The sequence below is a fragment of the Diabrotica virgifera genome, chromosome 10 (genome assembly GCF_917563875.1).
Source record: "Diabrotica virgifera virgifera chromosome 10, PGI_DIABVI_V3a".
Lineage (NCBI taxonomy): Eukaryota > Metazoa > Arthropoda > Insecta > Coleoptera > Chrysomelidae > Diabrotica > Diabrotica virgifera.
The window spans coordinates 9302603-9446781 of record NC_065452.1 but is presented as its reverse complement, the minus strand read 5'-3'; positions in this window follow the sequence as shown (position 1 = coordinate 9446781).

Below are 144179 nucleotides of genomic sequence, written 5' to 3'. Positions count from 1 at the left end.
CACCTGTTTGTAAACTGAACAAATCATAATTAGCCTTTGTCATTTTCTATGTTAATATAACAGAAACAAGTCCGCTAAATTAAACATGATAAACGCGTAATAATAGAAAAATATATTTGCATTTATGTCCTTTTTAATATACGATTATGATTGATCAATTTAATACAACGTGTAATGGAATATTCTACAGCTCAAAATTAGGCAAAAGCGGATTATGAGTATTTGTGACACATTGTTCAATGAAAACAATAATAAATACTAAGAATCACCAATTTTTTTATTCATGACTTTTAGCTCTAAATGAAAAAGCGTGCAATGGTTGAGTTGGTTTCTTTTACTTATTTTTCCAAAAGATTGGAAAACGTCTATGAGAACCCACACTGCTAGACAGAAAACTATTATATTTATGCTATTAAGTATGAATGACCGACAAAATAACGCAAAAGATGGAAAACACAAAACGTTGTGAAATAAAAAGGGATGAAACTGGTCGAGGTGGGAAATTATCGAGTGAAACCTATAAATTTACATTACATTATATTACATTCCCACTAACGATAATTTCCCATATTTAGAGCGCTAGCTTAAGAGCTAGTTGACTTCAGTCACAATTATACGTATGCCGTTTATGTGACATTTTTTAATTTCGCATAAAGGAAAAACTAATCTAATACAATAAAGTAAATGTAAATAAAAACAGTTTAATTAGTAGTAATTTTTTAATTCAAAATTAAATTAATTTAATTATTTAATTACTACTCCTAAGGTAGTCACTTGTGGACGTCAAAATTCTTGTAGTAAATATGTTCGTTTCGGCTGACACAAATAAACGTCAAAACATGACAGGATAGTAGCTGAATATTTTTGGTCTGGGGGAATGGGAAAACTGTGTCTGTTTAGTTTTGAGATTTTTTTTATTTGTAATTAACGTGTCTCGACAGCTACTGGTCATTGACACGGGAACAGTTTACATAGTTTACAACATAATAGATACAAATTATACATAAATATAAATACAAAAAATAAATACATTATACATACATTATAAATAAAAGATATACATTTTGTACGATCAGTTCTTATTAGTGAAGGCAAACAATAAAACTTACAGATTAAACACTGTGCACTGGTTAGATTAGATGGAATAAACCTGTTTTTTTAGGAATTTTAGAACACCGTCAAACCATTTGGAACACTGAGGATGTCTTTTAAATTCCCTTTTAACTTGAACTTGTTTCTAGAGAAATCATACTGGCAGCAGTCTATTACTATATGTTTAATAGAAAGGAGAGTATTGCAGAGATGGCATACTGGAGGGTTTTCTGACGCCATAAGGTATCCGTGTGTGAAACGTGTATGCCCGATTCGTAGTCCGTGAATAACTGATTTTTCTTTTCTGTTCATGGATGACATATTGGGCCGAGATAAGTTAGGTTGAATTTCGTGCAGTTTAGTTTTTGTTCTATTCCATTGGTCTGCCCATGAGCTGAGAATATTTTGTTTAAACAATATTTTAAGGTCCGTGTAGGTTTGGACCTGTTTGAAGGCTGTGTCAGAAGAGCATGCTGCCTTAGCGGCCTGGTCTGCTTTTTCGTTTCCCAATATACCAACATGGGATGGAGTCCAAATCATTGTGACTGTTATGTTATTGAAATATAGTTGGTTGCAGATGTTGTGTATTTCCTGGACTAATGGATTTTTTGTGAAATCGAATGAATCGAGGAGAGAGAATCTGTACATATGGCGATTTTCTTGCTTTCATTTGAAGTAGGGTAAAGTGAAGTCTTTAGTGCCTGAAGTAGTCTATACAATTCTGCGGTGTAAACACTACAGCTTCTAGGTAGTCGCACAGAGCTTACTGTCGTCGTCGTTGTGGACACAGCGCAGCCACAACAGTCTTCATTCTAGGACGCATCGGTGTATAATATTTCATCAAATTGTGTTGAGTTGAGGATGTTTTGAAAGGATTTTCTGAGGAGTGAGTTTGGGGTTTCTGTTTTATCGAATCTGCATAAATCGGTATTGAGTACTGGAAGATTGTGTAGCCAAGGGGCTACACAAAACCTACAGAGGTAAATTGGTTTGAGGGGAGCACATTTCAGTATGAGAGAAAAGTTGTGTATTCTGTTGCTGTGGTGTAGATTCGGTGGTGGGGGTTAGGTCATAAGAGATAGTAGAGTTTTGAGATAACACATTGTCTGTCACAAGTTGTTTATGCTGTTGCTGTGGTGTTGATTCGGTAGTGGGAGTTGGGACATGAGAAAGAGTAGAATTTTGAGATAACACATTGTGAGATGAAGTATTGGGGTAATTTGAAGCAACGTGTCCAGGCTGTTTGCATACGAAACATTCCATCTTGTCCGTTGACAGAAAAATTCTATTATCATTGCCTTCAAAAGAAATTAACAAGGAGATGTGAAGCTCGAAATTATCAGAGGGTGAAAAGACATACACTTGACGGCGGAAACTGAGGATGTGGGAATATTCATCACCTGGAATTCCTGCTCTAAGGAAAGACACATTATTTGAAGACCAAGACTCTTGATTGCATTTTCTGCAAATTCGTGGGGAATATAAGGAGAGATATTCGAGATTAATATTCTTTTTGTCGGGGAGACAAGTTTTCTAATACTTAAAATTAGGGATCCGATTTGGATAGTTGGATGGGACTTCAGAAGCAAAGGAAATATTTTTTGGTCCGAAGACATTACCAATAGCTTTAACGTAATCTAGAAGTTTAAGGTTTTCTTCTGCGTGAAGGACTATGGATTGCTCTTTTTTTGGTAGAGATGGTGGTTTCGGTGTAGATTTTGCAGCGTTTACGTACGAGATTGATGTAGTAGCTTGAGTATTTGTAGCACTTTGAAGGGCCATGGTTGAGGTAGAAACTGTAGGATTACTGTGTATGTTTGTACTTGTCATGCAGAAACAGACAATAGCTTCGTGTTATATTTCTTCTTTAAATGGTTCTGGTATCAAAATTGCATTCAAAGCTATTATGCTGGATTGTCAGCAAGAACCAGCAAACTGGTGAAACCAGCCGCTGGTATGTACTTTTTATAAATTAAATATAATTTATAATGGTTTAATAATATAAAGAAAGCAATATGTACAAATGTTGTCCAGAACACACTTTTTAAAATACACTATTAAATCGAAGTCAAATACACTAATTACTACTGATAAGGTAAACTAGATTTTAATTATACTTGGCACAGGTCTTACTCGTAGGAATGCTAGAACAAGACTCCAGTTTTGAGATTAGTTTTTAAATAAAAAATATATTAAAAATTAAAGTAAAATAACTAATTAATTATAATCTTTGTAGAAAATAACAAATTGGAGGGTCTCAGATACAGAATACATTATATTAAAAATAATAATATACACTAATATTCTGTCAGAAAATTGGTCTCCTTCTTCACCTAGCTTACCTATTCTCAATACTATTCTATAACCTTATAGTTTAAAGCCATGTAAATAAAGCAGCTTTCGTCTTTTATAGGTGCCAAATAATGTATTATCAATTAATTAATATTATTATTAATTATTCTTAATTAATTAATTTGAACACTGAGTGCTCAGTATTTTTTCTTCAGCATTGTACTTTCCTTGATAGTTGTTTGTTTGGTGTATAATATTTATTTATATAGAATATGTCTTAATTGCTTATTTAGAATAAATATTCATTAATTTATTCATTAAGCATTAAAATCCCTAGGGATTATAGCTACATGGGGAAACACCATGGCGTTTAAAATCCTATCCTTGGGTGAGGTGGATGACTCCTCTGTCATTTATAGCTTGCTGTGTGTCTTTGCTGTTCTAGTGACACTTTCCCATTTCTTCCTGTCCTTGCACTGAACTTTCCAGTCTTTCACATTCATTGCTCTTATGTCTTCTTCTACATCATCCAGCCATCTTTGCTGGGTCTTTCTCTACACCTGAGCCATAGTGGTGTCCCAGATAGTTAGCCTTCTCAACATATCTGATTGTGGGCGTCTCTGTATATGTGCTATCCATTCTAAGCGAAGCGATTTTGTGTATCTGACTATATTTTCTTTCTTTAATAATTCTTCTTGAATTTCGGGATTTGTTTTCATTTGTATTTCTCCCTCTCTTGTTACATTGTGGCCCAATATATTGTTCTCATTAATTTTCTTTCAAATTTCAGAAGGCTATATTCCTCTTTCTTGTTAATCGTTGTTGTTTCCATCCCATATGTAACAACAGGTCTTATTAAGGTCTGATATAGATTCATCTTGGCTCTCTTACTTAGGGTCTTGCTTCTCAGCAGATTTCTATTCATTCCATATGTTTTTTTGCCTTTCAGAATTCTTTCCTCTGTTCTCTCTTTTCTGGTTTTTACTATTGTTACTCCAAAGCAGCTAAAGGTGGATACAGTTTCAAATTTATGGTTCTGCATTTATGACTACATCATCTGATGCTACTAATTGAAGTTGATCAGTGATAATGTTTTTGTTTGCAAAGTTTGTCCTCCTTATTATTACTTCCAACATCAGGTTAAATAGTGTCGGTGAGATAGAGTCACATTGTTTGAAGCCTTTATTTACATTGATTTCGTTAGAAGTTGTTCCGTTGAGACTGATCCTTTCTGTGGTGATCTTTAGGCTCACTGTCAGCTTATGTCTTAATTTTTCTGGGATTCTAAGATTCTTTAGCTCCTCCATAATTTTCGTTCGATTAATGGTGTGAAAAGCGCTTCTGAAATCTACGAATATTAGGTGTATTTCTCTGTTGCATTCTCTCGATTTTTGAATTATTTGCTCCAATGTATTGTAGGGGTTACGCTACTAATTAAATTAATTCAATTAAAATTGGATTAATAATACCCCTCCGTGATACGCCCATGGTCGAATTAGAACGTATTTTTACCAGAAGAGGGCAGAATTTTATATGCGGTGTTCAATAAAGTTATTGCTCTATAAATTCTCGCCCTCCTCCCGATTTCCATTTTTTATATAAAGGTGCTACCTTTATTTCAATCGTCCTGTATTCTGTATTGTCAATTGTGTCCATATTTGTTATATTAGCTGGTTCGTTTCTTTATTAGTCCAGGGTAATAAGGTTTTTCCATGACACTTGAACAGCCAGGGTACTGAAGCGTTTTTTCGACAGGTAATACCTATAAGAGCAAATTGTAACTATTTCCTGCGTAGGATCTGGCGGCCATTTTTATTTATAAACAATTAACTGTCAAAAATGGTATTTTTCACTTTTTTTTGAAATTAATGGAAAACAGGGAAACTTATGGTTTTTTTAGTACAAATATCTTCGAGGTTATGGAAAAAGCTTTAAAATGACGTATTACAAAGTTTGATATACTTATTTATTGTTAATATAATTGCAAAAAAAGGTCGGAATTGCAAACAAAAATATTTTCGCAATAACTGTTGTAAAAACTAGTGTAAAGCTTTGAAATTTTTGTCAAATAAGGGTTCTTTGGTGCTTAATATGTGATAAAAATTTCAAAGCGAATAATTCAATTGTTTAAATTTTATTCAAATTGTTTATCCCAGAGTTTTACATTGTTTTTTTTTTGCAATAACATAAGTCAGAGGAAAATGACGTTCGAACCATTCCACATGTGTCAAATGAAAGAGCATGAGCTATATCTTCAACTTGGTTTAAAAAAGTGAATAAAAAAATGCGTTTATTAGTAATAAATAATTATGCAAAAGTATCGTAAAATGTAGCTTATGCTCTTTCATTTGACACCAGTGGAATGGTTCTAAGGTCATTTTTTTCTGACTTATGTTATTGCAAAAAAAATGCTGTCTGGGATAAACAATTTGAATAAAATTTAAACAATTAAATGAATCGCTTCGAAATTTTTATCACATATTAAGCAATAAAGAACCCTCATTTGACAAAAATTTCAAAGCTGTATACTAATTTTTACAACAGTTTTACTGTTTTCAGTTGATTTGAAAAAAAAAAGGAAAAATGCCATTTTTTGACAGTTAATTGTTTATAAATAAAAATGGCCGCCAGATCCTACGCAGAAAATAGTTATAATTTGTTCCTATAGGTATTACCTGTCGAAAAAACGCTTCATTACCCTGACTGCTGAAGTGTCACGAACAGGTTATATTTTTGACTTATTATCCTGGCCTATATGTAATTCTCTTCCTTCGTATTTTAATAATTCCACTGCTATTTCATCTCCTGCTGCTTTTCCGTGTCGAAGGTTTTTAATTCCCTTTCTGTATATCATTCTCTAATCAGAATAATTATAACGATAATAAAATTAAATAACTAATAAAAAAATATTGATTTATTTTTATTAAAAACCCCGAAAAAGATAATTAACTGAGGATTAAGTAAGTTAATATTAAACAATGACCGTAGAATGTTTGAAAATAATCTTAATATTTCAGTAATCTGTGATCTTTCAGGATCCAAATTGTGGTTCTCATGTTGTACAGTAAAATTACACACCATGACCCTCTTTATTATTTAATGACGTAAGAGAGCCTCTGGGGTTTATGTCAAATATGCTTTCCCACATATAATAATAACAGTGGCGTCATTCTAAGGGTTCATTATTCAATTTACTCCTTGGCTTAAAACTATTGAAAATTAAAAACGTTTTCAAAATAATTGTAATCAACACTTTTAAGGCGACCAATAACTACAAAAGGAGATGTATGTCGAATTCCACAAAAAATATCGAGTTTTCTGGATGATAAAACACTGATTTTGAAATTGTAGGACACACTTTTAGGATATTTTTTTTGATTGTTTAGAACTTAAATTGACGGAAAAAATTACCGCCACCCGGAACAATGGTAATCATGCCTTTTTGCGAAATTTTACAAATTGAATTAGCAAAATAATAGTGAGTTTGGAGTGTAAAAATATCGTGACTTAAAATCACCGTAGGTGCAATTATGTTAAAATGCACCTACAAACCTTAAAAAACAGGAATGGAGCCCTTTTTGTATACTTTTAAAATGATGTTTTTGTTTTTCTCTTTGCACGATTGCACGATTTTTATAGATTTTTGTGCGTGGGTCTTGTAATGAAGCCGAAATTATTGTTAACATTGTTGTCAGATATTCCATTATGCTGTGAATCTCCTGAACTTTATTATTTCAAATAGATAACTTAAAAATATAAAAATATGTATGTGATCTTTTTTAAACAAGAAAGTTCATTAGATCCAGAAAAATCTGAAAAATATCTGACAACAATGTAACTACCACTACATCGATCGCATTACAAGACCTTTACACACCAAAATCTTTAAAAATCATGTCAACCGTTTCAGAGATAAATGCTAGAACGAGGTGTTTCATACTTAAAACTCACCACATAGATGGAAGATGAAGAGAAAAAAAAAAATAAAGCACTTATGGGAGTGCCGACAGAACTGAAAACTTCTTATAGTATATAAATTACGAGCTCATGCTTTTTCCCCATCCAAAAAGAAGTGCTATAGCTATATTACTTACGGATTTCATACGTTCTATGCTACTTATGTATACATACACATGATACTATAAATAAGAAGATAATATATTGCGCATCCTGAAGGGAGGGGGAGTCGTGACGCAACTGTAAACCGGCACGTTCGTAATGGTTCGTAACGTCCTATTAGTTTGAATCGTTCGCAGTTGTAAGATAAGTGTATTTAATATTTTATCTTTGTAAAAGTGAGATGTCTTTTATAAACAAATAACACAAAAAAGTCGTTTAATATTATTTTGCTAATTGAATAATTTCATGACAGAATGCATACAAATCCCATTTAACTTTAACAAGAATTCAAATTCAAATTGGTATCCAGTTACGTCATCATGCGCTATCTGGTTATTTTTAGTATCATGTACATACACATAATATATATACGTACGAAATTTAGTTCGGCAAAGTGATGACGGTCGCAAACTCAATCCTTTGTCCCCATCTAAAAAGTGCACAACGTCCCTAAAAAGTTTTCACTTCAAAAATTTATTTCGCCGAAGCGATGACGGTCGCTAATTCAATACTTCTTCTCCATCCAAAAAGTGCACAACGTTCCTCAAGAAATTTTTATTTAAAAAAAGAATGTGTGTGTACTTTGTACGCACGTAAGAAGTTATACTTCTATTATATGATTATATGATTATAAACGAAATTAATATATTTTTTATTTATATTTTTTTTAAATATTAAACTAATTAATACTTACTACTTCTCAAACATTTTTATTAAAACAGTGCCAAGAATTAAAATAATAAAAGAATAAAACACACACAAACACATTAAAAATGCCACAAATGATTTCTAAACATTAATTGTCGGAAAATTTTTTAACTAAATACGTATTTTCTGAAAATAAAATTATGTAATAAATATACTTACAATCATAAAATGTATAAAAAAAAATAAAAAAAATAAAAGTTTCTATTGGGATTCGAACCAACTTATCAGCGCGGTTGGTATTGGCGTTGTATTGGGGTTCATTCGCATTAAACGCTTCGCCACGGAGACAACGTGTCATTATGTGCGAAGATCGACTAACTAAAAGGATTAAACTTTTGACATTTTTGAATTACATAAATCAAATTATTTTGATTTTGAATTGAAATGATTTAGAATTGAGAAAATACAACAAAACATAGAGTAAGAAAACAATATATTAGGTGAATATTGATAGAAATTTTGATGGTAATCAAATTATATAAATAAAAGTATTACATACTATGTATTTTGGTGGGTTCAAATAGGTAGGTACCTATGATACATTTACAATTATTACGTACCTGTTGCTTTAAAAACTATTTAAAAGTCACTACAATTATAAACTGTTTTGTTTCTGTCCTCACAACAATAAAACTAATTTATTATACATTTGTTTACCTTCATATTGAACAATTATTTATTATTGACAGATCATTTCAACACCCAATCAGAGCCCGTATAACGACTAATACCATACTGTCGGTGTGCGCATGCGCGCAGATCAATATAAATTCACCCTCAATCTCAATCGCGCCTAAAGAAGTATAACTTCAAAAATTTATTTCGCCGAAGCGATGACGGTCGCTAATTCAACACTTTTTCGCCATATAAAAAGTGCATAACGTCCCTAAAAAAGTTTCGCTTCAAATATTTATTTCGTCGAAGCAACGTCGGTCGCGATGGCGGTCGCTTATTCAATACTTTTTCCCATCTGAAAAGGGTACAACGTCCCTAAAGAGGTGTTCACTTCAAAAATATTTTAAAAGTATACAAAATAGCTTCATTTTTGTTAGTTGAAAAGATGTATAAGTGCCATTGAACAGATTATGAAGTAACATTAATATTTAAAAACAAAAAAAAATGGCCCCAAGGGTGTGCCCTCAAATTTCAAAATCACTGTTTTTAGTACCAATAGAGTGGATAGTTTCTGTGTAATTCGACAAAAGATATAAAAATTTGATTTTTTTTGGTCTGACCTATAGTTTGGCATAACAGCTTCTCATTACCTTCGTATTGTTCTATTCTTGTTTATTTATCCCTCTGGCGTTTAAAAACTAATCGACTCTCATCCACTTCAAGTGTTCTAGTAACTCTAGTGATCTTGAATTAGTTGTGTATCTATTTTTTGATATTCTGGTTTATTCCACCATAAACTTTTAGGGCTCTTCCTTTGTTGTATCTCCTGTGTTTTCGGACATCTCGATTTTGGCCATTATTTATGTTGCTTGTTTCGCAACCATATGGAAGTTTAGATGGCAGTCTAAACGACAAGTCTGTAGATTTAGATGACAATAGTGAAATCGAATAAGTCGATGAAATAACCATGGATGAAACAACCCTCTAAAATATGGAAAATGAAAACGCTGCACGGAGGAGTGGTATAAATACAGAATTAATTTTATATTCTGGCATTTTCTACCAGTTACGACTCATTCACCTTTTTATATAATATGTGCTGGTAGAGATACAAAATTCCAGACTCATGGCAAATAATGGAGGTCATATCCTTTTAGCAAAAGGGCAACAACAGAGACTGTAGAAGTCCTAGAGGCATTAAATTACTAAATAGGTACTGCATGTAAAATATACCCAATGATCCTGAAGAATACGCTAAAGGTTCCGACCGAAAAAAAAAACAAAAAAAATATTATTAATAGTACATAATAATATTTTTCAAATCACACAACTCATTTAAGGTAACTTGGAAACTCATATGTTATACGCTATAATCGGCAAGATAGCTCTTTATAAAGATGAATGAAGTGTATTTTACGAATTTTCACAACCTAATTTATCGATATCTTTAAAAAAATCATTCTTTTTCGGGCCGCCCATTATAAACTACATCTAAAAATATTTAACAGATGTTCAGATAATTTTTTATACAATGTGTAAGTATTGGTCATAAAGTCTTTCTTCGCTCTAACTTATTTGTTACCTAACTCAACTGTATATGTGGATATAATTTTCAATATCTTCTATACCTTGCCCTTGTTTGTCGTGTTATTTCCTATATAATCCGTCCGGTTTCTCGTTGCTAGTAATCAAGGCGATAAAAAAAATTTAAGGGTAAAGCAGGCCCTACGTCCCATGACCCATTATTGGAGGACCAGAATTTTCTGTTGGAGTTTACTCCCATAGCCGGTCTATCCCAGTCTTGAGGCGCCAGGATTTCGCCTTTCACCCTCTCTCGTCAGCTGCATACCCTACATCCCAATGTTTCTAGAAAACAATTAACATTTCCCAGAGCTTTATTGTGTACGAGCATCGGTAACTCATACCACCTCTAAGGTTCCCTACCAGTACTTAGCCTGCTTCTTCTTAATATTGATGTGACTATCCTTCCGTAACGAATGTTAGCGATCATCATGGCAATTTTTACCTTATCTGCAGCAGCGCTAAAAATTGTACATATGATGTGTTGAAGATGTAATGATGTGCTTTATAGGTTATGAAAAAGTACAACATCATAAACTCGTACATATACTAAAACAACTCGACATAAATCAAAAAGACATTCGTTGCATAGAAGCTTGTTACTGGAATCAAACAGCTATCGTCAAGGAGGATAATGAAACAACGCAAGCTTAAAAAATTCTCAGAGGTGTAAGACAGGAATGCATTCTCTCCCCACTACTGCTCACTTTATATTCAGAAAGCATCTTCCAGGAAGCTCTTGAGGAATGCGAAAGCGGCATCAAAGTAAGTGGTACCTGGGTCAATAATATACGATATGCGGATGACTCGGTCTTAATAGCAGACAATATAGAAGACCTCAAAAACTTTCTTAATAAAATTGGAGAACATAGCGAGAACATGGGACTTACATCAACATAAAAAAATAATGTGTGTGTGTGTGTGCACATTGTACGCACGTAAGGAGTTATACTTCTATTATGATTTCAACGAAATCAATATACTTTAAACAGTTTATTTATATTATATTTAAATATTAAACTAATTTTAATACTTACTACTTTCCAAAAACTTTTATTAAAACAATACCTACCAAAAATTAAAAAAATTAAAGAATAAAACACACGCAAACACATTGAAACATGAAACAAAGAAATGATTTCTGAACAATTGTTGAGAAAATTTTAACTAAATACCTATTTTCTGAAAAAAAAAAATTAAATATACTTACAATCATAAAATGTATAAAAAAATTGTATCGGGAATTGAACCTGCGTCTATCAGGTTGTTAGATTATTTTGAACTCACCCCACGCAGAATTTAACTACCGAGACACGTGAATGAAGTGGGAAGATATAGCATCTAAACGTTTTAAAATTTTTTGACAGTTGCTTATTCTCTTAGTTTAATCAAATAAGTTTGATTCTTGTGGAATTAAAATACAACAAAATATAGACTAAAAAAGAAATTTATGAAATTAGTTAATCAATTATGTCAATAATTGTTATGTTAATTGACTAACTAATCTCATTATTATAATTAACTATGTTTTCATCAACCCAACCAAAGTTGGCATTGACAGTTGTGACAGTAATTAAATATTTGATAGTGATCAATGTTGATTAGCGTTCGAACAACCGGCCCTTAATATTCGTAGTCCACTGGATTTACCCTATAGACAACAACAAGTAAAAGTTTAGATTAAGTAGTGAAGTAAATAGATATAAGTCATACCAATGTATATCAAGTTAGAAAAATACTCAACCAATAGAGTAATAGCCACTGGGCGATCACTCTTAATGTAAAAATACTGTTCAACAAAAATGCTTAGTGTTTATGGTTTGAAATAAACAGATGTCGTTTGTAACAAAAAAAAAAAGCGATGGAGTACACTAATTTGGAGAGTGATCTGCGTTGATGTCATAGTCCAAAAGCTAATTAAATCAAAGGTGGTAAATTTTTTGTTCAAATTGAAAAATTTTAATTTTTAAATTTTATTCGGGGTGGGGTTTGGAAATACTTCGGCGAGCGCCATTGACTGACACGATAAAACAGGCAAACCATTGCCAACTATTTTATTCATCAGGCCAGACCTTCGATTTATGTAATATGCATATGGGACGGACACTGATTTAGAAGACAATGAGCAACACTAACCGGAAACATCCCGTTGTTTAATTCCCTTTGGAAAATCTAACGGATAAGGGATTCCTTTGTGCCATAAGACTAGAAAATTCTTTGAAACTTGAAATAGATTGGACAACGGGTTGAAGTGTACAAGCTTTTTTAGTGCTAATAAATAGTACCTGAAAAGTACTAAAAGTATGTATACAGGGTGATTCATTAGTGTGATACAGCTCAGTAGATCCGCTGTAGCAATAGATAGCAATAAAAGGTAACAACGAAAATGGTGGCCAACTTTAAGCTTCAAATTACAAAATTAGTTAGAATATTACAGGGTGTTCGATAACATCGTGGCAGACAAAACTTACGTATTTTTAAATAGAACACCCTACATTTTATTTTATATTCGTAATCTTCTTAACTTTCCCATCACAAAAATATAAAGGTTTGTTAAGTTATATAGGGTATTTACAAAGTTATAACCAATTTTATATGAAAATCGTAACAAGTTCAACTTCATGTATAAATACAAATAGGCACAACAGCAATAGTTTATTGATGCCATATTTTTTATTGATTGTTATACTCTTTAAAAATGGTTGGTGTTGCTAATTTTCTTTATATTGAATGCAGGGTGAGTCAAAACCCAAGTACATTATTTTTTCAGTAATTTTAAATGGAATACCCGATATTTTATGTCACTATCGAAAAGTACTCCTACTTTATTTTAATTTTCATGGAATATTCTCTATGTATAAATCTATTATGTTTAGAAATATTTTCATATTTCAGAGCAAATTATTAAATTGTGTCTAAATTTTTCAAAATTGTAAGTTAGCCATGACTGAATTCTCTAAAACTGACAGTTTACAATTACCGATTATCAATCCGGTAATCAAGCAACAATGCAGCAAACAAAAAAGAAAAATAATTTATTAGTAATAAGTTCTAATAAATTTTACAAAAAAAAAACACAAACGCAAAATACTTACATTCTTGAAAAAATTAAAAGTTGCTTTAAATAAAATATTTTAAATATTTAATTACATAAGGTGTTCAAAATGACCTCCTAACACATTTATGCAGACCTGAAAACGGTCATTGAATGAATTACTTACACTACGAATCATTTGTATATTAACACTTCGAAATACACTTTGTATTCTATTTTTCATCTCATCCCTTGTTGTTGGAGGTATTTTATAAACTTCATTCATAAACTGACACCAAAAACAAAGAGTCCATTTTATTAAATTCTGGTGATCTGGGTGGCCACACTACGGGTCCATTTCTTCCAATCCATATATCAGGAAATCGATCGTCAAGTTCACCTTGAATCAATACATTATGGTCAACAGGAGCAGCGTCATGCAAAAACCACATTTTTTCAGGTATACGAAGTGAAACGTCTTCCAACAATATGAGCAGTTGATTCATCAAAAAATCTAAATACATTTCATCATTTAGATTTTCTTAAAAAATATATGATCCCACGATATACTTACCAACAATACCTCCCCGCACTTTCAACGGCCATCTGGTTTGACTGTGTGCAAGCACTGTACAACTATGTATTATAGAGTAGTTGTGGCATAATAATAAAGGTTATGGGTCAAAACGGCAAGTAAAAGGTCGCTTAAGATTGTGGTACCTTCTTTATCATTTTAATAAATGACAGTCTTCCTCAGCTGAGCTGATCACGTGGGCTCAAAATGGTTTGACTCAGCCATGTTGTCTTTTTAATTTATAAAAGAATTTAGATGTGATTTATTCATTTTCAGGGGTTGTTATACCCGATATCTGTGGCTTTTGCCCAGTATCCATGTATTTTATTGTGTCGTTTAGCAATTGCTCTTCTATGAAGGTTTTATAAGAGGACGTAAGTTTTTCACTCATTTTTTATATAAAAAAAATCTTATCTTAAATGTCCTTTTAGGAAGCTCTGATGATGGCACGGTATGTGTTGAAAGTACTTAGCTGATAATAAAAAGTTTTTTGAGAACATACACCTGTTTGCCGTTTTGACCTATTTAGAAGTGTGTACAAGTCTTGCAGTCTTTCCCAATTAATTAATTTAATAAATAAAATTAACATGAAGTAAAACTCCCTAGTGTAGTTGGTATATTTAATAAAAATTATAAAAATTTTTAAAAATCCAAACGGATTACGTTCAAAACGTTTTCGGACTTATCAGTCCATCATCAGTGAACCTAAAAGTAAGTAATCTCACTTAGTAAAATTGAAAAGGGTGAAATTTTGAATGTTAAAAATTGAAAAGTGTGGTTACGATTACTTACTCTCTGTCCTTGCTAAATAGCCACAATGCCAAACACTGGTCAAGATGTATGTTCTAACTACATGGTGAAATCTGATCTACAATTTGGCTTACATTGGATGCCAACGGATTAGTACTAGGAACATGATGCTCTACTCCATTAATTAAGAGATTTTTTTAAAATTAGGTCTACATTGAACTACGTTTAGTCTGTCAATGATTTAGAAGGAAGTTGAAATACTTCAAATGTCAGTAACATTGACATCCAGGAAAGGGAATTTTTAAGGTATTAACCAAGGTCAAGATCCAATGTGGTTACGGAACTTTAAGTTTAAGACTGTGTTGGAATTTTAATTTTTAATATTAGAATTTAAAATTTACTATTTTTATAAAAATATTACAACCATTACCATAAACTTGACTATAAAATTAAATTTGATCGAACTTATTGTCATAATATTGTAATGAAAAAAATGTAGGATAGAATTATTGGTTAATGAAAGTTAATAATTTTTTTGGCCTAAAATAGCCTTGTGGGTGAAAGTTAAAACGTTGAAGTGATACAACCGTTGTTTAGTGTGTATAGAAATATAAATTTGTTAACTGTAATGTTGGTTGTATAGTCTAGTAAGATATTGATTCTGTATGAAATTAACCAATTAAAAAATTTGGTGAGAATTGAGGTAACTGATATAAGATTGTTAAGTGAAAAATATAAATAATTGACGGGATGTGAAAATGTGTTAGTTATAGTCAAAAATATAGGAAGTATTATAACATTATGCATATAAAAGAAAATGGAATTATTTGATTGTTAAATTAAAACTAAGTTGATAAAATGTGTAAATGAACAAAAGATTCAAAAGAAGTGCGTCAACCGGATGCACAAGACACAAACTGTATTTGGAAAATAATTAAAAGTTAAAAATAGTAAAATAAGAATAAAGTTGTAAAGTTAGAGATTAGAGTGGCTAGAAAGATAGATGCAACATATTAAAATTTTTGAATTTTTAAGAAAAAATGTTTTTTAAAAAAGAAGAAAAATGAAAAATAAAAGAAAAAGAAAGAGAAAAATAAACTAAAAAGGAAAAAGGACCTGTATGAAAAAGGAAGAATTAAATGAATAGCGTAGTAAAACATTTTGGAAAAGATCAAGGAACGAAGTAAAGACCCAAGCGGCGAATAGACAAATAGATAAGGTCAATGATTTATGAAGGGAAAAGTAGGGTGAGAAAATGGCAAAGGGTGAATTAGTTGTGTTGGTGTTACTGGGGGTTATAGAGTAAATGATTAGTATGAAAGGAGATTTTGGAAATAGAAGGAAGTGAAGTATGAAAAAGAATGAAAAAGAAGGTTAAGTTAAAGGTTTTGGGTGAGGTCAGGAAAGTTGCTAAGAGTGAAGGATAAATTGAAAAAACAAGGAATTTAGGAAAAAAGTTGACGGTGAATGGGAGTAAAATTGCGATTAAGGGAGGTTTGTCTATTCACACAATTGGGACTGGACCTCAAGTCTCGGATAATCTCCAAATCCTCATACAAGTCCAATCGGAGTGTGTTTTTCTGCTGTATATTGTGCACCAACTGGACACCCTCAGGAATCTTAAGTTCATGTCTATTGACTTTAAGGTGATGTGAGAAGGAGGAAGTAGTATCTCTCTTACTATGTTCTACGGATCTGGTGGCAAGAGATCTACAAGTTCTACCGATGTAGGTAGCATCACAATCTGAGCAAGAGAGTTTATATACACCACTACGGTTCATGTAGTTGATTGGATCCTTAGTATTGGTCAAACTCTTGTTAAGGGTGTTATTAACTTTAAAAGAAATTTTTATATTATCACAGGAGTTGGTAATAATGTATTTAACTCTTTCAGATAGATTAGGGTTATGGAAAGGCAATGAAGCATAAATCGGAGTTGTTGTAGATGAAGTAGAAGAAAAAGCTGACTGTTGAAGTAATCTGAGCTCTCTTTTATGTTGGAGTTTATTGATGATATCAGGGTCATAACCATTGTTTATAGCAATCTGTTTAATGATGTTTAATTCTTTGTTAAATTCTGTTGATGAAAGAGGAATAGAATTTAATCTGTGGATAAAACTACGGAATGAAGAAAGTTTGTGGGAAAGAGGATGATTAGATGATGAATGAATTACCTGATCTGTTTGAGTAGGTTTACGGTAGATCCCAAAGCTGAAATGGTCATCTAGTCTGGTGATAGAAAGGTCTAAGAAATTAATGGAGTTAGAAGTTTCTAGTTCCATAGTGAAAGTGATTTTTGGATGAATTTGATTTATTTTATGAAGTAAATTCTGTGCTGAGTTGGAATCGCCTGAGATCAGAAGTAAACAATCATCTACAAAACGGAACCAGTGTAAAATCTCAGTATTTTTTATGATATAGTTGGATTCTAAATGATCCATAAAAACATCAGCTAGGAACGGGGATAAGCAACTACCCATTGCTAGACCATCAGGTTGTTGGTAAAAGTTGTTATTGAAAACAAAGTAATCTTGAGATAGACAAATTTTGAGAATGTTTATGATAGACGAAGTGGTATTAGGGGTTATAGAGTTATTTAAAAGAAGTGAGTTAACCAGACTAATAGATTCATGTTTGGGTACTGAGGTAAATAAATTGCTAACATCAAAGGAAAGCATAGTAATATTCGGATTAAGATTAATAAGTTGAAGTTTTTCAACTAATTGGCGAGAATTCAAAACTGTAAATTGGGGAGTGAAGTTTATGAAGTTCTTGATAATTTTTAGAATGAATTTAGATAAAATAGAAACTGGGGTGTTTATAAAACTGACGACGGGACGGATAGGAATGTCAACTTTGTGGATCTTTGGTAAACCGTATAACCTAGGGATCAATGGATTAGATGGAATTTTATTGTATGGTGCTTCATGTTCAGAGAAGAAATCAGAATATTGTTTTAAATTATTTTTCAATTTTGAAACAAAAGATTTAGATGGATCAACAGGAAGAAGGGTAAAATTATTGGTGTCAAGAAAGGAAGTGACTTTATCAATGTATAGTTGTTGTTCTAAAATAACAAGACAGTTGCCCTTATCTGCTTTACTAAAAACAAGTTGATGGTTTTTAATCTTATTTTTTATTGACTTTAAGGTGGATAAAAGAGAATTGGTTTTTTTAAGAGAAAAATTGGGAAATGAAGAAGTTGAAGAAATGTTGTTACTGTGGGCTGGATTAGGTGTAAGAGAAGAAGACGATGATGAATTGTTGTAATTAATAGAATGGTTATTGTTAGAAAGTTTATTTTTGAATTTATTGATGGTTTGGATACAAGAATTTCTGATAGAAGTTTTTTGTGTAAGAGAAATGGAAAGATTTTGAATGACTGTATCGGTCTCAATAGAAAGACTCTCAAGATCTTTGACAGACAAATTGGTGGGAATGGAGTGTTTGAGGCCTTTCTATCACCAGACTAGATGACCATTTCAGCTTTGGGATCTACCGTAAACCTACTCAAACAGATCAGGTAATTCATTCATCATCTAATCATCCTCTTTCCCACAAACTTTCTTCATTCCGTAGTTTTATCCACAGATTAAATTCTATTCCTCTTTCATCAACAGAATTTAACAAAGAATTAAACATCATTAAACAGATTGCTATAAACAATGGTTATGACCCTGATATCATCAATAAACTCCAACATAAAAGAGAGCTCAGATTACTTCAACAGTCAGCTTTTTCTTCTACTTCATCTACAACAACTCCGATTTATGCTTCATTGCCTTTCCATAACCCTAATCTATCTGAAAGAGTTAAATACATTATTACCAACTCCTGTGATAATATAAAAATTTCTTTTAAAGTTAATAACACCCTTAACAAGAGTTTGACCAATACTAAGGATCCAATCAACTACATGAACCGTAGTGGTGTATATAAACTCTCTTGCTCAGATTGTGATGCTACCTACATCGGTAGAACTTGTAGATCTCTTGCCACCAGATCCCTAGAACATAGTAAGAGAGATACTACTTCCTCCTTCTCACATCACCTTAAAGTCAATAGACATGAACTTAAGATTCCTGAGGGTGTCCAGTTGGTGCACAATATACAGCAGAAAAACACACTCCGATTGGACTTGTATGAGGATTTGGAGATTATCCGAGACTTGAGGTCCAGTCCCAATTGTGTGAATAGACAAACCTCCCTTAATCGCAATTTTACTCCCATTCACCGTCAACTTTTTTCCTAAATTCCTTGTTTTTTCAATTTATCCTTCACTCTTAGCAACTTTCCTGACCTCACCCAAAACCTTTAACTTAACCTTCTTTTTCATTCTTTTTCATACTTCACTTCCTTCTATTTCCAAAATCTCCTTTCATACTAATCATTTACTCTATAACCCCCAGTAACACCAACACAACTAATTCACCCTTTGCCATTTTCTCACCCTACTTTTCCCTTCATAAATCATTGACCTTATCTATTTGTCTATTCGCCGCTTGGGTCTTTACTTCGTTCCTTGATCTTTTCCAAAATGTTTTACTACGCTATTCATTTAATTCTTCCTTTTTCATACAGGTCCTTTTTCCTTTTTAGTTTATTTTTCTCTTTCTTTTTCTTTTATTTTTCATTTTTCTTCTTTTTTAAAAAACATTTTTTCTTAAAAATTCAAAAATTTTAATATGTTGCATCTATCTTTCTAGCCACTCTAATCTCTAACTTTACAACTTTATTCTTATTTTACTATTTTTAACTTTTAATTATTTTCCAAATACAGTTTGTGTCTTGTGCATCCGGTTGACGCACTTCTTTTGAATCTTTTGTTCATTTACACATTTTATCAACTTAGTTTTAATTTAACAATCAAATAATTCCATTTTCTTTTATATGCATAATGTTATAATACTTCCTATATTTTTGACTATAACTAACACATTTTCACATCCCGTCAATTATTTATATTTTTCACTTAACAATCTTATATCAGTTACCTCAATTCTCACCAAATTTTTTAATTGGTTAATTTCATACAGAATCAATATCTTACTAGACTATACAACCAACATTACAGTTAACAAATTTATATTTCTATACACACTAAACAACGGTTGTATCACTTCAACGTTTTAACTTTCACCCACAAGGCTATTTTAGGCCAAAAAAATTATTAACTTTCATTAACCAATAATTCTATCCTACATTTTTTTCATTACAATATTATGACAATAAGTTCGATCAAATTTAATTTTATAGTCAAGTTTATGGTAATGGTTGTAATATTTTTATAAAAATAGTAAATTTTAAATTCTAATATTAAAAATTAAAATTCCAACACAGTCTTAAACTTAAAGTTCCGTAACCACATTGGATCTTGACCTTGGTTAATACCTTAAAAATTCCCTTTCCTGGATGTCAATGTTACTGACATTTGAAGTATTTCAACTTCCTTCTAAATCATTGACAGACTAAACGTAGTTCAATGTAGACCTAATTATAAAAAAATCTCTTAATTAATGGAGTAGAGCATCATGTTCCTAGTACTAATCCGTTGGCATCCAATGTAAGCCAAATTGTAGATCAGATTTCACCATGTAGTTAGAACATACATCTTGACCAGTGTTTGGCATTGTGGCTATTTAGCAAGGACAGAGAGTAAGTAATCGTAACCACACTTTTCAATTTTTAACATTCAAAATTTCACCCTTTTCAATTTTACTAAGTGAGATTACTTACTTTTAGGTTCACTGATGATGGACTGATAAGTCCGAAAACGTTTTGAACGTAATCCGTTTGGATTTTTAAAAATTTTTATAATTTTTATTAAATATACCAACTACACTAGGGAGTTTTACTTCATGTTAATTTTATTTAACTAGATGGTATACAGCCAACCTTCGGGTATTATCCCGTTTTATTTTTTAATTTAATAAAGGTTATGCCTATTAACTGAACCATTTTTATGAAACGTAGCTTCATCTCCAAATGGTAAATTATCGAAAAAATATCTTTGTTGGATGATTTTATCTAAGGCCCATTCACAAAATAATATCCTCTTCTCCAAATTTTCCTGAATTAGTTCTTTAAGGGTGCAGATACGAATGCAAAATGTACACATCTACATAATTATCTAATAATTTGCTCTGAAAAATGAAAATAGGTATCTCGAAAAGTAATAAATTTAGATATAGGGACTGTTATATAAAAATTAAAGCACAGTAATGGTACTTTTCGATAGTGACATAAAATACAGGGTATTCCATTTAAAATTACTGAAAAAATAATGTACTTGCGTTTTGACTCACCCTGTATTCGATATAAAAAAAATTAGCAATGTCGATTATTTTTGAAAATTTTGACGATAAATAAAAAAATATGGCATCAATAAACCATTGCTGTTGTGATTATTCTTATTTATACGTGGAGTAACTTATAACGACTTTCATAGAAAATTGGTTATAACCTAGTAAATACCCGGTATAACCTAACCAACCTTTATGTTTTTGTGATAAGGAAATTAAGAAGATTTCGAATATAAAATAAAATATAGGGTGTTCTATTTAAAAAAAACATAAGTTTTGTCTGCCACTATGTTATCGAACACCCTGTAACTTTCTAACTAATTTTGTAATGTGAAGCTCAAAGTTGGCTACAATTTTTGTTATTAACTTTTATTGCTATCCATTACTGTAGTGGATCTACTGAGCTTTATCAGAGTAATCAATCATCCTGTATATATACATAATATATAAATATATATAAATTGTATCCCGAATAAAGTACGTGCCTCCTAGTGGCGGGATACTGGCAACAATACATTGGCTTATAGGCCAGTCCTTACTCTAAATGATGGCATCTCCTGAGGTAAAATGTTCCGGAAGTAAAATGAGCCTCCGTTCGGATCTCCGGGTGAGGATTGTCTCAGGGGGAACACCATTGCAGGTTAGAAAAATCAGGATAGGGTCTTGGAATCTTGGTAGTCTTACAGGTAAGAGTCTGGAGTTAGTGGATGCGCTCAAACGAAGAAGAGTTCAAATTGCTTGTATTTAAGAAACTAGGTGGAAAGGACAAAGGGCGAAAGAACTAGGTGATGGATATAAATTGTGGTATGTAGGGAGTAGTAATTTTAGAAATGGAGTTGGTATAATTGCTGATAGTGAAATGAAAGATAACGTAGTAGAAGTTGTAAGAACGAGTGATAGAATGATGTCAGTGAAATTTGTAATTGATAAAGAGGTAGTGAATGTTGTGTGTGTATGCTTCTCAAACAGGTCTGGGTGAGAATGAAAAAAGGGCTTTCTATGACCAATTAGGAGACGTACTGAGTGATATTCCAGCAGAGGAGAAAGTTATAATAGGAGGTGATTTCAATGCACATGTGGGCCAAACCAAGACAGGATATGAAACAATACAAGGGGGATTAGTCTTTGGAACTAGAAATGAAGTTGGAAATAGTATGCTAAAATTAGCAACAGCATTGGATATGGCGATTGTTAACACATTCTCTAAAAAGAGAGAAACTCAACCTATTACCTACAAAAGTGGACAACATCAATCCCAGATAGACTACTTCATGATAAAGAAAGAAGACATACGTGAATGCAAGGACTACAAGGTAATAGTTAGTGAGACAGTAAGCCACCAACATAAGCTGCTTGTTCTGGACATCGAAGTAAAAAGCGAAACTAAACAAAAATATCAGAGTGAACCACAAAAAATCAAGTGGTGTATGCTAAAAGATGAGGAGGAAGGTCTATTCAGGGAAAGAATAGTAGAAAAAATATATTGGAACATGAAAAGAAGTCCTAACACAATTTGGAGAAAAATAGCCAATATTATTAGAGATAGAGAGACGACTATTGAAATACTTGGGAAAATGTCAGGAAAGAAGTTTGATGATAAAGAGACTTGGTGGTGGTCAAATGAAGTACAAGGAAATATAAAAGAGAAGAGAAAATTATATAAAAAGTGGCAAGAAACCAGATCGGACATAGATCTTCAAAACTATTTGGTCGCCAAAAAGGAAGCGAAAATAGCAGTAGCAAAAGCTAAAGCAGAAGCGTATTCAAACCTATACGATCAACTTGATACCAGGGAAGGCGAAGATATATAAAATAGCCAAACAGAGAGCAAAGAAAGCAAGAGATTTTAATCAGATTATATGTATCCGAGATGAAAATAATAAAATACTTATTCACGAAAAGGATGTCAAAAAGAGACGGAGAAAGTATTTTGACAGTTTATTAAATGAAGAATTTGACAGACAGCCTGTGGAGTTAACGGAGACAGTAACATCAATGTTTACCAGAATAACAAACGAGGAAGTGTCTCAAGCGCTTCAAAAAATAAATAAAGGAAAAGCAGTCGGACCAGATGATATTCCTGGGGAAGTATAGAGAGCATTGGGAGAGACAGGAATAAGTTGTCTAGCAGGTCTATTTAATAGAATTATAGAAGTTGGACAAATGCCAGACGAATGGAGAAGCAGTATATACTAGCAGTATACCTGTCTACAAAAACAAGGGAGACATACAACAATGCACAAACTACAGGGCTATAAAACTACCTAGCCACACCATGAAAATATGGGAGAGAGTAATTGATAGACGGATACGTGAAGAAACCGATATATCCGATAATCAATTTGGCTTTATGCAGGGCAGATCAAAAACAGATGCAATTTTCATTGTAAGGAAACTGATGGAAAAATACAGGAATAGAGACCAACGCTCATATGGTATTCATTGATCTTGAGAAAGCATATGATAGGGTTCCTCGAGAGATTCTGTGGTGGGCACTCAATAAGAAAGGAGTCCCTGGCGAATATGTAAAGATTGTGAGAGATATGTATGAGGGAGTAACGACTAGTGTTAGAACAGGTGTGGGAGAGACTGATAAATTTCAGGTGAAAGTAGGATTGCACCAAGGCTCGGTGCTTAGTCTTTATTTATTCTCATTAGTTTTGGACCAGATAACAGCGAAACTACAGGGTAGTATTCCATGGTGCCTAATGTATGCTGATGATGTAGTGTTAATAGAAAATAGTGAAAGAGACTTAGAACAAAAACTGGATCAGTGGAGACAAGCTCTGGAGGAAAAAGATTTAAAACTTAGTAGGACAAAAACATAGTATTTGGAATGTTCATTTAAAGATGGAGTTACTACAAATAAAATGGTATCTTTGGATGGTGAAATGATCGTGAAAAGCAATAGTTTTAAGTACCTAGGATCGGTATTACAGAGTAATGGAGAAATAGATGGAGATGTATGCAGTAGAATTAGGGCTGAATGGATGAAGTGGAAAGAAGCGAGTAGTGTGTTGTGTGACAGAAAAATTCCAATGAAGCTGAAGGGAAAATTCTATAAGACAGCCATAAGACCGGCTATGATGCACGGAACTGAATGTTGGGCAGTGAAAAAGAAAGAGGAACAACGAATGCATGTGGCGGAAATGAGAATGCTTAGATGGATGAGTGGAGTGACAAAGAAGGATAAAATTAGAAATGAGTATATTGGGGGAAGTCTAGGTGTGGCACGAATTGATGCCAAAATGAGAGAGCATAGGTTAAGATGGTTTGGTCATGTTCAACGTCGAGACGTTAATCACCCAATACGAAGAATAGCTGAAGTGCAGATTCCTGGAAGGAGTAGGAGAGGAAGGCCAAAGAAGACCTGGGGGGAGACGATAAGGCAGGACATGTAGGTAAAGGGGATTAACATTGATATGACCCAAGATAGAATTGTGTGGAGAAATGCAATTAGGGAAGCCGACCCCGCATAGGGATAAGGCAAAGAGAATGATGATGATATAAATATATATAAATATATGGTTGGTACAGTGTTAATTGCACGTCATTATCTACGTCAGATATCCAAGTTGACACTGTTGTCAAATTACAAAATAATTCCGGAATTTATTTTAAATCAAATATATCACGTATTTATTGCAGAAGTATGCATACAACAAGACAAATTAATATTAAATGTAAATAAATAAAAACAATAAACAACACCCTGTATATTGAAATTTTCAAAATCCGTTTGCACATTTGAACAGAGCACAAAAAACTAAGTTTAATGGTTTGCTTAAAGTTTTTGCGCAGACAATTTAATGACATTACTTTTGAAATTATATTGAAATTTTTGTTAGAGTTCTCAAAGTCCTTAAAAATTTCGACCTCATTTCAAAATACCGCGTGTTGTTTGAAGGTCATATTATTATTGACTATACCATTTTTGTAATCCGGACCTGGATTTTTCTTATGAATAGTAATTGGTGGTTTGAGTTCTAAATTGACATATCTGTATCAAATTTCAAAAAATATACAAGGTGGTTACATCAAAAATGTATACCAGAATTAAGCAAGCTTTGGTTACAAATAATAAGAAGAAGTTAACAACAAGAATACACCAACAATAGCGGATGACAAAATGTGAAATAAAATAAAGTCTTTAATCTCACACAATACATTTGCAACGTACAATACGCAAATCCAATACAAACGCTCTCATTCACATAACCGCATAATAAATACACACAGAAATAATACAAGAAACATAAGAATAATCAGAATTTTGATGGGCCGCATATGAAATGCCTCCCAAGCTTTAAATAAATGACATGCTTCTAATCTTTATGTGAAGGTGAAACGTTGCCACATCTTCGTCCCTTTGTAAATTTTTGGCAAAATTGGTATTTTGTTATTTAATTTTCAACCTTTATGTAATAAACATTATTCACACTAGGCGGAATTTATAAATTTCAACTAACTACTTATACATAATATACAATTACTTTTATAACCATTATAATATATTTTATAATAACCATTATTTTTTGTTATTATAGTTATTAAGGTACCAAGGGTATTATAAGGATAATAACGCTTGAGGTCAAGGGTATATAGACCGAGGGCCTTCGGCCCGAGGTATATACGTTGTCCCAAAGCGTTATTATTATAATACCCGTGGTGCCTTCAACGTTTAATGTCCGACTAAATTCTTCTTTATATGCAAAAAATTTGCAAAGTAATTAATTAGTTTTCAAATAAGTACATTTACCAGAAATAGTCGTAACGTAATTGTGGTAACCATAGTTTTACTTGGAATTTTATTTGTCAACTTGACAGTATTTAACTCGTTATTTAAATTTAATAGGCCCTAGGGCGTTATTTTTCAATAACACGCCCTTGGGCGTTATATAGTGCTTAATAGACTTCGCAATAATGTCATTATTTGTCAAATAATAAACCAGTCGAACATTAATAATTTAATGTTCGACTGGTATATTATTTGACAAATAATGACATGATTTCGAAGTCAGTTGAGTATGATATAATGTCCTAGGGCGTTATTTTTAAAAACAACGCCCTAACGCCCTAGGTCATTAAATTTAAATAGCTAGTTAAATACTGTCATGTTGACAAATAACAACCTAAGTAAAACTATGGTTACCACAATTACATTACGACTATTGCTGGTAAATGTACTTATTTTAAAACTAATTAATTCAAAATTCACACAAATTTTTTGCATATAAAAAATAATTTAGTCGGACATTAAACGTTGAAGGCACCGCGGTATTATAGATAATAACGCTTTCGGTCAACGTATATCCCTCGGACCAAAGGCCCTCGGTATATACACCATTGACCTCAAGCGTTATTATCCTTATAATACCCTCGGTACCTTAATAACTATAACAGAAAATACAAAAACATAATAAGTACATATTTTATAGATTTATTAAAAATAACATCACAAAAAACTTATTTGGAAAATATTACAAAATGTGTATAGAAATATAAAATTACAAAATATTTTTCCTAAATTTCTATGATACTACTTTGACAAATTCTAATCTATTTACATATTTTACATTCTCTTAATTCTAAAATTTTTTCATTTAGAAAATTTATTTTTGCTTTACTTTCGGCAACATGTTTTTTGGTGTCGAAACAGAATTCATTTTAATATAGGTTATATTTATTTGAAATTGTAAAATTATATAAATAAAATTATTAATGTTGGGATGAGGGCAGTAGAAAGAAGAATTATACTTGGAATGAACACTCTCGCATGGGTTTGTGGTTCTTTGTAAGGACGAAGAGTGCTCAGCCCAAAGATGTGGAGGAAATGTTGAATTTTCAGATATGTAATTATCAACAAGATAATCACAAAATTGGGTGACTCTTTCATCGACTGGTTTAATTTCTGCCAAATTTATAGCAAAAAAATCGCTAAGAACTTCAGGATATAAGAATGAAAGACCAAAAATATAAATAAGAAAATGCGTAATTTCGGTTGAGTTAACACTTTTTTCTGGTATTCTGGAGCTTATCCCAGTGCTTGAACCTTTCTATACCATAACTGTCCCAAATGAAAACGACATCCATGAAGATCTCCATTTTTCCATTTTTCAAGCCATGTATACTAAACAATTGAGTGAAAGAACGAGGACAGTATTCAAAAGTTCCGTCAACATACCAATTGGAAACAGTCGAAAGAAAACGAAGATTTGAAAAGCATGTTAATATAACAATATGATTATCTTTGTCATTTTTAATTATAAAATTTTCATTTATATTTGTAATAATAGAAGATAAATCAAGAGCTTGATGAAATTCAGATATATTTTTGGGAAGTTTAACTAAAGAATTAGTGGTTCTAGCATAATATAAATTTTGTCTCACCTTATTGATATCATTGATAGTAAATGTCTCTATATTTGTCTTCTTAAGTTCTTTACAGATGAGCTTCATTGGTTTTTCGCTGAGATCTTCCACGGCTTCTCTTTTTTTTTTGGATTGCTTACGGCTTTTCTATTGTAAACTTCGGCAATCAACTTGTGGTTAGGTTCTAATATTGATTCAATTATCGTATTTTCACATCCCTGTGTTTTCACATATGCTTTGCAGGTTTTTTTAGTACATTAGTACATATTTAGTACAATATAAACAAACAAAAAGATTAAGGTAAAAGTACCTTTTTATGGAATCGTTAAGAAAAGATAATAATCGGAATTGGAATTACCCAGAAAAGCTGGCTATTAGATTGTCGGAACAAGTTTCTTTTCTAAAAAGAAATATGTCATACTGTAAAATATTTATGTTACCATATTTTATGTACATTTTAGTACCTATTTAAATTATGAATTGGCAACATTGTCTCATTATACAGAGATTAAGTAGACAAAATGTCAGCCTAAATGTTTAACAAACCGGAGGCATTTCGATTGTACCTGGGAGGCATTTCATGTATGAAAATATTTACCTGAAAAAGTGGGAGGCATTTCGATAACGCCGTTTTGATGTATCATAAGGCATGAAACATCCCCCCTCAGATCTTTTCAGCCAAAGTATAGCTGTTTCCTACAACAAAATGGCTAAGTATATCAACCTTAATTTGTTGACAACACATAACCTCCTTAACACCTTATTGGTTATATACATACACACTTCCAACACAATTTTCTTAATAAAATCTTTTTTAAAAAGAATTTCCGTGTGGAAATTAAAACGTACAAACATTTTTGGGTAAAATTTAATTGTCATTACAATCAACTGTGGTAAATCCCATATGAACATAATATTTAACGATGAAATTCAAAATTTTACATGTCTTGGAAAATCATGTGTACTAATAGCATTATTTTACAAGATTCGTTAACTGTGTTTAATCGCTGAAAGGAATAGTGCTATGTAAATTGCGAAAAGTTTTCTGTGTGTAAGAATAAGATCGGCGTATTGGAAATTTTCGAAGAGCTCTTTAATTAAAGACTGGCCGCTTTGAACTCAAGAATAATACGCTAGAAGAAATAATCCATCAGAAGCAGGAAATGGTCAAGATTGAAGTAGGACGGAGAATAAGGTCTGTTTAGAGCATCGGCGTCCAGCATTGAGCATCGGCATCGGGCATCAGCATCAGAAGGCAAAAGCGTTGTCCCGGGCGTCACATTAAGTGGCCGGCTCTTAGTTTTCGTATCCCTGTAGGGCCGGCAGCAACCCACAAGCCCTCTCTCAAGAGGCTAGCTTCTCTTCCTCGCCGATCTCACCGCCTCCCGTCGCTGTTGCCTTCCCTTTGTCTACTTCTTGAAAACCGATTAATTATTGCCTCTACCGACCAGACACCCGACAACACCGACAACGCCGTAGCTTCATCCCACTTCGTGTCATAACATAAACTGACCACCAAATACTCACAACTGAATAGAGAACTATATTTAACTTCTCCGGTTTCGTATATCTCGCCAACATTACTCAAGAGTCACACTACTCAAATTAATTATTCACAGGATGTTGTACAATACTTTTCGCCGAAAAATCGTCTAATCTGGTCGTTTTATGAACTGTAATATACTTGGATTTTATTACAGCTGGCAAAATTGCAACGCAGGTGAATCGCTGACCATAAAATCAAACTAATAAATATTTCATTGCAGCAAATTAAAATTACTGTCATTAATGGGAACTACACATATATAGTCTAGTCGCAACATAGGGGGTCCCGTGGGCAATTCTAGCTCGCCGTGATTTGATGGTGGTATTATAGGTTTTTTGGGTCGCTGAATCCAATGGAAGTGGTCTGGAAGCACAAATATGGTGCGTTTAATTGTTATTAACAAATTATGGTAAAATTAGGTATTTATCAGGAATTATTAGAAGCCCTGTAAATAAATTGATGGTGTTAAGGTCTTTTCTGGTGTATTTTTGGTCACTGAATCGAATACGACTAGTCGCGATTACTCAAAATATCTTCTTATTTTGTTAGTAACAAAATAATTGTTTATTCGCCGAAATGCTCCAAATATTGTGCTATCTACAGCAAGTTTGTAGTCTTTTTCATAGTATTTTTATACGCTAAATCGACTGCCACTACTCGTGATAGCTTAAACCACGTTCTGACTTTGTTATTAATAAATTCAAACAAAACAAGTGATCAGGAGCGGATACAGGGGGGTCAACGGGTCCATGGACCCCCTATTGTATTTAGTCTATAAGTATTTTTTTATTATTTATTATTTTTTTCTGTTAACTTTAAACTTTAAGCCATCAGTACAACACTAAATTACACGACAACCGCTTCCAAAGAATTGAAAGAAGCCATAAAATCTGATAAATCACCCTTCTCTGAAAAATAATCTGCAGGCGCATTTGTTTGGGTACCGGTGGAACCATAAACAACGGAAATATTTTTCTCAATTCAAAGAATAACAAAAATGATATTTAAAAATGCAAATACATTATACTGGGTATAAACATTATCTCACGAAAAGTCACGTTTCAAATTTGCGATACAATAAAGATATAAAAATTTGTATTTTACTAGATAATCCATGCGTACCTACCCATTGATGGTAGAAAGGTTAATCTTTATGGTAAAGAACGACCAGTGAGATTAATAATCGTGAATTGTCGTAACAATCCTTTTGACACCGTAGGTATCTGGGATTATATAGTGAATTTTATCCTTAGAGCAAGTGTGAGTCGTATGACTAAATCTGGAAAATATAATACTTTTGAGGTAAGTCTACCCCCCCCCCCTATTAAGAATTTCTAGATCCGCGCTTGCAAGTGATATTGTACTGATCTGTGCTTTTACCATGGGGGTGACTTTCATCTTTTACCCCTTTTCGGGGGTGAAAAAAGAAAACCTTTAAAATAAGTCCGGTAGTGGATAAACTGATTAATTCTAAGCAACTTTTGTTCTATACAGTTTTTTCACTAATACTTTTTTTTCAAGTCAATACTTTTCGAATTATTTGCGAGTGAATATGTTTATTTTTCAACAAACAATCCCACGGTTTTAGACGGTTTTTAGCAAATAATTCAAAAAGTACGTATGTTTCCAAAAAAAATTTCTTAGCAAACATATAGACTATAAAAAAGTGAAAAAAATGGTGTAAATGTGAGGTACGTAGACCCAGTAGAAGCGGAGTTGCAGCTAATAAACAACAGGTTCATATTTATCAAATTCCCAATCGAATTTTTCAACATAAAATAACCAAAAATTGAAGCACTTTTTGAGGAAAACTCATTACAACTTTTTTAAAGCTTGTAAAAAAACTTTATTCTTGTTTTTTGAAAAAGTATTTGGTATGAAAAGTATGCAAATTACGCTCAAAACAAAGTTGGTCCCTTTTATTTTGGTAAAAAATAAATGGGAAAATCACCCCCTAATTAGCATCTCAAATGAAATTAATCGTTACCGCTTCACAAGTTGCTTTATTTATGTCGTATTTATATGATCTGTAAGTTTCATTAGATCGAAAGTGCTTATTAAACCACCAAAATCGTGTTTTTTTTTTTGTTGAAAAATGAACATATTCACTCGCAAATATTTCGAAAAGTATTGACTAAGTGAAAAAACTGTATAGAACAAAAGTTGCTTAGACTTAATCAGTTTATCTATTTCCGGACTTATTTTAAAGGTCTCTTTTTTCACCTCCGAAAAGGGGTGAAACTGACCCCCATGACAAAAGCTCACATCAGTACAATATCACTTGTTTTGTTTGGCATGTTAACTACGTGTTTGCCAAATTCCATGTCAATCCAAGTGGTTTTTTAAAATTTAGAGCCAAAACCGTGAGTAAACCTACTATAAACCGTTATTTAAAAAAAAATAAACATAAATATATTTAAACCGTATAAATACTACAAACTTGCTGTAGATAGCGCATTATTTCGAGCTTTTCGGTGAATAAACAATTATTTTGTTATTAACAAAATAAGAACATATTTACAATTACTTATTTATAACACCATCAATTGATTTACAGGGCTTCTAATAATTCCTGAAAAATAGGGGAGACCGGGGCTGGTTGACGCACCGGGTTGGTTGACGCAGTGCGATTTTCTTAAAACTAAGAAACTTGACAATCACGCGTTTACACAAGTTCCAAGGCTCCCCACAAAGCGCACTCTCGAAAGGTAGTTTGAGTTTGACGTGATAACTAATAGGTTCTACAGAGCATTTTGTATTTTTTTTTTTACAGTTTAAGAGTAAATTTTTATTATCATACATTTTTTGTTCTAGAAATCCCATTGTTAAAAATAATAATTCGTTCTTTGTTTTTATTGAAGCTTGGAACTACTACTACAAGATACAATCATTATATTTTCCAAAATCTAATTACAATAGAGTCGATTACCATAAATATACAAAATTGTTCTCTGGTGCTGGTTGACGCATTCGATGAGGGGCTGGTTGACGCATGCGTCAACCTTCCCCGAGCATAAATGTAGTTTTACTGATTCGACATTTTGCTTTAGGAAATGCGTTCTTTTAAAAGGAAGTCCGAAAAAGGTAAAACTACACCAAATATTATGTTAAGAGCAGTTAATGAGATAAAAAAGAATGTGTGTGTACTTTGTACGCACGTAAGAAGTTATACTTCTATTATATGATTATATGATTATAAACGAAATTAATATACTTTTTATTTATATTTTATTTAAATATTAAATTAATTTATACTTACTACTTCTCAAACATTTTTATTAAAACAGTGCCAAAAAACACATTAAAAATGCCACAAATGATTTCTGAACATTAATTGTCGGAAAAATTTTTAAATAAATACGTATTTTATGAAAATAAAATTATATAATAAATATACTTACAATCATAAAATGTATAAAAAAAATAAAAAAATAAAAGTTTCTATTGGGATTCGAACCAACTTACCACGCGGCTGGTATTTGCGTTGTATTGGGATTCACCCGCATTAAAACTTCGCCACAGAGACAGCTTGTCATTATGTGCGAAGATCGTCTAACTAAACAGATTAACCTTTTGACATTTTTAACTTATGTAAATCAAATTCTTTTGATTTTGAATTGAAATGATTTAGAATTGAAAAAATACAACAAAACATAGAGTAAGAAGACAATATATTAGGTGAATATTGATAGAAATTTTGATGGTAATCAAATTATGTAAATAAAAGTATTACATACTACTTTACTTATGTATTTTGGTAGGTTCAAGGTAGGTATCGGAGCCCGTATAACGACTAATAAATTTCGCAATCACTTGCGTCGTGCAAAGTGGCTATGTTCAAATATCATAACAAAATTTGATCAACTATTTATAAAACACTTACCAGTGAAAGATTCTTTAGCTTTGAATAAGCGAGATCTGCGGCACTCATACTAGGCACAGTTTGATGAGCTTTCACATTGGCATGCAACAATCATCTCTTCTATGTAAATAAGTCCAAAAATATAACATGAAAACTATTTAAAAAGGCAGTATAACCATTAACTAACTTTTTGTTTGTTGTTTCTCTTCCTACAAATTTTAAAACGCAACAAGCATACATTATAACCAAACCATGCACAGTCCCACAGCTGTGCCACAGCTGCCATATTGGATAATTTTTGTCATGTCATTTGAACATCCAATCAGAACAAAGTTATAATGCACATGCGCCCGGTCGCTAGGTTTTCCCATATAAAATTTCACCGTCATTACGCCCGTAAAGAAGTATAACTTCAAAAATATATGGAAAATCCATAACAGGAACTGCCAAAGAGCGAACCTTCAAGTTTTGAAGATCCCACAAAAGTGTCAAACCAATCCAACGAACAGCTGCAACCAGAGTGTTTGAAGGCACTTGATGCTCACAAAAATATTGAAAGATCTTTGAGCAAACCTGATGAAGGATCGAAGTTGTGCTCAAAGAAACTTGACCGCTCTAAAAGTAATCTTACAACAAAAATCAATGCAAAATCAAAAGAGAACTCTCCTCCGCTGAGTCCGTTCCTTTTGAAACCGCTACCAAAAGCAGCGGTTAGAAATCAGGATACAAAATATAAAAGAAGGAAGCGAGAGGTAGTAATTTTAACCGACACTCCAATAAAAAAAGCTCTTGAAGAAGTGTAAAAGAATAGTAAAACTGTTAAAGAGAAGCATTTGCCCAGATAAGAAAGCAGCATCAAAGAAACGAAAAAAGAGGAAAGTTGTTAAAGACATCGACTCGGAGGGTGAAGAATGCTTCTGTCTCTTTTGTTTAGACACGTATCAAAATAGCGCTTCGTAAGAAAAGTGGATACAATGTAGTAGTTGCAAAAAGTGGGAACACGAAGCTTGTGCTAGTGATCTTGAATTTGAATTTTTTTTATTTGCATAAATTGTAAAAGCGACTAAATATCTGAAATTAAATTTGCTTACAAAATATGTATTTGGTCATAGTTTTTATTTAAATCTTTTTCAATAACTAAAACAACGATTTATCACTTTTATTTTATTCAAAATTTGGTTGCACTTAAAAGTAACAAAAAAGAAAACATTTTATGCTGTTGGTTTTATACCTAATTTATTATTTGATTTAAATTTAGATTCTATAACTTTAAATACACCAGTGTTTTTCATGAATAATAAGGTTTTTGTTTATTATTTTGTTGTTTTGTTACTTTATAATCTGGGCGTCAAACAACCCCATGTGTTGCGTCAACCAACACCTTGGTGGGGCTGGTTGGCGCACAGTGACATACATTTTTCTTACTCAAATTGAACATAAAGTATTGTCTGTAAGATGTTTATTTTTACAACATCTCTCTCGCAAAAGATTAAGTTTTCATACATTGAGCAGAAAGTTGTACTAAATCTTTTACTTTAGCATCTAGGTACACAAATGTAAAAAATGCGTCAACCAGCCCCGGTCTCCCCTACCTAATTTTACCATAATTTGTTAATAACAATTAAACGCACCATTTTTGGGCTTCCAGACCACTTCCATTGGATTCAGCGACCCAAAAAACCTATAATACCACCATCAAATCACGGCGAGCTAGAATTGCCCACGGGATCCCCTATGTTACGACTAGAGTACCTAATAGTTTCAAAAGTTCTGCATTACCAAAAATTATACACTTTTTTATAGTTGATTAACGCAGATTAACGCATTCGGCTAATATTTTTTATTATTTTAGATTTTTCTTTGGTATTTACACAGTTGGGCAAATATTTACTCAAACTTCTTTTTTGAACTTATACCGGGTGGAATAAAAGAAATGTTTTTCTTAAGTTAATTTTGAGACACCCTGTAGGGTGTATCGAAATTTTTTTTAATTAAATTATTTGACAGAAAAAGAAGAATGTATTTGATTTATCTAACTCAAAATACATTTTACTGTTTCCTGAAAACGGAAAAAAAAATGTTTATTTCAGAAATAAACATTGCTTTTCGATTAAATTCGATGATCAAGACAGCTTCCGCCATGCGGCAGCCACTTGACTCTTGGAAGATTGAACCTTTAATTTAAGCGAAAAGCAATGTTGATTTGTGATGTAAACATTTTTGTCTGATTTTTGACAGCGGTAAAATGTATTTTGAATTAAATAAATTACATAAATTCTTATTTTTATGTCAAATAATTTACTTTCAAAAATTTTTATTGGACACTGTATAAATAATTATGTAAATGCTTATATTACTGAATAGAGAATTGAATAACCTTTCAAATGAGCTAGTACATGATCCCTATTCTTATTTAAAAAAATCATCGATTACGTCATCACGCCCAGATGGATGACGTCACTAGTATAACATATATGCTAAAATATCACAATTTAAAAATAAAAATCGACCAGTTTCGGGTTTTTTTCTTAAAGTCACCGTTTTACGAAATAACGAATTTATTCCTTTCATTTACACCATACTGTATATTTAATGTTGATGGCATTAGAGGAGACCGGGTACAATTGTAACGCGGTACAAATGTAACATTGCTTATAAACATCTTGTTTCTGGTCGACTAGAGCTGGCAACGCTGCATGTGAGAAAGTGTTTAGTGATGTAATATTTGGCAATGTTAAGTGAGGGAGTTACGTTATCAGATGCAAATATTGTTTTTTCAAATTTTGTATTTTTTGGATAATCGCTCTAGTTTTAAAATTATTTTATAGAAAGGATGGCATAATAATGGACGCATATTGTACCGGGTGTCCCAATAAGAATAGCTCTCGGCCATATCTCAGGAACCGTTTATAGTAGAGCTTTGAAATATAAAATTTTATAACAAAAGTTGTCTCAGGAAAAGCCTGCAAATTATTTTCATAATTGTGGGTCCACCGCTAGAGGGCGTAATTGAATATCAAAAATAAAAAAATCTAAATTTTACAAAATTTTCCTAATGAAGAGGCACTGGAAATCCGATTATTGTATTCTTCATCAAATTCTGCACATATTTGGTTTAACAAGTTTAACTCTACCTTTGCAAATAAGAGGTGGGGATGAGTGGGAACCTTGTTATGAAAAAATGGCTGTAAGTCCGGTTCTGCTAAATCAAATTTTGAAAACTGGTTCTTGTTGAAGACAGATCTTTTTCTTCAATGTAGGCGTGATAATTTTGAACCATCCTAATAAGTAATAAGCCAGCTGGGAGGCGTTATTTAATTTTTTTCCGAAATCTAGTTTTCTTTGGAAAATATTAAATACAAGTATGCATGTTTAATCATACTTTATAAAATTAGATTAAATTAGCAATAGAATAGCGAAAACCGCATGTCGATACCTTTTTTCTATCTCAAGATATCTCGAGAAACGTGTAAATTTTATACATAACTGTTACTATCACCGGTAAACTAAGTTAATGAAAAGTAGTGTGCTGTGGAAAAAAACAAAATAACATTTTCCAGATGTCAACGTATAAGAATATAATTAATTAAAACAACAATATAAAGAGAAAAAATACTATTAAAATTAAATATAACACAGAACAAAAAGAACTATTTAGTGACGACCTAAATATTCAAATTGTTGCCCATCATACACTACTCTAGAATACATTATCCAGAGAATACTAAACGCCATTCAAAGCATATCGAGAGCAGAAATTGAGACTGCTGTTCAATCTACTCTTGAAAGAGTAAATGTTTGCAACGAAAATGATGGACAAAAATTTGAACGTTTATGTCATCACTAAATAGTTGTTTTTATTTCTTTGTAATAGGGCTTTTCAACGCTTCTCATTTGTTTCGAGCCTCTGTCATATGCCGTATAATCCGTGTATAATATTAATGTACGAGATATGAACTAGGCTCGAAACAAATGAGAAGCGTTGACAAGACCTAATATATGTTGACAGCTGGAAAATGTTTCTTTGTTGTTTCCATAGCACACTACTTTTAATGAATTTCGTTTACCGGTGACAGTAACAGTTATGTTTTTAAATTTACACGTTTTGTAAGATATCTCGAGATAGAAAAAAGGTATTAACATGCGGTTTTCGCTATTCTGTTGCTAATTTTGTCTAATTTTTTAATATTGTATTAAAAATGCATGTTTATATTTAATATTTTCCAAGGAACACTAGATTTCTGAAAAAAATTAAATAACGCCTTCTAGCTGGCATATTACTCAGTAAGTTGGTTCGAAATCATATCTTTTACATTGACGAAAAAGATCTGTCTTCAACAAGACCAAGTTTGCAAAATTTTATTAAGCAGAACCGGACTCACAGCCAGTTTTTCATAACAAGGTTCCCACTCACCCCCACCTCTTATTTCCAAAGGTAGACCTAAACTTGTCAAATCAAATATGCGTAGAATTTTATGAAGAATACGACGATCGAATTTTCAGTGCCCCTTCATTAGGAAAATTTTGTAAAATTTAGATTTTTTAATTTTTGATATTCAATTACGCCCTCTAGCGGTGGTCCCACAATTATGAAAATAATTTCCAGGCTTTTCCTGAGGCAACTTTTGTTATAAAATTTTTTATTTCAAAGCTCTACTATAAACGGTTCCTGAGATATGGCCGAGAGCCATTCTTATTGGGACACCCGGTACATTTATCAATATATTTATTAAATTGAGACTAGATATTGCGATGTCTTATAAAATTCTAACAAACCATTGGCATGTCGTTGTGGTACAAGTTGTAACACTAGCTACGTGTACATTTGTAACGTATATTACTCATACCAGTTATTACATACACATTATATATGTATGTATCACTATGTTTATACATACATACATGTATACATACAAACACAATACACATACATATACACATACATACATGTAATATACATGCAGATATTATATATGTGTGTGTGGTTTGGAATATATTTTATATTTATATGTTCATTTCAAGTAGTAGTAAGTAGGTCTTTAAATAATATTTAATTATTTATTGGTTTACAAGACACCTGTTTATAAATACTTATTTTGGGAATAATTTCTTATTCCCAAAGATTTATTAAGATAAAATTCGATGATCTTAACATTGTTACATTTGTCCCCTTTATGTGTTACAATTGTACCTCCAATGGGTACAGATGTAACACTTATTGTTAAGTTAAAATGATGCATTTTTCTAGTTACCCAATCGATAAAACTTACAAAATAAAATTGGAAATTGCAGTTAAATGTTCAACCTATATTCCCCTATTTAAATTTCACTTATATGGAACCCATTTTAAATAAAAAATTACAAGTAAAAAATATTACAATTGTACCCGCTCTCCCCTACTTATTTATTTATATTGTAGTCTACATAGGTAAATAAATATATGTGTTTATGTGTATAACAAATATCCTAGTTTCTTTTAAGTGCCATCTTAAACCAATATTTTCTTTTGTAAGTAACTGTCATTATTTCCTGTAAAGACAATAACTTTCTGTTCCCCTTACACATATAAACCATAACTACATTACCTCTCGTGATAAACATTTTGGTGTCAAACATAGATTTCCCAGAACTGTCCACTATTTTTCACATCGCCGTCTTTCAATAAAAGAAATGACTGCATTGTGACATAATTTAGGGGAAAAGGTATAGAGCCGCGTACGGCAACTTTACAAATCTCCCATGTTTAAGTCCCTTGACAGTGAATCATCCGGACTGTCATTCTTCCCTTAGCATTTTCGATTTCTGCATGTCACATTTATGGAATTTTACGACAATATATAATATTAGTTTTAGCATTACATCGTTCGATAATTACTGCACAATGGGGAACTGTGTCCCTAGACAACAGAGGTATTACATATAATCATTATACCAGGCGATTCAAAATTTTGTATCGTAGCATATAAGGTGAACAAGATAGTAGATGAACAAGATATAAGCCTCAAGACGAATATTTTATAATTATTTTTATGCGAGTACGAAGGATAGACAAAAGTTAGACCTGGTGTTGCTTTTCATTTATTTAGAAAATAACGAAGGCCATTAGCAGTGTAACGAAAATACAATAGGGTAAAAAGTATCGGAGAATTCTACGAACAAGTTGGGTAATTAGAGTTTGTAACGAAGTTGTTTTGTATAGGATGGGAAAAGTTACGGAAGTCGTCAAAATAGTTAAAAATCGTAAACTTGAATATATTGGCCATGTTATGCGAAACCCAGAGAGATATAATATACCCCATTTAATAATAAACTTTTAGACGGTCTTAGAGGTCTAAAAGCGTCCACCGAAATACAAATATGAGAATCTATAAAACCTTAGTTCGACCAATAGCATGATATGGCAGTGAAGCATGGGTCCTGAAAGAAACATCCAAAAACAAACTAGACACATTCGAAAGGAAAGTACTAAGGAGAATACTAGGACCTGTGAGTGAAAACGGAATCATCAGAATTCGATATAACAACGCTCTTTATCAACTTTATAAGGAAACACCCCTGTCAGACTTCATTAGAATACAAATATTGCAATGGACCGGACATGTGATAAGAATATGGGAGAGGATAGGCTGCCAAAAAGATCACTGAACGCTAGAATTCAGGGAAAGATACCGGCTAGAAAGCCAAGAAAGCGCTGCTGGAAAGACACAGTATGGTGAAGAGCAGCCATAGACAAACAAGGGTAGAGGCAAAAAATAAAGGAGGCCAATGCTCAATTTGGGCTGTAGTGCCATAAAAGAAGAAGCAGATTTAATAATACAAGGCAAGGTAGACGGAAGGAGAGGGCCAGGTTGAAGAAGAACGTCACGGCCTAGAGACCTCAGAGACTTCTAACAGATCCTCTGCATTACTTTTCCGAGCTGAGGTCAACAAAATTACTATAGCCAACTTGATAGCCAACGCTCGATAATCGAGCACGCTACATGAAGAAGAAGAAGTACAAAGTATGAAATTAGGTACATTATATCTTACTTGCTAAGTTACATTTGTTAAGGAGTTGGAAAGGAGGAGTACAGTCGGTTTGAAGGTTAAGAATGTCATTCATATTGTTTGAATATCCAGATATCGATTTACTACTTAATGTTCTGCAGCAGGGGTTCCCAACCAGTGGTACGCGTACCACTGGTGGTACGCGGGAAGATTTAAGGTGGTACGCGTCACATGGGTGCAACAAGCGATTAGGATGGGTCTTTGTCTGCGGCAGTGCCAGTGCGTCTCTTCACCCCAGTACAAGTTTTCACCCATCTCTTTAAACTAGTTCAAACTGAGGTCAGAAGTTTTAATGCTTTTCACTGAAAAAAATAATGACATGAAAAAGTTGTTCAGTGACCAAGAATGGTTCTCAAGATTGGCGTATCTACTTTACATTTGCGACAGACTCAACACGCTGAACTCTTTCAAGAAAACGTTCTTTTATGTTCTCAAATACAGGGGAAGGATGTCTCTGCATTTCCTATGCAGTCAACATTTTTTGACGAAAACGAAATATCTTGAATACCAGATTGATGTGGTTTCTGATATAATTCTTCACATGGAATCTCTTCAAGAAAATTTTAATAAATATTTCTCTGAAGATTATTCCCAACTTTGACTGGATCAGAAATCCTTTTGCAGGAAACCCACCAAATGAGTTGGAATTACAGGAAACATTCACCGAATTCACAGAAGACAAAGAGAAATCCTTAATTGACTTCTGGATGAAATAAAACAAATGAACATATTTCTCATAGCAAATATGTTTCTACAACAAAGGGGTGGGCTTCCTTTCATTTCATACTCCCCCCCACGGTGTTGTTTGGTGATACGCCAAAATATTCAGAATATATCAGGTGGAACGCAGTTGCTAGAAGTACCCTGTTCCCTGTTCTACAGTATTTACAGTGATGTTGCGAAAGAAAAAAGGGGTCGCCTTATTAGTACACAAGGCAGTGGCGTAACCAACTCCGTCGGGGCCCCCCGCAGAATTTGAAATGGGGCCCCTTTTAACCCGGGAGCAGTCGCGCCGTTAGAAAAAATCCAACTTTTTATCATTTTCCGTGATAACTTAATGAAAAATTTTACATAACTTTTCACTTGTAAGTGCCTTGAAGAAGATTGTAGTACCTAATGCGTAGGAGTTCTTTTTAATTTTTTAATTTATTTTTTTTTGTGGAATTTATGGCTTTGGTGGGAACCAATTAGTTTTAAAATTGTTAGAAATAGATATTTTTAACATAACAAGCAAACAAAAATATTATAAAATTGAACTTTGTTTTAAATTCGTATTGTTAGATTTTGCTCTACGCGCGACTGCTTACGTGACAGAAGTGAGCGCGACTGCTCCCGCGTTAAACAATTATTACATACGACTTATTTAACTAAAACTTTTTTGTGTTAGCGTTATCATTCACTGTTCATAACAACTTACATATCTCATCTTTATTGGTATACAGACCCATTCCAAATAAACAACTTCTTTTGTTGTTTTCTGTACAACTTAACTACAATAGGTACATTTAATAACCAGCTTTAAAAATAGTAAATGTTAAAACAATTCTTTCTTGATTTCTTATACAGTGTGTTTGCGTAGCTTGGAACCTATGGGAAACTTTTTTATTACATATCTATATTACGAAAAAAAGTTACCCTTCATAAAATGCTCTGCATGGTATAAAACTTAAGTTCCAATAATTAGATATTAAATTGTATTGATTTTATACGAGGTATATCAAAAAATATTAATTTCGCTCAATAGTACCTATACCACCTTTATATTTTACAGTATTGAAAAATGTTATTATAAAAAGTTGTTCGCAATTAAAAACTATGTTTAAATATGCAATTATGTAATTCCAGGTGAAATATTGTGAACTATAAAGGTACTTAACTCTTAGAGAGAAATTCATATTTTTCGACATAACTCGTATAAAGTTGGTAGAATGTGATATATTACGATTGATTCTTCGTTTTGAGATAATGCACAGCTTTTTTAGTAAAGAATTTTTTTGTAAAATTAAAAAATTAGTAATAAAATAGTTATTATAATTGTAATAAAATGATGCTGGTTATCGGTAATTTGAGAAATATTTGGAAAAATTAGTTTTTTATTTACAAGGATGTAATTACATATTAAAATTAAAATCGTATATTGTTAAATATAAAAGTACTTTATCCTTGAGTTAAATTCCTGTTTTTTGACTTACCTCGTATAAAATTGATAAGTTTTGATATCTGATGGTTTATCTGGCTTATTTTGTATCTCAGATTTAAGACCATTCAGAGCATTTCATGAAGAATAACTTTTTTCGTAAAATTGATAATAACAATGTTTCCCATATGGTTCGAAGCCACGCAGACATACTGTATAAGTGCTCAAAAAAATTTATTTTGAATTTTCAAATTGTAATGTCTGACAGGACCGGAACTACCATTGGGGCAACCGGGCCAGTGCCTCGGGGCCCCCGGCGAATGGGACCCCGCGATTGTAACCGCGTTATACTGCCTATAGCCAATATAACGCGATTAAAAACCTACATTATAGCCGAAGAATGTAAGTAACATTATATGTAGTATATTTTGTATGAAAACAGAAAAGATGTTATATTGATGGTAAATATTTAGCTTAAAATAATGTGATTTCAAATTTTTTTTGTGTTGGTCAACTAAAATAGCAATATGTAGGTAGGTACAGGAAACTTCAGTCATGGAGTATATTAAAATGCGTTTTCAAGTGGTTAAATATCAATTTTCCCGGACTCCTTCTGCTGGGTGATTAACCCCAGACCCCCCCGTAGGGGGCCCCCAGATCACGTTTGTGTGTGTACTTTGTACGCACGTAAGAAGTTATACTTCTATTATGTGATTTCAACGAAATTGATATATTTATTATGTACTTTAAACAGTTTATTTATATTTTATTTAAATAATAAACTAATTTTAATACTTACTCCCTTCCAAAAATTTTTATTAAAACAATACCAAAAATTAAAAAATAAAAGAATAAAACATACACAAACACATTGAAAAATGCCACAAAGATATGATTTCTGAACAATAATTGTTGCCAAAATTTTTAACTAAATACGCATTTTCTGAAAAAAAAATTATGTAACAAATATACTTACAATAATATAATGTATAAAAAAATACAAAAATAAAAACTTGCATTGGGGATCGAATGCGCATGTTAGGGTGCTTAGATTTGTAATCGAAGGCTGTACTCATTCACACACTTACACATACCCGTCGTGTGGGAAGATAGGTCAACTGAACGTTTTACTGTTTGACAGTTCTGAATTAACTCAAATTAGTTCGATTTTTGTGGAATTAAAATATTAAAATACAACAAAATATAGAGCAAGAAAACAATATATTAGATGAAGATTGGTAGAAATTTTGTTGGTAATCTAATTATGTAAATCAAAGCATTACCTAATAGGTAGGTACATTTCCCATTTTCCAAATAGGTAAGTACCTACCTATGCAATCTTTTATTACAATACTGAAACATTTAAAATTTAAAAAATTACTATACAATTATAAACTTGCTTTTGTATGTGTCCTCACAATAATAAAAACTAATATTCACAACATTTGTTTACCCATAACATAACCATTGACGTTAAAATAACCGACATATTGAACAATTGTTGACAGGTCGTTGTAATTACCCAATCAGAGCCCGTATAACGTTTCAGCTGCGCCCAGGACCAAGACTTTTGATGAATTCGCGCACATATAAAGTTACTCCCAACGCGCCTAAAAAGTATAACTTCAAAAAATAAGTTTTTTCGAAGATAATATTATCGTTATAAAAATAATAAAAACATTCTTAATAATTACAGTATTTCTAGAATTATAACCTCTAAACTAATAGACATGTGTAATATATGGATTTAACCACCCCTTTCTAAAAATCGATATTTAATCGACATCCGAACTTCACCCAATCTTAACAAGATTAAGTCAATTGGATGGCACACTTAAAAGAAACTAAAAGTTACCGCTGTCACAAGGAGTGCTTTTGTCCTTTTTCCATGTATAAAGCGTTAATTTAATTTTCCTCCCTATTTACAATGTGCCGCGAATGTTAAAGCGCGCTCCCTATACTTGTTGCCTGCGGTAGCTTTTGCCGTTCAGCTCCCCAAATCCCCTGCCCTTTATCGGAACTTTAAAAACACAGTGCAGGGATCCTATTTTTTCTTATTAATCACTTTAAGGTTCAGGATGCTTAAGTAGCTTTGTCGCCTGGTTTTATCCACAAGCTGTCGTTGTATTTTAAAATTGATATTTATTATTAAGGTTAATTAAAAAATATCTAATCTTTGTACATATGGAAAAGTCTAAGGATATTTCAATAACTAGATCTATCATTTTGGTATCATTTTATAACTTATACATACTATTGTGTTTTCAATTTATCAATCAAAAGGCAAAATAAAAATTAAATTAAATTTTTTTTTAAATAACGCGGGCACATAAATTTGATACATCCTGTATATTGATCTGTAAATATTTATTAGAATTTAGTTTGGATGTAAGTGGATTTCTTTTTTTAATGAGCTTTCCGATGAACCATTAAAGACTTTTGTGAATAATTAAAGTGAAAAGGACGATGTATTCAGGTTTAAAATGGAAAAAGATTGTTTATTACGGGAACTATAGAATCCACAGGTAGAGGTAATTATCATTTTCTAGAAAAATGATTTAAAAGAAAGTTTGGAATTTTAATATCTTTGTTTCACCCCGAGTAAATGTTGTAGGGTTCCCCGAAAGTAATTAGGATGGTCGGAATAATTTTGAAAAGGACTGTTTGTTTGTCGAATGGAAAAGAGAAATGTTTCTGATTCTTGGCAATTTGGAAGGGGAAAAGTGGTTTGAATGTTGAGTGAATTTGAAAAAGAAGGCAGTATGTTATTGGCATCGCTGAGGAGCAGTTCGACGTTTTCGTGGATAGATAGTTAGCAAGTACCGGTGGTTGTTTGATAGTGGAGAATAGTGCTAAAAAGTGGAACGAGAGACAGATCAAATTGAGACGAAATACCTCTTTGATTCTGTATTATTGTGAGAAGGAGAGCAGAGAATTTTTGGAGTTCTGTTTGAATCGAGTACTGGTCAAAAGAGGCTTTGGCTCGTTTTGGAGAATTGGTGCTGGTATGCTGATAGTTTTGAAGCTGGAGAACGGAGAGGGCTTTGATGAGTAGCCTTTAACATAGTCAACGAGGGAGAGCTGTTTTGGGTCACGAGAAGACATCAGAGTGAGTGAAGCAAAAGGTCAGTCAATTTATGTGAAAGAGATTTTTATGTTCGGAAACTAAAATTTTGAGTAAAAAGCATATGAATTAAAATTCCAATATTTCAAAAAGTAAATAGGAAATATAGGTAATATTGCGAATACATAAATTTGTTTTGTTTAGTTTGTTTTACCAAAGTCATCGGGAACAAACCGATAAATTGTTTTTTTTTTAACTATAATAAATTTAAGTGGTAGGAATTTCATTCGGACATCTGTGTCCACAGGTTTTAGATTTGATAGATTTTGAGAGTATTGATTTTGATAAATAAAAGACAATTTTGTATGTTTATTTTATATTTTGCTTTATTTCTTTTTCCTATTTTATCCCGATTAGGATCAACTAAGAGATACTGAACCCACGAGAGAAGATAAGTATAACGTAAGATAATTTAGACTTTTTTTTGATATTATAAAAAGGCACCCTGAGATTTTTTATTCATTTTTTATGTATGATTTGCGACAATTAAATAATTAATCAAATAAATAATAATTAATATAAAATTAATAAGAAGCAGATCATAATAATACATAATTTGCTATTAAATAATATTTGACAAAATTTGTTTAAATTAAGAAAAAGTGGTAGAGTAGGCGGTAGGTATTGTAGACTAGTGCGTAGGGATGGAAAAAACCTACCGGTTATAATCTAAAACTGTTTTTTTTACTCCGCAATAATCTATTTTTTTCGGTTATTTTCGTGTCTCGGTTATAACCGGGTTTTTCTTTTTAAAGTAATAACCGGTGAAAACCGGATAGTTACCTCTGGAAATAATAATGAATTCGAAGAAAAAATAGGGAAGTTTTTTTATATTATAGGATCAATATGTTATATTAATCCGCTTTCATTTTTTTACAGAGATACGTCTATAAGATGATGTAACAGCATCCATAAGATAGGCAGATAGTACATAATATTATTCTTCAAACCCAGTAATTAGATGAACTTCTTCTTTAAGTACCGTGCCCAAATTTTTAGGCGTGGGTAGCTTCCATAACAATTTGCCGATATCGTTCTCGATCTTGTGCGGCATGTAACAATTGATCTGCTGATAAGCCAGTCCATTGACGAAGGTTTCGGAGCCATGAATATTTCTTTCGACCAATTCCTCTTTTTCCGTCGATCTTTCCATTGAGTATTAACTGCAGCATCCTGTATCTGCTACCTCTCATAATATGCCCCAGATATTCAAGATATAGATGAACTATAAAAACGTATTTAACTATGGTTTGTTTTTAAACCAAGAGAAGTGATTCAAATTTACCGCGCTGTAATGCTTCTTTGTAATTGGTCCAACCGCAGGCAAGTTTACTCCACTGATATAAAACTTTGACACTAATGCCATTTATCACATTTTGACACGATTGACATTTCATAGGTTAATTAAGTTATATCGGCGATTTTTTGTGTTATTCCTTTAATTTTTAGTCTGCTTTTATATTAAAAGCAGTTATTTTTAGAACTCTTTAGTGGTGTATTAATATAATATAATATTTATGGATTACTGTTGAGGGTTGACATGATCAACTAAAAAAGAAGATGTATTTAGATATTTTTCTAATTACTTTCTTGGGTGTGAATCTGTCCTTTTAGTTTACTCCTCCTGGTTAAAAAATAAAACAGCTACCTTGGCATCATAACGAATAAAGAATGAACCAACATTATGAATATAAGTACATACTATCATCAGAAAAGTTAGATCCACCTTCAACCAGATGAGGTCCTTCAAGAGCGACAAACTTGGTCTTGATATAAAAGTAGGAATGCAGCGACGCTACGTTTTTCTGTCCTTTTTACGGTGTTGAATTGTGTGGATTTTGAAAGAAGATGCATAACATTGGAAGCATTTAGAGATGTTGCTATATCGGAAAATACTTAAGATCTCGTGAACTGTAGTGATTTTGATTATAGTTACTTTCGAGTATCCGTTACAAATCGTTAGTTTTGTATAAAGTAAACTTCTGTCTCGGGAGGAAAAGTAGCACTTTCCTCCCTTGTTATACAAATAGCTATTATGTGCACATATTTGTACTAAGGTAGGTTCGGTCAAAATATTTTTGGTCCCAGATTATGTGATTTAATTTTTGACCTAACTTTTTGTTACACCTTGTATATTTTTTAATGAAACATCATATATATTAAAATATCAATAATTTTATAATATATCGAACAATTGTATGAAACATCCACATTCCTGTATTATTCGTATTTATCCTTTTCCCAGAGGATATAAACACAAGGTGGTCAATGTGTATAACTTCGAGGGGTATTAACAATTGGCAAAAGAAAGAGGTCGCGAAAGGAGATAAGAACTGGCAGCGTGATAAGAATTCTAGCGGGTGATAAGGAGCCGGCTTAAGCGGTCGGGAGTCGGGACTGTCGTTAAAGATAGATGACTGTCGCGGGAAATATACACCCACCTTATTTTTCGGCTTTCAGCTCACGTATCAGCGACTTGTGACAACTGTGATCTATAACACTGATTCGGCTTGGAGCATTGTCGAATTTTCGGCTATTAAACCGCTGGGAAATTTTAATTTTCTTGCCAAACGACAACGAAAAATCTATAAATTCTTTAAAAATTGCCACAGAATTGCGTAATGAATATAAATCGATCCCTTACATTTATGTGGCACTACAAACCAGCTGACACAGAATGTGACGTCGCGCGTCGTGTCGATCGGTAAGGGATATAGTGAAATAAAAACTAATATACAGCGTGTCTGTGTAACTTGGAAACATATGGGAAACTTTTTTTTAATATCAATTCTAAGAAAAAAAGTTATTCTTCATAGAGTGTTCTGCATAGTCTAAAACCTAAGATGCAGTCATCAGATATCAAATTTTATCAATAATATACGAGGTATGTCCAAAAATATGAATTTCGCTCAAGAGTAATGTGCCTTTATATGTATTTCACAATATCAAAAATTGTTATTAAGAAAAGCTGTTTGTAATTAAAAATTATGTTATAATATGAGTTTACACTCTTTTAGTTGAAAAATTTTTTTTTGAAAATTGTCCTCAAATTATTGATACCCAACACCAATTTTATTTATGATAACTCCGTTATTATTAATTTTGCGAAAAAAGTTATTCTTTATAAAAATTTCTAAATAGTCAAAAAACTAAGATGCAATCATAAGATATCAATATTTTTAAATTTTATACGAGGTATGTCAAAAATATGAATCTCGCTCAAGAGTAAAATACCTTTAGAGCTCACAATATTTCAACTAGAAGGATACAATTGCATATTGAAACATAGTTTTTAATTCTGAACAACTTTTTGTAATAACAAATTTCAATATTTTGAAAAATATATAACTTTACTGTTCAGCGAAATTCATATTTTTAGACATACCTCGTATAAAATGACAAAATTTAATATCTTATAATTTTATCTTAGTTGTTAGACTATGCAGAACGTTTTATAAGGAATAAATTTTTTTCGTAAAATGAATAATAACGGAGCTATCATAAATAAAATTTATGTTGTCCGTGATTTCAGGAAAATTTTCAAAAAAAAATTTTCACTTAGAAGAGTGTAAATGCAGATTATAACATATTTTTAATTAAAAACAACTTTTCTCAATGACAATTTTCGATATTTTGAAATATAAAGGCACTTTACTCTTGAGCGAAATTCATATTTTTTGACATACCTCGTATACTGTTGATAAAATTTGATATCTTATGATTGCGTCTTAGGTTTTAGGCTATGCAGAGCACTTTATAAAGAATAATTTTTTTCGTAAAATTGATATTAAAAAAGTTTCCCATATGGTTCCAATTTACGCAGACACACTGTATACCGATGGCAAAAAAATGCAACATCTAGAAGGGCAACTATTTATTTATGGAAGTATACATTATAATACTCTTATCGACTGATTACATAGGGATGTAATACTGATTGCAGTACTTTACCAATATATAGTCCAGCTGTCAGAGTGCCGTTAATAAGAACTAGAGGTGATCTGCTTTCCAAACATATAGTACCCCATACCAGTACCCCAGTATGACGTTCAATAGCTAAGTCTATATTTCTTCTCTCACCTCTAAAACGTCATTTCCACCCAAACAAAACGTAGATTCATCACTGAAGGAGCCAAAATTGCATTGGTCATTCCAGATTTGCCAAGATCTGCACCTTTGTCAAAGCGTCAAGCCTTATCCTGTGGTGTCGAACGTAACACCAAAAGCAGACGGTAAGCTCTCTATCCCGTTCCAAGTAATCTTTGTTTAACCATTCTTCTTAAGACTACCGTTCCTCCAGCAGTAACTAAATAATCTTACTTAATATACACTGTCCCGTCTATTTCTGAGAGCAAGAAATCAAAGATGGCGCAAATCACGGCTTTGCAATATTCTAGGACGTCCAGATCCTTCGCGACGCCGATAAATCTCATCACTGGACCAAACTCTTAACACCGTTGATCGATTAGCCACATCTCTCTTGAAATTTCCTATAAACCAAAACTAGCCTATACAAGTAAATAAAGTTATACTACTAAAGTCGCTTAAATAACGAAATTGCCAATGACCGCAAACTCTTGGCGTTGTAATTTTTTTGGGTAAATCAAAAACAATCCCAAATGACTAAAAATTACAAGTATACTAAAGTTAAATACACAGTCATAAAATTTCTTATATTTGTTTTGTTTTTGCAAAAAACAAGACAAAAAAGCTTAAGTTAAAGAAAGATATCGAGGTAAAAACTTTATCACATATATACAGGGTGTAACAAACATACAGGTCATAAATTAAATCACATACTCTGGGACCAAAAATAGTTCGAATGAACCTAACTTACCTTAGTACAAATATGCACATAAAAAAGTTACAGCCCTTTGAAGTTACAAAATGAAAATCGATTTTTTCGAATATATCGAAAACTATTGGAGATTTTTTATTGAAAATGGACATGTGGCATTCTTATGGCAGGAACATCTTAAAGAAAAATTATAGTGAAATTTGTGCACCCAATAAAAATTTTATGGGGATTTTGTTCCCTTAACCCCCCACCCCAAACTTTTGTGTACGTCTCAATTAAATTATTATTGTGGTACCATTAGTTAAATTCAATATTATTAAAACTTTTTTGCCTCTTAGTATTTTTTCGATAAGGCAGTTTTTATCGAGTTGAGGCTTATTTTTCAATATGCTTACATAAACATTTTATGGGGGCTTTGTTCTTTTAAACCCCCCAAATATTTTTGTACGTTCCAATTAAAATATTACTGCGGTACCATTAGTTAAACACAGTGTTTTTAAAACTTTTTTGCCTCTTTGTATTTTTTCGAAAAGGCACCCTTTATCGAGATGTGACTTTTTTTTTAATATGGTTCAAAATATCCCGAAAAATGTAAATCATAAATAAATGTTCATATTTTAAAAGTCTCCATAATCGTACTTAACCATATACAAATATATGGTGGATTTGACAAATATTCGAAGTATCTCGATAAAAACTGACTTTTCGAAAAAGTACTAAGAGGCAAAAAAGTTTTAAAAACATTGTGTTTAACTAATGGTACTACAATAATAATTTAATTGGAACATACACAAAATTTTGGGGGGGGGGGGGTTTAAAGGAACAAAACCCCCATAAAATTTTTATGGGGTGTCCAAATTTCACTATAATTTTTTCTTAAGATGCTACTGCCATAAGAATGCCACATGTCCATTTTCAATAAAAAATTTCCAATAGTTTTCGATACATTCGAAAAAATCGATTATCATTTTGTAACTTAAAAGGGCCGTAACTTTTTTTGTGTGCACATTTATACTAAGGTAAGTTAGGTTCAATCGAATTATTTTTAGTCCCAGAATATGTGATTAAATTTATGACCTGTATTTTTGTTACACCCTGTATATATATTTTTAGATTAGACTTACAACGAAATACTTTTTATCCATTTAAATAACCGGATACAAAGTGTTGCATTGTTTTGGTTATCAGTATCTATATTATGCTCTGTATTTTCTCTCTGTTATGAGATTATTCAGCATCTTATTAATTCGATTAATTAATTATTTATTTAAATTGCTACCCATTAAAACAAAACCAAAATTTAATAAAACTTTCCAATAAAAAGTATTCTCAGGGATAATTGATATTAATGGGTGAAGTCGAGTTCGCTCCGCTTCGTTCAGGTATATTTTAGAAGGGTACGAATTGGCTCCCGCATGAATGCGGGTAGGCTCTCATATAATCGCGGAAACAGACATTGTTGCCAAATCGTGTAATATTTATACTGCTTAGGAGATTTACATAGTGATATAGACTTTTTATAGGAAAATTATACTTTTAGACAAATACTTTTAGAGTTTGTTTTAGTTCAACATTGGCATATGTGGCAATTTTAACACAAATTATCGGTGTCGGCCGGTATGCGCTCGACCGTTTTGCGCTCTTACCTGAAATCGGCCGGTTTGCGCTCTACACTCTAATACCCGAAATTTAAGTTAGGACCGAAGGGCTAGGTCTTCCTCCTTTCCCATAGATATTTCTAGGAAGGTACCTGTTTCTAACAAAAAAAGAAAATTTGAAAGAAGTGACAACGCTGGGTGATATTTTCGACATGTTTAGGTAAAATAAATTTTGTCTATGAGAGCCAATTCGACAATGGGACTCTACCTTTCTTAGTTCAGGTAAAATTCTTACCATTGGGAGCGAACTCGACCCCGTCCATTTTAATGTATCACCTTTAGTTTGTGGCATCTAGAATTTCTCGTTGCTTACTTTATCCAGAACAAAACAGAGAAAATAAATATACTCAAAATCATATAAATTTTATAAGTATTATTTATTTATATACTATACCATAAATATAAGATTAAAATGTATGCTAAATTTTATTCTGTTGTAAAAATTTCTTATATCTAATAAAAAAATCTTTAATTCTACTATCTCCTTTTTTGAACCAAAATTCATTTAAATGATTTGGTAGACTGTTCTTATTATTATAAATAAAAAAATATGAAAAAAAAATTTTAAGAAACGCTTTTCTTTAGTTACGAGTGCCTAAAATTAAAAATATTATAAAAATCAACTAAAAAGCAAAAAATAAAAAAAAATTGATAAAATCTAACACATTCGTTAAAGAAAAGCGTGGCGCGTCTTCATCGAATAAACGGTTTTCACCCCACGCTTTTCTTTAACGAATGTGTTAGATTTTTTCATTTTTTTTTAGTTTTTGCTTTTTAGTTGATTTTTTATAATATTTTTAATTTTAGGCACTCGTAACTAAAGAAAAGCGTTTCTTAAAAATTTTTTTTTCATATTTTTTTATTTTTTACTTTTTAGTCTTACACTTTTCAAACATTAAAATATATCGTCATGTTTATTAAAATATGTATAAAACATATTTATGATGTAGGTACAAACATGAAAAGTAGTCGGAATCGGCAAAAAATTTCAAAACTTTATTGCATAACGTAAACAATTAACGTAAAAGGTGAAATTATGTATAGTTCATATAACTAGCTACAATCTGTAAAAGTTTCAAGTTTCTTCATTGTAGAAAACAAGAGATTTTAATCATTTTCCGTTAAAATCGTTTTTTTATTTAGACAATTAATAAACATAAACAATTTTTTTATTGATTATTCGTGTATTGTTTCCGCGAATGCGTATGTCTGTAAATTTTTAGTCATTTGCATTGAGCAAAAAGTAGTCAAATTAACGTCCAAAGATTTGGCCCAAACGATTGAACTAAAGAAAAGCGTTTAATTAATACGCCAAAACGAATGCGTTAACGTTAATTGTAGCACAAAACCTCTCTACCGGTGGTTTTTCTAAGACTACGATAAAAACAGGAATTTTTTTGATTCGAGGTTTGGTTGAATATTTGTTTCGTATCATATTGAAATTTGACACGAATAATAGGGGGACAAAGTATGCTAAATTTGCAGTAACTCGAACGTTATGGGGACCTATTGCGTTGTGATTATTAGGTCTTAAAACCAAAAAAAGTTAAGTAAAATTTTCCATTTTAGTGGGATCTTTCCACTTTTTACTTTAATTTTCCATTTGTAACAATGGTTTTTTCCGATTATAGCGCCATCTATCCATAGCTTTAAAAAATGTCTCGACTAAAAGTTGCCTACTTTTACGTAAAGAATCTAAATCTGCAATAAAAATTTGGGGCTTCCATTTAAGATTTTAAAGTAACCTCCAACCTCACCTCCGTGGGAGGTCATGTTTGATACCATTCGATAGATTTTTCAAAAACATAATGAAATTGTATTTTGCAGTTTTTCGATCTGACGTTTATTTTGCGAAATATAGCGGGTTTGAATTTTAAATTTTAAATTTACCCCCCATGTTTGGTCCCATTCAATCGATTTTTGAAAAATATTGAAAACGTATTTTTTAGTTTTTCGATCTGACGTTCATTTCGCGAAATATTCGCTTTGTTTTTGTGAAACTTTTTGATTCACGCATTTCCTTACGCCCCGCTCAAATCGTCAGATTTTTGAAATATACACTCTTTTGCATGTACTTAACTTACCTTATCTTAATCTGAGAATTTCGAGTATTGTTAAGGATAGATTTTTTTTCGAGCCCCCCATAACGAACTTCCCTGTGTTAAGAGCCAATATATGGCAGAGGTACATCTGCAGGGTACCAGGTTTCTCCCCATATGATAATCTGACGCGCTCAAGTAACTGCAAAAATCCACGCTTGGGCTCCCCTAGCATAAGCGTCGATTTTTATATAAACAAATATGAGCTTTCAAAATTTGAAACTTCATTGTTTATCTATGAAGCATAACGTGAACAATTAACCTAAAAAGGGGAAATTATGTATAGTTCATATCATTAGCTACAACAGGTAAAAGTTTCAAGTTTCTACATTGTAAAAAACAAGAGAATTTAAGCATTTTCCATTTAAATGGTTTTTTATTTAAACAATTAATAAACATAAAAAAAAATAATTTTTTATTGACTATTCGTGTATTGTTCCCGCGAGCATATTTACAGATGCTTGCGTGTGTAGACACCAGGGTGTTGAAATCAGTTAGGGTTTGGAAAAACATCATATTTACACATGCTAGCGCGTGTTGACACCACGGTGTTGAAATCAGTTAGGGTTTGGAAGAACAGTACGTTTACAGACGCTAGCGTGTGTTGACACTAGGGTGTTGAAATCAGTTAGGGTTTGGAGAAACAGTACAGTTACAAATACTAGCAGATTTGGACACCAGAGTGTTGAATCCAGCTAGCTTTTTTAGTAATTAATATACATGCATAAATGCTAACGGCTATTGACTTTGATTTTATATACCTACTGCTGTGGAAAAATATTTAACTGATTTAGGTATTAGTAAATAATTAAACGTTGTTGGGATATAAACAATAATATATTAACACAAAAGAACAAGATAAAAAATAATGTTGCTCTGAAGCTATTTACTTGTGGAATTTTTATAATTAACTATTTAGATGGGAAATTATGCCACAATTAAATTGAAAAAAATAATTTTATTAACGTTTCGATGCCCAAATCGGGTGTCGTTGTCAAAATAAAAATACTACTATATTAAAAAAAATGTTGTTGCTTAGTAAAAAATTCTACTAATAATTTTTTTAATCTGATTCATTTATATTGGCAAGTCATACATATATTAGACATTTTAAAGTATTTTTAAAACCTTTTTATATACTTGGGTTGGTTGGTGTCACGGACTCCGCAAATTTTGTAATCCATTTTAAAAATAGTTCTAGGCTACCTAGACACCTGACATTTTCAAGATAGCTTAGAACTAGCTAACAATGCAATATTTTACTGCTCTTATACAGGGTGATTAATAATTAGTGGGGTGAAGCTCCGTAGATCCGTTATAGTAATGTATAGCGATAAAACTTAATAACAAAAATTGTAGAAAACTTTGAGCTTCACATTACAAAATTAGTTAGAATGTTACAGGGTGTTCGATAATGTAGTGGCAGACCAAGCTTAATTTTTTTAAATAGAACACCCTGTATTTTATTTTATATTCGAAATCTTCGTAACTTTTCGATTACAAAAATATAAATGTTTGGTATGTTATACGGGGTATTTACAAAGTTATCACCAATTTTATATGAAAATCGTAACAAGTTTAACTACCTGTATAAAGAAAAGCAAGCACAAGGTCAATGGTTTGTTGACGTCATATTTTTTTATTTATTGTCAAAATTTTCGTAAATTGTTGTTTTGCTAATTTTCTTTATATTGAATACAGGGTGAGTCAAAACGCAAGTACATTATTTTCTCAGTAATTTTAAATAGGACACCCTGTATTTTATATTATTATCGAAAAGTACCATTACAATACTTTTATATAACATTCCCTATGTGTAAATTTATTAGTTTTCGAGATATTTTCATTTTTCAGAGCAAAATTATTAATAATTACGGGTCTAAATATTTCCAAATTTTAAGTAAGCCATGACTGAATAATTGTCTAAAACTTACAATTTACGATTACTGATTATCAATCTGTAATCAAAGTGGGCTACAATTTTTGTTATTAACTTTTATTACTATATATTACTTATAACGGATCTACAAAGCTTGACCCAACTGACCAATCACACTGTATGGATAAATCGATTTTTTTATTTCAAACTATGTATTTTAAAAATGTGACTAATGCAATGATATTTTAAACTACGTTAATAAATCGATATCTACAAATTGATGGTGCCTCAGTGGCATTAGACTGCAGATCGAGATGTCCCCAGTTGGAACCAGGCTGTTGCGTATCTTTTTTTAATTGTTTTAGTAAATAATTAAAAAAAGACTAAGTTTTCACTCTAATGGCATATAAATCAACATAATGCTATTCTATATCCTACCAGAATGAAAACAATGGAAACTTTCTCTGGTTACACCTCCGAGGCTTCTACAATTTGCAAGCTATACGGATGCTGAGACTAAGGAAGATGAGGGAATCAGGGAGAGCAGCATATGTGCCTCCTGATGAGAGACTAATAAGTTTCGAAACCGGTAGAGGTGTTTGCTGCACTCTCTGATTGGAGTAGAATATGGTTCGGCTGTATTTTCGTTTTGCAACGAAATTGAAAATGGTTATTCATTTTTAAATAATTAAAAGTTTATATACTTAAAATTATATATACCATTTTAAACAACCGTGGTATTATAAAAAATACTATTTTATACTAGTGTAATTTTTGGAATCATAATTAGAAACAACAATTAATAAACCTACTAAAAATTCATATTTTATAAGTTAATTATTCTTTCCAAACATGTTGTATCCTATATATGTACAATAACAAAACCGTGATATTATAAAAAAGTACTTTTTTATTAGAGTGTAATTTTTGAAATTTGAAGCATGTTATCGTTAAATCGTTTATCGTTAAATTATTTTATATTCTTTCCTATAATTAATAAAAAGGTTTTATTATAAAAAAGTTCTTTTTTATAAAAGTGTAATTATTTACTAAACAACAACATTTTTGTTTAATTTATTAGTATGTATTTTGTATTTTGACAACGACACCCGATTTGGACGTCGAAACGTTAATAAAATTATTTTTTTTAATTTAATTGTGGCTTATTTCCCATCTAAATAGTTAATTATAAAAATGCCACAAGCACATAGCTTCAGAACAACATTATTTTTTATGTTGTTTTTTTGTGTTAATATACAGAGAGAGTCTGTAATTTGGAATAAATTCAATATCTCAAATACTAATTGTTTTTTTGAAAAATGTTCAGACCCATCGATTAGTATTTTAAATTGTCATTTATGACATATAATAATAATGTATACAGGGTGTCCCAATTTAGAGATATGACGTCATCATTGATTTCCTTAAAAGGCAATACTGTCATTTTGATAGCTATTTTGATAGGGTGTGTAAAGATATACACAACTGCCGAATTTCAAATTTTTATTCCCTACCGTTTACAAGATAATAAAAAATAACAAAGTTATGAAAAACAAGTAATCAAATAATAATTGAATTTAATAATTATTTCAATTAAGCAAATACTCATAATGTTGTCATATTGTCAATTATTGTCATATTGTCAATGGGCAACGTTATGAGCATTTGCTTAATTGAAATAATTAAATTCAATTATTATTTGATTACTTATTGCTTTTCATAACTTTTTTATTTTTTTAATCAAGTATATTCAAATGGGAAATAAGCCACAATTTTACCTAAAAATGATTTTATTAACGTTTCGACGCCCAAGTCGGGTGTCGTTGTCAAAATACAAAATAATACTAAATAAATAAAAATGCTGTTGCTTAGTAAAAAATTCTTCTAATAATTTATTTAATCTGACTCATTTATATCGGCAATTCAGACACGTATTATACATTTTTTATTTTTTATTATCTTGTTAATGGTAGGGAATGAAAATTTGAAATTTTGCAGTTGTGTATAACTTTATACACCCTATCAAAATAGCTATCAAAATGACAGTGTTGATATTTAAGAAAATCAACGATGACGTCATATATCTAAATTGGGACACCCTGTATACATTATTATTGTATATCAAAAAGGACAATTTGAAATACTAATCGACGGGTCTGAGCATTTTTCAAAAAAACAATTAGTATTTTAATTATTGAATTTATTCCAAATTACAGACCTAACTTTGTTATTTTATATTATCTTGTAAATGGTGGAGAATAAAAATTTGATATTTTGCAGTTGTGTATAACTTTACACACCCTATCAAAATAGCTATCAAAATGACAGTGTTGACATTTAAGAAAATCAATGATGACGTCATATCTCTAAATTGGGACACCCTGTATACATTATTATTGAATGTCAAAAAGGACAATTTGAAATACTAATCGACGGGTCTGAGCATTTTTCAAAAAAACAATTAGTACTTGAGATATTGAATTTATTCCAAATTACACACTCTCTCTGTATTATTGTTTATATCCCAACAACGTTTAATTATTCATTAATACCTAAATCACTTAAATATTTTTCCACAACAGTAGGTATATAAAATCAAAATCAATAGCCGTTAGCATCTATGCATGTATAAGCACTAAAAAAGCTAGCTGGTTTCAACACTCTGGTGTCCAAATCTGTTAGTATTTGTAAATGTACTGTTTTTCCAAACCGTAACTGATTTTAACACCCTAGTGTCAACACACGCTAGCGTCTGTAAACGTACTGTTTTTTCAAACCCTAACTGGTTTCAACACCGTGGTGTCATCACGCGCTAGCATCTGTAAATTTACCGTTTCTCCAAACCCTAACTGATTTCAACACCCTGGTGTCTACACACGCAAGCATCTGTAAATATGCTTCCCGCGAATACATATGTCTGCAAATTTTCATTCATTTGCATTGAAGAAAAGGCAGTCAAATTAGCGTCTAAAGATTTGATTCAAACTATTGAACTAAATAAAAGCGTTTAAAAAAACAATTTAATTTTCACATTTTAGGTAAATATATTACTTATATCTTCTATGAATTTATGAATGAATAAATTATTCTGTAAAATTGTTAAGTTGACAAAAAACAAATATGGTATGTAATATAAAATAACTTTCTCTTTTCACAAATAATCTGACTAATCTTTCCTCTCTTCTTTACTTCTTCCCATGGATTGTGTTGTCCTCGATTCTCCCACAACGTGCTCCTCGGATGCTGCGACTGTCCTTCTCCTTCAAACTGTTTCACAAACAAAAACAGCGCTCGCTCGAATTCTCTCCTCAATTAAATCTCCTCAAGATTTCTTCTATCAGCTCGATATCTCGTCCAAGTTGATATAAACAGGCTACTCGTTCCAGACCGAAACTGGAATCTATTCGGACACAAGGAGTTTGTACTTCTCGACTTGATCATGATTTCGTATCAAACACGAATCTGCTTCCACGGCCACCAAATTAACCATCAATCCGAAAATCAACCACTCTATTCTTCCTCCATCGGTCTCCTCGCCAATCACAAGCATTCTCCGTACATCATATCCCTACTTTTTTTTTCTTAAGAACAAATAGTATTGCATACAAATTTTATGTCTTGTCAATTTTCAGGAGATATTATAATTAAATTTTACTTACATTCTAAAAAAACCCTCTTTCCTAACTAAACAAAATTGTTTAAGATCCTTTCTGTCTAGGAAACCATTTAGAAACATTGTATATTGTCCATTCCAAAGCGGCACATTAACTTTCTAAAACTACCGTTTTCTAGTTCATTGTTTTGAAATGTATTAATCCGTTCGTAGAAACTTTATCACTAGACTTTCACTCTTCCACGAAACATTGCTTACGGCTAAATTATTTTATTTACAATTTTTGGTCATATACAGGGCGATGAAAATTTACGATCTCGTGGTCGTTGACATAAAATTAATTATCTAAATTTTTCCCATAAAAATTATATAACAATATATTATTATTAACATTTTATAGTTTAACAATATTCGATGATAATTAATGGTACAATATTAATACATTAAATAGATTATTGAACAAATATCCAACATTAAATAGCTATTTGTATAACAACGGAGGAAAGCGCTACTTTTCCTCCCGAGAATGAAGTTTACTGCCCGACGCGTAGCGGAGGGCAGTAATCATTCGAGGGAGGAAAAGGCACTTTACTATTTAATATTTTCTCAAATCTTTTCTGGTTGCTTCATGTACTTCTTGATTGATCTTCCTTATTTCTTTTTTTCTTGTGTTTATATTCTCTTTTATATTCTTCTCTGTTTCATTAGGGTTTTGGTTTTATGTTTGGACAATGTTTCTTTTGGCTTTCTCAGATAGCGTGTGTAGTGTATTTATTGGAAACATTTATATCTTCGGTAAGAGGTGTCCTTGGTGTCCTTGTATTTTTTTAGTTTGGTTTCAATGTCTTGTTGGTCTGTCTGGACGTCAATGGGTTGTGTCCATGTGTGTATTTAATTTTTTCTCTATAGTCGTTGTCTTTCCTTCTCTAGATATTTTACGTTAGCGTCTTGGACGATTTCTCTTTTGCTGCTATTCATGAGTCTCTTTCGCTTTTGATTTTGCCGACTGGTCTGTGTTAAGTCCACCTTCTTTGCTGTTTTTGGTGGAAACTGTTTATTTGGAATAAGTTATTTTGAAGAAACAATCCAACTAGGGTTGCTTCTCAACTTCTTCTTTTTCGGTCCTTTAACTTCTAATTGCTTTTTTATTTATTACTTGCTACTTCTGATATAGAAAACTGTAATCTTAGTTTTCTTTATTTTTATTGTTCACACCTATTTAAATATATTATTATACTGTAATACATCTTAATGAAAAACATTGAACTCATGCATTATTCGTAAGAGCAGGAGCTGGTAGATGCAGATTAAAAACAAAAATCGACGTCTATACTAAATTTACAATCAAGATGCAGTAGAAATAAACAAACCAAGATACGTTAAATGCTACTAGGAGCACTCCCGAATCATAACTTACAATGTATATCCATATCCAATATAAATCCCAAATAATGATTTTAAAAGTATATACATTGTAAATTATGATTCGGGAGTGCTCCTAGTAGCACTTAACGTATCTTGGTTTGTTTATTTCTACTGCATCTTGATTGTAAATTTAGTATAGTATTTTTGGTTTTATCCATAGATATTAATGGCGTATATAATATTTTCAGCGAGTGTCGTAATAACATATTGGCCAAAGAGTACATAATTACGGTTGTTTTATGACACTCGCCTACGGCTCATGTAAACTTCACCCTTGTGAATAATAGCCATCATATGCTTCATCATACTATGCTTTTTCCAGGACTGTGAAATATTTATAAAAATGCTTTCATTGGAGCAAATATATATTAACATAATGTTTATTACAAATAAAGTGAAAAACAGTAATATTACCATTAATTATATCCAATTATTAGTTATATTTGAATATTTTTTAGATCAAATGTAGACATGAAAATAACATGTAAATTAATTTTAATTATTTATTACATCTATTTTTTTTATACATATCTATTATTATAGCTATCTGTATAACAAGGTAGGAAAGTGCTACTTTTCCTCCCGAGAATGAAGTTTACTGCCCGAGGCGTAGCGGAGGGCAGTAATCATTCAAGGGAGGAAAAGGCATTTTACTCCCATGTTATACATATGGTTTTTCCACCTTCCTCAAATTAATAACAAGTTATTTTTTCATTTTAACTTAATTTATTTATGTAACTAACCAACAAAATTAATTAGAACTAAAACTAATAAGTAGGTACAATATAACTGCAAACTGTCAAATATAAGTCAAATTGTTAATGTAAACATTGTTAAATAAAATAACAATTTACTGTTTTTTGGTCTTCTTTGGTCTTCCTCTCCTACTCCTTCCAGGAATCTGCTCTTCGACAATTTTTCATATTGGGTGATTAGCGTCTCGACGTTGAACATGACCAAACCATCTCAACCTATGCTCTCTCATTTTGGCATCAATCGGTGCCACACCTAACCATCCCCTAATATACTTATGTTTAATTTTATCCTTTTTTGTCACTCCACTCATCCATCTGAGCATTCTTATTTCCGCCACATGCATTCGTTGTTCCTCTTTTTGTTCACTGCCCAACATTCAGTTCCCTACATCATAGCCGGTCTTAAGGCTGTTTTATAGAATTTTCCCTTCAACTTCATTGGAATTTTCCTGTCACACAGCACACCACTCGCTTCCTTCCACTTCATCCATCCAGCCCTAATTCTACTGCATGCATCTCCATCTATTTCTCCATTACTCTGTAATATCAATCCCAGGTACGTAAAACTATTGCTTTTTTACAATCAGTTCACCATCCAAAGATACCATTTTATTTGTAGTAACTCCATCTTTAAATGAACATTGCAAATACTCTGTCTTTGTCCTACTTAAGGTTTTAAACCTTTTTTTTTCCAGAGCTTGTCTCCACTGTTCCAGTTTTTGTTCTAAGTCTCTTTCACTATTTCCTACTAACACGACATCATCAGCATACATTAAACAACATGGAATGTTACTCTGTAGTTTCGCTGTTATCTGGTCCAAAACTAATGATAATAAATACGGACTAAGCAACGAGCCTTGGGGCAATCCTAATTTCACCTGAAATTTATCAGTCTCTTCCACACCTCTCCTAACACTAGTCATTAGGTACTCCCTCATACATATCCCTCACAATCTTGACATATTCACCAGGGACTCCTTTCTTATTGAGTGCCCACCAGAGAATCTCTCGAGGAACTCTATCATATGCTTTCTCAAGATCAATGAATACCATATAAGCGTTTGTTTCTTTACTCCTGTATTTTTCCATCATCAACTGCCTTATAATGAAAATTGCATCGTTGTTGATCTGCCCTGCATAAAGCCAAATTGATTCTCGGATATTTCGGTCTCTGTACGTATCCGTCTATCAATTACTCTTTTCCATATTTTCATGGTGAGGCTAAGCAGTTTTATAGCCCTATAGTTTGTACACTGTTGTATATCTCAATCCAACCCAACGCCCCTGAGGGGCATAGGTAAGGAGTCTCGAGAAAGAAGAAGAAGAAGAAAACGACTTATGGAGAGGAAGTCGAAACGTCAAATTTTTAGGTAGAAATATAATTCTCATTTCAACAAACTGTGGCCCATCCCACATAAACACAATATTTAAAAATACAATATTATAATATGTAAAAATTAGTTGAAAATCTTATTTTACCGAATTTGTTTGAGTTTTTAGATATAAAACTACAAATACGTATCAAAAGAAAAGAAAATAAATTCTTTTATTTTACAACGGCACTTAATCTTTGACAACGACAAAAATACTATCGAATGCCATACTTTGCGGTACGGAATGTTTACGACAAAAACATCTTATTTTAGTTTACAACTACTTCCCCCACATCTACAAATACACATGCAGTACAATTTCCCAGAGACACTTTTATGTACGAGTAGTACAATTTCTTTAGTGTTAACCTCCGAGTGATTTGGATACAATTACCCATAACTTCTAACCTCACACATTGTACTGTATAGTTGTCCGAGAAAATACTTCGAACATTCTTAGCGGAAGTGGTTCAGCTCATAATCGCATCTCCGCTCAAACAGTGTCATAAGTAAAAAAAAAACAAAGTATCGAGAAAATGACGTTTAAAATTTCTGCTAGAACTTTTCCGGGTTTAATTCAATTCAATAACTGTTAAAATTAGTATAATAACTATTTTAGTCAGTTACAAAGGTTTTTAAAACTCTACAAAATAGTATATTAATTCTGCTAAAAATATTTAAAAAAAATTTTTTAGTTGTGACGCTATACAGATAAACTAACGAAAATTTTACGAAAATATACGATTTGTATCAAAAGTGGCTCTTGCATGACAGAATATATATCATTAATATTATCTGGTTAACAGAGTTATACTGTTTAATGATGTAACTTTAAATACAAGTAACAACATTAAAAAAAAACTGCAAAACCAAAGATAAATAAATGATAAATGTGTCACTTTTCTTGAGCACATCCGCAGATTGTTTTGAATAAAGTAATCATATATCTCTACCTCAGAGCTAAACTGTATTAACTCCATTTTTTTTAATTGTATTATTTCACTTTCTACATAACACACTTCACATCTTTCATATGCGATACGATATAAAATCCTATTTAATGTGGTTCCGAAGATAGGCAAAGTTAAAGTGTATTAAGTCCCTCCGTAGCTCCGAGCTAAACAGTCGTTTACACATAATACCCAGCAAAATAAAAGTATTAACTCCATGGAACGATGTAAAACCGCGGCGTGCTACTAGTATTCAGTATTCTGTAGAAAATAAATGAAAGTAACTAAATGACTTCAAGGATTTTAAGACTCTTTAAAACAACAACTGTTTTAACTGTTCACCTTTTATTATAAGGAAGAAACTCAGCAGAATACAGACTTTCGTATGTCAGATGTTGTCCACTTGGAAGTATGTATGTAGAAGTAATTTGGGATTACTTTTTTCAAAACAAATTTTAGTTCGGAAACATTCCAATCTGTTGATCTTAACAGAAATCCTAGGCGTGTTGAGTAGGGATGGGAAAAACCTACCGGTTTAAACCTAAAACCGGTTTTTTACTTCGCAATAACCGGTTTTACCTGTTGTTTTTTGTCCCGGTTATAACCGGTTTTTTCTTTTTAAAGTAAAAACCGGTTATTAGGTTTTTACGGTGAATAGGATTAGGTTAGGTATTATTTTGGATCCCAATCATAATTATTATTCTCAAGTAATTATTCCAAACAAAACCATAATTCAAAATTTATTTTATTTTATAAAATACAGAAGCAAACTGAAAGTGCAATGTCACATCAGCCAAAAACAATTATTAAGTTTTATTATAATATTTCCTTGAAAAGGTATTTGTAATCATAATATTTACATAAGAAGTGATCTGGTTGAATTAGACGCAAACATCATCTATTTTTCACACTTAACTCTTGACATTGAAAGTGGGTGAATGACTTTTTATGATTACCAAAAATAATGCTCTGACTATGAATATTGAATTACTGATTACGAATACGAATCTCCAAGAATTTGGCTACGTTTTCAAAACGATACACTCATACAAGAAGTCTTAAATGAGTTAAAATGTACCTATTCTACAAATATACAAACGTGTTAAAAGTAATACATGTTCTTTCGATAGTACTTATTTTGATCATATTGATATCGAGTCGAATGGAGTATCGCAAACTAAAGTGTATTGTAAATGTAACTTTGTAACCTATTGGATTAAAAAAACCGGAAACCGGTTTTTCCAAAAACCGGTTTTTTTTGGCCGGTTATAACCGCCAGGTTAAACCGTAAGCAAAAAAACCGGCATAACCGAAAACCGGTGTTTTGTCAAAAACCGCCATCCCTAGTGTTAAGTTTCCTGCCGCTCTGCCTGTGAATCATGATAAGCCAAAGGAATTTCATAATTTTTATAAAAACTCATCCACTCCGATAAAGTAGATGAGGATTTATAAAATTTTTCCAAAATAATAATTGTAAGTGAACAACACTCATGATCCTTTGGGTTTCGTTTTTCGTTAGTTTTGTTTACTCATTTTGTTTTATAGATATTATTTATTTCATTTAATTTAAAAAAGCAGTGTTCTTGACTAAATTGTGTTTCATGTATTGTAATATCTCCAGATTATTTATTCACGTGTGTCAACTTACCATTATATTAACTCCCGAACATGGTAATTGTTTTCATGCCAAACGGTATTAAGTCCACGTTTTTTCAAAATATTAAAGAGGTATAAAAATAACAAATACAGTAATATATGGTATCATTTATACTTATCCAATAGTGTTTATCACATATTTGAAGAAAAAGAAATAAAAATTGTATTTAAAATTTACTGTTAATATTTCTTTTAAACTGCTCTCCTGTAAAATTTCAATTTTGTGGGTTAATACAGTTTAGCTCTGAGGTACAGATATACTGTCTTAACTAGACAAACGACGCTTTATACACATCTTAGATTGTCAAATGGCTTGCACAAGTCGATATGTGACAATGTTTATGTTCAGTACACCGTTGATTTTGGTTAATCCTATAATGACTCCAGTGTCATCTAACGACAAATACTTGAACTATAAACCGAACACTTTTTCCGATAAGATTTTTTAGTTTTATTAAACTGTTGGTGCAGTAAAACCGTTTTTATTATTTTTTTTTTTTGAGTTATGATACTATTTGAGCGGAGGTGCGATAAGTGATAAATGTGTCACTTTTCTTGAGCAAATACGCAGATTGTTTAAAATAAAGTAATCACTGTTAGAGTTTCATTTATTTTAATTTTAATTTACGAGGAAGGCAAACAGTTCAACACTATTTTTGTTTTTGTTGTTGCTTTCTATCGCGATGTAAAGAGAGGTTCGCTTAATTAGCACAAAAAGTGAAGCCTTGTGTTTTTGAAAAAGGCAAAGAAGTCAGTCTCTCGACAACCACCGGCTAGCTAGTTTGCCGGTGTTTTTAAAAACCTATCTGGTAAGGTTTCTTTTAAGGTTATACTATCTGGTAAGGTTTCTGGTAAGGTTATACCATCACTAGATATCAAAGAAAAATTTAAACTGAATTCCAATACATCAATATTTTCAGCAGAAACCACAGCTATCATAAAAGCATGCCAATACGCCGAAAATAAAAGTTTAAAACAAATAAACATATTATCCGACTCATTATCAGTTTTAAAAAGTTTTTCTAGTCAATTAGACGAAAAGTCTGTTAACGTAAATCCCTACATCAAAGAATTAAAGATACTATTATCTAATCTAACAACTATGCATTGTAATATAGTATTCACGTGGATTAAAGCTCATATTGGACTCGAAAATAAGGAAAAAGTAGATCAGTTGGCAAAAGACAGCATTTCCAGTGGCGAGGAAACATTGAATGATATTGGACTTCAAGAATGTATCTTCTTCTTTAGGTGCCGTGTCTGTATTCAGACGTTGGCCGTCATCATGTTTACAATTTCCTGAAACCTCTCTCTATCGGCTGCTGCGCGAAATAATTCTTCTACTGTGCAGCCACACCATTGTCTAAGATTACGCAGCCATGAAAGTTTCTTTCGACCAATCCATCTCTTTCCCTCCACTTTTCCTTGTATTATAAGGCGAAGCAGATGGTATTTATGTCCTTTAATTATATGGCCGAAGTATTCTGTTTTTCTCCTCTTTATGATGCTTATGAGCAGACGTTCTGAATTCAGCATTTGAAGAACATCTTCATTGGAAGTGTGCTAAACAAACGATATCTTTAGGATTCGTCGATAGCACCACAATTCGAATGCTTCTATTTTGTTTAGCATTGTGGTTTTTAACGTCCATGTCTCACAACCATACAAACACATAACATTTTAGCACCTTCTTTCGAATATTCATCGACAGGTTTCTGTTGCATAAAACTGGTTTCCAGGTCATAAAAGCCTTCCATGATATTTCGATCCTAGTTATTATCTCTCCATCAGTGTCACAATTTACATTTAAGAAGCTGCCAAGGTACTTGAAATGATTTACCCGTTCTAACTCTCTCCATCAAGAGAAAGCGACCTTGACCTATATTAATCTTTCCAACTGCCATCCAATTTGTTTTTGAAATGTTGATTTTAAGTCCTCTCCGATAACTTGCTTCACTGACTAGATTTAGTAGTGTCTGAAGATCTTGTAAATTTTCAGCAAGAATGGCTGTATCGTCAGCGTATCTAATATTGTTGATTACTTCTCCGCCTAGCCTTACTCCCTCTTGTCTGTCATCCAAAGCCTCCCTAAAGATTTCTTCAGAGTACAGATTAAAAAGGGTGGGTGATAAAACACAACCTTGTACTCCACGTTTTATCGGCAGTTTTTCATTACGACTGTCTTTAATGTGGATAGAGGCTACTTGATTGTAATATAAGTATTTCAGCAGTCTTATATCGTAGTGGTCAAGTCCTGCTGCCTGCAGGAAAGAATGTATAACCATAAATAAAACCAGATTAGGTGATAGCTGGAAACTTCAATGGAATCAATACTGTATAAATTGTCCAACAATATACATATACTCTTTTACATCCGAAAATTCCGACAAATTATTGTCATAAAAATTTAGATTTTTCAAGACACCATATTGTTACTATCTCTCGACTAAAATTTGGCCATGCCTGTTATCCCGCACATCTATATAAAATCAATATAATACAGTCAGATTTGTGCGAAAATTGCAATACAATAAGTGACTTGGATCATATCGTGGGCTTACTGCAAAAATCCGTTAAGTCCATGTTTGGTCATTTTTCGGGTTTGTTCATAGAGAGTAGTAGAAAGAGAGAAACTATCGACTGGTAAAACCCGTTTAGTGAAAGCACTGATCTAAACATTAATACTTAATGTGACCAAAATATACTAACTACCTTATAACACAATCTTATACAAGCAATATACTTTAAGTTGCTTTAAATGGATCTTACTTTTATTATTTGTTATAATAAAAAAAAATTCTTCTACAAAAATCCTTTATGTTTATTTAAAAGGTTCACATTGTAAAATAATAGCGACCTAGAATGCAAAAGCTACTACAAAAATCCGTTAAGAGCATATAGCCGATGTTGCAGAAATATATTTAACAAAATGACGCAATGCAATACAGCTAAAAACCGTTAAGGCATTTTAAACGATTTCTGCTGTTTATTACAATGTTTTTCGGGGAATAGCTTATGCAGCAATAATCACAAAAGTACACCTAACTTGTTTTGGCAGACTATTTTGTGTTAAATATTAATTTTAACGAATAAACCTCACGTGTTACTTTGCTAAGTTTTATAGTTTTTTAGTGAATAAAATGATGACAAGTGGCAAAAGTAGATGTGAAAAATTAGTGTTAATGGCATTAGAAGATGAGAATCATAATTTGGGTATGTATTTAGTAGTGGATTCTAATATTATTTTTAATTTTCCTAAGAGTGAGGTTATGTTTGATTAAAATTATGTATTTTATTTTAAAAGATCTATTAAACAGAGTACATGATATTTTCTTGCTGATATTTGTAACTAATTATTATTATCAATGAATAGGACCTACCAATTTAGTACCTACTCAATTACTGTAGCTAGAAGCTAAGTAAAAGCTTTGATAATGTTTTATTAGTATACTTTTAGAACTCATAGGATGTTAAATTTATAATTCTGTTGTTTCAGATAATTTCCCTTGTTTTGGTTCTACTTCAACAACGAAAGATGATTCAAACATTATTGCTGGTTCAAGTTGTCCAAGTAAGTATACTAATTATTATTATCAATGAATACCTAGACAATTCCCCTGGTTTTGGTTCTACTTCAACAACAAAAGATGATCCAAACATTATTGCTGGTCCAAGTTGTTCGATTTCCTCAGTGCTTACTAAAGATATCATTACGATTCCTGAAGTACAAGATTTTGACTCGGATTGTTCAATTCAAGATCCACATTACGAACCTTCATCAGACAGTGAAAGTACTGATAAAGAAAATGTCTCAAGTATTGAGGCAGGCATGGAAGAAAATTTAATAAATGAACAATTAGCAGATACAGAAATTACGCAAAAAAGAGGTCGATGGAAGAAAGCTGAACCTTCAAAATGGAACAGAAATATAAAGAAAAAACAAAAAATTGAATCTAAGGCACCAAAGGTATCAAACTGCGAAAAATGCCGGTTCCAGTGCAATGCACATTTTCAGAAGAACTTAGAAAATCACTTTGTCACAACTTTTGGCATAGTGAATATTCGAAGCAAAAAGAGTTTCTTCTAGGAACAACAGAAAGTATACCACCGTTAAGGAGAAGAGTGCGAACAGAGAGTTCAAGGAAAGAAAGAACCGATACAAAAATTTACTATTTAAATAATGATGTGCAGAAAATCCGGGTATGTAAAAGCTTTTTTCTTAAAACTTTATGCATTTCGGCCGATATGATTGATACTGCGTATAAAGGCAAGGGAGAGGGAAAAATGTTTGTTGGAAAAGACAATAGAGGTAAGAAGACTCCACACAACAAGACAGTCCAAGAAAGTATAGAAAGAGTGAAAATTCATATAGAAAAGTTCCCTACCATGGAATCTCATTATTCCAGAAAAGAAACTAAACGTTTGTACCTCGACCCTCAACTTAGCATTACGAAAATGTACAATTTATATAAACAAGAATGTTTAAATGAAAATGTAAAACATGTAAGCGAAATTACTTATAGGAGGATTTTTTGTACCGATTATAACTTGTCGTTCTATAAGCCAAAAAAAGATCAATGCCAGCTTTGCACTAAATATAATTCCTTAAAAGTGGGCCCGGAGAAGCAGCTGTTAGAAAATGACTATGTACAACACATTATGCGGAAGGAAGAGTGTATGAATGCGAAAGCAGATGATAAGGAGAAATGTCAGCAGCATAAAGAATTTATGTGTTGCACCTTTGATTTGCAATCAGTGTTACAAATACCTTCGAGTGACGTCAGTTCTATGTATTACAGTCTTAAAGTATGCATGTATAATTTTACCATTTATGAGCTACGTGAACCAAATGATGCCTTTTGCTATGGATGGACAGAGTTACAAGGAAAAAGAGGCAGTTCAGAAGTAGGTAGTTGCTTACTTAACTATATTAACCAAATGAATCCTGAAATAAAGCAGCTCTGTTTGTATTCTGATACCTGTGGCGGACAAAACCGCAACCAAAATGTTGCAGCACTATTTTTATATTTGGTCCAAACTTCAAACCTAGAAATCATAGAGCACAAGTTCCTCGAAAGTGGCCATACCTTTATGGAGGTGGACAGCATGCACAGTGCTATAGAGAAAGCAAAGAAATACGTCCCAGTTTATACCATTCAGGATTGGTTTAATATTTTTAGAATCGCAAGATCAAGACGTGTCCGAAACAAAAAAAGTACGGGCTATAATGTTCGACAGATGAATTTTTCAGATTTCAGAGACCTTACAGATTTATCAACAAAGTTAATAAAAAACAGGAACAAAAATACAGAAGGAAGCATAGTAAATTGGCTAAAAATCAAGTGTCTAAAATATGAAAAAAACAAACCAGGAGTAATTCAGTATAGGTATGACCATACTTCACAGTTCAAAGTAATTCAACTATTTGGTAAAACTCCCCCAAACTCTTTTGAAGAAATAACCCTTCAAAATTTATATTCAAAAATAATTCCAATAACAGGGAAGAAGAAAAATAGCCTGCTGCAACTGTGTCGTAAAGGAGACATCCCAGAAGAATTTCACGGTTGGTACAAATCTTTGCCAACATCGAAATCAGCTGTAGACGAAGTTCCTTCCTCAACCAACAGTGATGAAGATATTGAAGACTGAAGGAATTTGTTAATACATGCTATAAAATTTGTATTGTGTTAGTTTAAGATTAAACTATTAAATACATTTTTGCTATTTTTATTCTGCCAAACTTCTAAGTCCTATATTTTTTTTGTTTTTAGCATCCTCTATAAACAATAATAATATTGTGAGCAAAATATGTATTTCCGAAATATATCAACTTTCAAACTTTAATTTTTTTCAAATAATAATCATAAGAAATTAATAGTTTAGTTTTAATGAGACATTAAAACAGAGTAAACATTAAAAGTTAATTTTCTCGAAACAAACAATTACGGACTTAACGGATTTTTGCAGTAAGCCCACGATATTATATTTTGGCATGTGACAAATATGTGACAAAAAGAAATTTGTTGAATATGCAGTTATTGCAAGAAAACGTTTATCCCCCATATAATCTGATGAACTTACTAGCTTTGAACAAACCATCAATCTTTAGGATTCTTCTATATTATGTTAAGTCGTGTAAATTGAAACTTTAGATTATAAAATTAGTCGTGTAAATTAATAATACCCCGTATTCCTACTTAGTATGTGGTTAGTCACCCTGAACGATCTGGGTGCGAAAAGTTTTTTTTCCCTTACCTACCCTGGATTGTTTTTGTAATGGATTCGGAGATGGATTCGTAATGGTCTTGGTGTATGGTGAGGGTCGATTTCAAGAAGTGTTGCTGGGTAAATGAACGCAGTTCCCAAAGGCCATAAAAGAAAAAAAAAGGTCTCTTGTATGTATATAGACTTTACGCAGCAATTGTTGGTGATAACTGCAGTCGAGGGCCCTCGAAGTCTGGATGGTACCTACGACTACTAAACGGCAAGTGGACTTCTTCGCTACTCGTTTATCCAGTGGCGTAGCTGACAGACCCGCAGGGCCCGCAAGGCGGGGGGGCCCGACGTTAGGAGGGGCCCCTTAAAGCCTTCAAGCTTAATATTTCTACTTTATTTAAATTGGGGACCAAAATATATTTTCTTAATAAGCATCGAAATAGGGAATTTAGAAGAAAGTAATGAAGCGGGTAATTGACGTAACTCTTACTCTTCCGTGTACAAGATGCAATTTAGCGTTTCGTGGGTAGTTTAAATGAAAGTGAATCCCAAAAAGGTAAATTTTGTCGGTTAATCTTTTACTATAGCTAAATATTATGATCCTGTTTTAGCTAAATTAATCGATAAAAACAATAACTTAAACAAATTACTTGAGCCACCAAATAAAAAACGTAGTTATAAATTTGCTGGCTCAAGAAACTGAAAACAAATTTATTAATTTATCTAATTAAAAAAATTTGTTTTTATTCAATAATTATTGATACCGCTCAAGATATTTCAAAACACGATCAGCTTAGTTTTATTTTCCGGTATGTAAAAATAAATTGCGATGAAAATAATTTACCTTCCAAAGCAGAAATTGTTGAAAGTTTTTTTGGGATTTATTTGCATATTAGACCAAAGTGCAGAAGGTCCTGTAAATGAAATTTTAAAATTTATACAATCAAAGCACCTTTCCGTATACAACTGCAGAGGAAAGGGGTATGATGGGGCAAGCTTTATGAGTGGTGTATATTTTGGCGTACAAAGGCGCATAACTGACATTGAAAAAACAGTTTCCTATCTTCATGTGCATCCCATAATCTGAACCTGTTGAATGATGCCGTTGTTGGTGTACAGGAGTTGGTTTTTTTACGACATAATTAAGAGATTATACGTTTTTTTAGTGCAAGTATTAAAAGATGAAATGTACTACATATTATGTAGTATTATCACTTTCGATTCATCGCGTTTGCCAACCATAAAAATGTGAAACCCGGTGGTCATCCAGACATGATGCTGTTATGGCTTTGGTCGAGATTTCCGACAAGTAATGAAATCTTTAACGAAAATTTCATTGATATCAAAAAACTATGAAAAATTAGAAGCTAATGCAATATTAGAGCATATGAATAATTTTGAATTTGCCGTTAACGTTACTATTCAATCTAATATACTTAAGTTTATTCAACTAACATCAATCTGAAACGGCAGAGTTTACGGTTTTTCAACTTTTTGAAAAAACTCGTGATAACCTTCGAGAAATGAGAAATTCGTTATCCGTAATTTTAGCAGAAGCAGCAGGAATAGCAGAATAGTGGAGATTAAACCGGAATTTAAAAATAAACGGAAAAAAACGTATAAAAAAATTTACGATGAGCTCAGCTGCGACGAAAAAATAACTTGTAGCAAAAAAAGTTTTGAAGTTAATGTTTTCAATTTTTTAGATATAATATTGCATCAACTTAGATACTAATAGGTTTAGGTTTGTCGGATTAAGAGACATGAAGGTATAACAGGTTTTCATGTCTATTCCCAAAAAATATATTAACACGAACCGATGAAGACTTATTAAAAGGCCAAATATTGTTATTTACACAGATTTTAGTAAATGTTTATGGGGCCAACAAAAATTGTCGCGGGGGCCCCCAATCTTCAGCTACGCCACTGCGTTTATCTCAATTATTTTTGTTATTTTTTCTCGAGTTTACATTGTTTAAAGACCCGGTGTCAACCCACCTTTATAAAAAAAAGAACCAGCCCCTATGTTAAGATCTTTACATCAAGATCGCATAGTCACATATAATGTCTTAACTCGACAAAAGACGCTTTATACACATCTTAGATAGACAAATGCCTTGCACAAGTCGATAAGTGACACTGTTTTCGTACATGACATGTTTTCGTGATATTCGGTGTACCGTTAATTTTGGTTAATCATATAATGACTCTAGTGTCATTTAACGACAAATACTTGAACTATAAACGTAACACTTTTTGAGATAAGATTTTGTAGTTTTATTAAACTGTTGGTGCAATAAAACAGTTTTTATTTTTTTGAGTTGTGACACTATTTCAGCGGAGGTGCGATATAATGATTTGACTTTGAGGGGTATTAATCTAAATTTTTATCACTGATAAATGATAAATTGTTTACCAAATCACTCTCGATTTAGATCAACACTATTGTGTATATCTAAACCAGTTGTAAGTGCGACATGTAAACAAAACATTGATAAAGAAATGAGTTCCCGAGATTTAGAAGAAGATAAAGGGGCTTCTATAGGAAGATGTGGTGTCTGAAGTGCGGGAAGTGGCCCAAGCTGTAGAAGATTGGGATACCTATCTTTTGAAGTCCAAATCGATTTTTAAAATTTTTCTGCTAAAAAATGACGGATAATTTAACATCAAACTTAGTTCACATTTTTTCTTCTTTTTGGGAAGCTGCCTGTTGTACTAGAGGCAATTGGTATCTTCCATTAACTATTATACAGGTACTGGGGTCTTCGAAAAACCTAGTATATACAGTCCCTGGCCAAATTATTAGACGCACTATAAGATTTTATAAAAAATGTTAATTATGAGGCGATACTACGTAGGTTTTTTGTATGTACCAGACACAATGTATGTTGTTTGGTTGTCCATTTAATTGTCTATATTTTATCACAAATAAAACAACATTATTATTGAACAAAACTATATATTTATTGACCCTTGAAGGAAAACAAAAATAACGACAATTAAATGTTATTTTGTTGAGCCGCCTTTAGCCACTATTAGAGCTTTAATTCTACAGGTATCGTAGTACAGGTTTGCAGTGATAGAGTATGCCGCGCATAATTAAAGATCTAATAGTGGCTAAAGGTGGCTCAACAAAATATTTAACATTTAATTGTCGTTATTTTTGTTTTTTCAAGAGCCAATAAATACATATTTGTTAATTAATAATGATGATTAGTTTGTGATAAAAACTAGACAATTAAATGGACAACAAAATAATAGATATACATTGTGTCTGGTACATGCAAAAAACCTATTTAGTATCACTTCATAATTACTTTTTTTATATAAAATCTTATAGTGCGTCTAATAATATGGCCAGGGACTGTATAAGCTCTCTTCAATAACTCTTGACCGATCTCATTTATTTATTGGAAGCTGCCTTAATGTGATAAATATCCGCCTGTAAGACCCTGGGTCCTTCTATGGGTCATATTTTTTTGTCTCGTGTTTATTTTATTCCAAAAAGTTGGTACGAAATGGTGTCAGGACTATAATCTTTCAACGTTCGTCAGATTTCTGGGGCTTAGACAACCGTTTTACCTTATACCATGCATATCCTCGGTACAATGGTCTACTAGAGAATATGTTCATTCAGAGAAGCGACTCTGGCCAGGTGAGCCATAACCCATCCCTTTACTCTTCCAAAAATTGATTATTTAACAATATCTGAAAGATACCGAAAAATCAATCAATATAACTAAAATTTTACCTGGATCAGATTTGATGTTCCGTCAGATCATAACTTATTAATCAGTGACATAAAACCCAAACTTAAAAAATAAAATGCCAATAACCGACTAACCGAATAAACAAAAACTGTCTTCGAAACAATAGCCAAGAAATCATACACGAGATCGAGAAGAAGTTAGAAAAATCGGAAGAGGCACATAACGTCGAAGACCACTTTAATCAAAACCATCATGAAAGACAAAAACAAAAAGTATAAAAGTATTAATAAATGCAAACAATAATAGATGACTGATGAAATATTTAGACCGATGGAAAATAGACGAAAACAGAAAAATAAAAACACTGAAAAATATAACTAAATCAATAAGGGAATCATTTGAAAAATCCGGATGAAAAAAAAATAGTACAGCAGCAAATGTTTTGAAATAGAAGAACTTTAGAAAAACAATGACACGTTTAATATGTACAAAAAGGTTCAATAAATAACTGGACCATATATGTCAGATGCAAGTAGTTTACTTGATAAACAAGAAAAAGTCAATGAACAAGACAAACTCCAGAGGTGGAGGAAATATATTGAGAAAGTATTTGATGACTAAAAACAGAGATTCAAATTGAAAATATATCGACTTGCCGAAACATAATCTTCGATGAAATGGAAAGAGCTATAAAACTATCAGAGAATAGGAAAGCAACCGGTCCAGATGAAATTCCAAGCGAAATAATCAAACTACAAGACAATAAAGATAAACATTCTCTTCTAAACCTCTTCAATAAAATATACGAAACAGGACACATACCAACAGACTGGCTACTGTCAAAATTTTTAATGATACGGAAAAAAATAAACGCTTAACAATGTAGTGATTATCGCACAAAGAAGCCTTAGATGATGATGCACTCAATAAAATCAAGGGAATTCATATTAACAATCTCAGATACGCAGACCATCCGGTACTGATTGCTTCTAATGAAAAAGAGTTGCAACGACTTATAAACAGGGTGACCGAAACATATACCCTAACAACACAAAACATTCCAGGAATGTACTATCAAAGTTCCATTAATGTTTGAATGTCCTGGACATGCAAGGAACATTCGATGAACATCTGATTAAATTATTGGTGGAATGTTACCACAAGACATTCTATGAACATACTACCAATGTCCTATATTTTAAGTGAGGCCATTTACTATTCAATTTGCGTTCATTTTCAAATTTGCCGCGCGTGTTCTATGTAATTAGGGTCGCGTGCCGCGTGCTCATCACATTTTATAATAACCAGATACCAGATAACCTAAAAATTTATGATTGGATCAATTGGATGTAAAATGGAAATTAGAATTAGAATTAGTGGCTTTTTTTGCTGTTCTGTATGTTAGTTTTGCTCTGGCTGGATCTGTTTTGTTTAAAGAATTATGTAAGTATTATAAAATCCGCTTCCAATGTTCTTTATTCTTTATGAAACGAATTATTTATGCATATTATAACCTGTAAATAGTACCTATTTCTTTTGATTTTAATTGTAAAGAATAGAAAAATTGCCATTCATTTTAATTTTTTTTAGAATCAGCTGAAAGTGTTCTACAAAAAAAAATTGGAAGGAAACGTAGCCTTTTGGCTATGAAAGGCAAAAGAAAGATATATGTAAAAAGTGTATTGCATAGATTAGATCCATACTAATTATTACTTTATAAACAAATATGAAGACCTGTATGGACTTATGGTTGCCCGCTATGGGGGTGTACTTACTAGACCAAGTAATATAAAAATTACACAAAGATTACAGGACAAAATACTGAGAAATATTGTAGATGCTCCTTGGTATGTGACAAACAGTGATCTCCATAAGGACCTAGAAATGGAACCTGGATATAATCATCAAGAAGATGGCAGGAAATCACGAGCAACAACTTCATAAATACGAGAATATTGAGGAAATCCAGCTCCTCGATACTACTGGCAAACTAGAAGATTGAAGAGGACAAAGCCTTTTGAACTAGTTGGAGTGATAGTGAAAAGTAGAGCATAGTGCTTGTGCGCGTGTGTATGTTAGAATAGAGCAAGATCTTGTTAGATTAGATAAGAGACGCTATGGGGTAAGCTCTTCATTTTAAGGAACAGTAGTAATTTAGGTTAAATTAAAATTGCTCATTGGTCAGTTATGACCAGATTGTAATTGTAATGTACAATTCAATACAATGAATCATCATCGTAGTGATGATTATGAAAAAAAATATATGACAAAATTTTGTGCAATAAAAATGTTTATATTTATCAAGGATGTATTATTTAGTATGGCCACATATACTTCTGGTATATCGTCGGTGATGTGACAATACCTCCTATCTGCTTTTTCATGAATTTTGTAGGAGACGAAAAACCATTTTTAGGGTCATCTCCTGTTTTCACATGTACATTTTGACATCAGTGACTATATCCAGGGAATGTCTAAAAAATATACTGTGAATGTCCAAAGAACATTCGTAGACATTCACAGAATATTCCAACAAGACATTCAAGGAATGTTTAAAATGCTGACACTGGACTTTCCTGGGACATTTAGGGGACGTTCTTGTGCCTTTGAGGACATTCCAGGAATGTTTTCAATGTCCTGTGTGTACATTCTAGGAACATACATGGAATGTTTGGTGTTATTAGGGTACCTTCTACACCTCATAATACACGGCAAGATCGCCCAAGAAGAGGCCCAACCCGAGGAAGAACAACCTGACACCGAAATCTTCGAGAGTGATATCAAGAAATATCCGCTAATCTGTTTAGAGCTGCTGTAGACAAAACCAATATTTATTATTGCCAATAGGATCCCCAACGTTCGATAATAGTCATATAGGGTACTAAAAGAAGAAGAAGAATTTTTTAAAAGACGAAGTTCATGTCATTTTCTTCTCTTTTAATAAATAGTATTGTAAGTATTGGTAAGGAGCACTATAACACTGTGTATGAAATATTTTATGGCATGCGACAATGTTCCTTGAAAAGGTTAGTATTATTGCAATAACGCATTCTAAAAGTAAACTTGTTGGTGGGTGGCAATCCATTAACTGCGAAGTAATAACAAATCTGAAGCTTTTGACCCTTCATCGTCAGTCCAACCGGTCACAAGTTACAAGAAACGGTGTGAGTGTTTGACAACGACAAATGACATATTTTAAATAGAATTAAATTTCACGCAGTGCGGTGCACGCTAAGTGGTTTTAAGCAAACTGCGAGGCATAAGTTATGGACATAGAAAATTATGCTCATTTTTATAGTTGATTTTTTCGTAAACAGATTAACGGATTCCTCTATTTTTTTACTTTATCGTACTACATACGTAGTATAATAGATAAAGTTATAGGGTCGTGCAAAAAAAATTTTTCAGATCTCACTTTTTTTCGACGTTTTGAGTCCCCGTGAGTCTAAAAAGAAAATAAAAAAAACATGTCGGAAGTATGTACGTACGTACGTATGTACGTACGTACGTATGTCGCCACCGCCCAGCAAAAACTACTGGACCGATTTCGATGAAATTCGGTATGAGTAAGTTTAAGAGAATTTTGTCGAGAAACTAAGCTTTAAAAAAAATCCTCTCAAAGGGGGGCCGAAATAGGGGGGGTTATTTGGGACCCATTTTTGCAAATTTTGGCCGAAACGAATGAAATTTAACTCAAAGTTAGCTCATCGATAGTTAAATAGAAATTTCGAAATATGACATTTGCAAATTCAAAATGGCGGCCAACATCGCCGACCGCCCACCCGATACATTTCCTTACCTATCTAAAAACTTGTTTAAAATAAGTTTAATTTAAAAAAAGTCGTCATATAGCCTAAAAATGGGGCTATAAGAAAAATATTATCGTTTTTCAGAAAAATTTACGGGTTGCCTATATTTAAGGGGTGAAAATTTGACATAACTTTGAACTAGATTTTCTCAAAAATGGCTCCACGGAATTTGTTTATTTTTTGATATATTTTTGATATCCTATCGCTAAATTGAATGACATTAGTTAGATTTTTTAAATCCCCATAGGAGGGGGTTATGAATTTTTTATAAAAAAATATTCAAGTGCCGGTAACTTACTCTGTAATAGAAACTAAAATTTGAAATTTAGCAGACATATATGGTACTTTATTATCTATTATTGCAATAAATTTTACCCAAAATATGGCTTCCGGTTGAACCGGAAAAGAAAAAGTCATAATTTTTTAAATCCGCCCTGTATGTTGTTACATATTTTGAAATAATGTAAAATTACCTTTCCAATGACGTAAAACTCGTTGCTGTAGCTCAAAAACTCGAAAAGTTACAGTAAATAGAAATTTTGCTATAATCTTCTATGTGTCCTCTCTCACGCGATCGTAGCAGAGCATTATTAATTATTATGGGGCAGTCAATGAAAGTATTTGGCTCCGAATTCCATTCTACTACATCGATTTACTTGATATTTTCACAGTAAGTAGGGAATAGCTCAAGAAACAAAATCTACCCTATATACTATGGCGCTTTTTATCTTGGGGCGGTTCCCACCTCTTCAAGGGGGTGGAAAATTTGATGGTCAAAATAACCACGGAAATGGCTAGAGAACCTATTTCTAAGCAAAAACTGGTCTATAGTTTTTTTTTTGAGAACTCAATACTTTTTGAGTTATGCGTAGTTGAAAACTGGCCATATTCATTGAAAAATGACACCTTTTCAGACGGTTTTTTGTGAATACCTTAAAAACTATGCATCGAACTAAAAATACTATATAAAACATGTTTTAGATTATTAATAACAAAGAGATTCGTTCCTTCGTAAATCTTCTATTTATAATACAAAAAGAGATATGGTAGGTGAAAAGAGTTTGTTTTTTAATGCATACTCAAATTGGTGTATTCAACTTGAAATAACAGAGGAACGGTAGGTTTTAGGTGTATAATGCTACCAACGCCTTTTGTAGTGTTTGAAAAGGCCTTTAAAACGAGCACCGTTAAATGTCGGTTACATTCAAACTAAGCGAGATATGGTGCAAAAAATATATGAGTAATGTACGTTAAGGAAAAATACGTACATACATAATAAGTACACATATTTAACCCCTCATCCACCAGAATTTAAATGCATAGTTTTTCTGCTACAATACCTTTTAATATAGTGTTGTTTCTACTTTCAAAAAGTTGGACGGGTTTAAAATGAAAGGTTTTTAAAAAATAAGATCAAATTATAGAGCGCATTTTTAAATTTTCTTAAAAATCTTCCTTTTTCTCATGTAATTCGAAAATAAAATGTTCCACTCCCGAGAAGGGGTGGGAACCGCCCCCATGATAAAAGTGCCATAGTATATGTATATAGGATGGACTTTGAATTAGGAGATTGGGCTACTCCCAAAATTTCATTAAAATCGATGCAGTAGGATACAATTCGGAGGTAATATCTTGTTCTTACCCTCGCGCATTGACTGGTGTAATAGAAATAGAATGAAAATGCAAATATTATAAACTATTAATTTCTCTGAAAAATGAACTAATTTTAAATGGAAGTATGACTAATATTCTATTGATTTATGCAATAATCTATAGTATGTCCCCGAAATATGGCATCGAATATTTTCTCAAATGCAGGAATTAATGATGCGTAGAACCATAAAATATTTTCAAGTATACAACAAGGTGTCTCTAAAATATCAAAATAACGAGTAACTGTGTTATTTTTATAGAATGCCAGTATCTAGTACGATAACGATAATAGATCGGTACGATAAAGTTCTCGGGCGGCCCTTCCGTCCAGCGTTTTTTATTATTAACTCAAATTTTTTTTGTACTTGTACCGGGTGAAAGAAAAGAAATGTTTTTTTTTTATGTTAAGTTTGAGACACTCTGGAGGGAGGACTAATTACAAATGTGAGTTTACATCGAAATCGTATTGTACTTATGTTTTGTGAACATTTTGTTTTTTGAATATCCCTGATATCTTTAGAAACAAAAAGAGGCGGTTTTATAGTTTAACATGTTTGTGTTTTAACCGAAACAAAGGTTTGAGACACTCTGTAGGTAGAAAAAGGTACAAATGCAGGCATACTTCGAAATTATGTTGTAGTTTCATATTTTGTGAACATTCTATTTTTTAATTTCTCTGATATCTTTAATAACAAAGAAACTAGACGGTTTTACTTTTTAATATGTGTTTTAGCTGACGACAAGCGATACATGAGGAGGCAATGTCTTATCATAACACTAAGATGAAATTATTTTCCATATATAGTGTGAAAGGAACAGTGTTCAAAAAAAATATGTGTAATGTACTTCTCGCTATTTAAAGAGCCTCCACGTAGACACCAAATCAGTAACTATTCTTAAGGAAAATCCACCCCGAAACACAGAAAATCACAGAGCCTCCATTAAACAATCTCGTCTCTCTTATATTGCGCTGTCCATACCGTTTACCTGGTCGAAAAATAACGCTTATATGTGTTGATAAGAATTGTTTACGTTATGTGCCTTTCTGTTCTTGACTTATTTTTTATTGTTAATTTAGTCTTGTTTCAGTTAGAGATGGGACAGATATGCACTAAAATTTTCCAAGCTCATATATATGCACGCATTTTTGCAAATATATGCATAATTTTTATTTAGATATGCAATATTTTTATACACATATTAATTATATAAATGAGAAAAAACAAAAAAAAAGTCAATAGTTGCATTAAAAAATCTTTTTCAAATAACATTTTATTACGTTAATTCAATTTACATAAACACTTAAAAACATCTAGTATAAATGTACTCGTGAAATTAATAGCAAAACCGTACATACAGTCAGGACGTTCAGGTTGGAATAAATTCATTTTCTCGAGAATGGGCGATTTTGGAGATAAGGCCCGAAACAGATCGATTTTTATTTTTGAATTATGATTTTTGTCATGTACATCAAACTAGTGACGTCATCAATTTGGGCGTGATTAAGTACTAGATGATTTCTTTAAATAAGAATAGGAGCCGCGTGCTAGCTCATTTGAAAGGGTATCCCATTCTCTATTCAGTAATATTGACATAATTATTTATACAAAGTGTCCAAAAAATTTTTCTATTAAATTAGTTGACACAAAAAGAAGAATGTGAGCAATTTATTTAATTCAAAATAGTTTTTACTGCTGTCAGAAAACCAGTAAAAATGTTTATTTCACAAATAAATATTGCTTTTCGCTTAAATTCAATGTTCAAACTGTTAAGACAGGTAGGTGGCTGCTTTAACATTGAATTTAAACTAAAATCATTATTTGTTTGTCTAAAATAATTATGTTAACGTTTATATTACTGAATAGAGAATTAAATCACCTTTCAAATGAGCTATCACTCGACCTCTACTCTCATTAAAAAAATTATCGTTTACGTCATCACGTCTAGATGGATGACGTCACTAGTATGATATATATGCCAAAAAATCATAATTTAAAAATAAAAATCGACCTATTTTGGGATTTCTCTCCAAAGTCGCCCATTCTCGAGAAAATGAATTTATTGCAACCTAAACGTCTTCACTGTATATGAATTAAGACTACTGTTGTAGCTTATCTTTTCCAGGTGGTCTACCAAAAAATTATGTTTTCTGTCATATATTTATATTTAAAAAATGACCTTTCCACATCTACAGATGTTATTGGTGCTTACTTCAGGGTACTAATTAACTCAGGATCTAATTTAACAAGGACAGTGAGATTACCATGTAACATTTTTGCCACTTCTATTAGCAGTAAATAGCCACAATTTTTTTGAAATACGTCGTTACACTTTTTTTCACAGTTTCACCATTATTTTCTCTTACGCCTTTATTTCTTTTTGAAATCTCTCCACCAATTCTACAGATTCAGTAAGTGGCATTCCTTGCGCTTCCACTCTTTTTTCCACTATCTTATCTAAGGATTTTTTAAAACCTTCTTGACACTTTTCTATAGCAATGTTAGTTTGTTCGTCAAAATCCGATTGTTCACATCCAACTGTGGTATAAAAGTAAAAGATTCTTTAAATTAACAAGTAATTTTAGTATATAGGTACCTGAGATAGCGGTATGGAACATTTATTTTTAAACGCTTTTATTTAGTTCAATCGTTTGCGTCAAATTTTTAGACGTTAATTTGACCGCCTTTTCTTCAATGCAAATGAATGAAATTTTGCAGACATATGCATTCGCGGGAACAATACACGAATAGTCGAAAAAAATTTTAGTGTTTATGAATTGTTTAAATAAAAAAAAACGATTTTAATGGAAAAAGCTTAAATTCTCTTGTTTTTACAATGCAGAAACTTGAAACTTTTACATATTGTAGCTAATTATATGAACTATACATAATTTCCCTTTTTACGATAATTGTTTACGTTACGCTTCATACATAAACAATAAAGTTTAATTTATCCAGTTTCTGTCTGATTTCTATCCAGTTTTCAGCAAAAAAAGTTATGGCACCGCAGAGAAACGAATGCTGCCCTTAGTATTGTCGTGTGCTTCGACTGTCCATAAAACGCAAGGTTCAACTGTTGACTACGCTGTCGTTAACTTGGGCCCGAAAGTGTTTGCGTAAGACAGGCTTAACAGCCTGCAAAGCTTACGTTGCATTGAGCCGAGTGCGATCATTAAGGTAGTACGTATCCATACAAGAGTGAACCTCGCTCGGTGAAGCTGCTCAAATGGAGACGGCATGCGCTCCCCTACATATAAACCGCAAACCGGTTGAATCGAAGAGGGTAAGCGCCGAGCGGCGATCACCGACGTATCCACTATGTGGAGCTACTACACCGAGCGAGGTTTACCCTTATATGGATACGTTACCATTAGACGGCTTAGCGAACGGCTCCACGGGCGAGAAATTGACGCTAGCAGTAGCCGTAAAACAAACTTAAGGTTCCACGGAACGAAATAGGAATAGCCGAACTGAACCGACTACGCACAAGTCCTGTAGTCGGTACAGTTCGGCTATTCCTATTCCGTTCCGCGGAACCTTAAGTTAGTTTTACGGCTACTGCTAGCGTCAATTTCTCGCCCGTGGAGCCGTAGGCTTAAGCATCGAAGAACTGCATTGCGAGAAATTAACAGGGTCTACATCGTACAATAGTAAAGTATTAGAAGAGATGGAAAGACTGCGAAAACTGTAGTAGGTGTAAATAATCATTTTGATTTAAGAAATGTATGAAGAAATTACAGAAAATGTACAATGTATATATCAAAAGTTGAAATAAATGCAAAAAATTTATCTGTCATATTCTTACATCCTTTTCTAAACATGACGATGTATTTTAATATTTGAAAAGTGTAAGACTAAAAAGTAAAAAATATGAAAAATATTTTTAAGAAACGCTTTTCTTTAGTTATGAGTGACTAAAATTTAAAATATTATAAAAAAATTAACTAAAAAGCAAAAAAATAAAAAAAAATCAAACTCGAAGGAATATTCTAAATAAATGTTCGTTAAAAAAATGAAAAAATGTAACACATTCGTTAAAGAAAAGCGTGGGGCGCGTCTAAATCGAATAAACGGTTTGAGGTTTAACTTTTTTAACGAACATTTTTTTCGAATAATCCTTCGAGTTTGATTTTTTTATTTTTTGCTTTTTAGTTAATTTTTTTTATAATATTTAAAATTTTAGTCACTCATAACTAAAGAAAAGCGTTTCTTAAGAAAAATTTTCATATTTTTTTATTAATATTTATAATAAAGGTACATCGATAATAATGCAGGTCTATTCTTCGAAATTTCAGAATTTTCAAGTCATAAACATTGTAATCTATTTTTTATTTCTTTACAATAAAGTAATACCCAGATGCTTACCTATTGTATCTACTGGATTGTCCGGTTGGGATGATTTAGGAGCTTCCGTTATTAGGTACTAAACTATTAAAATTTATTCACTCTAAAATATGCTATAATATGCTATATATTGCAAAATATACAGAAATAGTAAAAAAACAATTATATGCAAAATATGCAAAAAATCTGCAATTTGTTTGCAAAAAAATTAGCGGAATCCGTTAACCTGTTCACGAAAAAATCAACTATGAAAATGAGCATAATTTTAGCTATACCCCTAACTTATGACTCACAGAATATCTTAAGGGCGAGCATTACTCAGAACAAGTCATAAAGTTTTATTCGATAGTTCAGAATGTAATGCAATTTAATAAGTTTTTTGTGTTACAACATTAAAATTCAGGTCGAAAGTAGAAGAAAAAATGACATGGAATAGTTAAGACGTCGTAATACATATTTTAGCATATAAAAAACAAAAGAAATAAAAAATAATATAAATAGTAATGCAAAATACCTACGACAAAGATTTACAACAAACTTCCAATGAAATACCAACAAAAACATAAAAAAAGTACAACTACATAAAAATATAAATAAAGATTAAGTTCCCTTAATTTTCGTAACTAACAGGTATATCGGGTTGACTTTTTCTGCCTATGGTTTAAGTTTCATGTCAGCTAATATACCTTTTTTGTTTTTTATATATCAAACAACATATACAACGAATGGAGCAAAGAAAACTTACAAAGAAGGTACATGAAGCCAAAATGGGAAACAAAAGAAAAAAGGGAAGGCTGAGGAAGACGTGGATATCCAGGATATAGGAGATCCAGGATATAGGTGAAAGGAGACACATGAGTATGAGGGATATGAAGAACCTAGCCACCAATAGAAGTGCTTGGCAGAAATGGATAAAAGGCGGAAACAAAAAATAAAGGAAGGATAAAAATTTGGGAATAGGTAGTTAAAATTCTCTATTATTATATAAGAAAAAGTTTACAATTCTACATCCCCTCTCGAAGGTGAAAAATATACATTCAAAATAAGACCTAAGTTGGATAAAATGACTAATTCTAAACAACTTTTGTTCTATAGAGTTTTATCACTAAGTCAATACTTTTAGAGTTATTTGCGAGTGAATATGTTCATTTTTAACCTTTAACTACACGCGCTGGCGTATTTTGTACGCCAGATATAAGAATTCTACTGAAAATATATTTAAAAATTTAATTTTTGACCTTGTTTATCTCTCTAACCTATCACTGGAATGTGCTTTACAATTTGGTTTTAGTTTCATTATAATCGGCGTTCTGAGAAGATCGTAATTTACAGTTTATTATTTGTTGTTTCCGGTGGTGGACAATATACGCCACGATTATATTAATATAAGTAGTAATATAAGTACATATTTCAATTGTTTTTTAGTCATTATGGGGTTAATTTTAATTTAATTATATTAATTTAATTTAATTTTTTTACATATAGAAGAAGATTGTACATTTGATTTGCAATTTACAAAATTAAAATCGGTTAACTACCACGGCGTCAGGAATTTTTTAAAAATAAACATTAATTTTTGGTTCATATATTTTAACTTAAAGAATAAAAATTTATTATTTTTAAACATCTGCAATTGTTTAAACAATATATTACAAACAATAGTCAAATTAGTTTAATCTTTGTGTAATTAAAATATTAATATACAAGAAAATATAGAGTAAGAAAATAATATATTAGATAAAGACTGGAAGAAAATTTGCTGGAAATCAACTTGTGTGAATTGAACACCGCTGTCCTGCGCGTAGCACCAAAAATTAATGTTTATTTAAAAAAATTCTTGACACCGTGTTGGTTAACCGATTTTAATTTTGCAAATTGCAAATGAAAGGTACAGTATTCTTCTATATGTAAAAAAAATTTAACTTGCTATCTGCTTTATTTTCAGTCCTGTGACATTTTTCAAAAATGCATTTTTTTGCGAACGCTGGATTGCAAAATTTATTTTGCAAAATCTATTGGACCGATCTTAATGAAATTTACTGTATTCTTTTACCATATTATATAGTTTTTCTGGGTAAAATATGGGTCCTACGTGGCTGAATGGCTGAAAAACCTAAAATGCGAATCCTTGTTTTTTATGTTTTTTTTGGCAAATATTGTTATTTTGCAACAAGGGTGACAATTTTTAAAATTTTTAACCACTCCTGTATTATAGGCAATTTAATTGCGCAACTTTTATGTTACTGCAACTTTTCTTGGAAGTAAATACTTTTAAAGTTATAATCAAAAAACGAAGAAAAATATCGAATTTTTCCTTCATTTTTTGACATTTTGATTATTTAAACAATGTTCCGGACATTTCTGAGTGAGAGGATAACTTAATTATTATTATATGAGTTAATTCCAAGCAATTTCTGCAAAAAAATATGAGTCACCTCTCAACGTCCATCTCAAAACAGATGCGCCCTGGACTATATGACTATTGGCCTATACGATCTAGGCCAAATATGTCAATTATTTTAAAGACAGACCAAATCTAGAATAATAACAAATCTAGGTTATACAATCTTCCCAGAATTTTTAGAATAATATGTTTTAAGAACGACTTTCGGAGTAAAAATCGAAATGTCAAACATTAGTTAATTAAAAATGTAATTTTCATTATACCAATAATAATTGTGGTTCAATTCCATATAAACGAAATACTTAAATTAGACATGCCTCAAAAAACAGTTTCAGAAAAATTGTATTTATAATAATGATATTGTCTAAATGGTGAAAATTAAAAATTGAATAAATTGGGGTAAAGCCATAGTGGTAAGGAGCGTCGTTTTGCCTTCGTCAGATTAATGTAACCACATAATTCTTGTAGCATGGCCCTTGTGGTGAATTTTTTGAATTAATTACGGAAATGAATTGCCTCGAGATGAGATTTTAATGACAAAAAATTAAAATTGTCGCAGATGTGGACGTATAAATTGATAATTCCCAAGATGTACGACCCTTGTTAAGCAATGCGCTCTAATTACAATAACTTTACTTAGGGCGGCAAAATAGATTAGAAGTTTTACGTCGGGATTAATTGCCTGCCTTTTTAGCCGCAACGCATTTTTATTAAGGAAATTACTGAATAATTTCCACTTTTGTTCCCCTTTAATTCAGCTCCAGTTATTTTCAATATGTTCACACCGTTGCGTTGTTGTTCATTTGGTATGTAATATTAGTGTTTTTTTACTCCAATTAATTGAGTAATTTGTTTTTTTTTTTAATTATTTATCAAATCAGTTAAAACTATGATAATACAACATACAATGAATGGTGCTTACAGAAAATTTCCCGTGGATTCTATTTAATTTTATAACTCATTCAAAAATAACTGTTTTAATTTATATCTAGAGTTGCACAAGTTTGACTTGAATGTTTGAACTTGACTTGAGTTTGACTTAATTTCAAGTCAAACCCTTCTGACAAATAATTCAAGTCAAGTCAAACTGGTCAATCGTACAGATTTGAAAATTCCAAACTCTTTGTCAAACTAGTTTGAAAAATAATTTATTTAGTAGATATACTTTTTTGTCGAGACTGACATGTTAGTTGCCAATTAAGATAGGAAAATTAATAATACAATGAGTGCCACATAAAAGTATCTCGATACAGGCAGCGATTAAAGTCAAAATAGGGTAAATTTTTGAAAATGATTCCTGTATGCTTAGAATTGCTTGCTGGTAAGTTTCGTTTTATCGATATAATTTTTTTTATATTTGAGTGTCACTAGATTAAAACAAAGAATTCGTTGGATAGTTTTTTTTTACATACCAAGTGTAATTCAATCTACTTTGGAAGCTTTAAAGTATTACGTAACGCAAGTTGGGGGAGGGTAACTCAAGTAAATAAATGGACTAATTAAACATTTAAGATCTAACAACATCACCAGAAAAACTAAATGCAAAATATACAAAACCCTGATAAACGGGTCCTTATATATGGATCACAGACATGGACACTGTCGAAAAGCGATGAGAACTTATTAGGTACGTTTGAACGAAAAATCCTCAGACACATATATAAGGGGGTGAAAGAAAATGACGTATGGCGCAGAAGATATAATTTTGAACTATACGCAGCATACAACGAACCCGTCGTCATAACATCCATAAAGATCGGACGTCTGCGCTGGATGGGCCATGCTAAATGGATGTTGGAGACCGAAACACCAAAAAATATAATGAGGCAAACACCAGTAGGGAGAAGGTCAAAGGGAAGACCCAAACTTAGATACATTAAAACAAGTGGAACAAGATCTGAAAACATTTGAAATTACCCACTGAAAGAACAAAGCAAGGAACAGAACAGAATGGCGGAAAATCCTAGAAAAAGCCAGGACCCAAAAAGGGTTGTCGAGCTACCGATGATGATGAAGTTGGGGAAGGGGGTCATGTAAAACGTTACGGCGCGTTATACGGGGGAAGGGGGTTCGAACAGCGCGTTACATAACATTGTTTTTTAACTTAAATAAAAAAACTATGGAATCACAATCTCCCAACTTTTCAACTTTCGTTTACATTTTGCATAGAACCCCTGGATTGTATTATATTGACCCCTCACGCTTCGCTCATGCTACAATAGGACAATAGTATTCAAGTGAAAAAATCTTAAAATTTCTATTAAATAGATCAAGCACAGTAACACATGTTTGCAATAAATAGTTGGACCTTTTTTCACAACAAAATATGAAAGGTGCAGATGGGATAAAGAGGTTGTAAAATTGTGTTACGATACTTGAACGGCCCCTTAACAAAAATTTATGAAGGATCAACAAAATATTATATTTTTGATAGAGTAGGTTTAATGAATTTTTTGCGACTTTGCAATGTCGTCTTAAAGAATTAGTTCAGTAATTGTCATTTTATAACTCTATTCTTAATTTATACATAATACAAGTAGGCACTTTTTAATTTTCATAGTTTTGAAATTACCTGCCACAACATCAAATAAATCAGTATATTTATTTTTCTTAATTAATTCTACTTCAACTACAGATTTTTTCTCTTAATTTTTTTCAGTGGAAGAGAATGGATACCTTCACAATCAGACACAATTTGATCTGGTACTTGTTCTGAGCCGAAAAATATTCAGGTTCAGGTATTATTTCACAAAGCACACACTTCAAAACGAACGTAATAAACAAGCCAAACACATACTTCTTAATATGAACTACAAACTAATTTGCGGAGTAGCAGAGTACAGATTCAGACCTATCCAAATAAGTCAAAAACAAAAGTCGGTACGCTCTTAATTAGAATTGAAAATAAACACGTTGCGCAATATTATATTCAAACTTTAAACTGTTTGAAGAAAATTGATTTCAAGTCAAACCTAAAGATATCGAAATCAAGTCAAGTCAAACTTTTTTACAGAAAAAGTTTGGTTTTCAAGTCAAGTCAAGTTTGTTGAATAAAATCAAACTAGTTTGACTTGATGCATCTCTATTTATATCTACTAAAAATATTTAAAATCTTCTTCTTCTCATTGTTCTTATGCCTAATAAGAGCGTCGAACTTTAATATCACCTATCCATCTTTTACCCCTCTCTTCTACGCCTTCCGGTTTCCTGCCATTTCCTTCATCTGTTGCACTGTTTTTCTCTCTTAGTCCCGATTTCCTGGATTTATTCCATCTACCCCTTTCTAGTAATGATATAAGAATTAAAAACAAAGAAGTAAAAATAATCACAGAAGAAGAACACTTCCAAAAACACTTCCAAGAATTATTAGCTACCACAAAAGAGGATAGAAATGAAGAAAATAGTAAAGAGACAGATAGTGAAGAACAGAGGACAAACATCGAGATAACAATATAAGATACAATAGAAGCAATAGGCAAACTTAAAAACGGAGGCACCCGGACACGACCATATACCACCGAAAATGCTGAAATACATGGGAATGAAAGGTATACAACAATTAGCCGAAATATTCAAAGACGCATGTAAACAAGAAACACTACCGAAAGACTGGGAGATAGGAGTAATATTACCGATATATAAGAAAGGAGAACCTAAAGATTGTAACAACTATCGAGGAAGTACACTACACTGTTATGTTCTTCACTCAAATTATATGAAACAATACTAGAACAAAAGCTCAGAAACATTACAGAAACTACTTTGAGTGAAGCACAGAGCGGCTTTAGAAAGGGCCGTGGAGTAAAAGACCATATTTTCACGGTAAAACAAATAATTGAAAAAAACGTTACTGTCTAAAACCAAAGCATATAGGGCCTTCATAGATCTGGTAATGGCATTCGACAAGATGAAACGACAAACTGTGTGGTACAACTTAATAAGGAGAGGGGTTGACGATAAACTAGTTGAAATCATCAAAAGTTTTTATAACAGAAATAGGAAATACATAATACATAAAAATATGAAATCAACAGAATTTGAAACAACTGAAAGACTAAGGCAAGGAGGTGTCATGAGCCCAACCTTCTTCAACATCTTTATGGAAGAAATCATGAAAGAGTGCACACCGCAACTAAAGAAATTGCATTTAGGGTACAAAAATCTCCATTTCGGAATGTGCATTCGCAGATGATGTAGTTGTGATTTCAGAAAAAAAAAGAAGACCTGCAAAATAACCTGCAAACGTGGAATAATGCATTGTGTAAACAAGGTATGAAGATAAATACACATAAAACTAAATCTATGGTAATATCGCAAGAACCAGTCGTAATAAATATGCAAATTAATGAAGAGGAAATATAACAAGTAAACCATTTCCAATACTTGGCCGTTACAATTATTGAAAATAATGGAAGACAGGACAAAGATGTTGAAGAGGGGTTTAGTAAAATATCAAAACTATTTCATGCAATTAAAAATAGCTTCTTAACCCGCGAGTAGTCGCGCGGTGAGATAGAATCTCAATTTTTACCCTTTTTCGCGATAACTTGATGAAACATTTTGCAATTTTGAAAAAATTTCGTAAGTACCTCGAGGAAGGGTGTAGTAATGCGTAGGAATTTTTTTTAATTTTTTTTTCTTCTTCTTCTTCTTTTTGTGGAATTTATGGCTTTGGGGAGAGCCAATTAGCTTTAACCCGCGAGTAGTCGCGCCGTTAGATAGAATCTCACATTTCACCCTTTTTTGTAATACAGTAAAACCTGTCAGTAACGGCCACTAAAAATGAAAGAACTATTGGCCGATATAGAAAGGTGGCCGCTATTGCCATCTTTTGTGGTCTACATACAATTCGTTTGGGAAATTTTTAAACTGGCCGTTAGGACAGGTGGCCGATGTTGGCAGGTGGCCGTTATCACAGGTTTTACTGTACAGTAAAATTTGTCAGTAACGGCCACTATAAATGAAAGAACTATTGGCCGATATAGAATGGTGGACGTGGTTTGGGAAATTTTTAAACTGGCCGTTAGGACAGGTGGCCGATGTTGGCAGGTGGCCGTTATCACAGGTTTTACTGTACAGTAAAGTTTGTCAGTAACGGCCACTATAAATGAAAGAACTATTGGCCGATATAGCATGGTGGACGTGGTTTGGGAAATTTTTAAACTGGCCGTTAGGACAGGTGGCCGATGTTGGCAGGTGGCCGTTAGCACAGGTTTTTTTAATAAAATTGTTAGAAATATATATTTTCAATATAAAAAGTAGATAAAAATAGTACAAAATAAAAATTTGTTTTAAATTCGTATTTTGAGATAGAATCTCACACGCGACTATCGACGTTACAGAAGTGAGCGCGACTACTCCCGGGTTAAACAAGCAAGAAATTACAAGGAAAACTAAACTGTATTCAAAACCATATACAGGGTGTTTGGTAAAGAAGGACCATAGCTTAACCTTAGATTACTGAGGTTAAAATAGGTCGATTTAAGCTAACTTACCTTAGTACGAAAGTTAATAATAACCGAAGTACAGGGTGTCAAAGTTAAACTTCTATTTAATTTATCCTTGAATATTTCCTAACAGGCATGGGATAATAACACGAAATTTGGTAAACGGGGGTTTTTTGGGACGAGAAATATAAATTCGCTACCAAAAATGATGTATTACCCAGAGGGCGCCACATACGCCTTTTAGCGCTCCTTTAATATGTTCAACTTTTTTATTACCCACTCTACATACTTTTTGAATCGAAACTTTTATTCTCTTAATATTTTTACTTAAAAAAGGTATACTACATTCATCTCGCTAAACTTAAATGTTTTCGAGATAAACGCAAATCTGCGAGGCAATATCATTTTTTGCATAATATCATTGTAGTTACACCCGAAAAATAACTTAAAACCATAAAAATTTAGAAAAATGTATCGCAGATTTCTTAAAATGGAATTTGCGATGCAATGACATAAATATGAGAACTGGCACAATTATTATGGTTTTACGTTATTTTTCGGGTGTAACTACAATGATATTATGCAAAAAATTATGTTGTATCGCAGATTTAAAATGCGTTTATCTCGAAAACAGTTGAGTTTAGCGAGATGACTGTAGTGTACCTTTTTTAAGTAAAAATATTAAGAGAATAATAGTTTTGACTCAAAAAGTATGTAGAGTGGAGGATAAAAAAAATTTAACGTATTAAATGAGCGCTGAAATACGCATGTGGCGCTCTCTGGGTAATATATCATCTTTGGTGGCGAATTTAGATTTCTCATCCCAAGACAGGCCTGTTTCCCAAATTTCGTGTTATTATCCGTTTTATTGTTTTATTTTAATGTTATTATTTTTCGTTTATTATTATTGTAAAAGTCGTCTGTTACATAAATAATGAATTTATTTCATACTTTTGCGACCTCCTGTATATTAAAATTGACGCCATAATTATTTCAGAGACATGTTATATATACAGAAACATGAATTTTTTTCACAATTTTTTTATTAACTTTTTTCAAATTTAGTTTTTATTGTAATTAAATAATTGTGCACATATTAAATACACCAAGTACGAAAATTTACAAGTAAATATTGCTCAAAATAACTGTTTGTAAGTAACGTCATTGGTATTGGGAGTATACTACACTCTTTTCTTGATTATCAGAATCAGCTATGACCCTCTTGAGGATTCAAGTCACAAGGAAACAAAGAGAAACGTCTATATCGGAAAAGCAAAACCTAATTCTATTAATTATAGAGCCACTCCACTTCGGTTTCTTCCAATATTTGTTCTGCATCCTTATTAGAACATAATATTATATAAAGTAGCGTTATAACACATTGAGACTGAATGTAGGTAAGTTCATAACAACACACTCAAATTTGAGCATTTTAAATAAACCTTATATTACTTATATGAAGGGTACACGGAAAAAACCGGCTAAGTCAATTTTTGTAGAAATTGCATTTTTTACGCCATCTTGTAGTAAATTCCAGTTTGCATCTCCTGAAACCTTTAAACACGGCAATAACAAGACAAGTCACGATAAAAAACCGTAAAATGCATGCCCATACACGATAAAAGTAAGCTAAGTCCGCGCGTTAACATCCAATAACTCAAAATGGTTAATCTGTGACTTAGCCGGTTTTTCCCGTGGACCCTTCATATGGAACTGAAGTAAGCAAAAATACATAAGGTTGGATATTTTTTAGTTAGAACCTGACATACCTATAATCTAGGAAAAATATCTTTTTCTTCTTCTTCTTCTTCTTTTTCAGCAGTATCAATGGAACATTGCATCTTCAGCACCCTGATAAACCTCAATAAGCGATAGTTATAAACAGTTACATAAATGCCCAAGTAGCATCGAAAGGGTCTTTTAAGGATGCTTTCAAGCTATAGAATAAAACCAAAATTAAAACCATTTGGTTTTTAAGTAAACCTTAAGGTTGCAATAAAACCGCTTTCATCATAAAAGGCCTTACTCTGAGAGAGGTCAATAAAACCAAAAATAAAAACCTTCTTAAAACTTTGTTTTCTTAAGCAACTGATTTTAAAGCTGCTGTGAAGGTGCTTTTAAAACCATGTTAAAAGACACTTTAAGTGCAGAGAGTTTTATAGCAAACTTAAAAAAGTTTCTTAAATGGAGACTTTTAAAGACAATTTACTATATTAAATGATTCTTTAAACTCATATGTGCAGTTCATATAGGCCAACAAATTTTTACATGTGTTATGATATTTGAAACCATAAAATAATAAAAATACTTGGTTATTTCGGACTGTCAAGGTAGAAAAACACTTGCGCACCCAACTTCATCGATAATGTTAACAAAAATAGATCTAGATAACTCACGCTCCCTAAAATTTCTGACTTTTGGCGATTAAAAAATAAAAATAATAAAATAATTTATATCCAAAAATATTAATTAAGAAGAAAAATAATTTTATCTATAATTTTAATGTAAATAAATAAACAAATCGAAAATAAATCTAAAATAAGTTGAATTTATGTCTTAAGTCGCTTAAGTCGCTTATTTATAATTTTTATGTAAGCCTTATATTGTGATCTATCCTGGCTCTCGGCATCTCCAGAAAGCAATATGGCCGAAATCCAAATAAAACTATTTGGTTTATCGACAGAGAATTGTTAAGATCAAATGGTTTTATTTTATCCCTTTCCAAGAGCATATATCCTACATAAAAGCAAGGTTGCCTTGGAATTAAAACCGTTTAGTTTTAATGTTGCTGTCAATAATGCCACTCGGTTTTAATGTGAATCTAACCTAAAATCGAAGCGTCGTAGTGCTGTGTGTGTTGTATTTTTCTTTTAAAATAACCAGTTCGTTTATATTAGGGATGACGGTTTTTGACAAAACACCGGTTTTCGGTTATACCGTTTTTTTTGCTTACGGTTTAACCTGGCGGTTATAACCGGCCAAAAAAACCGGTTTCTGGAAAAACCGGTTTTCGGTTTTTTTAATCCAATAAGTTACATTTACAATACACTTTAGTTTGCGATACTCCATTCGACTCGATATCAATATGATCAAAATTAGTACTATCGAAAGAACATGTATTTATTACTTTTAACACGTTTATATATTTGTAGAATAGGTACATTTTAACTCATTTAATACTTCCTGTATGAGTGTATCGTTTTGACAACGTAGCGAAATTCTTGGAGATTCGTATTCGTAATCAGTAATTCGATATTCATAGGCAGAGCATTATTTTTGCTAATCAGAAAAAGTCATTCACCTACTTTCAATGTCAAGAGTTAAGCGTGAAAAATAGATGATGTTTGCGTCTAATTCAACCAGATCACTTCTTATGTAAATATTATGATTACAAATACCTTTTCAAGGAAATATTATAATAAAACTTAATAATTGTTTCTGGCTGATGTGAGATTGCACTTTCAGTTTGCTTCTGTATTTTATAAAATAAAATAAAATTTGAATTATGGTTTTGTTTGGAATAATTACTTGACAATAATAATTAGGATTGGGATCCGAAATAATACCTAACCTAATCCTAATCACCGTAAAAACATAATAACCGGTTTTTACTTTAAAAATAAAAAACCGGTTATAACCGGGACAAAAAACAACCGGTAAAACCGGTTATTGCAAAGTAAAAAACCCGGTTTTAGGTTTAAACCGGTAGGTTTTTCCCATCCCTAGTTTATATTTTAAGTACTTGCGACTTATTTCTTCTCTACTAAATGTACATCTACTTTTTACAACACACTACACTACTGTTTCGCTCTAAAACAAATAGCCGACCATTTTGGACATGACAGAAGAGAGGATGAGTTTAGTTTTATTGTTTCTAACAAGAAGCATAGTTAGCAAGTAGTTTTAATAATAGATTTTATTAGTCATATTAGGAGAATCTTTAAAACTGCACTAAAACTAAAAGGTAACAAACAAGAATCTAATAAAACCAAACAGTCTGTAAGTTCTTCATAAAACTGATTAGTTTTAAAGCGAACTGAGAATAAACCATTTTAAAACTACTATAAGACAAATTATCTATTAAGATAAATTAGTCTAATTTGCTACTCTTATTAGATACTTTAAAACTAGTGACAAATGCTTAACAGTTTTAAAGTTCTGGCAGTATATCTACGAGGTAACTTTAAAACCATTATCTTCTTATTTACCGCAATAAAACCTTTGTAAACCTTAAATAAAACTAACAGGTTTTTATTGTGCTACTTGGGTGCAAACTGGATACTACCAACTAAAAAAATACCTATACAACATAGGTAAGGGGAATAATGAACTACCCCAATTCTTACCCCAATTTGTCTAAGAGTTTTCATCTGTGCTGTTTCTAGCATTGTTTTTATTCTCTCTGTGCCAGGTCGTGCTCCCGCGTATGTCTGGTGGTCTAATAGTTGGTGGAACGAACATCTACAAGCACAAAACGAAAATAAACAACAACTATACCAACAATGGTAAAATACTGGTCGGATAGAAGACAAAGAAAAATACAGAAACGTCCTCAAAAAATTTAAACAGGACGTATGGCAGATAAAAAATGATTCATGGGAACAGAAATGCAATGAGTTGGAAACCTATATAGATGGTAGGAGAAGTAGAGAATCGTGAAGATTTATCAAAACATTGAGGTCAGATACAAGAGAAAATGTAAGGCTCGACAACATGACAACAACTACATGGGAACTGCATTATAAATCTTTGCTGACTGAAGACCGCCCACAATACATACAAAAAGAATCTAACCCAATAATAGTAGAAGGTAAAGAAATAACAATAACAACAGAAATGATACAGAACACTATGTCATAATCAAATAATGGTCGGGCACCTGGCTCTGACAATGTTCCTGTAGAACTAATAAAATCAGGTTCGAAGAAATTAATCCGAATAATCACAGAATTCCTTAAGAGAATTATTAACCGAGAATAAGTTCCGAAAAGCTGGAAAGAGGCCCTCTTCTTCAATACAGAAAAAGAGAAGTAAAAGTGATGTCAATGTCAACAATTAAAGGGGAATAACTGTAACAAGCACAATAAGCCGTTTATATGTCAGAATACTGAAAACCATTATTTGCGAAGAACATCAACCCTATGAATCCGAAGAACAGTGTGGTTTCATGGCCGGTCTATCTACGATTGATAATATATTCTGTCTAACAAAGGTTATGGAAAAAAGACTAGAACGTGGACAAGACACACATATACTTTTGTCAACCTAACGAAGGCATACGACACAGTGCCCGTGGAAAAATTGTCGGAGGTTTTGGACAATACACACATATCTGCAACTGCCATAAAAGCCATACAATGCCCCTATAAAAATTCTATGTCAAGGGTAAAGAGAGGTAACCGTCTGTCAACTAGCTTCCAAGTAACAAAATGCCTTAAACAAGGGTGCTGTATATCTCCCATTCTTTTTAATATATATACCGACGCTGCTCTTAGACTTTGGAAGCAGAAATGCAGTGGTATGGGTATACCAATCGGAGACATAACACTAAACACTTTGAACTACGCAGACGACCAGGTTTTAGTTGCCCAAGATAAGGAAGACTTAGAATATATAACGAGAAAATTGATGGAAGAATACATGTAAAGGGGTTTAGAGGTAAACAAAAAAAAACACAATATCTACACATCGGTAACCAAATACAACAGGAAAACCTAGATCTTGACGGAAGTGACTACATCAGGGGTTGTACAGAGTATATATATCCAGGGATTAAATTAACAAATAGTGGAAGAGCGGAACCCAGTATAGATGATAGAGTGACGAAGGTTAGAAAGGTTACTAGAGCCCTAAACCCTGTCTTCTGGCAACATAACATAACCTTAAATACAAAACTGAGGATGTACGACGCTATTCTGAAACCAATTTTAACGTATGGTTCCGAAGTGTGGCAAATGACAAAATAATCCGAAAATAAGCTGCTTACTACCGAAATGGATCTTTTTAGAAGAGCTGCCAGAATATCGAAATGTGAGCATGTTCGAAATGAAAAATCAGAGAAAAAGTTGGTAAGCAGAAAACAATAGTGGAAGAGGTACAACGAAACCAACTCACTTGATATGGACACGTTAAAGGAATGGGAGATGAAAGACTCCTAAAAATTACAATGAGATGGATACCGCCAGAAAAACAGAAAAGAGGAAGGCCACCGACCTCCTGGAAACAAGGAATTACAAAAGCCATGTCAGAAAAAAATCTACAAGAAAGAGACTGGCTAGATCGACAGGCTTGGCGATTGAGTAACGGAAGGCATAGAACGCTATAGAATCGGTTATATATTTTTTTTATTTAAGCATCCTGCGGCTCTATTTGCTCTATTAACTTGATTTTCCTCTTCCGTTTGGAACTTTCCGTAGCTAGATAGTATGATACTTAAATATTTATTAAACATATTTTATGTCACATGTTCTATTATTTGATCTTCCAGCTCCAATTTACACCTAAGTAGATTTCCTGTTATCTCAATCCAGCTTCACTTGAGTGAGTTAGTTAGTTCTTCTTCTAGTTTTACTTTTATCGTGGTGCCTGGTAGATCGTTTTTATTATTTCTATAGGTACCTCTCGAGCGTACAATAAGTGGAAAAGGTCATTTCATTTGATCCTGACAAATGCCTTCTTGATCCACAAAACATAAAAAATATGCCGGTTTGTTGGATTTGCACTTACCTTATTATAAATATAGCATCGGCGCATGATGTTCCTTAGAAGCGTCTCTTAGTTTGGCGACACTTACGGTATTGGTGGTTCATTATCGTCACCTTTGCAAATCGGATTCGAAAGTAAAAAGTACAAAGTAGAAGTCATGTTTCACCTTTTTTGTTTCCCTTTGTTTAGTGGTCCCTTTTATTGTTTTGGTGTTTATTGTTTATATTCCGTATTGTTTTTATTCCGTATTTAGTCCCTTAACTCTGATTTTTGTTTGTGTTGGTACCGCTCTCTTTGGTGTGATGTATTTCAGGGTGATTCTTAATTTTCACAATAATAGGCTATGGTCGCTACCAAAATCTACTGATTGAGACATTGAGGCAATTATTTTTGGTGGATGTATAGTAGACCAGGGCGCATCTGTAAAAATATTAGTACATTTGGATGTTGAGAGATGCCTTATATTTTTTTACAGAAATTGCTTGAAAATAACTCATATAATTATATTTGAGTTATCCTCCCACTTAAAAAGGTTAGGAACATTGTTTACATAATCAAATTGTCAAAAAATGAAGGAAAAATTCGATTTTTTTCTTCGTTTTTTAATTATAACTTTAAAAGTATTCATTTACGAGTAAATTCGTACTAACATAAAAGTTGCGTAATTAAATTTCCTACAATATAGAATTCGCTAGGAATTTTAAAAATTGTCACCCTTGTTGCAAAATAGCAATAATTGCGAAAAAGACATAACAAACAAGTATTCGTATTTTACGTTTTTCAACCATTTCTGCTACACGTAGGACCTTCGTATTTTACCCAGAAAAACTATATAATATAATAAAAGAATACAGTAAATTTAATTAAGATCGGTTTAATATATTTTGCAAAATAAATTTTGCAATCCAGCTTTCGCAAAAAAAATTCATTTTTTCAAAATATTGCATAACTGAATATAAAGAAGATAGCAAGTTGAATTGTTTTACATATAGAAGAATACTGTACCTTTCATTTAAAATTTGCAAAATTAAAATCGGTTAACTACCATGGCGTCAGGAATTTTTTTAAATAAACATACATTTTTGGTGCTACGCGCAGGACAGCGGATACGTTTGCTCTGATTGGGCATTCCAATGACCTTTGATAATGATTGATAAATTTAAATTTTTAGTACATTTCGATATAAATAAATAAATTTGTTTATTGCAAAATAAAAACACATAGGTATTCTGTCCTTTGAAATAACACTTTTTTTAGCAAAAACTTTCTTTATTCATTAAAAGTTTATTATTCTTAAAGATATGCAATTGTTAAAACAATATATCACAAACAATAGTCGAATTAGTTTAATTTTTGTGGAATTAAAATATTAAAATACAACAAAATATAGAGTAAGAAAATACATTCGCGATCATAAAGAGCGGGTCACTCGATGAGTTATTCAAGTTAGATGTCTCGAATTTTCTAAATCTGTTGTCCGATTTGAGTGATTTTTTTAGTATGTTATAGCCTTATTCTTTAGCAATATCGCTATAATAATATTGTTGCTAGACCCGTAAAATGTCATTGTATACCGGGTGTAACAATCATACTGTGTTTATTCCTAAAAGTTCGGAACACCCTGTGGAATGTTTTAGCATAGATAACATATTGAAATTAAAACTAAATTGTAGCCTTAGGCTCTCTTAACATTTTCCTTTTTGATTTATTTGTTTATGTTGGATAATAAAAAAAGTTAAGCACGTTAATAACTAGCCATGTTCTTCATCAATACAGGGTGTTTCTAAATAAGTGCGACAAACTTTAAGGGGTAAGTGTATGAAAAATAATGACAGTTTGCTTTATAAACATATGTCCGCAAATGCTTCGTTTCCGACATACGGGATGTTAAAATTTTTCTTACAAACTGACGATTTATTTATTGCTCTTAAACCAATAGAAATATGCAAATGAAATTTGGTAAGTTTTAAGAGGCAGTTATTGTGGATTTTTTGACATACAATTAATAATTCTATATTCACCATTGGCGTGCATACGCGTATAAACATTTTAGATACATTCCGTATGCACGCTAATGGTGAATATAAAATTCTTAATTGTATGTCAAAAAATGCGCCATAACTACCTCTTAACGTCTACCAAATTTCATTTGCATATTATCTCAACCGGTTTTAGAGCAATAAATAAATCGTCAGTTTGTAAGAAAAATTTCAACATCCCGTATCTAGAAACCGAAGAATTTGCGGTCATACGTTTATAAAGCAAACGGTCATTATTTTTTCATGCAGAATTGCCCCTTAAAGTTTGTCGCCCTTATTTAGAAACACCCTATATTGATGAAAAACATGGTTAGTTGTTAAGGTGCCTAACTTTTTTATTATCCAACATAAACAAATAAATCAAAAAAGAAAATGTTAACCAAGCCTAAGGCTACAATCGAGTTTTAATTTCAATATTTTATCTATGATAAAACATTCCACGGGGTGTTTCGAACTTTGAGGAATAAACACAGTATGATTGTTACACCCGGTATACAATGATAATTTACCTGTCTAGCAACAATATTATTATGGAGATATTGTTAAAGAATAAGGCTATAACATACTAAAAAATCACTCAAATTGGACAACAGGTTTAGAAAATTCGAGAAATCTAACTTGAATAACTCATCGAGTGATCCGCTTTTTATGATCGCGAGTGTAATATATTAGATAAAGATTGGAAGAAATTTTGGTGGAAATCAACTTGTGTGAATCGAACACCGCCGTCCTGCGCGTAGCAGCAAAAATTAATGTATATTTAAAAAAATTCCTGATGCCGTGTTAGTTAACCGATTTTACAAATTGAAAATAAAAGGTAAAAGCTATATGTAAAAAAAATCAACTTGCTATCTGCTATATTTTCAATCTTGCAACATTTTGAAAAAATGATTTTTTTTTGCTAAAGTTGGATTGCAAAATTTATTTTGCAAAATATATTAAACCGATCTTTATGAAATTTACTGTATTCTTTTATTATATTATATAGTTTTTCTGGGTAAAACACGAAGGTCCTACGTGTAGCAGAAATGGTTGAATAACGTAAAATACCTACTTGTTTTTTTATGGTTTTTTCTAAAATTACTGCTATTTTGCAACAAGGCTGACAATTTTAAAAATTTGTAACCATTTCTCTATTGTAGGAAATTTAATTGCGCAACTGTTATGTCAGTTCAACTCTCGGAAGTGAATACTTTTAAAGTTATAATCAAAAAGCAAAGAAAAAAATCGAACTTTTCCTTCATTTTTTGACATTTTGATTATTTAAACAATGTTCCGGACTTTTTGATTGGAAGAATAACTCAATTATTATTATATAAGTTAATTCCAAGCAATTTCTGCAAAAAAATATGACTCACCTCTCAACGTTCATCTAAAAACATATGCGCCCTGGACTATATCTCTGTTCTCAGTTGTATCTCATCAGTATCTAAGATTAACATATCGGTACGCCACTGACTTTACACCAGCAGATTCGTCTAAAAGTGGTTTTCTGAATATATTTTCGGAACATGCATTAAACAACGATGGTATTAAAACACATCCCTGTCTAACACGCCGTCCGATTTTAATTGTTTCCACTTCCAATTTGGCTTCACGTATTACGGTTTCCTGTCCGTAGTATAAGTTGTTTATTATTCTAATATCTTTTGAGTCAATATTAATATTTAAGAGTCTGTATTACCGATTCTTAATGTACAGAATCGAAGGCCTTGATGCCTTGATGTAGTCTAAGAAAGAAACATACATTCTGATTTACATCTAAACATCTCTGCGTTAACACGTTGAATACAAACAGAGCTTTTCTTGATTTAAAGGCATTTCTAAATCGGTAGTATTTTAATTCCCTTTAAACTGTACGGCGAATGATCTTTAAAAATATGTTAAACAACGGTTAAACATATTTATGACATTAGACTGAAGATGCGCTGTTCATTATATGTCTCGTGTGGTTTTTTTGGTACCTATAGTTATAAAAGTTGATAATAGCCATTTTAGGCAATATACCAATTTTGTGTATGCTATTGAATAAGTCAACAATAAATATGTTTAGTGCAGTCATCAATTAGTGTAGGTAATCACTCTGTTGGTATTTCATCCAGACCAACTGCTTTAGAAGTTTTTATTTCTTTAACTACTTAACTTTATTATTATATATTATAAGTATGGTAAAATTATAATTTTGCTCTATAAGACGTGGTTTAAATTTGCTAAAAATGAGTAGGTAATCAAAATAAATTGAGGGCCACACAAAGAAAAATTCGTAAAAAGAAACTAATAAGCAGTATCAACAGAAGACGCCCCAGTACCCTGATAATAGTTCAGGGTGCAATGATCCAATAAGAATTAGTTATAAACGGTCACATAAATGTTGACTGGACACTGCCGACTGATTAATAAGATAAGGTGATATGAACTATGGTACAGAAACATTCAAACTCGAAAAAGTGTCATAGACATCATTTGCGAATTAGTTTCGGTTAGTGAAGTAACAGTTGAAAAACCAGAACACCTAAAATATCAAAATACAGAGAGGAGTCCATCAGGGTTGCGTGCTGCCCCCACTACTCTTCAATGTGTACAGTGAAGCGGTATCTCAAGAAGCGCTTTCAGATTCAGTAATAGAAGGTATATCTATCAATAAAGAAGTTTTGAATAACTCACGTTTTGCAGACGATACAGTAACAATGACGGATAAAAACAATGATTTACAGAACGTAATATAACGCCTTAATAAACGCTTTCATGACTACGGATTGAAAATGAGTTTAAAGAAAACTAAATGCATGATCATGAATAGATCAGCACATGCAAACATCCAATCGACTATTGAAGATACTATAATTGAGATTGTGGATAACTACAAATACTTTAGAACATGGATAACGTCAAATGTAGACCAAACCAAAGAGATTAAGATAGGTATTGAAATAGCACGTGCATCATTCATTAAACTTAAAAAGTTTCTTAGTTGTCAGGATATAAGGTTAGAACTACGAAAAAGGATACTTCGGTGTTACGTGTTCTCTACTCTTCTTTAGTGGACATTAAAACAAGTCCATCTCAATAAGTTGGCCACCTTTTTTGATGCTACAGAAGATAAAAGTTTAAAGAAAACTAAATGCCTGATTATGAATAGATCAGCGCATGCAAACATCCAATTGACTATTGAAGATACTGTAATTGAGATTGTGGATAACTACAAATACTTATACCCTTCCAGATACACTTCCAAATACCCTTCCAGACCCAGAAAATCTAAATGAATACTTTGTTAATGTGAGTAAAAATATAACATAAACTATTGTGTTACAACAAGATCCCATTTCCTATCTCCCTAATTCAGGAAAGGTTTCGAATTCATTCCTTATTAGACCGGTTAATACATCGGAACTGATCCAAATAATCAATAATATCAAAAGCAAATCTTCCTTTAGTACCGATGGACTATCCATAAAATTTTTTTCAAATCTCCCAGACAATGTGTTGGGAGTCCTCATCTCTCTAATTAATGATTCTTTTGAGAAAGGTAAATTTCCAGAGTGCCTAAAGACGGCCATTATTATTCCTCTTCATAAGGGTGGTGAAAAATCTATTGCCTGCAATTATAGACCTATTGCATTACTACCGGGACTCTCCAAAATTATTGAAAGACTCATTAAAGCCCGACTTATGTCCTTTCTCGTTGATAACAAGATTTTATCACAAAATTAGTTCGGCTTTTTAAATAATAAATGTACCACCGATGCCATGTTTTCTGTACTACATGAGGTTTATCAAGCACTAAACAATAATCTCCACACTGCCTGCACTTTTTTTTATGATTATGCCAAAGCTTTTGATTGTGTAAATCACGACATTTTGATAAAAAAACTAGATTTCTATGGAATTCGAGGTATTTCTTTGAACTGGTTTCAATCTTACTTGGATAATAGGAAACAACTGGTTAAAGCAAATGATACAGACTCTAGTCTCAAAAATGTTGTATGTGGGGTACCACAAGGTTCAGTATTGGGTCCTCTACTTTTCCTTATCTTTATTAATGACATCACTAGTTTAAAAATCGATGGAAAAGTTTTTCTTTTTGCTGACGATACCAGTATCACTTGGAGCAACTCAAATATCGCAACTCTTCATGCTACTCTAACTTCTGATCTACTCACAATAAAATCCTGGTCCGATTCTAATTTACTCTCTTTTAACGTAGATAAAACAGTAGCATTACCCTATAAAGGAACTCTTCAACCCTTGCCTCTTCATAACAGCTAGATCAGTATCGTTGATTCTGTAAAGTTTCTTGGTATTTTTTTAGATAGCAACCTTAAATGGTCCCTTCATGTCGATGTGTTAATCAAGAAACTATCCTCAGCTTGCTTTGCAGTAAGATCTGTTTCGAAGGAAATGGATTTAGCCTCTTCCAAAATAACATACTTTTCATTGTTCGAGTCCCATCTTCGATATGGTCTGCCTTTTTGGGGTTCTAGTAGAGCTGCCCAATCCGATGTTATTTTTAAATTACAAAAAAGAGCAATAAGATATCTGTTTGGCCTCATCAGAACAACACATTGCAGAAGCTACTTCAAAGATCACAGGATTCTAACATTACCTTCTTTATATATTTTAGAAACTGTTTGCTTAATTCGTAAACATCTACATGTCTTTCCAGCAAAACCTAGACATGACTATTCCACCAGAAATTCTGCTTTTGACATCTATTTACTGATCCCGTCCAGTGAGTTAGTAAAGAAATCTATATTGTATTCTGCAAAAAAACTATACAACCATCTCCATCTACAACTTAAATCTGCAACATCTTTCCCCAAGTTCCGTAAAATGACAAAAGCCTATTTATCTATCTATCTAAGCCTATCTATCTTTATCTATAAAGACCATAGTATTCAATAGCAGAGTTTCTTAATTAATAACTAAGAAATTACAGTATTCTTATGTATAAGTAGAATCTTAATCTATATTTGAGTGTCGTATGCAGCAGCATAACTTATTAAATTACTTATTAAATTTCTTAAGGTAGATTACGCAATTTGCAATTTTTTTTTTAATTTTGCAATAGATTGTTACTGATTTTTGTTTCACTTTATTATGTTTTATTTATATTGACGATTTGTATAATTTTAGTAAATTGTATTTGTTATTGTTTTTATTTATGATTCTTGTAAGCTTTGTCTATAAAATTGTTAACTTTTTCTTGACAATAAAGCATATTTCTATATTCTATTCTATAAGAATCCTACGAATATCATGAATTCAAATAATGCCAAACGTGGAAGTAACTAGAAGGATAGGAAACGAAGCAGAAATAATATTAACTATCAAAAGACGAAAACTTAACTTGAGTACTTAGGACATGTGATGAGAGGGCAAAAATACTCATTATTACAACTTATTATTCAAGGCAAAATCCGAGGAAAGCGAAATGTGGGAACACGAAGAATATGCTTATAGCAAGGCTCTAGTGGCAATGGGTCGGACATGTTGCCCGAGATAATCCCGAAAAATGGACACAGAGACTAACAAACTGGAGACCAAGAGAGAACAGGCGAGGAGTAGGTAGACCGCAGAAGAGGTGGGCAGATGATATCAAACAAGTCGCGGGCAAGCAGTGGATGAGAATTGCCTATATTAAGCAGTGGACGAACATAATTTAAGAAGGCATTTGACAGGGTCAAATTAAAGGACGTTATCCATTTATTGTACGCAAGGGAGGTACCTTTAGGAATAATTAAAACGATCGAAAATATCTACTAAAACAACACAATAAAAGTAAAAGTAGATGAAGGACTAACTGACCCAATTGAAGCTGGCAATGGGATAAGACAGGGAGACTCCTTGAGTCCACTATTGTTCAACCTGATCGTGGATAAAATAATAAAAAATAAGAACCAAAAAAGGATACCAATTGGCAGAAAAACTACTTAAAATAATCTGCTATGCAGACGAATCAATATTAATCTCTCAAAGTGAAGATGATTTACAACGTATGCTGCACCAATTAAATATAACCGCTAGAAAATTTAACATGTTGATTTCCCCAAAAAAAATACTAAATGCATGGTTATAACAACAAACTAATAAGTTGTAAATTAGATCTGGACGGTCAGATAATAGAACAAGTCATGGAGTTTAAATATCTAGGTATCAGACTATCTAGCTACGGAAAACTCGAAACAGAAGTGGAAGATCAGGTGAATAAAGCAAACAGAGCCTCAGGTTGCCTGAATGAAACAATATAGAGAAATAAAAATATCGGAAAAGAAGTGAAAGGCAGAATTTAGAAAACAATAGCAATATCATTAAAATTAAACTTTTCCCCATTAATATTTTTACATTAAATGGCTGATTAGTACAATCGGATGTCATTTTTTTAGTCAACAAACTCATTATGAGCCATTTCATTGATTTTAAACGTACTTCCTGGTTGACTTGCAGTACTTATTATTGCTGAGTATTGAGCTGGTGGGTAAATGGCGCCCGATTTCAAAGTTTTTTTAATATTTTTTTCGATTATGGAGTCACTACTGTTACATTCGTTTTGGTCATGTCTCACTTCAAAAGATTTATGGATAATACTTTTTATTTTGAAATTAGTAACTGCAAACAAAAAGGTCGTTACAGCAAATGTATTTTTGCACTGTCCTCCACAATTAGCTGAAAAGAAGACTACTTCCAAATTTTCAGAGCCAGCTCGATTAGCCGTTTTTCTTAGAGATTTAAGTAGTCAAGAACCTATTTCAATGGATCCACGATTTCCTTCTCCTTCATGCCAAATATAGGACTCTACAGGACCAAGTCAATTGTTAATGTTGAAGGCTTCTTCTTCTTAATGTGCCTGTCCGTTCCGAACTTTGGCGATTATTCTGGCTATAATGACTTTGTTAATTGCTATACGGAGTAGTTGTGTTCAGGTCTTTCTATACCATGCTCTCAGGTTAGCAAGCCAGGATATTCTTCTTCATCCTGGGTTCCTTTTTCCTACAATTTCACCTTGTAAAATGCACTGGAGTAGCTCGAATCTGTCTTGATTTCTCATTATATGCCCCAAGTACTACAGCTTACAGCCCTTCACGATGTTGACTAAATCTGAGGTTATGTTTATCCTCCGTAGTACTTTTTCATTGGTGACTTTGTCCATGGTATCTTCAGGATCCTTCTGTACAACCATAGCTCAAAAGCTTGAAGTTTCGATAGAGTTTCCACCTTCAATGTCCACGTTTCTACTCCGTATAGAAGCACTGAGTACACGTAACATTTAAGGAGCCTTATTTTTGTTTTTAAAGTGATTTAATGGCTCTTGAACAAAGAGCTCATAGTCAAGAATGCACTCTTTGCCTTTCCGATGCGACATTTAATCTCTTGAGTATTGTCCCACGACTCATTGATTATAGTTCCCAAATAGTTGTATTGTGAGACACGTTCAATTCTCATTTGGTTCACATACAGATTTACTCCAGCGATGTTTTGCTTGCTGATGATCATTAGCTTGGTTTTGCTGGTGTTTATATCTAGTCCATATGTTCTACACTGGTTTCAGTTATTTTATTCGTTAAGTTTTGCAGCCCTTCTATGGTATTGGAAAACACTATTGTGTCATCTGCATATCGCAGGTTACTGAGCTTGACTCAATTTATTGAGATGCCTTCATCAATATCTTTTAGAGCCTCTTCAAAAATGTGCTCTGAGTACAGATTGAATATCAGCGGTGAAATTATGCATCCCTGACTCACTTCCCTTAAGATTTTGACCTGATTTGTATATTCTCCATCTATTCGGAGCACTGCTGATTGATTCCAATACAGGTTAGCTATTATTTTCGGGTCTCTTCCGTCAATCTCTGTCCTCTTCAGCACTTCCATCATTTGTTCATGTCGGACTCTATCGAAAGCCTTTTTGTAGTCAATCGGGCAAAAATATCACAGCTGACATCTCTACATTTCTGAAACAACACCAGCACGATAAATAAAGCCTCCCTTGTAACAACGGCGTTCACAAACCCAAACTGATTGGGCGCAATTTGTTCTTCGCATTTTCGGTAAATTCTGTTATGGATGACTTTTAAAAACAGCTTGAGAAAATGGTTCATTAGGCTTATGGTCCTATAGTCTTCACAAACTTTTGCTCCTGGTTTTTTTAGCAACGGTACAAACTCAGATTTTAACCACTCTGCTGATATTTTTCCTGCCTTGTATATGTCATTAAATATTTCAGCTATTATTTTTATTTGTGCTCCATGTAATAGCTTTAGCAGTTCTGCAGGTATTTCATCAAGTCCCGGTGCCTTTTCATCCTTCATTTGTCTGATGGCTGTGGTTACTTCTTCTGGTAGGATTTCGGGACCTGAATTATCTTCAATTGTGGGTTGTTTTCCTGTTCTAAGGTCGTGGAAAAGTTTCCCCAAGTATTCTTCCCATACTTTCTTTTTATCTTCTTTGGTTATGGCAAAATTGCCTTCATCATCTGTTATTTTTTCGCTGCTGCGTTTTCGGAACTTTCCAGCTATTTCCTTCGCCTTTCGATGGACATTGAAATTGTCATATCGTCTCTGATACTCCTTTATTTTTTGACATTGTTCTGTTTTTTGTTTCTCTTTTGCTTCTCTTATCTTTCTTCTGACGATGGTATGTCTTCTTTTATATTCTTTGAGATTTTCTTTGTTCTTTTTTCTCTGATTCATAAGCTCGAGTATTTCATCGGTCATCCTCGATTTCCGTTTCTCTGTATCTTTCTTCAGGTGTTGTACTTTTATTTCTCTCACTGTTTCTTGTATGATGGTTAGACTTTCATCTATAGTTCCTGCATTTCTACATTTTAGCATCTTTATGGCCTATAGTTTGAAAGCTATAAACTGTAAAATTGTAGCAATTTAAACGATACCTATAATAAATGGCTGAAACGTCACCTTTAGAAAGTAGTAGATCTGCTTGTAAATCTAAACAAACCACGTGTAATAAGTTGCCAATATTGCTTTTGTCTGCATTTTTTTTCTTTGCTTAAGTTCTTTTTAAGGGCATTTTTACAATCCAGGTCAGAGTTCTCATAATTTGTACATGTAAGGCACTGGTCCTTCTTTGGTGTATGAAATGACATGTATTGAAGGTATGCCTGTACATAGACAACTTTACATGCTCTCTCACTATCATTACACCACTGAACATAATCACGGTACAGATTCATCACTGTCTTGCCTCCATCGATATACTTTTTCTGAGTATTCGGTCTTGTGTAATGACCCTCTACTGCAGGTATTGACGACAAGTGTTCATGCATATCTTTTTTTATTTCTTCGGATACCTTATTTTTGTCTGTTTTGCCCCTCTTTTCCCTTTACAAAAATCCGTCTTGTTGTTTTGAAGCTGTGGTTCTAATAAATCTTTCAGTGATCCCTAATGTAGATATATTAGCTATTTGTATAACAAGGGAGGAAAGTGCTAGTTTTCCTCCCGAGAATGAAGTTTACTGCCCGACGCGTAGCGGAGGGCACTAATCATTCAAGGGAGGAAAAGGCACTTTACTCCCATGTTATACATATGGTTTTTCCACCTTCCTCAAATAACAAGTCATTTTTTCATTTTTACTTAATTTATTTATGTAACTAACCAACAAAATTTATTAGAACTAAAACTAACAAGTAGGTACAATATAACTGTCAACTGTCAAATATAAGTCAAATTATTAATGTAAACATTGTTAAATCAGAATAAAAATTTACTGTTTTTTACCATTCTGCAAAATACAAATTGTTTTTAAATAAACGTTAAAATGTATAGATACTTACGTAATAGAAAATATATATTGTACAGGGCGTCAATAAGTTATATTTCAAAAGTACAACTTTGCTCCCTACAATCAGGTCCGGAAAAGTATACTTTCGATGGAGGTAGGTGGAAAAATACTTTTGACAAACTTGACGAGGTTCGTCTTCTTTTTTAAAGTAGTAAGCTTTATTGAGCCCTCGCGCCCGCAAGTTAGTAGACACTACTTTAATATATTTCTTCTGAATAGGATGTATGCAGTTCAATACATAAGATCCTTGACTGTATAAATCTGCCAATCCCCAAAAACTGTCAAATTTGCAGGCACGTAGCCAAGGGGGTCCATGGGGTCCGGACCCCCCCCCCCAAACTGTCTCGGCTGTGGTATCAAGACAGTAAATTTTTTTCCAAGTTATTATTATTATCTTGAAAAAGTGAACGAAATTATTATTTTTTACTAGGAAAGATTATACCTTTATATCATATAAAGTGTACGGTATATTAATTTTTAAAATCATCAGCATATTGTAACAAAACTTCGACTAAAAAATATTTCTTTGACTGTGCATCCACTTGACTTAATTATCGAACCCTGCCATATGTCTCAACATGCATAAGCTGTAATTCGATCCGTTTAGATAACAGTGGCTAGTGGTTATGCATTTCATTTTTTGAAAAGATTTGTTTCACAGACGATGAAATATTGTTTGCATGTGATTTTCTTTTCCGTATTTCAGATTTCAGGTCATTCAAAGATAAACAGTTGAGGCGAGGGTAAACATTGACCGCACTTGTATTTTTGAGTTAAAAATAAAAATTAAGATATTTTGTTATACATATATAAATAAGAATATTTTTACATAAAAGAAGTGTTTTTCAAACAATTGTGATTGTATAGGTCTGAATCCCGCGTATGAAAAAAAAGTTGATTAATAGCAAGCTGAAAATTTGTTAATAGCTTAAGGGTGTCTAGTTGAACAAACTTTAATATATGGGAACACTGGAACAGGGGACGTTTTAATTGTGGAACAGGTTAAAAATTTGGAACGGTCAGACCACGAAAATGGCACATGTATTTTGTTCGACAGAACAGACTTATACTCTCCGAACAGAGATTAAACTCTCATGCAAAAATCAGACTGCTATTTGTCACCAAATGGGCGTTTTAATGAGTGAAACATGTAGAATATGTCAAATGGCAGGAATTATGACAGGTGATAAATAGCAGTCTGATTTTTGCATGAGAGTTTAATCTCTGTTCGGAGAGTTTAAGTCTGTTCTGTCGGACAAAATAAATGTGCCGTTTTCGTGTTCTGACTGTTCCAAATTTTTAACCTGTTCCACAGTTAAAACGTCCCCTGTTCCAGTGTTCCCATATATCAAAGTTTGTTCAACTAGACAAATTTTCAGCTTGCTATTAATCAACTTTTTTTTCATACGCGGGATCCAGACCTAGTACTGTTTGTTGGTAGTTAAAAGTTAAAATTCTTTTAGTTTTTGTGAGTGAGTTTTTTAGTGAGCTCTGTATTTAGTCTTGACTTTGTATTCTTATTATCATGAAGAGATTTGCACCACAAGAGAATTCTCAAAGAAAAATTACAAAATTTTTTCATGTGAATCCAGTGGAAATTGGTAAGTAACGTATTTTATAACAGTATTTTTTTTTTATTTTCTTTTTTCTTTTATGGCATAGACTTGGGTGTCAATTAGCCAGTCACAACTTTTTGTTTTCTATTCATACATAAAGAAGGCAATGAGGTCCTTAGAGTTCCATAACAAACTCTTCCACAGCTCTCTACTCAGTTCAAAAGCCGCAGCTGGCCGTTATGGACTGTCCAAGTTGCTCACCACATTTTTCCATTATACATCTTCTTCTTTTTTCATATGAACATAATATATCAAAATATCAGGATTAAAAGATTAGAGGTTAATTTTAGTTTCACAGATGAATTTCATTAAACAATCATATATATTTTTGCTATTCAGAGACAATAGATGGGATACATTGAAAGGTGGAAAAACATTTATAATAGTAGTTATGTACAGGGTGATCAGTTAAGGGTAGCGAGCGGCCATATTTCATAAGATATTGATCGTATAGATTTGAGAAAAAATATCATGATAAAAGTCGCCAAGAGAAAATGTTGGAAATTATTTTCGAGTTTGTCAAACGTCCGCTAGAGGGCGTAACAACCAACACAAAGTAGAAAAATGGGATTTTTATAGAATTTTGTTTAATGAAAGTTTATCGATGATATCATTTTCATATTTACAGACCATTTCCTTCATCAAAATTTCAAATACAAAGTGAAACTGGTTGTGCTGTAAAAGTGATTTGAAAAATTTTCAAAATGTAAGTTTTACATGGTTTAGATAATTTAAATTTAAAAATATTTTTTAATTAAATAAGAAAATATTAACAAATTGCAATTTTTAAAATATTAAAATAATTTTTTCAAATTTTGCAAATGAATCTAAAATTTACTTTAAACATTTCTTTCAATACCTTACCGTCTAATCTAACAAAAAATTGAGTTGTGTTTGGACCCCCCTCCCAAGTACATTTCCTGGCTACGTGCCTGAAATTTGGATACCTTACCAATATACCCCCGAATAATTCCAAAGTGTATTCTGTATTAGTGGTTCGTTAATTTCATTTACGAATTTATGTGATCATCAAAAAGATGCAAGAAATAATATGATTCTTCACGAATGTGGTAACAAATTAGCGAGTTCTACAAGAGAAACTCAAGAGAAGAATAGCCTTAAGAAAAAATGTAAAAGACTTTATTGAAGAAGTTCTCACGTATTTGAAATACATAGCATAGCGCAACGTGTTACGCCTCTGTAGTAGTATAACAATGCTCGATGGTACTGCACAGGCACAGCACAATAATACATAAGTACAAATTGTCAATCGAAAATCGTGATCAACACCGGCTACTATACGAAACGTGACCGGGAGATAATGATGTCAAAATATATGCCGCAGCGCCATCGACGTTATTATTTAAATTCGTATTGCGTTGGGAACACAACCTTGTGGTTTACCATATAATGATTAGAATAATCTAAATTATGCTCGGATTTCTCGATCTACTCCAAGGTTGTTTTCTGTGTCAAAAGGGTCAGTTCATAATCGTGTAGGCTATTGGCCTCTTTCTTCATTTGTTATTTACACTGTTGGCTTATCATTTGCAAAAATATCGTTAATGTCCCTTAAAGCCTTTAATTAAACTTTAAGAAAATAATGAATATCTAAGATGCCCAAGAAAAATCACGGTTAATGTGACAAGGTTAAATATTGGCGAATATGAGTTTGAAAAGGTAAAACACTTTAAATATTACACTACTGTGAAGTAAACACTTCTCTACTGTCAATGTGACTCCAAACAGTTCCTTACAAACCTTTGACACTTGGTAGTCAACGTTGGCCTAAGATGGTTGATTGAGTTTCTTGATAGAGTTTCACCATGTTCCCGGAGGTTATATCTTCCAACATCGGCGTTTAGCCTGATCAATATTGCTTCAACATAATGTAGATTGAATTATAAATTCAACCATTGTTTGGTTCTGGGGCTATTTAGCAAGTATTTGAGTGATACTGCGAACACTCACCAACCCGTCCGGCAAGCGTGATGTTTTAATGCCAATATACCCCTCAAAACAAAACATGTTGAACTTGAAACAAAATGGAATGGTTTCCCAGGTGGGTAGAGCAAGCAGCTCAGACTCCCACACCGGAAAAACGGTCAGCCTCTCGGATTCTGGGGGAGGCACAAGCTCAACACAACGCACCAAAATAGATACAACCAAACAAAAAAAGTTACTACTAGCCACATACAACATTCAATCAATGGCTAAAGATGAAAAAGTATACGAATTAGAAGAAGAACTATCCAAGATAAAGTGGGATATTGTAGGACTGTCAGAAGTGAAAAGAAGAGGCGAACAATGCATGCAGCTAAACTCTGGAAATCGCCTGTACTATACAGGGAAAATAAACGAAACATATGGTGGAGTAGGATTTCTTATCAAAAAGTATCTCACACCATACATTTCAACATATAAAAGCGTTTCTTATAGATAAAGACTGGATTATATGCAAAATGCATATGCATATATATGCTGCATATTTCTCATGTTTTTCATAAATGCATATGCCTTGCATATTTGGAGATTTAAGAGCATATAAATGCATATTTTGATGGGAATTTACTCTACCCCATTTAAAAATAAGGTATATATTAGTAACATCAACATCCATTAAAATAAAATGTGAAAGTAAATATTTTGCTGTTAAGCTCCTTTGTTGTTGTACCCATAAACATAATGGGCGTTATTTATAGCTGCAGGTATCATTATCCGGATATTTAAGATTTATAGACTTCTCAGAATTTACAAATTACCTAAGTAAATACCGATTATATTTTGAATAACATTACAAATATTACCTGTACTTTCTGCTGGTGTCGGCCAACTATGAATTATTCTGGGAAAACCAACCAAAACGAAATTTTAAGCATTTTAAGGGTAGGATAGATTATTTTATTTTATGAATGGTTAGTCTTAAATCAATCGCCGATTATTCAACTTTTGTGATTGCAAGTTATTGACTATACTGTGTAAAAAAATCATTTTATTATTATTGTGAAAATGCCTAAAGTAGCAAGGGAAAAATCAAGTCTTCTCAGAAGTTGGATTGGAAGTAACAATCATCTAAAAGTTATCGACAGTGAAAGTATGTTTTGCACCATTTGTGATAAAAAGGTAAGTTCTCCACTTCAATAGATTTTTAAACTTATCAAACTTCTTTGCACATCTATGTGTCTGTCTATTCTAAAATGACAAACCGTCCCATTTCTTCAAAAACTGTTTTTTAAAGTTCGCAACGGTTTGGCTTATACAGAGCGAGGTGTTGAGAGTGGCCCACCCTGTATACTACGGTACACTGACTGTACTTTATTGTTTGACGATTTCAATTTCACTTTGAGAAATAAAAAAAAATTGGGGGAGGTTTAAAAAGTTTGATCATTTTAATGTAGGTATCTATTTACGAAAACATCTAAAACATCATTATCATTATATTCCAGATTCCATGTCAAAAGAAATTCCAAGTAGTTCAACACATAAAAACTTCACTTCACCAAACTAAGCTATCAAAAAATGATAATAAACCTCGCCAGCAGATTCTACAGAACAGTTTGCAGATTCAGAATACGTCAGTTGGGCAAGAAACCTTTGCAAAGGATTTATGCCATTTTTTTTTGAACTGCAATATCCCTCTGCACAAGTTAGAACATAAATCGTGTCAAAACTTTTTAAAAACTTATTGCAAGATTAAAGATAAACCAGCTCAAATACCAAGTTCTTCAACTCTTCGGAAAAAATATGTCAGTGCATGTTACAAAGATGTGATGACGAGTATTAAAAATCAGTTAAAAGCCGAATATCTTTGGATTTCCGTCGACGAAACAACGGATACAAAGGGTCGACAAATTGCGAATCTAATTGTTGGAGTTCTTAACGACTCTGGCGATTTTAAAAACTCATACTTAATTAGTGTAAAATGTTTGGAAAAAACAAACTATGCTACAATAGCTAGATTTGTTAACGAATCCCTAACAAATTTTTTTTTACCTGATCAAGTACCATTTGAAAAAATATTATTAATGCTTAGTGATGCCGCCTCATATATGATGAAAGCTGCATCCAATCTTAAAATCTTTTTCCCTAATTTAATTCACTGTACATGTTTGGCGCACGGCCTAAACAGAGTTGCAGAGAAAGTTAGAATTGAATTTCCCAATGTAAACACCTTAATAAATAATGTAAAAAAAGTATTTCTGAAAGCACCACTACGTGTACAGGTATATAGGGAGATGCTTCCCGATATTCCTTTACCACCAGAACCAGTATTAACCAGATGGGGAACTTGGCTTAAAAGTGCTATATTTTTATCTGAACACTACGACGACATCAAAAGCGTTATTTCAAGTTTTGATCCGACTTGTACCGCTATTGATAACTGTCAAAATATTTTTAAAGAAAAGTCTATTAAAAATCAATTGTTGTATATAAAATCGAATTTCGATATCATTGAAAGTTCAATTACAAAATTAGAGGCTCAAAATTTATGTCTTCACAATAGTATGTCTATTGTTGATTCGGTTAAACAGAAAATAACAAATCTGAATGGGGAAATTGGAGTAAAAATTAAAGATAAACTTGATGACGTTTTAAACAAAAATGAGGGTTTCACTTTATTGCGTTCAATAAATAATATAATCAATTTTGGAAACTTCGATGAAAATATTAATATGGATCCGTCTCTAATAGCAAAGTTTAAATATGCCCCAATTACATCTTGTGACGTTGAGAGATCTTTTTCTGCCTATAAACAAATATTAACAGATAGAAGACATAATATTAGTTTAGAAAATATGAATCAATATATGATTATTTATTGTAACAATAAAAATATGTAAATTTGTTTTATTGTACTCTTTTTATAATATTAGTTTAGAAAATATGAATCAATATTGTAACAATAAAAATATGTACATTTATTTTATTGTACTCTTATTTATCTTGTGGTCAAAATAAAATATTTTGCCGTTTTATTTGTCACAAAACCTGAAGTTAAAAAAATATATTAAGAAATAATAATACAATTTGGTTTAAATTCAAACCTATTTATTTATTTTTATTATTTTTTATTTATTTATGTATTTAACGTAAACCATAAAATTATTCATATAAAAATAAGTGCATATATAAATGCATATTTGCATGTTAATTGTGCATATTCAGCTTGTTTTAAAATGCATATTGCATGCATATTTTAGACATTTTTTAGTGCATATTTTCCAGTCTCTACTTATAGAGTAGCTTATATTATAGTAGACCTAGATAATAAAACTAAGATAAAGGTAATAAAAGTGTATGCTCCAACAACGTCACATCAGGAAGAGGAAGTTGAAATGTTCTACGAGGATCTGATAACAGCATTAGATGAAAATGATACAATATATAGTATAATTATGGGAGATTTCAACGCAAAATTAGGTAAAAAAGAAGAAAATACTGAAACTAGAATAGGGATGCATGGTTATGACACACGAAATGCAAGAGGAGAAAAATTATATAACTTCTTAGAACAACAAAATTTATATGCCATGAACACATAGTTCAAAAAAAAAGCAAACCGAGAATGGACGTGGATATCTCCCGATAATAAGTCGAAAAACGAGGTTACTTCTTATGTGGGAACAAAGACATTTTTGAAGACATAACTGCTCTCAACCAATTCGCAACTGGCAGCGATCATCGTCTTTTAAGAGCAAGGATTGTTTTTAAACAGACCAAAACCCGTAGAAACAGACCACATAATTATAATCAGATAGATCAAACTAAAATCCGACAGAAGGGAGATCGGTATAGAGAAGAATTTGTAGGATATTATCAACAAGAAAATACCGACATGAACACAATTAATAGAGAAATGCAACGAAAGCTCTTGAAAGCAGGCCTGACTGTGGCAAAGAAAACGAAATTTAAAGAAGACAAAATAAGCGTTGGAACAAAACGGTTGATGAAAAAGAGACGCCTATTTCTAAGCGAAGGAAAGCGAAACACCGACGGTTTAAAAGAATTGAATAAACAAATAAAGAAGGGAGTAAAGGAAGACTTAAGGATCTACAATGAAAACAAGGTAGAAAAAATTATAGAAAAGAATCGAGGCCTAAAATGCTTAAGACCAAACATAGGAAAGCCTCTAATAATCTCATTAAAAGATAAAGATGGAAAAGAAACAAGAGAAAAGAACAAAATCCTAAAAGTTACACAAACATTTTACCGTGATTTATATTCCTCAAACAAAGACCCAGATAACACAGCAAAGGAAAATCTTAAGAAAAAGATAATAAATGTGAACTCAGAAATACTCCCTAATATAGAATCCTTCAAAATAAAACAAGCTATGGCACAACTAAAGAACAATAAGGCTCCGGGCCCAGATGGAATACTTGCCGAAATGTTGAAGGAGGGGAGTGAAATTATTCTCGAAGAATTGAAAAATCTTTTCAACGAATGCCTTCACAAAGGAGAAGTCCGAGATGATTGGAAAGAAAGCCTGACAATAATTCTCTTCAAAAAAGGAGACAGGGGAGATCGTGGCCAATTTCCCTGTTGTCACAAATGTACAAACTGTTTATGAGAGTAATAACTAACAGGCTATCGTCGAAGCTTGATAGCTATCAACCGGTAGAGCAGGCAGGATTTCGAAAGGGTTACAGTACAGCGGATCATCTTCTTACAGTTAGAACGCTAATAGAGAAAGCCAATGAATATCACTTGAACTTACACATTGGCTTCGTTGATTATGAAAAGACATTCGACTCCATAGAACTTTGGGCAATAGAGAGAGCTATGAACAACTGCAGGATAGATTGTCGATACAGAATGCTCATACATAATATTTATAAAAAAGCTACAATGAAAATACAAATAGATGAGAAAACCAAAGCTATACCAATCAACAGAGGAGTTCGCCAGGGAGACGTTATTTCACCAAAGCTGTTCACACTGGGACTTGAAGACGTGGTCAAAGACATTAACTGGGTAGATAAAGGAATAAATGTTAATGGAAGAAAACTGAGTCATTTAAGATATGCTGGCGGCATTGTAATATTCGCTACGAGTTTCTAAGAATTACAGACCATGATGACGCAACTATTTCAAGCTTAGGAAAAAGTAGGTCTTAAGATGAACTTGGAAAACACAAAAGTAATGACGACTACACCGAACATTACAAAAATAACGTTGAATGACATAGATTTAGAAACAGTAAGCGAATACATCTATCTGGGACAGATAATGAAAGTTAACGAAGAAAATCAAACTGCCGAAATTACTAGAAGAATAAAGTTAGCGTGGGCAGGATTTGGAAAACTGAGTTGGATCTTGAAAACACTAAAATAAAACAATATTTGAGAACCAGAGTTTATGATCAGTGTATCCTCCCTATACTTACGTATGGTTCACAGACGTGGACACTCACCAAGGCCAATATGGATAAAATAGTAAAGGCACAGAGAGCGATAGAAAGATCAATGCTCGGGGTGAGGCTCATAGACAAAAAAACAAATACATGGATTAGAAGCAAAACCAAAGTAAAAACGCAGGAGAACATGCTGCCAAATTAAAATGGAGCTTCGCAGGACACAATGCCCGACTGAAGGATAAAATATGGAATCACGAAATACAACAATGGAGACCGTGGTTAGGAAGAAGAAGTAGAGGAAGGCCACAAATGAGATGGGCCGATGACATAAAGAAGTTTGGAGGACACAACTGGAAACAGGTGGCGCAAAATAGACAACACTGGATTGAATTGGGGGAGGCCTATGTCCAAAGTTGGATTACTGAAGGCTGAAGAAGAAATTATATTTAAATACTTAGCAGTATCTATGTCCATATTGTTCATTAAAAATGCTATATATACAATAATTTCTATGTGGAAGAAACCGGCGTTATCTAACTGCCTCACGAACTACCTCTGGGCTCATTAATCCCAAGTACCTGCTGCCCCATCGCCAAGAAAGTTGGGGATTAAGTCTTAATGACCGGAAATTCCAAATTTGATTATAGCTGAAAGTAAGAATATAAATATTTTCAGTTATTCACTTCAGTTGCAAGTATTACGGTATAGTGTCCGGTTTTGTCCGTTAGTGTTTAACTTTTAAATGGCGAATCCAACGACTATGTTTAGTCAAAGGGGAGAACTTTTATTAATAATAAATGAATATAAATATTCAAAGGCTCATGTCTCCAAAGATGGAAAAGTTAGACGACAATGCATCAAAAGAGGGTGTCAACAAAAAGTGTACACAAAGGAAGGTGATGAAAATTACATTATTCTTGAAAAAGCATCGGTGGAGCATAATCATGCTCCAGATATCCAACGTTGACCGGAAATTTTTTAGTAATTCTACAAAGAGGAAAGCTGTAGAAGATATTTATGAAAGACCTTTAAAGATTGTCTACAAGGAATTGAGAAAGGAAAATTTCAGCAATTTACCGCTGACGACGAAAGACATTTATTGCGTTCGAAGAAATATCTATGCTGCAAGACGAAAATCCACACCATCATTACCCAAGTCACAGGAAGAAGGTCTACAAGTGTTAGTGAACTTAAATTTAAAAACAAATACAGCTGAAAACTTTTTATTATCTACAAAAAATAATTCCGCAATTTTTAGTTGTTTCACAAATCTTTACTTTTTGTGTAATCTAGATTCTTTGTTTGTAGATGGAACTTTTCAATACTGTTCTAAATATTTTTGTCAGATGATTACTATACATGGCTACAAAAATGGTTTTTATGTTCCTCTAGTGTTTTGTTTGTTACCAAATAAATCACAGCAATCGTACAAAAGTACTCTTGATACATTAATAACAATATGTACAGATGGGAATGTAATTTCAAACCGAAGCGAATAATTTCTGATTTTGAAATACCAATTCAAAATGCAGCCAAGTAGAGTGGCCCGTTATTATTATTTTTTCTTGCAAATTTCATTTAACACAAAATTGGTACTGAAAAATTCAAAATTTAGGTTTATCCTCGGAATCAAACTGTTATTGGAAAATATTTAAAATTGTTTCTCGGCAAATGATGTTGGTGACTTTTTTTCTGATGAACTTTTTAATGTTATGCCAGAAGATGACAGAGTTTTGCAATTTTGTGATTACCTACTATTTAACTGTAGTTTTTGTTATTGTATATAAGTTAATGTAGATTTATAAATAAATTTTTTCGATTATATTGTTATAGTTTCATTATTTAATCATTTAAAATTTTCGCTCATGCTTTGGGAATTGGGTTCCTTTTTGAATACAATAAAGTAAAATAAAAACTATATATGTTCACAAAAATATTATCCAAGTACCTAGGTAGCGTGGGGCAGTTCGTAGTCGCTTTTAATCCTACGGTAAAACTGAACCCGTTAAAATCTAGGTAGCGTGGGGGAGTTCGTAGTCGCCCGAAGAAACAGCAAGACCACTAAGTATCAAGATAAACGAGTATAAAACATACCTACATCAAAAACAGGTACTTACACAGATTACTAACTAATATGCAAACATGTCTGACAATCTCCGGCAAAAATTTTGTGCATGAGAAAATGCATTTTCGAAGTGCATCTCGAAGAGATGAAAAATGAAAAATTTAGAACTCGGGAAATATTGATGGAAATAAGTTCAATTTTTATAATTGGGGGTTTTGGAGGTCAGTGAACACAAATTTCATGACAGCGATGCTCTCCGTGGTACCTGGTGCCCAGGGTGAAGCTCGTCTCCTGGGACGACTTAATTTAAACGACATTTAAAATCTTAAAGGGATTCCCCATGTTTTATTGCAGATAGTGTTTTTCCGATTATTGCGCCATCTATCCATAATTCGAAAAAATATCTCGAATAAAAGTTACTTATTTTTACATAAGGAATCCAAATCTGCAATAAAAAATGGGGGCTCCTATTTAAGATTTTAAGTTACACTCCACCCCACCTCCAGGTGGTGAAGTGGAGGGTCGTTTTTATGTTATTCGATAGGTTCTTAAAAAATATAGATAAATGACCTTTTTTTTTGGTTTTTTATTTGGAAGTGTATTTCTCGAGAGATTAGACCGTTTCTATATTTACCTATGGTATCACGAAAAAATTGTTTTTTCCGATTATAGTGCCATCTATCCACAATTCTAAAAAATGTCTCGAAAGAGAGTTGCTTACTTTTACGTAAGCAATTCAAATCTGCAATAACAAATGGGGTTTCTATTTAAGATTTTAAAGTTGCCCCCACCCCACCTCCAAGGGGTGGAGTGGAGTATCTCATGCTTAGTGTCATTCGATAGATTTTTGAAAAATATTGAACAGGTATTTTTCAATTTTTCGATCCAATCTTCATTTCGCGAATTATTCGGTCGTCCCAGGAGACGGGTTCCACCCTGGCCACCAGGTACCTCGGAGACCATCGCCGTCATGAAATTCGTGTTCAGTGACCTCCTAAATACCCAAGAATAAAAACTGAACTCATTTCCGTCAATATTTCCTGAACTTTTTATTTTTTATCTCTTCGAGATGCACAATTATAATAATATTAGGTAAATTATTAAAAGCATCTTTTTCATCAACACTTAACAAAACAAAATAATTTGTTTAATTTATCTTTTTAAATCAATTTCTGAGATGGAAATCAAAACGTCAAATATAACGTATTTTCATTTATAATTGTGTTTTAATTTCATTAAATAAAGTACCTACATAACATAGAATACCTACAAGAGAACTGTTTCAGAATAATAACTCGAACGTTGAACAAGCAGATATACCTGTAGAGCCAGTAAAAGATTTTTTTTAATTTCACTACTTTTTCTCTTATTGTTTTATTTTAAAAGATCTGAACTTTATTCGCAGGTTGTTTTAGCTTATTGTTTCTATATCCTCCTTATATTAAAACAGTTTCAGAACGTCATTAATACCAAAGTATTGTTCGTAGGTTTTCTCAAATAAAAACAAATTGCATAAAGCAATTAGTCCACAAATTAAAAATGTATGTACTGGAAAAGTATGCGCTCATCAATCATTACCTGTTAAACTCGAAGTATCCTCCATTACTCCATATTATTTGCAATACGCTAAGATTGCGGCCGAAGAAAAATGAAATACCGCAAGATTAATATTTCCTAAGTACAGAGAACATCATTTATATACAGGGTGTTCCTCAATAAATGCATTTTTAATTACAGCTGGTCAAGGGGAGAGTTAAGACAGCATTTATTTTAGTTATTGAGGCAAACCTGCAGCTTTATCTTGGACACTAGATTAATTTCATTTAAGAGAGGTAATTACCTATTAAACGTTTTAAAAATCCATCTAAATGCCATTGAACTTAGGTATATAAGTAAATTAAATCCAAATAAAAATTAAAAAATCGGATTGAAACTCAACAGCTAAATTAATTAACATATCTACATATCTAAAGACCGAACAATAACAAGAAATACTACTCAGGTTAGCCAACGCCCTTATTTCTCCCATTGCTTCATACGCAACTGAAATATGTACATACTCTCAAAAAATAATAAATACTCTCAAAATCGATAGAAATAAGGTCGACGCCTTCAAAATGTGGATCTACAGGAAAATTCTACGTGTGTCCTGGACAGAACACAAAACCAATCTGTCAATTCAAGAAGAAATGAGTGAAATGAATGTTGACAATGAATCAAGTACTCTGTTAAGTCAGGTACTAAAATACCAACGGGCGACGCACCGTGATTCCAAATGCTGAAAACGTGGTCATGGGGGCGTTCAAGTATTACGTAACGCGATTTTTGAAGATTTTTGACCCCCCCTCCACCCTATGTAACGCACCGTAGTGGGGCGTTGAAGTATTACGTAACGTAATTTTTGAAGATTTTTGACCCCCCTCCCCCCAACCTGCGTTACGTAATACTTGAAAGGCCCCTGAGGTAAAGTAAAAATTCCCTATTTAGGGATTTTTATGTTTACAGTTGTTTTCTCATACTATAATAGAGTCGTAATACGCAGGTATAAGTATCAGACCGGATCTATTCTTATTCATAACTCCGGGACAAGTAAGCCATGTACGACCTTATTTTGGTCGGCAGTGAAAATAAAAAAGAACGCGTATATTGAAAACGCTGTAAAACGTATTGTCCTTTACCAATTTTATTGCTGTAAAGCAGATTTTTCTTTTTCAAGTATATATTAATGCAAGAAAAAAGTTGACTAAATATTTGATAACAATAAATGTATAAAATTTGTTAATATATGAATAGTAAAAATATACTTGAAATAATCAAAATTTCGTAAGAATGCATTCAAAAAGTACATAATTCTGCGATTTATGTATATGAATCTCAAAAGGTACAGTCAGAAGGTACAGAATCATATTGATTTAGCTGCCTTTACATTGCTGACAGTTGTTTGAATACAAAAGTGTGAAATGGCGCATATTACATGATTCTGGCGATTATTGCGTATGTATGAGCGGTTGTACGTAAGTAATAGGTTTTAAATATTGTACTTCAAAAAAAATGTATTGGTAATCAGTTATTTTAAAAGTCTCTCATAATATAAAATTTTTCGAAATTTTCCCTCCACCAATTTTAGATGAAATGATTCCATCTCAAAAAGGCAGAGTGCGCACAATTGCACAGTCCGGGAATGCCAAACGTATCCACTATGTGGAGCAGTTGCAGGAGCTCGGAGCGCAAGCATAGTGGATACGTGCTTTTACACAAAATAAAGAAATATCCCAACAAATTAATGCCTTAATATTGTTCTGAAGCTATTTTTTTATGGGAAATAAGCCACAATTTTACTAAAAAATGAATTTATTAACTTTTCGAAGCCCAAATCGGGTTTCGTTGTCAAAATACAAAATACTATTAAAATAAAACAAACATGTTGCTAAGTAAAAAAATTCTTCTAATAATTTATTTAATCTGACTCATTTATATTGGCAATTCAGACGTATATTATACATTTTAAAGTAGAAGACTTTAAAATGATATCGCCAATATTTATGAGTTGCGTTCCTGGGACGACTTTACTAAAAGATAGTTCATTCGATTACATGAAATCAATCCCAACTCAAGAATATCCGTCGCAAAAAAATCATAGCATGTGATCTGTCTTTAAAAAGACAACCAAATGCAACGATGACAGTAAAATTCTCGCGTTAGAGATTCCATAGTAAATCACGAGGGAAAACATAAATAAATTAATGCCTGTGCGTCACCTTGAAATTCCTGATCAGACAGGATTATAAGTCGACTTCCGCCAATGGTTCGTTATCGAACCATTATTTTCAAAACGAGATTTGATGACTCAGAAATTTTTTTTGTATTTTTATAAAAATTGATGTACAGATAGGTTAAAAAAAATAATGTTTTAATTTATTTGACCACAAAAGTGTTATGCCAATAAAATTACAACACTAAAAATAAAGTTGTGTCGAAGGATTGAAAATGTCGGACATTTAGAAAATATGTTTGTGATGAAAACATGAGTTTGGAAATTAAACAAAATTAAATTTAGCTACGCTTAGTTTAGTTATAATTTTCTGGTTGATTAAATAATGCAAAGATTTAAAAAAAAATTAACGAATTCAATAAAAAAATTCTAAACAAAATGGTGCGTTGTAGCACCATTGGTGCTAAATGGGTTAAGGATGCATGAGCATCTTATTAGTATCTAGTTGTATTACAATTTTTTATTTAATCATATATGCATTATAGTAGTTGTTTTCCGTACAACCCCCAATAGTAAAGAAAAACAAGAAAAAACGGCCACAAAACCGTTATACACTTCCTACATTTTTTTTTCATGGCCGAAGAGAAGGTCAGTCAGCTGGTTACCCTCGGCCATGATGGTTGGGTGAAACGCCCACGCCATGAAAAATGTTTTAATGTTTGTAACGTTTTTGTGGCCCTATTTTCCCTTTTTTTTTTGTTGGAGTTGTACGGAAGACAACTATGGTGCATACATGATTAAATCAAAAATTGTAATACAACCAGATGCTATTAAGATGCTCATAACCTTAAGTTGAGGTACTTTTACTTTCTACTGACCATTAGCTCCGATGAAAACAATGTTGTAGAAAGCGCTTAGCTAAGGAAATAAATACAAAAGTAAAATATGGTTTTGCTTGTTTTTGATTAAGAGGGATGCACAATCGCTGGACAGCTGTTTCCATCATTTCAGGCTTCCTCAACAGCGCTAGCATGCACACCTCTAAATCGAAAAGAAGCTCAGCCATCTATTTAAGGGAAATTTTAAAGACCATTGAAATTCCCATTGGGACGCGATTCAGCGACATCTCTTAACCCGCCATTACACGCGCTATGAGGGAATCCCTCACCATATTTGTTTATAACCAATGAAATTGTGTAAACTAATACGATAACCTTAAGCACCCAGGAATGCCTTTAGCATGGTTCATGAGAGGGTATGAAAAAGTTATAGAATATTTCTGGCGGTCAGTGTGCTGTGTGATAGTTGAAAGAAGAGACATCCCTCTTCAAGTGAGGGAATTCCTCACTGCGCGTGCAATCACGGTGAAATCACGTTTCTGTTATCTCAAAGAAACTTTTAGGTTTTTATTTAATATTTAGGTAGGTTTAATTAAAATATTATTGTTTGGATTAGGTTAGGAACAGTGGCACACCGAGTGGGGGGTTTAGGGGTTAAAAGTCCACCCAGAGCATATAGAAATATATAAAAAGAAAGTAGGAAAATGTAACTTGTCTTTCACAAATAATACAAAAAACTTTCGGTGCCCAAGCTAAACCCCCCTCCCCCAGAGGAAAATTCTAGGTGCGCCACTGGTTAAGAACCCATTTTTAAATTTACCTATTCTAATTGGGAAATAAGCCACAATTTAACTTGAAAAATTGTTTTTATTGACGTTTCGAATTCCACCTGGGACGTCGTTATCAAAATACAAAATATTAATAGTTAATTACATAAATACCACAAAGAAATAGCTTCAGAACAGTTGTTAATTTTAATTTGTATTTTTAGTAAAATGAATTCGCGTAAAGAACGTTAATTTCTTCAGTGGCTTGCTGAAATTGAAAATTAAGAAAACTTGCTTTTGATCTATGTATATTATTTTTACTTTTGTTTTGTTAAATTAATAAAAAAAAGTTGGTATACGAGACTTTCTATAATATGTGAGTACAACCCATTTTATATTTATACATGTTGACATTCATTCTTCTTCGAAATAAGTCGAACTTATGTAGGTGAGGGCGACGCTCATACGCGTGCAACCACGTCCGAATAGAAGACGCGTGTAACGGCGGGTTAAACAAATTGAAAAGTCTCTGATGCAGAATTCACCACTACAATAAAATTAAAATTGTAAATAGTTATTTAAATCTGAAACTTTTCGTGTTAAAAGTTCTTTCTGGTAGGTACATCCTTAATCTGCGAGTTTTACAATTTATAAGACCGCAGACGACGAATATAGAAAACAAAAGGGACTCCTTGCAATCAGTGCCGCGCCAGCACGTGTTAGCGCCTGTGTGCAAAACATTTAATGGCGCCCAAAATGAACAATTATTGCCCAATAAATTAATAAACAATTTGGCGTAGCAGCATAAAAAACTAAAGATATAGGTATGTAAACGTTAACCTTTAACTACACGCGCTGGCGTATTTTGTACGCCAGATATAAGAATTCTACTGCAAATAATATATTTAAGAATTTAATTTTTGACCTCGTTTGTCTATCTAATCTATCACTGGAATGTGCTTTACAATTGGTTTTAGTTTCGTTATAATCAGCGTTCTGGGAAGATCGTAATTTACAGTTTATTATTTGTTGTTTCCGGTGGTGGACAATATACGCCACGATTATAGTAATATCAGTAATAATATAAGTACATCTTTTAATTGCTTTTTAGTCATTATGGCACAAAATATATTTTTCTTTATAAACAATACTTTTGCTCATTTAAAAAATCACAAAAATAAACAAATGCGCTGTTCTTAAGTGTATTTTCTTGTGGCGTATAAAGTGCGCCACGCGTGTAGTTATGTTATAACTTGATGCGCGGGTAGTTAAAGGTTAAATACTTAGCTATTTTATAAAATATTAACTTTTCGCGCCTTCAGTTCGAAAAATCTTTTTATAATATTGGTGCTATTGAGGATAGCACCATATAGTGATATTGGATAAGAGCTATTGTTAAATTTGGGCAAACTACAGTAAATTCGTTTAAAAATATTAATTTAAAATTTTTACAAACATCATTATTTAATTCTTTTAACAAAGGCAGAAGCTATATAATTTCTTCAAACAAATCGTCTCCGTCTATATCTAGATGATCATTGAATATCATTTTTTTACAAATTGTGAGTTTTATGTACTGTCGTTCAAATTATATAAATATTTGAAAGAATCAACATGATCCTCCAATATCGAAAATCTTTCATTTACTGAAATTAATGCTTGGTCGAGAACACAATAAAAGAAAAGAACTTTGTATGACATTTTAGGATCCAAAATCGGTGCGTCTTTATGTTCGTAATCGAACTGTCTGCTCTTATTCCGACGCCGTAACTGTGGCTGGTTGAAAACTGGGCACCAAATCCAGTTTCTCTGCAGTTTCATTTGCTGTAGTCATAATTTCATTAAATTTGCTATCTAAGTATCCGAAACTAGAGCAAAAATTGTTTTAAGGGCGTAGGCGCAAAATTTCGCTCCAATGTGTTTTAAATGCATTCATTTTTTTCGAATCATGAGAAAACTAAATAGTATTTTTGAAAAATTTAAACGCAGAATGAAAGATTACATTATTACCGAGGATAACCAAAAAGTTTTATTTGAATCAGATATTTGAAATTAAAAATCACACTAAAGTTTCTCTTTTTTTTTTTCACCCTTGCAACTTATTAAAATAAACATTATAGAAGTTTTCAGGGACTTTTTGCCCTCGATAATAATGCAATCTTTCATTCTGGGTTTAAATTTTTTTAAAATAGCTATTAGTTTTCTCAGGATTTGAAAGAAATTAATGAATTTAAAACACATTGGCGCAAAATTTTGCGCCTACGCCCTTAACTCTTGTAAAGCGTTTAAGGCAGGCTGCATATTCATTGTTTTTGATTGTAAACTTTTGCTAACGAAGTTAGTTAGCTGAGATATACAGGGTGGCAAGGTCGGTAAACGGGTTGTTTTGATCTGCGTAAAATTTTTGTAACAACTCTAGTGGCGCCCCTTAATTGCTGGCGCCTGTGTGCGCCGCACACATTGCACACGTGGACGGCGCGGCCCTGTTTGCAATCACATTCCGTTTTCATTCGTCTAGGAAAAGGACAGAAAGAAACTTCCTAGTACTCAAATATGAGTAAAGATAGAAAAGTAAAATATGGTTTTGCTTGTTTTCGATTCAGAGGGATGCACTTTCGAAAACACCATGGTTTACACTAGAGGTTAAACAAAAATGTCACCAAAAAAGAAAGCTTTCCTAAAATATAAGTCAGAAAAAACGAATCAATCATATGCAGACTATAAAAGAGTAAGAACTGAAACTCACCAATTGGTAAGAAAAACAAAAACCGATTACTGGGAAAGATTTACAAAAGGACTAGTGATGGATTTCTACGGACAACAGAAACAAGTATGGCGCTTCATAAGACAACAAAGAAGCGAAATGAAAGAACTAGTTGAAATAGAACACATAAATGAGGATACATGGGTGGCCTACCTGACAAAAATGTTTAAAAAAGAAAACGAAGAACCTTTACCAGAAACGCCAAATATAGTAACTGATGAAAATACCGAAATCTCACAAATAGATGTGAAACAAGGAATAAACAAATGAAAAAATAGAAAGTCACCAGGGGAAGATCAAATACCAAATGAACTCTTAAAATATGGAGGTGATCACCTTGTCCAACAACTGCAACTTCTTATTCATAAAATAATCACCACGAACAGAATACCAGATGAATGGAGGAGAGCGATCATGATGATGTTCTTCAAGAAAGGAGATAAAAAAGACCCAAATAATTATCGTGCAATAAATCTTTTAAATACAACACTCAAATTGACAACAAGAATTATAGCGACAAAAATAAACGAATGCATAACTCTACAAGAGGAACAGCAAGAATTTAGGACAGGAAGATCATGCACGGATGCAGTTTTTGTAATAAGACAAATAAAAGAAAAGTCCCTGGAATACAACAAACCAGCATATATGTGCCTGATAGATTTAAAAAAAGCGTTTGATAGAGTGAGAATTCGGGACGCGATACATTTATTATATGAAAAGGGAATAACACTGGATTTAATAAAAACCATTGAAAATATATATAAAGATAACATAGCTATGGTAAGATGTAAGGGAAAACTATCGCAACCTATCAAGTATGAAACTGGCATTAGACAAGGAGATTCGCTGAGCCCATTAATATTTAATCTGATAATGGATGAAATCATAAAGAAAGTTAAAAAAAGAAGAGGATACAGAATGGGAGAAAAGGAAATCAAGATAATTTGCTACGCCGACGACGCCATAATAACAGCCGAAAATGAAGATGACCTACAAAGATTAATTAAAGAATTCGAGGACACGGCTCTAATATATAACATGGTGAGCTCAACAGAGAAAACTAAATCGATAGTAATATCAGCGGAACCGAGACGATGTAAATTGGTCGTAAATAACAAAATAATAGAACAAGTGCTGGAAACGGAATACTTGGGAATAAAACTGTCAAGCTACGGAAAAGTGGAAGAAGAAGTGCAAAAACAAGTGAACATGGCGATCAGAGCAGCAGGATGTCTCAACAACACAATCTGGAGAAACAAATACCTCACAATGGAAACGAAAACCAGGATATACAGGGTGTCCCGAAAAGATTACTCATAAATTATACCATAGATTCTGGGGTCAAAAATATGTTGATTGAACCTAACTTACCTTAGTACAAATGAGCACATAAAAAAAGTTATAGCCCTTTAAATTTACAAAATGAAAATCAATTTTTTCCAATATTTCGAAAACTATTAGAGATTTTTTATTGAAAACAGATATGTGGCATTCTTATTGCAGGAACATCTTAAACTAAAAATTATAGTAAAATTTGTGCACCCCATAAAAAATTTATGGGGTCTTGTTCCCTTAAACCCCTCCCAAACTTTTGTGTACGTTCCAATTAAATTATTATTGTGGTACCAATACTTAGACACAATATTTTTAAAAATTTTTTGCCTCTTAGTTTTTTTTTAATAAACCAGTTTTTATCGAGATGCAGCTCCTTTTTTAATATGTTTACATAAAAATTGTATGGGGTTTCGTTCCTTTAAACCCCCCAAATGTTTGTATACGTTCCAATTAAACTTTTATTGCGGTACCATTAGTTAAACACAGTGTTTTTAAAACTTTTTTGCCCCTTAGTATATTTTCATATTATAAAAATGTAAATTATAGATTTTTCATATTATTACCAGGTCTCTATAATCGTACTTAACTATATACAAATAGGTGGTGGATTTGACAAATATTCAAAATATCTCGATAAAAACTGGGTTTTCGATAAAGTACTAAGAGGGAAAAAAGTTTTAAAAATACTGTGTTTAACTAATAATACTTGAACAATAATTTAATACGAACATGCACAAAAGTTTAGGGGGGTTTAAGGGAACAAAACCCCCATAAAATTTTTATGGGGTGCACAAATTTCACTATCATTTTTTGTTAAGATGTTCCTGCCATAAAAATGCCACACGTCTATTTTCAATAAAAAATATCTAATAGTTTTCGATATATTGAAAAAAATTGATTTTAATTTTGTAACTTAAAAGGGCTATAACTTTTTTTATGTGCACATTTATACTAAGGTAAGTTAGGTTCAATCAACATATTTTTGACCCCAGAATCTGTGGTATTACTTATAACCAATCTTTTCGGGACACCCTGTATAAATCAACAATAAGACAGATAATGACGTACACAGCGGAAACCAGAGCAGATACGGCGAAAACACAAAGACTTCTGGAAACAGCAGAAATGAAAGTCTTACGAAAAATAACAAACCAAACTCTAAGAAACAGAGTAAGAAGTGAGGAAATACGAGCGGGATGTGGTATAGAAGAAATAAACATGTGGACCAAAAGAAGAAAAATGGAATGGAATCAACACATTGAAAGAATGACAGAAAATAGAATAGTACGAATAGCAAGAGACAAATCGCCAAATGGAAGAAGATCATTGGGACGACCGAGGAAAAGATGGTCAGACAATGTAAATTGAGGCTAAAAACCAAAGTAAAACAGGCATTATGCCTATTTATAAAGTAGGAAGAAGAAGAAGAAGAAGAAGACTTTTCAATTTGTGAAATAAATACACTTTACACGCTTTGATATACTATTTTTTCACTTACTTGATACATTTTTAATTACCTAGTGGTTGACTTTACGACTTTCACTCCGGGAATCGTTCTCAAAAAAGATTATTCTAAAAATTCTGGGAAGATTTTATACCCTAGATTTCTTGGGTTATATGATTAGAAATAAAGATCATTCCTACAACATATAAATAATTGTAATTGTTTGTAAATAGAAATCTATACACAGACACTATCTAAAGCGCTGTCATTGGATATCAGTACCAGTATAATTAGACAACTTGCTCAACACATAAATCAAAGATAATTGTCGAAATAACAAACATTTCGTTTTGGTCACTGATTCCAACACACACCCACGGGACGGTAACTAAAAAATTTATTTGAAACCCAAGAAGGTGGTAGACGAACGGTTGGTATGCCACTGTACGCAAGAACGCTGAGGACAACATGTTTTCCTTTTGTACTGTGCACTAATGTATCAATCATTAGTTTCATTAGGATTAGTCAAATGCTTTAATGACTATCTTTGAGTATGTTCACATGGCGGAATCTATTATGCAACATTATTTTGTCCGCAGTGTTTTCTATTAGTATATTTATTTTGGATGAACTCAAAATCGATTAAATATAAATATACCTAACAGTTTTTTTTATTAACTACTAAAACTTGTTACCATTGCATGTGGTTGTCTTTTTAAAGAGAGATTACATACTATGATTTTTTTGTGACTTTTTTGATTTGAGGTTGATTTCATGTAATCGAATGAACTATATTTCATTAAAGTCGTCCCAGGAACGCAACTCATAAATATTGGCAATACCATTTTAAAGTCGTCTACTTTATAATGTATAATATATGACTGAATTGCCTATAAAAAATGAGTCAGATTAAATTAAATTCTTGGCTGAATTTTTCAGTAAGCAACATTTTAGTTTAATTTAATAATATTTTGTATTTTGACAACGACATCCAATGTGGACGTCGAAACGTTAATAAAATAATTTTTTAAATTAAATTGTGGCTTATTTCTCATTTAGAATAGATAGTTGATTACTACAAATTATCGGGAATAAACTAAAAATTCACGTACGGAAAAGAAACATGGGCAATGACGAGTCGACATGAAGAGTTATTATGAATCTTTGAAAAAAAGTATTGAGGACCATATATGGCGGAGTTAAACGAACAGAGTCTGTGGAGAAGGCGATATAATCTCGAACCCTATAGACTTTTTGGTGACGCACACATCGTGAAAACCATCAAAATAAACCGCCTAAAATGGTTGGTTTACAACTGATCCTTAAAAACAAAATAGAGGGCCATATAGGTGTAAGAAGAAAACAAGTTTCTTGGTTAAAAAACATTCGTGAATGGACTCAGATATCAAATGCAGGACAACTATTCCATATTGCAGAAGATCGAGAAGCCTTCGCAATGGTGATCGCCAACGTCGGATAATTCTGATATGGCACGTGAAGAAGAAGAACATGGTTGGCAGAGCTGGATTTAAGGCATTGGGGGCCCCTGGGCAGAATTGGTGTGGAGCCCTACCTCCTACCATTAAACAAATTGTTATGACTATGGCATGGTTGGTTAAAGTCCGGGTAGGTAGTTTTCGAGATTTTTTAACTGAAAATTCCTTGATTATGTCGGGCATGTCTAGTTGCTTTAAGGCATTGTGTTCAATGCTCATTATAAAGAGATGGTTCAAACGCTCTTGGTTTATCATAGACCGAAGTCGATTTTTAATTAACTTAAATTTTTAGAATGATCTCTCTCCACTGCAATTAGTTACCATCAGAACAAAATATAAACGAAGTGTCACTACAACGTTTGGAACCGCTTCATTCATATTTTTCTCTTTTAACCGTCGGCGTCGGTACATTTGAAGTTCTCTACTTATATTTGATGAGCCGATTTCCTCTTTAAATGAATTGAAAAATTCTACAAATTGTACTAATTCGACACCTAGTTTTTTTATCTAAATCATTGCTATAATTGTCGTTAAGCTTCAGTGAGTGAGCTTCAATTTTATTGGGAGTAAAATTTTCCAAATAATGTAAAAATTTAAAATTGGAATAAACAGATTCATATGCCGAAAGCATATGACTTGAAGAGGAAATGAAGTGATCTATAATAGCTATAAAATTTTGAGTCCTAAATTTGTCTGATGTTGTCATTTCAGTCTCTGAGATATTCCTTAAAAGTATATAAATTTTTTAATTGATTTAAGTGCCGCCACTCCTGAATTAAGGTCCATATTTGGATCTTGGAGAATACGACTTGTGCTGTTTGTCCTCTCTAAGATTCCATTCCAAAATATTGCAAATATCCCTGTTTTCAGTAAAGACACACTCGATTATACAAACCATTTGTATCGCTACGACTTTCAAATTGTTGCCCATCATCTTTTAAAATTTTGGATAATACTCCTTTAATCTGATTATAACCTTTAACTAGTTCTTTTGCGGCATCACTTCTAGACGACCATCTAGTAGGTAGTATTTACTCTTTTTTAGGAACAATAATATTTCTGCCATGGTCGGCGTTTGCTCTCGCTTAAAGACGTTTTTAGACATTCGATTAACAAGTTGTATCTATATGTAGAGGAAGTGAAAAATACATAGGGTTCAAACAGTCCTTCCAAGAAATCAAAGAATTCTATGGCAGCAGGACAACACTTAGCTGCAGCTTTAGCAATTAATTTAGAGAGTGGGCGACATATGGAATCTACAACGCCAAGATATGGTGTTATCTAAATTTTAGCTGAACACCATTGAATTTTCCACTCATAACTAACGCATTGTCGCAGGACTGTCCCCTGCAGCTTTTCAAATCGATATCATCCTCTTGCAAGAACGTCTTAAATATATCTTCTTCTTTATGACCGTAATTTGCCAAAAATGCATTTTTATTAGGAGAGAAACCTTCCATATAACGAAATATTACAGTTAAATGATAGACAAAAATTTATTCTGAATATGTGTGAATAATGTGCTGATTTTTTTAAGTTTGGGGCTTTGTGGGGGCCCCAGGCATTTGGGGCCCCGGGCAGCTGCCCAGCCTGCCCCCCCTTAAATCCGGCCCCGATGGTTGGACCACGTTTTGCGGATGGACGAAAGTGATCCTGCTAAAATAACATATCTGGACGATGTACAGGAAGAATTTAAGGTAGATTGGAGTAAGGGGTGGTTGAAAACTGATTTGTTTCCTACCCTGTAAATTTCAAAGTGTTCGTGCAATAAAATCTTTCTTCGCGATTTATATATTTTATTGTGTGACGTGAATTTATTAACGTCACAGATCGAGTTCTGCGTTGCCAATGAGTTTATTTATTAACAAAAATCAAAAATAAGAAAAAAGTCTGTCATTAGAAACGTCACTGAAAAATCTCATCTCCCTACTCCTCTCCCTATAAATCTCAAATATTAACCTTCCGATTACCAACCTTTTTTTGTTACACGGATGACCAAGGGGGGGAAAATGACCCCAGGTCAAAAATGTCAAAAATGACAATTAACAAAAAAATGAAGTTTTTTTTTAATTTTTTTAATTTTTTTTATTTTTTTATGGCATGGACTTTATGTCATTCAGCCAGTCACAACATGAGTATTACTGTCATGTGTAGTGTGTATGTTGAGTAAGTGTCTTGTTACTTTGCAAAGTCGACGTCATTAGCGTAAAACTACTTGGAATTGCACATAATAGACGGTATTTTACTAAACATCAACTTCAGAATATATTTTTTATTCGTAAAATATAGGAAATTTTTTTTATTTCAAAATATGAGGATATCTAGAATGATATCAAAGCAGTGGCGGCTCGTGATTTTTACAATAGGGGAGGCTATACCTAACTGTAAAATATCTAGACAAATGTGCACTAGCAAAAAAATGCACCAAAAAATGTAATTTAAGGCCCCATTTTTTGACCATTTTTTATTTACATTTCATAATATCATCCTAATTCATAATTTTCATGATATCATATCATTTTAAAAATAGTTAGTCTAATTGTAAAAGTTTAATACCAAAGTTTGTGTCGTTTATTTGTTAACAATTCCATCTATTTGTAAATAGATACCTATGCATATCAAAATAAATACAGATTTGAAGTTTTGCCGTCCATACATAATGAAGCTTCAAATTTTTTAAGATACTCAATTGAATTTTTTTAATTCTAAACGCGGCCTACTGCGAATTCAAAAACACGATAAATTACCGATATTTTGCTTTGAGTTAGAGATATCGGAAAAAGTTTTTTGAGCAAGTTGTTCCAAATATTATTATAACCCCACATACCAAATTTCATAACAAAATTCTCACTTTTAGATTTTTCATTATTTTTAGTCAGGACCCTAAAATTCGTTGTCCCGAGACGTACGCAACCACGCAACGGAGCGGAGAAGCTACTCTGCCTCCCTTGGTATATCTCCGGGCATCGTGTGATGGCACCGTAGATGCCACTGTTAGGAGACCGGGTCTCCTTAAACGTCTGCTGCGCTGCACAGAGCATTAGCAACGGAGTCTACTGTGCTTCTCGACTCCGTTCATGAATCTCGGGATAACCCAGGGTCCTGCCAACAATAATACACAATAAAACTGAGACGCGATCATGCGTTATCGTTCTAATGCTAATGCTCCGTACGTTTGGATAATTAGTGATAATATGGAATTTACACGTTGTATAATAGTGAGACTGTTTGTTGTTTTCGCGATTCATGATAAACAAAACAGTGTAGAGTGTGTAAAAAATTTATGGGGAGGCTGTGCCTCCCTTGCCTCCTCTGACGAGCCGCCACTTTATTAAAGTCAAATAAAAAAATAATGAGTTAAAAATTGAAAATACTTTTGAATTTATTAAAGAAAAACATACGCTGGGGTCACAATTTCCCCCCCTTGGTCATCCGAAGGTTAACTAAGAAGAACCAGAATTTGCCACAGCGATTGCGAAAATAACTCAAAATTAGTGTATCAACATATTCGATATTGTCACCCCTACCTGTTCCTGTTACCCATAGTGCGTAAAGAAATAAAAGTTTGTATTGTGTTACTTTTATCTTTACGTACTAAAAGAGACTCTCAAAAATACAGTCCATTCAACAACTCCAAATAATACAGTCCATTCAACAACCTCAGAGAAGACAAGGTGGTTGAAGATTCTCAAGAACGAACTAAACAACTCAATCTCAAGCCGCCTGTTTTTTCTCCAGGGATGGAGAATACAGACACTCGACAGGGAAGAATAATAATAATATAAATACTTATATTATATTATTATTTTTATAAGAATGCCGTACTTTTAATGCTTTAGCGACAGTTGCGGACCCAGCATCGTTAAGAGGGGGTGCCAATTGGCTAAATTTTTATAAAGTTAAATGAATATTTCTATAATTTTTAAATTAATATCACTTGGTTTGAGAGGGGAGGGTGATAACATCATTACCCCTCCCTGGATCAGCCACTGCTTAAGGGTGAGTGCGATCACTTAAGGGTGAGTATTGTGCTATTGAGGTAGCATTAATGCAATAAAATGCGTGTAGCCGTAACTGTGCCGTAACCGTTGCTTATACAAAAAAAAAATGAATAGGACCTAATTTTTAGAGTAAATAGTGGTCTTTAACCTTATATAAGTTTTGTTTAAAAAGAATGCATAGGTAATGAGAAAATCGTAAAAACATGTTCGCCAAGGGATAGGGGTAGTTCCTGCAGTATATTTTCAAGGATAGGGGTTTCCGCAGGGATGTTGCAAAAACCATATATATTTTTGAAAAACACTATTGATGAAGCATATGCCCATATGGACCAAAAAGTAAACAAAATTTTTTTTTTCAACCCGCCATTTTGTTTATTTTTTTTTGGCTACAAGGGTTGCACTAGGAAATCGCTTTTCGTCTGTCGAGTGTTATAATGTTGTATTAGCATATTTTACAGTTTGGCAGGAAAAGCAAAAAAAAATGTTCACTGTATTTTCATTTTGAGGCGCTTTGGTTATAAAATTTTTTAAATTTTTATATGTATAATGAAATAATAAAGAGTTATTTATGACATTTTATTTATTTAGTATTTATTTAACAAACAAAAAGTGTTTTGAAAAAAAAATATAAAATGTGGATAGAACATTATGATTTTATGGAAACATCAACTTTTACAAAAATGTGACGAAATTGTTCTAACAACATCGTGTCGTGTACTTAATATGCTAATAAACTTATAAATTAAGGAAAAAATTCAAAGTAATCAAAAGACACAAGTTTTTTAATAATTTTTTACGAGAATTTGGCTAAATTTACTATTGCTTTGAAATGTCGGAAGAGTTGCATCTTGATGTTGAGGACATTTCATTGTCTAAATTGTCATTAGTTAAAAGACCTTTCTTTTGTTTAGATAATTGCGCTGCAAAAACTTTTGCATCATTGATATTGCTTAAAAGAAGGTTATATGAACTGGGAGTCCACAGGTGACAAAAACTTAAAGTTTTTTTTAAATGCAGTAGTTTATCGAAAGGTAGTAAGCATTTTCCTGGGTTGATCACAAGATCTTATCGATGGTAAAGATATTGAAGTGGTGGTTAGACAAAATCTGTTTTGTTTTTCGTACTGGAGGCTTGAATAGAATTGAAACTTCAGTGAAGGGTCCATGTCCATCATGCTGGTATTTCAGCTTAATATAATGTACTCTGGGAGAAGAATATCTCAACTGCTTTACTAGATTTCTTTCAGTACACAATTCTGGATACAAATCATAGAACTTTTGCACATTCAACGAAATTTCAAAATATTCCTTATTCGAATATCAAAATTATAATGTTCTAACAGCAGAAATACCGGATTGGTATTGGGCATATCTGATAGAACATTATAATATTAAGCTATTTTTAAATTTGTCATTTAGAACAATTTAATATTGTCTAAATCTAAAGATACGATAAAATATTTATGCAGGAGTCGATTTTAATAAAATATTTATGCAAGAAAATCACTTTCTTTATTAATTCTTTTTTTTTTGTGGTTCCGGGGAAAAATGGGGGTGCATTTTACAAATTTGTTAATGGCACCAGTACATGGGTAATCGCCGAAAGTCTTTTTACTCTATCATAAACGGTTCAGATGGTATAAAAAGGGGTTTTTTAAAATGTGACACCCTGTAATTAAAAAAAAAGGCAATTACCCTTAAGTGAAACCTATACCAAAAAACCAGTCTCTTATTTGTGAATAATTGCCGCAGGACTTCTTCTTAATTTCCATTACAGTAGGGAAATTTTTTTTTAAAAACATATTTTTTAAAAACTTGTCAACTTTGGGGCCCCACCCCCACTAAACGGTGGGTGATAGACATATGCTCTTTGAAAATAAATCGTAGAAAATATAGTGCTCTTCATATTTCTATAAAAAACATTTTTTACAAAAGGTACAGGAAGGGCTACGTTCCGCAAAAACCACAAATTACCCCCTTAAAAGGGGTGAAAAGGAGGGTTCCGGGGCAAAATTTTTTAAGAAAAAGTTTGTCTCATCATAAACACCCCTTGATATACCAGAAAAAAAATAAAACCCTACTTGTGTCCATTTTGCAAGGTTCAACCTTTGTTTCCTACACTACAATGTGCTTTACCAGTTCTTACAATATGGTGTAGAAACGCAGGGACAAAACAAACAATAAATAAAATAGAAGTTGTTCTGAAGCTATTTCCTTGTGGCATTTTTTATGATTAATTATTTATATGGGAAATAAGCCACAATTAAAATGAAAAAAATAATTTTATTACCGTTTCGACGCCCGAATCGGGTGCCGTTGTCAAAATACAAGTAATATTTTGTATTTTGACAACGGCACCCGATTTGGGCGTCGAAACGGTAATAAAATTATTTTTTTCATTTTAATTGTGGCTTATTTCCCATATAAATAATTAATCATAAAATAGAAGTTGAACTACACGCTATGGAAAGCTCAATGTCAGTTATTACCATCAGATAAACAGTATAAAATCTAGAAATAAGAAGAAAAACAGGAGTCACGGATGCAGTTGAAAAAACAGCTACTGTTAAATGGGCTTGGGCTGGACATGTTGCCATATTGATGGATAATAGATTAACCAGAAATATTCTGGAACGGCGACCAAGACAAGATGCATACTGAAGCAGAGGACGATCGCCGATCAGGTGGATGGATGATATAAAGCACATCACCTCAAATTAGAGGCAAGAGACTCAAGATAGAGCTAGCAGGAAAATTTTACAAGAGGTCTACGTTCAGCAGTGTACCAACTATCTATGTAGGGATTTTTACAGCTGTCGCCGCCTTCCTTCTTTCAACCAACGTATCCAGTCGTTTATGTTTTGTTTCTGTTGTGTACCAAAATAGGCTAATTGGTGATAATATAATTTGGTTATTGTTACAATTAAACATTTTCAATAAAAATCCACAAGGAAAAACTTCCTGTAGTTGGCTGTATACCATTAATTACAAGTAAAATTTAATAAAACATTTTCTTCTTGGTAAAAGGTATATTAGTTTAAAAATCCCTAAAGGGCTACAAACATATGAACAAAACGTTTTCGCTCTGTAACAAGAGCATCATCAGTATTACAAGAACATGGTGAGCCAACCAAAAAATACAAAGGTCAAAGCCTTTCAAAAAACAGACAAAAGTCTTATATAAAAGATAACATCGTAAAATCCAAAGGATGGATAATATATCAGTTGCCTGCCACCTCTCATAACAGAATGACCTAGTTACCTTTTGACCCACTTACAACGTGTGGGAGTCATATGTTGCCATAGGGCTATTTCCTTAGGAATTTTATCCATCCTTTGGATTTTACGATGTTATCTTTTATATAAGACTTTTGTCTGTTTTTTGAAAGGCTTTGACCTTTGTATTTTTTGGTTGGCTCACCATGTTCTTGTAACACTGATGATGCTCTTGTTACAGAGCGAAAACGTTTTGTTCATATCGCACCTTGAAAACCATATGGCAATATCTGCAATTTTTTCATGAAATGACCATTGAATGCAGTCTAATAGGAAAAAAAATCTATTTTTTAATGCTATATAGCAGCGTTTGAAAAAAATTTTAAATTCGGCACCAGAAAGATACATCTCTATGGCTTTTGTCAAAAATGGATTCTTCTTTGTATACCATCAGGCATTATCTGCAGTAGTTGATGCTCTACGGTTCTAAAATTGGAACAAAACCTCAGATCTATATGGCAATATGTGCAAAATGTGACCCACGCTCGTAAAATGAAAGCAAGATCTACTAAGGAAACATCCTTTGAATGCAACAAAACATAGAGTGCTGCATAGAGATTTGATTGCAACACTGGAAATAAGCGACAAGACTATAACAAATTGATATACAACGTCGTACTGCAGATGGGTTTATCCCAAAAGAAAAGCGAATTATAACCGACAGACAATATATAAGCGACAGATTATAATATGCAAGACTTTGATTAAGTGTTAACACTAAAAATTTGTAATAAATAAGTACAATCAATAAAAAACTGTTATTTTATATGAATTTTTACTGTATCATGTGCGAAAATTGATATATTTTTTAAAACCATATGGCCGTATGTGCTAAAATACCTATTTCCTGGGGAATTTTACGTACTTTTTAATTCATATAAAAATATGTAAAATTAAAGACAATTGTGCCAAATACCAGGTTTGCAGCTTAATTTTTGGAATTACAGTAAATAAAATTAACTTTACAAAAACTTAAAATGCTCATAACTCAATATTATGATTTTTGCAGTTACTGCCCTATGGTTTTCAAAGTGCGATATGTTTGTAGCCCTTTAGGGCTTTTTAAACTAATATACCTTTTACCAAGAAGAAAATTTTTTATTAAATTTCATTTTCAATAAAATTTTTGTTACTTATCCATCACCGCGCCCTACCACTTATAATAGAAAATTTTTTCAAAAATTTTTTCCAGAATAATGTATTTAAACAGAAAATTTTAATTCTTTATAAAGAAAAATTTAATTTGTCCTTTTGCAACAAAAATCCAATCGAAAATTTTAATTCGCCAGAGTGTAGGGTCAGTAATATAAAATGTACCCTCAGTATTTAAATTGAAGATAAAAGACAGACAAGAAGATTCTGTTACAATGACAAATAGTGCATGTGACAAGCAACGAGCGGAATATAAACTGGTTAGTTATCAATTACAAAATGATCCCTGTGTAATTTAGACGACTCTTCAATATTTAATTTAAAATTGGCAGTAATCCCGCAAAGACAAGGGTACAGGACCAAGGGGAGGACATCGCAGAGCGCCAGCAATTTTCAAGTGTCCCCTCGACAAGGGTGATGCATTAGACATGTTTCCTCGGGGCTAGCTCGCGTGTAGCTTAATCGACTGGAAAATTACAAATATTTAAACCTGTTCTTTGACTGTCATCGTTTCCTTTATTTTATGAAAATCATATTAGTTTCCTGATGACATAGGTTGGCAAAATTTGTTTGTTTTAAAAATTATCCTTGTCGTCTTTCATTTAAAGTAAGGAATTGAATATAATATTTCAATGAGCGTATACTTATAGACAAAGTCAGGCAGGCTGAAAAGTAAAATATATGCGCATATTATATGCATATTATTTCTGTCAAATATGCATGCATATGCGTTTATTTATGTCAAATTTGCATGTATATTATGCATTTGTATGTATATGTATACATGTTACAGTTCAAGTTGATTATCCAGTTGGAGTTGACTCCAACTAGTTGGAGTCGACTCTAACGGCTGGTTTCAATAAAAGTT